Source organism: Mus caroli, unplaced genomic scaffold (assembly GCF_978045245.1).
Source record: "Mus caroli unplaced genomic scaffold, Mus_caroli_1 scaffold_18, whole genome shotgun sequence".
NCBI lineage: Eukaryota > Metazoa > Chordata > Mammalia > Rodentia > Muridae > Mus > Mus caroli.
The window spans coordinates 46470131-46612923 of NW_028227273.1; the positions used below are offsets into that span (position 1 = coordinate 46470131).

The 142793-nt window shown below is 45.2% G+C and overlaps 5 protein-coding genes and 2 pseudogenes across 10 annotated transcripts in view; 3 read left to right on the plus strand and 4 right to left on the minus strand.

Annotated features, from left to right (window-relative positions):
• Positions 1-10416: 10416 nt before the first annotated feature.
• On the minus strand, positions 10417-21687 carry Treml4 (triggering receptor expressed on myeloid cells like 4). Its single transcript, XM_021149288.3, has 6 exons — positions 21557-21687; positions 21009-21365; positions 16416-16466; positions 16083-16164; positions 12963-13092; positions 10417-11401 (listed from the first exon to the last, which is right to left on the minus strand). The coding sequence occupies exons 1-6, from the start codon at positions 21615-21617 to the stop codon at positions 11288-11290; spliced, it is 795 nt and encodes a 264-aa protein (XP_021004947.1). The 5' UTR covers positions 21618-21687; the 3' UTR covers positions 10417-11287.
• A 5752-nt stretch (positions 21688-27439) lies between these two features.
• LOC110284354 (triggering receptor expressed on myeloid cells 3) lies at positions 27440-38740 on the minus strand. Its single transcript, XM_021150079.2, has 4 exons — positions 38650-38740; positions 36603-36953; positions 28032-28132; positions 27440-27575 (listed from the first exon to the last, which is right to left on the minus strand). Exons 1-4 carry the CDS (start codon positions 38693-38695, stop codon positions 27522-27524), a joined length of 552 nt encoding a protein of 183 aa, XP_021005738.1. The 5' UTR covers positions 38696-38740; the 3' UTR covers positions 27440-27521.
• Positions 38741-41825: 3085 nt separating this feature from the next.
• Positions 41826-53867, minus strand: LOC110284114 (triggering receptor expressed on myeloid cells 1). 3 transcript variants are annotated; one of them, XM_085832977.1, is made up of 4 exons: positions 53817-53867; positions 49254-49610; positions 44884-45067; positions 41826-42004 (listed from the first exon to the last, which is right to left on the minus strand). In XM_085832977.1, the coding sequence occupies exons 1-4, from the start codon at positions 53863-53865 to the stop codon at positions 41902-41904; spliced, it is 693 nt and encodes a 230-aa protein (XP_085689103.1). In that variant the 5' UTR covers positions 53866-53867; the 3' UTR covers positions 41826-41901. The 3 variants fall into 3 exon arrangements, with proteins under 3 accessions (XP_085689103.1, XP_021005402.1, XP_085689104.1); XM_021149743.2 differs by lacking the exon at positions 53817-53867 and adding an exon at positions 51368-51413; XM_085832978.1 differs by lacking the exon at positions 41826-42004 and adding an exon at positions 43581-43700.
• On the plus strand, positions 45915-48796 carry LOC147000399 (RNA-binding protein EWS-like; annotated as a pseudogene).
• A 26139-nt stretch (positions 53868-80006) lies between the features above and the next one.
• LOC147000400 (endogenous retrovirus group K member 8 Gag polyprotein-like) lies at positions 80007-86598 on the minus strand. The gene is made up of 4 exons (XM_085832656.1): positions 86477-86598; positions 82820-82953; positions 81580-81716; positions 80007-80633 (listed from the first exon to the last, which is right to left on the minus strand). The coding sequence occupies exons 1-4, from the start codon at positions 86596-86598 to the stop codon at positions 80007-80009; spliced, it is 1020 nt and encodes a 339-aa protein (XP_085688782.1).
• Positions 86599-104996: 18398 nt separating this feature from the next.
• LOC110284055 (triggering receptor expressed on myeloid cells 1-like) lies at positions 104997-114688 on the plus strand (annotated as a pseudogene). Its single transcript, XR_015045866.1, has 4 exons — positions 104997-105218; positions 105462-105773; positions 111296-111386; positions 114399-114688. The product of XR_015045866.1 is annotated as a triggering receptor expressed on myeloid cells 1-like (transcript).
• A 6365-nt stretch (positions 114689-121053) lies between these two features.
• Positions 121054-142793, plus strand: part of LOC110284311 (triggering receptor expressed on myeloid cells 1-like) — a 22439-nt gene continuing 699 nt past the window's right edge. Inside the window, exons 1-4 of one of the 3 annotated variants that reach the window (XM_085832789.1) lie at positions 121054-121111; positions 121357-121668; positions 124042-124050; positions 124584-124758. In XM_085832789.1, the coding sequence (XP_085688915.1) occupies positions 121054-121111; positions 121357-121668; positions 124042-124050; positions 124584-124758 (554 nt within the window). Of the gene's footprint in view, positions 121112-121356; positions 121669-124041; positions 124051-124583; positions 124759-133319; positions 133411-142793 lie in introns of all 3 variants that reach the window. The other 2 variants (XM_085832790.1, XM_085832792.1) reach the window with 2 other exon arrangements.

Sequence of the window (142793 nt, forward strand, 5' to 3'; positions counted from 1 at the left end):
CTCAGAGAAAAAGATAGACACTACCTCAGAATGAAAGGCTGGAAAACAATTTTCCAAGCAAATGGTCTGAAGAAACAAGCTGGAGTAGCCATTCTAATATCAGATAAGATTGACTTCCAACCCAAAGTCATCAAAAAAGACAGGGAGGGGCACTTCATACTCATCAAAGGTAAAATCCTCCAAGAGGAACTATCAATCCTGAATATCTACGCTCCAAATACAAAGGCAGCCTCATTCATTAAAGAAACTTTAGTAAATCTCAAAGCACACATTGCACCTCATGCAATAATAGTGGGAGACTTCAACACACCACTTTCACCAATGGACAGATCATGGAAACAGAAACTAAACAGGGACACAGTGAAACTAACAGAAGTTATGGATCAAATGGATCTGGCAGATATCTACAGAACATTTTACCCTAAAACAAAAGGATACACCTTCTTCTCAGCACCTCATGGTACCTTCTCCAAAATTGACCACGTAATTGGGCACAAAACAGGACTCAACAGATACAAAAACATTGAAATTGTCCCATGCATCCTATCAGATCACCATGGACTAAAGCTGATCTTCAATAACAAAATAAATAATAGAAAGCCAACCTTCACGTGGAAACTGAACAACACTCTTCTCAATGATACCTTGGTCAAGGAAGGAATAAAGAAAGAAATTAAGGACTTTTTAGAGTTCAATGAAAATGAAGCCACAACATACCCAAACTTATGGGACGCAATGAAAGCATTTCTAAGAGGAAAACTCATAGCTCTGAGTGCCTCCAAAAGGAAACTAGAGAGAGCACACATTAGCAGCTTGACAACACACCTAAAAGCACTAGAACAAAAGGAAGCAAATTCACCCAAGAGGAGTAGACGGCAGGAAATAATCAAACTCAGGGGTGAAATCAACCAAGTGGAAACAAGAAAAACTATTCAAAGAATCAACCAATCAAGGAGCTGGTTCTTTGAGAAAATCAACAAGATAGATAAACCCTTAGCCAGACTCACTAGAGGGCACAGGGAAAGCATCCTAATTAACAAAATCAGAAATGAAAAAGGAGACATAACAACAGATCCTGAAGACATCCAAAACACCATCAGATCCTTCTACCAAAGGCTATACTCAACAAAACTGGAGAACCTGGATGAAATGGAGAAGTTCCTAGACAGATACCAGGTACCAAAGTTGAATCAAGATCAGGTTAATGATCTAAACAGCCCTATATCCCCCAAAGAAATAGAAGCAGTCATTAATAGTCTCCCAACCAAAAAAAGCCCAGGACCAGATGGGTTTAGTGCAGAGTTCTATCAGACCTTCAAAGAAGATCTAATCCCAGTTCTTCACAAACTATTCCACAAAATAGAAACAGAAGGTACTCTACCCAACTCATTCTATGAAGCCACAATTACTCTGATACCTAAACCACAAAAAGACCCAACAAAGATAGAAAACTTCAGACCAATATCCCTTATGAATATTGATGCAAAAATCCTCAATAAAATTCTTGCTAACCGAATCCAAGAACACATCAAAACAATCATCCATCCTGACCAAGTAGGTTTCATCCCAGGGATGCAGGGATGGTTCAATATAAGGAAATCCATCAACGTAATCCAGTATATAAACAAACTCAAAGACAAAAACCACATGGTCATCTCGTTAGATGCGGAAAAAGCATTTGACAAGATCCAACACCCATTCATGATAAAAGTCTTGGAAAGATCAGGAATTCAAGGCCCATACCTAAACATGATAAAAGCAATCTACAGCAAACCAGTAGCCAACATCAAAGTAAATGGTGAGAAGCTTGAAGCAATCCCTCTAAAATCAGGGACTAGACAAGGCTGTCCACTTTCTCCATACCTATTCAACATTGTACTTGAAGTCCTAGCTAGAGCAATTCGACAACAAAAGGAGATCAAAGGGATACAAATTGGAAAAGATGAAGTCAAAATATCACTCTTTGCAGATGATATGATAGTATATATAAGTGACCCTAAAAATTCCACCAGAGAACTCCTAAGCCTGATAAACAGCTTCGGTGAAGTAGCTGGATATAAAATTAACTCAAACAAATCAATGGCCTTTCTCTACACAAAGAATAAACAGGCTGAGAAAGAAATTAGGGAAACAACACCCTTCTCAATAGTCACAAATAATATAAAATATCTTGGCGTGACTCTAACTAAGGAAGTGAAAGATCTGTATAATAAAAACTTCAAGTCTCTGAAGAAAGAAATTATAGAAGATCTCAGAAGATGGAAAGATCTCCCATGCTCATGGATTGGCAGGATCAACATTGTAAAAATGGCTATCTTGCCAAAAGCAATCTACAGATTCAATGCAATCCCCATCAAAATTCCAAATCAATTCTTCAACGAATTAGAAAGTGCAATCTGCAAATTCATCTGGAATAACAAAAAACCTAGGATAGCAAAAACTCTTCTCAAGGATAAAAGAACCTCTGGTGGAATCACCATGCCGGACCTAAAGCTCTACTACAGAGCAATTGTGATAAAAACTGCATGGTACTGGTATAGTGACAGACAAATAGACCAATGGAATAGAATTGAAGACCCAGAAATGAACCCACACACCTACGGTCACTTGATCTTCGACAAGGGAGCTAAAAACATCCAGTGGAAGAAAGACAGCATTTTCAACAAATGGTGCTGGCACAACTGGTTGTTAACATGTAGAAGAATGCGAATCGATCCATTCCTATCTCCTTGTACTAAGGTCAAGTCTAAGTGGATCAAGGAACTTCACATAAAACCAGAGACACTGAAACTTATAGAGGAGAAAGTGGGGAAAAGCCTTGAAGATATGGGCACAGGGGAAAAATTCCTGAATAGAACAGTAATGGCTTGTGCTGTAAGATCGAGAATTGACAAGTGGGACCTCATGAAACTACAAAGCTTCTGCAAGGCTAAAGACACCATCAATAAGACAAAAAAACCACCAACAGATTGGGAAAGGATCTTCACCTATCCTAAATCAGATAAGGGACTAATATCCAATATATATAAAGAACTCAAGAAGGTGGACTCCAGAAAGTCAAATAACCCCATTAAAAATGGGGCTCAGAACTGAACAAAGAATTCTCACCTGAGGAATACCGAATGGCAGAGAAACACCTGAAAAAATGTTCAACATCCTTAATCATCAGGGAAATGCAAATCAAAACAACCCTGAGATTCCACCTCATACCAGTCAGAATGGCTAAGATCAAAAATTCAGGTGACAGCAGTTGCTGGCGAGGATGTGGAGAAAGAGGAACACTCCTCCATTGTTGGTGGGATTGCAAGCTTGTACAACCACTCTGGAAATCAGTCTGGCGGTTCCTCAGAAAATTGGACATAGTACTACTGGAGGATCCAGCAATACCTCTCCTGGGCATATATCCAGAAGATGTCCCAACCGGTAAAAAGGACACATGTTCCACTATGTTCATAGCAGCCCTATTTATAATAGCCAGAAGCTGGAAAGAACCCAGATGTCCCTCAACAGAGGAATGGATACAGAAATTATGGTACATTTACACAATGGAGTACTACTCAGCTATTAAAAAGAATGAATTTATGAAATTCCTAGCCAAATGGATGGACCTGGAGGGCATCATCTTGAGTGAAGTAACACAATCACAAAAGAACTCACACAATATGTATTCACTGATAAGTGGATATTAGCCCAAAACTTAGGATACCCAAGATTTAAGATACAATTGGCTAAACGCATGAAACTCAAGAAGAATGAAGACCAAAGTGTGGACACTGTGCACCTTCTCAGAATTGGGAACAAAACACCCAGGGAAGGAGTTACAGAGACAAAGTTCGTAGCGGTGATGAAAGGATGGACCATTTAGAGACTGCCGTATCCAGGGATCCATCCCATAATCAACTTCTAAACGCTGACACCATTGCATACACTAGCAAGATTTTGCTGAAAGGACCCAAATATAGCTGTCTCTTGTGAGACGATGCTGGGGCCTAGCAAACACAGGAGTGGATGTTCACAGTCAGCTATTGGATGTATCACAGGGCTCCCAATGGAGAAGCTAGAGAAAGTACCCAAGGAGCTAAAGGGATCTGCAACCCTATTGTTGGAACAACATGATGTACTAACCAGAACCCCGGAGCTCTTGTCTCTAGCTGCATATGTATCGAAAGATGGCCTAGTCAGCCATCAATGGAAAGAGAGGCCCATTGGACTTGCAAACTTTATATGCCCCAATATAGGGGAATGCCAGGGCCAAAAGAATGGGAATGGGTGGGTAGGGAAGTGGGGGGCGCTATGGGGGACTTTTGGGATAGCATTGGAAACGTAATTGAGGAAAATATGTAATAAAACATTAAAAAAATAAATAAATAAATAAAAGTTTAAAAAAAAAAAGATATCAGATTGGATATGTTCTGAGAGCCAATCAGAATGAGTAACCGGATATGTCACATGAAGACATTTTAGTGTCATTTCCAAGGAAAACTTATAAAATGTCTCAAAGAGATAAACTAAATCAGCGGAGGGAAAAATCACACCCAAGCTGGACTTTTCGATAGGAACACTGACAGGACATTAATCATGTGAGAACATGCTCAAAAACTCAAAGAAAGGTAACTTTTAGGTATTAAGATATTGATACACGTTTTAAAATGGTTAAAAGTGTTAAGAGAATTTTGAGACCAAGATACCAAGATAAAATATGTAAAGGCTATGGGAGGGCTGGGAAGAGATGGCTCAGTGGGTAAAGGGCTTAGCTCACAAGCTTGAGGACCTGAGTTCAGGTCCCCAGTACAGAGCCTGGTGCAGGCGCATATACCTATACACCCAGCACAGGGTGGGCACAGAGAAGTGGATCGCAGGAGCTTGCTGGCCAGTCAGTCTAATTGAATAAATGAGCTTCAGATTTAAAGAGAGACTCTGTGGGTCCAAGTTCTGACTTGCCCCTGGGCTATGTGAACACTACTCAGGCAGACAAAATGCAGGGGTTCTAGGCTACATTCCATCCTGGCCACCATCAGGGTGTTGGGCTCGTGGGACATGCCAACACACCACTGAGGGTGGCAGAACGCAGCCTAAAATGGGGCCCCCCTAGCCTGAGTGAGAAACACTGCAGTCTGGAGCTGAGAAGGTAAACTCCAAACTCTGGGATACCTACACTGCTGGGAACCTCCAGGAGTTGGGAATAGCTGGTGGGTTGGTGATGAACCGGGGTTGGGGGAGGGGAAGCTCTGGCTCAGCTCAGGGGTGAGTGTCCGGCACACAGAGGGGCCTTCTGTGGGATACTTAGGCAGCATAGCTCAGTAACAAAGGCTTCCTGGAGGCTGGAGAGATGGTTCAGTGGTTAAGAGCACTGACTGCTTTTCCAGAGGTTCTGAGTTCAATTCTCAGCAACCACATGGTGACTCACAACCATCTGTAACCTGATCTGATACACTCTTCTGGTGTGTCTGAAGACAGCTACAGTGTACTCATATAACTAACATAAATGAATCTTTTGTTGTTGTTGTTGTTTTGTTGTTGTTGTTGTTTTTCGAGGCGGGGTTTCTCTGTGTAGCCCTGGCTGTCCTGGAACTCACTTTGTAGACCAGGCTGGCCTCGAACTCAGAGATCCGCCTGCCTCTGCCTCCCAAGTGCTGGGATCAAAGGCGTGCACCACCACGCCTGGCATAAATAAATCTTTTTTTTTTTTTTTTTTAATTTTTTTAAAAAGGCTTCCCACCACAGCAGCTCTTGAGACAGTCAGTCCTTGCTTGTCCAATCTGTTTATTAGGATGGGGGAGTTAATTTTGGTCCGTGTCAATGGAGGGAGGCAGGAGGATGTTTGGAGTTTTTGTAGATGTTAAATATGTTTAGAGTAGTCAGAGCCATCATTAGTTGTATTAGGGAGGTAGGTGGTTGTCTTTTGTTTTAGAAGTTGGGCTTTTAGGGTTTGATGTGTTCTTTCTACTATTCTTTTACCCCGAGGGTTGTGGGGAATTCTCGTATGATGGGCAATTTCCCAATGTGTCCAGAAGGTTTTGAATTGAGAGCTAGTGAAGGCAGGGCTGTTATCAATTTTTATGTGCTGAGGAATGCCTATGATGGCAAAGGTGGAGAGCACAATACTTATTGAGTGTTCCACTGTAGCCCAGATAAGATGTGAGTATGTAGCTATAGTAACAAAAACATGTTTTGGTCTACCGAATTGGGAAATATGGATGACATCAATTTGCCATAAGGCATTGGATTTGAGGTTTCGGGGATTGGCGCCCATCATCTGTAAAGCTGGGGTGGGGATGCACAAGAGGAGCGTGTCTTTATTATCCTCTGGAGCTGAGCGAGGGGGTATGGGGGACGCAGGCATGAAGCTTCTTTACATTTGTGTGTGTGAGTGAATGGGATTGGTCTGCTTGCTCAGTGGAGGCTACGAATGTTCCTGTTGAAGTGATTTGGTCAGCAAGAGCATTTCCCTTGGATAGCAGGCCTGGCAGGGGGCTGTGAGACCTGACATGCTGGATGTAGAGGGGGGAGGCTCTTTCCTGTAAGAGGCAGCTTTATCAGAGTGTCTTATACAGGTTGAAGAGATAACAAGTTAGATATATGAAGACTCAACAAACCAGTGAGAGACCAAATTCTTTAAGTTCAGACTCCATTTTAGAGAACTTGAACTCGGGTAAACTAACAGGCTGGTACCTAGCATTAGTTTCCAACTTACCCACCCCTCCCCAACAAAACCTGAGCCTAGCGCCAGTTTCTAGGCTAACCCCTACAAGACCTGTGTCTCCAGGTTAATTTTCCTCAACAAATCCAGCGTTTTCACATTAATCACCAACAAGCCCGCCCTCTTCCTAACACCCACCAGTGCAGAAACAGAAGTGAAGTTCATGGTTTGATTCCCAGCACCAACCAATTATGCTAAAGGCCACGGTAGATGCTTGCCAGGCTAGAAGCACACACACACACACACACACACACACACACACACACACACTTGCCACTTTCTATAAAACTTTACCCCAAGAAATGTTTGGGGCTCCTCTCCACCAAAACTATCCTGTATGTCAGCAGTGAGCTGAACCCAAGCTAGCTCAAATAAAGGCTCTGGTGTGATTTACATCATATCTCCTGTCTATTTTTTGTTTTTTTGTTTGTTTTTTGTTTTGTTTTGTTTTTTGTTTGTTTTTTTTGGGTTTTTTTGTTTGTTTTTGTTTTTGGATTCACTAATACTTCCTTGGCACTACAAGGAAGGAGCCAGGAGATTGGAACAGATTGCTAGTGTTAGTTTGTGGTCAAGCAGAATAATTCAGGAGAGACAGAGAGACACCAGGTGGAATCAGTCATCTTAGAGAAGAGTTCTGAGCTAGCACAGCTGAGTTGAGCCATCCAGCTGGAACTCAGAAAGAAGTAGAAAAGAGGAACTTACTCAGCAGTAAGTCGCAGAGACAGAAAACATTCTCAGCCTAGAATAGATTGCACAAAGGCTGGAAGCTTCCAGGACTAGGCCTAGGTTAGCAGATGGAGGGAGGGAGCCTCCAAGATGACAGCTACAGCAGAAGAATCATAGTTAGTTTTACAAATGTCCTCTGAGCCTTGGGGCAAGGGATTCATATAGATGTCCCATCCAGGGCTCAGCAGTCCCTTATTTTCTTATTCACAGCCTTTTGACCAGTTATCAATCTCCGCACTAACTATTGTCCATAGCTAAAAGAAGTTTCTCTGACCAAAGTTAAGAACAGCGCAAATCTATCCCTATAAATGTAAATGTCTTGAAGGCAGCTTGACAACATGACCAGGTAGCAGAGCAACACCAATGGGTTCTTCCCATCGTAGGGATCCCTACCGGTTGTCATGGCTGGTTGCAAAATGACCCGTCAAGGGATGAGAATGAAAACTCAGTTCAGCCCAACTTAGCTGAGTTGGATCAGACTCCAGGAGTCTGATGCCCCTGTCAGCATATTTAAACATGGTATGATTTGGACAAAAGTTTCTTGGTATAATGCAACCCTGGGTGTACAAGGAGGCATAATTACTTCAAAACTCAACTCAAAGTACATGTCATTTCTTCCAAGCAGATAGGTCCTAGAGATAGGCTACATGTATTCAGTTAAGGGCCTAAGGAAGGATCTGGCATGGTCGTGGTCATACAGATATCATTTGGGCTATTAGCCACCTCAATCCTGGTTGAGCTCCTGGTTATACAGATAATGTAAGAATTATTTAGACTATTAACTATCTCCAGCCTTGGTTGTGGAGGCTTGATATGGCCTGACCCGACAGACCACCAAGCTGTTAATCACCTTTAATTCCTAGCCCTCTACATGGAAAAATAGGTCATACGTCCTTTCCTTTGGAAAGAGAATGCTGGATGCTTAATATTTCTGGTTTCCTTGGTGATTTGTGGGCACAAAACTTTCATGCTCCCAACATCCCTGCATTTGCTTCTTGGATGACCAATCCACAGATGGTTCTGCATACTTCCTGTAGATGCACAGTAAGTACGATCTCTGGTTGTCTAGTAGTGTTTAGGGAACAACGCTGGAAGCACCAGCAGCTTAGATTCTGAAATCCTACCAACTCCTCTGGGTATAGATTCTAATCCACACGTGGGTTTCAAGGACAACATGATGGAGATGTTCCCCAAAGAACTGTTTGCACTGTGACAATGAGAGGGCAAGACATCACACAAACCCTGGGTCCAGTAGTCTCCCCTGATGGAGAGCATGCACGCAGTAGGGTATGCATCAGCACTGGAAAACAGTAGCCTGGATATCTGTACCCAGCAATGAGCAAAAGAAATATATGGGGGAAAGTATAGTGCATTATTTTATAGATGTTAATAATATAGACACAGAGTCTAGAAAGATGGTTCACTGTTCTTGCAAGGGACTGGTGTTCAGTTCCCAGCATCTCACAACTGCCTGTGACTCCAGCTCCAGGGGATCTGATGACCTCCTCTGGTCTCTAAAGGCACAGCACTCATATACACACATGCGTGCACGCGCGCGCGCGCACACACACACACACACACACACAGAGTCAAAAAGAAATACAGTCACAAGGGGGAAATGCCTCTTTTTTTGTAAGGCATCAGTCACATTCAGGATTACATACCAAATGCATTCGAGTAGTGACCTTGGTTTGAAGAAATCAAGTGGAAATTAAAAAAAATGAGAATGTAAAAGGAGTGTGTATAGGCTTAGATTTTTCTAAACCTACATTATTTGGGGTTCTAGAATGCTCTAAATTCCCTTCTAGTCCACTGACCAGAGAGGTAGTGGGGAAAGAAGGCTTATGGGAAAAGGAGGCTGTGGACCTGCTTAGATGTAGTTCTTTGGGGCGATTCACTCTTCGTTGTTAGGACACCAACAGTTTGGTACTAATAATATCCAATTATATACTCAAATTATATACTCACTGATCCTGGCTGTGGTGGCGGCAGCGGCAGCAGCAGCAGCAGCATTCCTTGCTACCCCTCCCTAATGTGTTTCTCAAATGAAACACACACACATATTTTGATATGCCTAAATCAGCTTAATGGCTGGGCCACTTACTAACCTCCACATGGCTAATCCACCTCCCTTCAATATTCCCAAGTTATCACATACTAAACCCTATGTTCCATCTTTGCTGCCCTCGCCCTCTTGGGCTGCTTTCCCTCAGCTCCTTCATGGCAGCTGTTGTCTCTGCCCTGCACCTTCTCAGGCATGATGTCTCTCCTCCCCTCCTCTCAGCAAGGCAGAGCTCCTTTTTCCTCTCTCCCTTGGTCCCTTCTTAAAGGTCCCACCTCTGTCTGCCCTGCCCAGCCATTGGCTGCCGGCAACTTTACCAATCAGAACCAACTGGGGGCGGGGTCCCTCAGTGTCTTAAGTTTGGACGTGCAGATTCCCGTGCAAACAATTTTGGAGACGCAAATTAACATACTACAAGCAGCCACACCAATCCAATAGCAAACACCGAACACGAACCACTAGCAGCAGCTTGGTCCAGAAGAAACCACAAGTTTCTGCTGAACTGGCAAGAATCACCCAGAATACCACGAGAAGTTCTCTCTACAAAGTGAAGCTCAATGCAGCCCAGCGCAGCCCAGCGCAGTGCAGCGCAGCCCAGCCCAGCGCAGCGCAGCCCAGCCCAGCGCAGCCCAGCCCAGCCCAGCCCAGTTAAGTGTTGCAAGGCACGAGTGACCACTCATTGCTTATGGGGTTCCATTTATCCTCTTTCCAAGCATCACACACCCTCTCAAGCATCCACTCCAGCAAAACATCACATGCCCTCTCACATGTCTGCTTCAGCAAAACATCCTCTTGTAAGGCAGCCTCCGGGAAAACATCACGTGACACAACTGAGTTTACAAAGAAACCAGAAATCTCCACTTCAAAGGAGAAATGGAGCAAAAGTGTATGCACTGATAGGATCATGTGGTTGGTATGAGCTGAAATATCTATGAAGAAACATCTATATTTTATTCTCCCACACATAACATAAAAAAAAAAAGGAATAAAATGTGATCCTGTCATAGTGGCCTTTTTATGGTTACAAGGCTGTGGTTACATTCAGCGTGTTGTTAGTAGCGTATGCCAGTATCCAGGCTCTCCTGAACGTCACTCTGGACTCTTCTTGTTTTACAGATGTGACGTTCTTTTTGTTCCCTAAGGGATTCTACCCGCCTCCTCCCACCAGCCAACCCTCCTCTTTGTATAAGCAGACTTTGTGCGGATGAAATTGCATCACTGGGTAAACCAGCACAATACTGACCCCTGGCGGTCAGCTCTGATGTGTGGCTGCATGAAGGGTCAGTTTGGGGAGGTTTTGGTCTTGTTTAAAACTCTTTTTTTCCCCCTTTAACTTCTGGACTTTCTCGGTTTGTGGTCCGCAGTACACAGCCTTTCTTGGTTCCCCGTGTTAGCCTTTAAGTTAGTCACCCCCTCATTTTAGGAAATCTAGAGCAAACCAAGAAGGTGAGCTTGTGAACGTGAGTAGAGTGGACAGGTAGGGGCCTTGTGAGTAGCTCACTTGGGAAACAGAGCCTATGAGGCTTGTGATGCCAAGGGAGGCAGGAGAGAGAGTGAGAAAAGCCTGGGGCTGGAGATCTGGGAAAGCACTTGAGCTGGGTGTTGCAGATGAACTGCCCCATGGTTGGTCCTCTTGGGGGAGGTCTGGGCTACAGGGTATACAGCTCTGAGGGTGCTCGATACTGGAGTGTCAATTAGCCCTGGCGATTTGAGGTGCAGGTCTGGCTGTTGTCTCTCGTGGGCTTGCCTGATGGCTTCGGTAGAGCTGAAGTATGGCCTGTTCTGCTTACTGGGTAGCCTTAGTACCAGTTAGCCTTCTTCTCATACCCTGAGATGTGGCTAACCGTGTCCAAGGACTTGGAGATGTGAGATAGTTTTGAAAGCTCCATCGTCTCTGCCATGTACTCTCGTCCCTGAGGAAGAAAGGAAGAAGTTTCCTAAGTGTAGCCTCTCTGTGTCTTCTTCTCTTGCCTGCCCCAGGACTGCTCTCTCATAAGTTCTTCCTCTTTCCTTCCCCTGGAGGCCTTCCTCAGGTACCTTCTGCTTTTTATTTATTTTTATTAAACTGGTAGAGAGATTTCCAACAGGGGCCCTAGGCCTCTCTCCTCCCCAGAGGATGCTTTCTGAGGAATGGGCTGAGAGCCCAAGAAATAACACTCCTATTGATCTCTGCTAAGATCTTACCCATCCATCTTCTTAGGTATATTCCCTGGGATAGTTGTGACCCCAGCTCTATTGCCCCTGTGATGTATGTTACACTAATCTACAGACATGCGCAGTTTGAGCTCACTGTGGAGCTGCCTCTGGAAGTGAGGCTCCATCATGCTCCATTGAGATAGAAGCAGGTGTGTTTCAAAGTCTTCTCCAAGCCTCTTGTCTGGGAATGGGTGAACTAACTTTAAACAGGGAGGAAGAGAACAGCAAAACGGACCAGGACTGAAAACACCATGGGCTCTCTCTCTCGTGGGCTTGCCTCCACAACCTCCTTTTTCTATAAGCCTTCTTTCCCCACTACCTCTCTGGTCAGTGGATTAGAAGGGAATTTAGAGCATTCTAGAACCCCAAATAATGTAGGTCTAGAAAAATCTAAGCCTATACTCACTCCTTTTACATTCTCATTTTTTTTTATTTCCACTTGATTTCTTTAAACCAAGGTGAACAGCCTGAAGGTTATGGCCTTAGTTAGGGTTTTATGGCGGTGAAAAGACTCATATACAAAGGGAAACATTTAATTGGGGCTAGCTTACAGTTGAAGAGATTTCGTCATTATTGTTCACAGGGAAACGACAGGGTGCTAGAGAAGGAGCCGAGGGCTCTACATTCGCCTGGCAGGCAGCAGAAGGAGACTGTGTGCCACACTGGGCGTAGCTTGAGCATATAAGACCTCAAAGCCCACAGTGACACACTTCCCCCAACAAGGCCATACCTCCTAATAGTGCCGGTCCCTAGGGGCCAAGCATTCAAATGCATGAGTCTATGTGGATCATTCCTATTCAAACCACCAGATTAATGTCGCCAGCAGAAGTTACTATTGTTTGCTGCCACCTGGTATGGAAGTGTAGAGGCAGGGAAGCTGGACTTCCAGCCACGGGAAGCGCATCCATCAAGGCAAAGCTCACCTGGGAGCCAGCTGCTGCCTCAACTTTCCTGGTTAATTTGATGGTAGCTGTACCTGCCCTATTTGCTTCTTTGTTCTTCTGTTGAAGCCTCACCCAAGGGAACACTGCTCTGCCAGGGACTCTGTCTCCTGGAAACACGGACTGGTGCCTCAATGAAGCTTCCTTCTTTTTTTTTTTTTTTCCTAGGTGTTTTAAGTGCCTTGTTTTATGATGGTTTGCTATCTCTCTGCTGTTTGGCATTTGTATTTTTTGCTTTGGCTTGCTAATAATACTCACTTGAAACTGAAAATATGGTTGTCATAGAGCATTCAGCAGCCAGACCCTATAGCGGCCCCACCCCGGTTAGGCCACTCACCTGGCCACGCCTCCAGCAAAGGAGCACACAGAAAACTGACAGCATCAGTCCCTTGAACAGGAGGAGTCCATACTGCACAGAGACCAGAAGCCCCGGGGAAGTCCAGTCAGGAGAGGAGGAACTTTGGTTTCTGGAGGCAGGAGGCAGACAGAGAAGCTTGGGTGGGGATGTCACCTGCTCCTGTGTGACCCTAGGCCATCTCCTTGTAGCTGCCTTTTATGTGTATACAGACCCTCCGTAAGCTCCGAAGGGACAATGAACGCAATCAAGAATGGAGCCCTGGGGTCCCTTAGGCCTGAGAGGAAACCAAGTTAAAAGACACCCAGTTGGAAGGGTTAAAAACCCTGGCTGGGGATCTGAACTGAACTGGGAGAAGGAACCTCCTGACCTCATTAGATAAGAAGCCACCAAGCTTATCTGGCTCAGCAGGCCAGCGAGAAGATCACAGAGAGAGTTCAGCAGGCCAGCGAGGAGATCACAGAGAGACACTTCAGGGGAACTGAGTCTCCACCTTCCTTGTCTGCTCCTTCCAAGCGCCTGGCCCCTTTGCTCACTGTGAAGGTGTGACACGGTGGTTCCTGATGATCTGACTTAGTGACACGCGTGAGTACACGAGGTTGCCCTTCAGATTTTCTGTCCCACTGATTATCTTCCTTGTTGTCTGCCGAGTCCCACTGGCTTGGCATTATTTTCCCCCATTTGAGGCCCGTAACTGGCCTGCCATGTTTGTCTTTTAATTGATTTTTTTTCCCAGTCTCTCATCTGCTTGCAAACATTTCCCATAATGTTGCTTGTTGAGTATAATCCCTCCCTCCTCCATGTAATTTGTTTAGCTTGGTCCCCACGATATACGTTTTTAATGTTTTCTGTAAAAGGTAAAAAGATTTTAAAAACTCCTCTCAGATATCCACCTGCTATTTATTCATTTATTCATTTATTTATTTATTTATTTATTTATTTATTTATTTATTTTGAGACAGGGTCTCACTATGTAGCTCTGTCTATCCTTGTTATGTAGACTAGTCTAGCCTCAAACTCACAGAAATCCACCTGCCTCTTCTTCCAGAGTGCTGGGATTAAAGGCAAGCACCACCACACCCAGCCATGTCTTTTTAAAAATTAGCTTAAGTTTATTTTTCATAGTTATGCAATTTGAATCTGCCTGAGATTCAACACTGTGTATAGTGGCAGATCTTCTACTCCTGGGGTTCATTCTTAGATTACATAGCTAGTCTTCCAAATAATGGGAGCTTGCCCCCACTGTTTATGGATATCACTATATGTTATAATCTGTCCCTGCATTTCCACAGGTCTGTTGCATGCGTCCCACCTGGTCATCTGTCCCTCTCAGTCCTGGAACTCACTCTGTAGACCAGGCTGGCCTTGAACTCCGAAATCTGCCTGCCTCTGCCTCCCGAGTGCTGGGATTAAAGGCATGTGCCACCACCACCTCGCTATTTTTTTTTTAATTTTTTTTATTTTTTAGAGAGGGTTTTATGTAGCTCAGGCCATCCTTAAACTCTCTATGTGGGGCAGGATGACCTTTACCCCCCAACCCCCTGGTCTCCACTTCTCAATACAGGGATTACAGGCATGTGTGGCCATAACAGACTCACTTCCTGTACCTGTGCTGCACTGTTCTCAGGTAACAATTTATTCTTTTTTATGTCTTGTATGAATGTTTGGCCTGCACATATGTATGTGCACCATATAAATGCCCACAGAGGCCAGAAGTAGATGTCAGACCTCAGGAACTGGAGGTATAGCCTGTTGGGGGTGCTGGGAATTAAACCCCGGCATGATCTTTATTGACCTTGTATCTGACAACATTGCCTAGCTTTCTGATGAGACTTAATGGTTGCTTGATTCAGGGGGCATTTTTTGTTTCAGGTTTTGGTATTGCTTGGTTTGTTTGTTGGATTTGGGGAAGTAGGTTGGGCTTTTTCTGTTTCTGTTTGTTGCTGGTTTTTAGAACTTGTTGTTTGTATAGCCCTGACCTTAGGAGTTGTTCTGCCATCCAGTCTGGCCTTGGTCTCACAGAGCTCTGCCTACCCCTTCCTCCCCAGTGTTGAGTGTTTCTGTATATTATCTTGGTCATGACAGCAGTGTATCTAGTGTGCTAAGACTTTTCAAAGAAACATGTATAGATTTTTATGGTCTTCATTTTAAAACTCCTCTTAATTTTTTTTTTACAATCGCACCATCTTTTCCTACTCGTGGGGGTGTGTCGGGGTCTGATGGCTTCAGGTATCCTCATTTCATTTGATGTGAAATCTCATTCTTGTTCTTTTGAGGATAATCTTTAAGTTTTCAGAATGCTTTGGTCTTGACATTCTCAAATCACGAATTAGGTCTATAGGTGTCCATTTGCCTGTCTATGTTTGTGGGAGGGAATAGTTCCTATTTCTCACAATGCCTGTATATGGGTGTGTGGTATGTGTGTGTGTGTGTGTGTGTGTGTGTGTGTGTGTGAGAGAGAGAGAGAGAGATAGAGAGAGAGAGAGAGAGAGAGAGAGAGAGAGAGAGAGAGAGAGAGAGAGAGAGAGAGAGAGCGCACTGATATATAGAATTTCCTGCTCTACCTTTTGACACAGGGGGTCTCTTACTTAACTTAAAGCTCACTGGCTGGTGAGTCTGGCTAGCCCCGGAGCCTGTGAGACCTGCCTGTCTCTGCCACCCAGCAGTGGGATCCGGGCATAGATCTACTATACCCAGCTTTGTATGTGGGTGCCAGGGACCCAAACTCAGATACTCATGCTGGCTGCTCTCATAGCAAAGACGTTCATCATTGATCCAGCTCCCTAGGCTCCTATGAGTCTTTGTTATCTGAGAGCTTCCCTTTTCTCACAATTCTGTGAACTTTGTACTGATTGTTTCCTCACATATCTCTTCCTTTACATCCTTCCTCATAGCGATTCAGATTCATTCTGATCCTCTTTGTGTTTCCTACAGATCTTCCAATGCTTAGGACCTGCTCCCCCAGCCCCCATTTCTTCTTTCTCCACCTCCGTATCTGGACCTGGGAGCGCCTCTGAAGAACTCGATGCCCAGCCATCCTGAGGATGGTCCTTCACTACAGGACTCCCAGGACTCATCCCTCTAAAAGCATCCCTGACTCACCTGTGCCCAGTGCCATTGATGGAAGAGTCAGTGGTCTCCTCGGGAGAGGAAGTCAGAACTGGGAAGGGCATAAAGATGGTGGCTGCTTAGAGGACCAGGACAGGGACCAAGACCAAGTTCCAAGAGCCATGAGAGGAAGTAGAGAAGGGTTAGATGGGTGCACAACTCACAGTCCCTCAGGCCAGGGCTAGCTACGCCTAAAATCTTTATATTTATTTATTTATTTATTTTTACATATATAAGGTCATCAACCATAAAGGCAGGCCTCCCCCATCCTTACCCTCCCGAAACTGGCTTGCTATCCCGCCCACCTTTTCCTCCTGGCAAACCTACCTGTGCTTTCTGGAAGCCAAGCAATCGTCTGTAAAGGAAGGGTTGATGGGGCTAGAAAAGAAAAGACAACTATGCATAAAAGGGAGAATGAGGTCTGGGTCCTTATCTGTGAAAGATGCAGGAGGCTCAGAGGTGACTGACTTACATATTTATGGGCTGCTGAGATAACCTGACAGCCTGACTTTGAGCCTTAGAACCCAGAGTGGAAGGAAAGAGCCAACTCCTCTGATTCCATATGTGTAACATGGTCCAAGCCTTCATACATGCAATAATAATAGTAATAGCAATAGTAATCATAATTATTATCATTATTATAATTATAAATTTAAAAAGGGGATTTCACACATCTATTCTATGCCATTTACTGTTTCAATGCTTGCATATATGGCATGACATTCAAACCAAAGTTAGCCTGTGTACTTGGCATCATTTCTTCATGGTGAAAACACTTAAAATCTTTTTATAGCCTTTTAAAAAAATAAGTAGAGGCTGGAGACATGGTTAAAAGCACTAGCTGCTCTTGCCGATATGGGATGATAGATAGTAGGTAGGGCATATAGGACCAGGGTTTGTCTCCCAGCACCCACATAGTGACTCACAACCATCCATAACTCCAGTTCCAGAGAATCCAGCATCTTCCTCTGATCTCCAAGGGCACCAAGCATATGTGTTGCACAGATATACATGCAGGCAAAACATTCATATGTATAAAATAAGATGAATAAATATTCTACATTCTTAATAACCAGAAGCAAATAGCACATTATGGTCAACTGAAGTCTGTGTAGCACAGCATTAGAATTTCTGTCCCCTTCATGTCTCTCAACAGTCTTCAGCCAAGCCCCACCCTCACTCCTCCTAGCTCCTCCCTCAGCTTCTGGTAACCACTAATCTATTCCAATGTCTATCAGATCAGTGCTTTGTTATTCTTGTTTGATAGTTTTTGAGACAGGGTTTCACTATGTACCTCTGACTTGCCTAGAACTCCCTTGGTAGACCAGGCTAGCTTTAGACTCACAGAGATCCATCTGCCTCTGCCTCCTGAATGCTGGAATTAAAGGCTTCCACTACCATACTGGATAGCATTTTTTTTTTTAAGTCAGGGTTCCATGTAGCCCAGGCTGAACTCAAACTTACTTCATAGCTCAAGATGGTGAACTTGCTATCTACCTGTCTCCACCTTCTAAGATCTGGGACCATAGGCTGGTAAGATATATAGTAGTTCCAGGCTATGTTATGATGAAAACTGTACTAATTTACATTCCCACCAGCCACACATAAAGCTTTCTCCAAGTCTTCTCCGGCACCCTTTATTGTTTGCCTTTTGGGGAAGGGCGATTTTTACAGAGTAATATGATATCGCATAATGGTTTTCGTTCATGTTTTCCTGGTAGGCAGTGACATTGAGGGGTTTTCTTGGCCATTTGGGTGCTGTTGTTTGGTTTGGTTTTGATGGCTGCTCAGATTGGCAGGGAAGCATTCTGCATAGCAGAAATCAAATCTGGCCTCCCAGTGGGAAGAGGGTTGTGGTAGACCTGACAGCACACTTTATTTCTCTCTATCTGAAGCCCTGAGTGGAACTTCCTCATTGCTTTATGGGACCCACCCAAAGGGAAGGCCCTACGGAGTCTCAGGCTCCTCAACCTGCCTGACCGTTACTCTTTCCTCCTTAATAACCTGCTCATCTTAGTTTGGAGCCAGATGGAGGAAGAGTGGGCAAGGCTATAAGAGACAAAGAGAAGATGACTGGGTAGGGTCCTGAAGGGAAAATCAAGTCTGACCCCCAAAACAGTGACAGGATGTAGGGGGGCTTAGAGCACATGTCAGGGGCTAGCAAGCTTCCTCAGATGACTTTGCCTTAGTTTAAAATTTATGATGGAACTCCAAGAGGCAAGGCCCAGGAGAAAATCATTTTAGGAAAGACTCTTGCTATTCATATGCTTTTCCTGTTGTTATCACATATATAACAATCACTAGGTATTAGCCCACCCTTTTGAGCAGATCTCTGCAGAATGATGAAAATGTACTGTCTAGTAGTGATGCTATTATAGACAAATAGATGATTTCTTTATCCTCAATGACGATCCTATAAGAATTCCTAAATTTATAGTAATTATTAAACTCTTTTAATAACACTATTAACTCCTTGCGATAGCCAAAACTGCAGTGAGAACTCTACCGGTCTTCAGTGTCACTAGTTAATTGCTGCAGCTATTCTACTTCTCAGTGCACATTCCAAGAGGTTGTAAAACCATTAACCAAAGGTTTTTTTTTTTAAAAAAGGGAACTAATGATTTATTATAGGTGGTAGGACAGAAGATAAAATAGCGACTAGGTTTATCTATACAAATCTTCACTAACAACTTAGTTATGGTTTTTAACTCTCCATGAATCTGTGGAGCTGTGACTGGTGTTTAACCAGATAATTACTCTTTTTTTTTTATAATTTACTCTTTTTTTTTTTTAACAAGGTTGTTTATTTCTTTCAAGATTTATTTATTTATTATATGTAAGTACACTGTAGCTGTCTTCAGACACTCCAGAAGAGAGAGTCAGATCTCGTTACGGATGGTTGTGAGCCACCATGTGGTTGCTGGGATTTGAACTCCGGACCTTCGGAAGAACAGTCGGGTGTTCTTACCCACTGAGCCATCTCACCAGCCCCAGATAATTACTCTTAATGGATATGCATGTAAACATCTCTGTTGTAAACTTCCATTTTGATTTATGATTGGAGCTTATGTTTAAACATGTGATGACCTTTTAAGCATGTGATCACCATGTATTCTGAAAACTGTTTAAAGTGCTGAGGACAAAGAGAAGAGTCAGAACTGAGCTGAGGAGAACTTTTTAGACAGCATTTTTTTTTTAGACATGATCTGAACAGAGCTTCTTAGAACAGAACTGAGGATAATTTTTTAGTCAGGACACAAGAGAGGTTTTTAGACAGAACTGAACTTCAGTAAGAACTTGAAGTAAAGGCACAACATTGGAGAAAAGGCATTAAGAGTAAGAGCATTACTGTGGCACCAGAGTAGGAGGAGAGCAAGAGTAAAGGGAGAGTGCAGAGTGCAATAATTTAGAAACTATAGGCAGCATAAAAAACTAAGAGAGCAATGAGCAGAATGCAGAAGAAAAGAGGGAATGAGGAAGGAGCTGCTGAGAGAGCAGAAGGAACAGGCAGACTTTTCCTTACCATGGGACAGAATAGGTCCTTTCTTAAGAACAAGGCAGGCTTAGTCTTATTAAAAGGAACAAAGCTTTCTTCTTTAAAACCTGGGTTTAATTCATTTAGCATTGAAAGGGTAAGAGCTTTTTCTTTCTCTATGCAGTAAAGATTGGAGCTCATTTTTCATCCAGAGTGAGTAAATTCTTTCTGAACTGTTGCTTGCTCTTTTGCTCCAAATGCATATGTAACTATGGATTTGTGTGTGTGTGTAAGTGTGTGTAACTGTGAGAATGTATGAAACTTGGACCCAACTGGTTTGAATGGAAATGTGTAAATAAATGTGCATGTGGGAATCTGTGTTTGTATTTATGTGAGTTTATGCATATTTGCTTATGTAAAAGTTTTTTCCTTCCATGAGCATGATTCTCTTCTCCTGGTTCAATAGAAGTAAGTTTATTGCTCCAAACTTCCCCTAGCCTGACAAATGAGAGACATCTAGAACAAGGTAGCAATCTCTAGCAATTAACCCTTTACTTCATCTCCTGCTGTGTTAGGATGAGGTGCTAAATGCCAGAGACTGCAGTTTCTGGCCTCAGAGGACACAGAAGGCAGCTCAGCTACAGTAGCAAAGTAACTTAGACTTAGACAAGTCAACTTTTTATTATTCTACAACAACTCTAAGTATCTCGCAAGACAAAAGTCTTACCCTATGCCAATGCTTTTCCCCCTCTGCTGACTCAAGGAGAAGCGAGAACAAAAAAAGAGGACCATGCCAGGGTTGGCCCCTGGTAAGGAAGACCTCAGGGGCCCTTGTGCCAGTAGAAATTTGTACCTCAGGTCTGCCTAAGTAAGAAAGCAAGTAGGAGGGCTGGAGAGATAGCTCAGCCATTGAGAACACAGTCTCTTGCAGAGAATCTGAGTTTGGTTCCAAGCATCCACATTGATTGGTTCACAGCAACGTATGACTCTAGCTGCAAGAGGCTCCTAGTCTCTGGTTTCAGTGGGCACTGGGACACATGTGGCATGTGCCCATGAGTGCACATAATTTAAAATAAAAGCATTCCAACTTTTTTTTTTTTTTTTGAGACAGAGTCTCACTATATAGCTCTGGCTGGCCTGGACCTCACTATTTAGACTAGGCTGGCCTCGAACTCAGATCCACCTGTCTCTCCTCCCAAATGTTGGGATTAAAGTTACTCAATGCTAGTGTAAACTAACTAAGAGTCAGAGAGAGACTCCAAGTGCCTACCCCATGAAACCTAAACATTCTTTCTCAATGAGGAGCCAAGCATGACCGAGATGGGAAACTATCTCTCCTCAGTCAGATCAGGTGTCAAGATTAGGGGGTCATGAAGAGAAGGGATCAGGGATATGTATTGCGCTTGGTCTGTAGAAGAGGGTTGTATCCCCAAGAAAGGCCTTACCTGGCGACACCACCAGGCTGATGTTTCTGAGAACAGTTACTTCTCTGAGGGAAGGATAATATGGACCACACCAGTAGAACGCTGAGTCATCCTCTGTTAGTTGAGTCATGGTGACGGTGAAGAAGCCAGCTTCAGGATCATCCCAGATTGTGTGCTGTAATTCCCTGGCTGCTTTCCGAGGCTCAGAGGTAGTGACCACTCTCGTACATTTACTTGGGGCTGTTTGCCGACACCACGTTTTCAGCACATAGGGCCCCTCCTTAGGCTTGTACTGGCACTGCACGGAGAGGTTCTGTCCTACCATTCTATGAAGCTCTTCAGATATAACTGTGGACCCCCAGACACCTGGACAACAAACTGTCAGGTCAGAGGTCAGAGCTCTAGCTGTATGCATTTGTTTCTGGGGCTAGGGAAGCCAAGAGGCAATGACTTCCAACACTCAGACGCACAACATGGCCCCAAAGCCAGCCCTGGTCACAGGGTCAGCCTGGTTCCTTGTCCTTTTATCTATCCTACCTCTCAAACCCTTGTACACTGAATCATCTCACCTGAGGCCAGGAACACCAGCTGCACAGGGACCAGGAGCAGTTGTGAGTACCTCCAGGCCATACCAGTCCAGATTCTGTCAGTAGAGGAGAGGAGAAAAAGAGGAGACCTCTGAACTAGGCAAGAGTCTTCCCCTAAGTCTCAACATCTGTGAGATGTAAGAACCAAAAAAGATGAGAGCTTTGATTGGGGAAGTAGCCAGTCTGGGAAGGCGGGCTTATGGACCCATAAGAGGAACAGTGGCCAGGCCTGGACTGGGGACTCCTAACTGCAGGGTCCATCTCTGGCCCTCACTCTTCACCCCTGCTTATCCGTGTCCCATCTCAGCCATTCCACACACCACCCACCAATCACACTCCTCCATTATTGCTACAAAAAAAAATACTGTAGAAAACAATATGAGAAGTAAGAGGCCTGTTCCTCTTTTCTTTTTCCCTGAGAAAGGTCAAAGGTCCCTAGAGGTGTGCCCAGAGTCCTGGGAATCCCCATCACTAAGATAAGTCAGGGTCCTCACCTCCAGTATGTTGTCATCCTGGAAGGTTTGTAAGCCACCAGACTCCAATGCCAGAGTGTAAGAATGGTCCCTTGGAAAGGGGGAAGGGGGGCTACTGGGAGGTAGAGAACAATGAGAAAGAATTGTCAGAAGGGAGGTCAAGAGGGAGGGACCTCTTAAGGGTGAGAAAGGAAGCAAGGGAGTTCATGACCATGTTAAAGGACGTGTGAGTGGGAGAGTGAAACTATGAGAAAAATTATCTCTCATTAACATCTCACCTGCAAAACTGTGTGGAAGAAAGGGTGGCCCAGGCTGGGTCTCCAGGGTTTAAACCTAGCCCGACCAGAAAACAGGCTGCCTTTCACGGTCCCACAGACTGTCAAGATCTGAGAGACTGAAAGTGGAGTCAACAATCAGTAGCAACCAGTTAGGGAAGGCATATGCACACCACATCAAGGGAACCTCAAGGCTTTCACTGGCGAGCCCACAGTAGCAGCTGGGATACCACTGGCCATCAGAACACCTAAATTCTTATTGGTCTTCATGCATCTGCTCCACTCCCAGGGACTCTAAGGACCTCCTATGTAGCAGTTGACGGATGGAGATGGCAAAGCAAAGAATAAAAAAATCTAATGACCCTGCCTTGTACTTATGAGGGAACCAGAAGTGTGGGATATGAACGTCATTTGTTTGAGTTGGTTTGCAGAGCTGGAAATCAAACCTAGGGCCTTGTACATGCTAGTAAAAGAATGGCTCGCCATTCCACCAAGCTACATCCCCAGCCAAAGCTTTAGTTATAAGCTCAATCTTATCTCCCCTGAATTATTAAACTGAAGGTAGTATTGGAATCAAATTTTTTCTAACGTTGTCACACAAGAGACTGAAGCAGTTAAGAAAAAGCATGTGTTGCTTTTGGAGCCAGGGTTCAGCTCCTGATGGCCATGTCAGGGGGGCTAACAACCACCTCTTACCGCAGTTCCAGGGGATCTGACGCTCTCTTCTGGCCTCCTCGGGCATCCATATGTACAAATCCATACAGAGACACACTTATTCATAAGTAAAAACAAGTCTTTTTTTTTTTTTTATACTCTACACAAGATATTTAGGAAAATACTTTCTTCTTCATGGAGAACATTGAGATGCATCATTATACATTTGTCAGTATCCAGAGAGTGCAAGACACCAACAGTAGATCCTAAAGAAGCTAGTCTGAGCTGATAGTACCATGTCAGTGTGAGTTTACCCAGTGTAGCAAATGCACTGTTCTGGAGGGACAGTGTGGTAAAGGGAAGATCTGTGCATGGGGAAAGGCTGGGAGGGAAGGTTTTTTGTTTGTTTGGTTTTGTTTTTAGCTTCCTTTCATTTCTATAATAAAATGTACTAACAAAAGCAACTTCAAGAAAAAAGCCCTGATTTGGGCTCAGAGTTTGAGAACATAGCCTATTGAACTGGGGAAGTTAAAGTAGCAAGAACTTGAAACAGCTTGTCACATCGCAGCCACAGTCAAGAAGCAGAGAACAATGAATGCATGTCTCCTCGTGTTCAGCTCACTCTCTCATTTCCCGTAATCCAGAATCCCCTGCCTAGGGAGTCATCATGTACCCATTGGACAGCTGTTAGATTGATCGGGATGATCTATAACTCCAGTCCCAGGCTGTCTGAGGCCCCTTTCTGGCCTCCATGAGCACTGTGCACACATGGTACATAGACAGGCACACAGACAAAACACTCATACACTATACAACATTTTTTATCTAATTTTTTTGTGGTACTGCCTTCTGCCTCTCTGCTGAGGGTGTCCGGATACTGCAGGCATGCTGACCCAGAGGAAGCACAGCAAAAGCCAGAATGGGAAGTCCCACAGCTTGTGTTTCCCTTTGGGGCATCAAATGCTTAAATGAAGCAGCTCTCTGAGAGGATCTTTGCTTGGTTATATTACTTTATTGGGGGTGGATGTGGGTACACACACTTTATTCAGAGTGAACTAGGGATTCTATACCTCTTGGGGGAAGGGCTTGAGAATACCCAGGAAGGGAAGGTCATTGACTGAAGGCTCAAGGCTATCTAGATACCTCATTAGCATGGAGAGGGACTCCAGGTATGCCACATGACTGAGTGGCTCTACTCCTGCCATTCTGAAATCTCTGGGATTCCTGGGATTTGAGCTCCCCAGCCTTACCAGTTCTTATGCCTGTCTGGTAGCACATTCCCAAATGCCCTACAGCTTTTAATGTGTATTCCCACATCTATTACTCACTACCCTGTGGCTATGAAAAGACACTGTGACTAAGGCAACTTATAAAGACATTTCATTGAAGATTTGCTTAGTTTCAGGGGCTTAGTCATCATGGCAGGGAGCATGGAGGCAGGCAGGCATGGTGTGGCCATGATAGCTAAGAGCTTCATCCTGGTCCATAGGCAGAGAGAGAAAGAGAAAGGCAGAGAGACAGAGGCAGAGAGAGGCAAAGAGACCGAGACAGAGACATAAAGAGAAAGAGACAGAGAGAGATAGAGACAGGCAGAGAGACAAAAACAGAGACAGAGACTAGGCCTGATATGGGATTTTGGAACCTCAAAGTTCACCACCCAATGACACACTTCCTCCGACAAGGCCACACCTCCTAATCCTTTTCAAATAGTGTCACTTCCTGATGACTACACATTCAAATATTTGAGCCAATGGACCATTCTTAGTCAAAACTCCCACTTTCCACACCCTGCCCCCCTAGACTTGTGGCCAAATCATAACGTAGAAATTGTTTCAGTCCAACTTCAAAAGTTGGACCCATAGGCTATCGCAATCTCAATATTGTTTAAAAGTCCAAAGTTTAACTTTTTTTTCCTGAGACTAATGGCAATTTCTTGCTGTAATCCCTTATAAAATCAAAACCAAGAAGCAGAGCAAATGCTCCCAACACACAATGGCATAGGACAAACCTTACCATTCCAACATGGAGAAAGGGAGAAGTCTGAACCAAAGCAAGACCAAAAACCAGCCAGACAAACCCCAAATTTTGCATCTTCATGCCTGATGTCCAAGTGGCAGGTATCCCACAACTTGGAATCTCCAACACAATCCAGGCTTCATCTTCACAGCTTCATACAATGGGCATCTCTGGGCATCCATGCAGACACACTCTTGACATATACCTACCCTTAGCAGCTTTCCTTAGCCAAGGAGGGAGATTCTACAACCCCTTTCTTGTATCCTTGATTCTAAATCAAGAACCATGTGACTAAAGCTGTCAAGCTCTGTTGCTTGCTATAGCTGGACCATAGGCCTTTCATTCAGTTACATCTGTATCAGTTACATCTGTATCAGTTACATCTGTATCAGTTACATCTGTATCAGTTACATCTGTATCAGTTACATTTGTATCAGGTTTCTGCTGTTGATGGCTTCCTTCATGCTTACGCTTTTCTTTAATTCTGCTTCACATGTTGGAAGCTTAGCTGAGTACGTCTTACCCTGAGGTCACCACTTAGCCTACTTAGTATCAGGCTTTTCTTTAAACCTTTGTTTTGTTTTGTTTTGTTTTGTTTTGTTTTGTTTTGTTTTGTTTTGTTTTGTTTTGTTTTGTTGTTGAGACAGGGTTTCTCTGTGTGGCCCTGGATACCCTAGAACTGGCCCTGTAGACCAAGGTGGCCACAAACTCAGAGATCTACCTCACTCAGGTGCCTGAGTGTTGGAATTAAAAGAACGGCCGACCACATCTGGATTTCTCTAAACTTTTTATCTCCCTAAGTGCTGAACTTACCTTAATTACACTTCTTGGAACTCCTTTTTTTTCTGCAAACAGACCATTTTGTATTTCTTTTTTCCAACATACTCCTTTTCTGTAGGGTTGTTGTCCTACATCCACTCTGCCACAGGGCATGGCTGCTTGGGGAGGTGGGATGCGGAGAGTTTGACTGTGCTTGTCCCATGCCATCACCACCAGGGCTGGTGCTGGGCAGTAGGAAAACCCCAAGATACCACACAGCTCTGCTGGGAACAGCATCTAGCCCCAGTCTGGGCAGCAGGGCTGGGGGAGGGGAGAGCTCCCTCTAGTCCCAGTGGTAATTATTGGCTTGGTAATTGTCCTTGGCTTGTCAGATACAGGCTTGGTGGCCATTGTGGCTGGGAGCTCAGAGAGACCTTCTATGAAAAGAGGCAGTTCATGCTTCCAAACAGTTTATTGTTGTGGCAGAAAATAGATAAATAAACCCATATCCCACTTCTCAGGGTGGGCCTGAGATTAAATACCTTTTGCAGGGAGGACTGTCTGGGAGAGGAAGTTTATTAGCAAGGCCCTTCAGACCTCTAGGTACCTCATTAGCATGGAGAACAATGTTTTGAGCCTGTTTAACTGTGGTCAGGTCTCTTTTCCTATTGTCTTGGTCTGAGATGTTAGGGATAACTCATCTATATGTAGAAGGACTTGGGATATATGCCCATACAAGACTGATGGCCACAAATCTCTCTGGGGCAGGGAGCTGCAGCTATGTGAGAGGGGTCTGGTGCCAGGAGCAGGAGAAGCTCCTACCATCCCTTCAGGGTCTTTAGGGCTTCAAGCAGTGGCCAATAACAACCACACTCTACAGTTGACATTAGGCTGTCTTGAAATCTCCTCTGCCAACACCATTAATCCAAAGCCCTTTAATTTAGCCCCAGGCAGATTTTTGGAACAAAGGAAAAAGCAGCCACATTCTTTGCAAAAACATCACAAGAAAAGTCTCCAGGTCACTTGTGTACATTCTTCTCCTCTGAAACCTTTTAATCTCAGCCCCCACAGTTCCAGTTTACCCTCAGCACTGTCTTCAACACTCCTACTAGGATGTCCCCTTAAGCCACACTTAAAGTATCCAACTGCTTTTCAAGTTGGAAGTCTTCTATATTCTTCCAAAAAAACATCATGGTCAGGTCTGTCACTGCAATACCCCATTTTCTGGTCTTACATCAAATAAATAGACAAGATAACCTTTTATAGACACTCTCAAGACTTAATCTTAATCTAGACAATCCCTCACAGATATGCCTGGAGGCTTGTTTTCTATGAGATTTTATATTGCATCATGTGACAATTGGCATTCATCATCACAGGAGGGATACAGGAACAGTAAAACTGCATGAAAAAAATACATTTTTTTTTATTATCAGAAGAGAGATAGGTTACATCATATAGGTTTTACCAGTCCACAGCAGGGCAGACCTGGTTAGCAGGAGAGAAATGGTGATAAGATTTTGAGGTGAATTCTCTGTGGGTCCTGCTTAACTGCTCCATCAAAGGTCCAAATCTCTCTCAATTTCACATTCTTCACTGATGTCTCATGAGCCTCCTTCTACACAGCTCTCCTCAGAGCTGTCCTCTGGGAGTAGCATGTGCTAACTAGAGTTCACAAGGAGAATGTAGGAAGGCCCAGATTGTTCCCAATACAGAACATCTGGTATGTTGTTAATAGATAAGGGAAGGTGTGCTCACAGCTTGTGAAGGCTACTGGTTCTCAGAGGCTCCCTGTACTTTGGATGTCTTAGAAGGCTGTAACACCTGTGCAGGAAAAAAAGGAATAGACAAGCTTTAGAAAGTATCAACTCAATTGGAGGCATGATGGTGCACACCTTTAATGCCAGCCCTCAGTAGGCACAGGTAGATGAATTTCTGTGAGTTCCAGGGAAGCTTGGGCTATATAATGAGACCCTCAAACAAACAAACAAACAAAACTAGAAAATATATGACTAGCACAGAGAGCTCAGGCTTGAATGGAAGGGCAGATAGCCCACCCTGATGTCTCCACCCTGCCTGTCCCCATACTTGGGTCTTCCTAGCCAAGGGAAACCCACTAAGCACATTGCTCCCAGGATCTTAGCCAGTACCCTGCATTATGCCTAGGGCTGGCCTTACCTCTTGACCACAGAGCCCTCTGAAAAAGACATCCAGGGGACAGGTTCTGAGGAGCCTTTGGGACCATTCTTATCCACCCCAGTCCTGGCCTGTCCCACTTACCTTAGGCCCAGCTTTGCAGAGAAAGACAAACAGGACTGAGAAGACCAGGCCCTTATTTAGTATGAAGCCACACGTCAGAACGATCACCATCACTGGCTTCCCTGTGAGATCAAAGGCAAGCGTGAGCACTCCAAGGATGACTTTACTAAATCTAAGTGGACATGGATTACCTGCCTTCAGGGCTCTGTGGTTGGACCTGCTACCTGCCTTGCAACCTGAGAGCAGCCAAGGGGTTGCATACCCTTGGAAGAGAAGGCCTTCATCTTTCCTATGATCCTCATGTACCAGAATAAACTGTTTCTCTGTCTCTGCTTGCCCCCAAAGCCCCCATCTTAAGCTTTCTGGACATGGTTACTAGTTGCAGGCATCTCCACCAGCCTCTCACATTTCACCTGACACTCATGTCTTTCTCTTCTGTACTCCCCAACTCTTCCGCTGCCTTCAACGTGTCTGGTTCCTAATCCTTTCCACAGTGCTATTTGACAAATACTATTTCCTGGGAAGAGATAAAGACTCTTTAGGAGGGTTAGCAGAAATATGGCCTCCACTGGGTGCCCAGATATTGTTGATAAAGTTGGACAGTGTGCCCTGTTCTTCAGAGGCTGTTTACCCAACCCAACTGACTTAACCTGAGCCAACAAGGAACCTGAAGGTGTGGATTTTTTTTTTTTTTTTTTTGTAAGCTAGGAAGCTCTCTTCCCAGACCATTATCATAAAACTATCTGAAGAGGAAGGGAGGTTCATTGGGTCCTAGAAGGTCAAAGATGGGATATCCACTTCTCAGCCAGCATCCCATGCTGCACAATAGATAAGAAACATCCAAGTTTGACACTGGACATCAGGGCCAGCATTGTGTCCAGGTCTTCTAACACCACACCTAAGTTATGCTCATGACATGGTGCTGGTATCACCCTTCCGAGTCCCATCTATGAGCCTGGCAAGGGTCCCAACACTCAGTCCATCATATCCAATACACCTGCCTGCCCTGGTCATAGCCCCTCCTGCTGAGAGTGTCTCTGGTTCATAGTGGCAGTCCTAGGTGGGTTTCTATTGCTTTGATAAAAAACTATGACTGTGCTGGCTAGTAGAAATTAGTGGTGATTAAGACAAGCTAGTACCAGGAGTGAGGTATCTCTGTGACAGACCTGACCAGAATGTGTAGGGGAGAAGGTGAAAGGACTTTGGAACTCTGGACTAGAAAACCCAATGAGTGTTGAGAACTCAGTGAGCTGTTCTATAGGACTTTGGAAGATAAGAATGTTGAAAGCAGTGCAAAAGATAAAGGTATATGAGATTTTAAAGGGAAGCAAAGACTCTATTGGGCCTTCTGTGTGAAGATTCTATGGTTATAGTTAGCTGCGACTGACTGATAAGCTGTGATTAACAAGAGACCAGAATCACTAAAGTAAACCCTTTGCTCTTCTTGGACAAGGATGTTGATCATCTGGGGCTGAAGAATCAGTTGTGACTAAGAAGAGACCAACACCTTTGACTTGAAGTCTTCTAAAGTCTCTTCAATATTTCCTCAGAATCAACACACAGAAGTTGTGTTTCAGAAGCTGCCAAGACTGCCCCTCATGCTGGAAGCTGAATTTGGTAGTATAAGTGCCACTCACATGTATTGGTTTTGAAGGCATGAAGGAGTTTTGGAGAGCAGGAGAGGATTGGCACTGTGTCCCTGAAGAGAGCCCAAGAGATGCTACTGGTAAAACGTCTAGCCTAGCTGCAGCAAGACACACCAACAGTTTTGGAGATGCCAGTACCGTGGGATGACCATAAAGAGTAGGAATAGCAGTGGAATGGAGCCAGCCAGAGCCTGGAAGACCAGCTGTGGAGGCTGTGGAGGGCAGAGCTGGAGAAGTGACCCAAACCTCTTGGAGAACCCTAAGACACCATGAGTGAATCCCAGATAATTGGATACTGAATTGCTTACACAGGCAAAGTTTGCTTTGCTTTGGTTTGATTGTGACTGTGCCCTGGTTCTACCCTCTTGAAGTAAAAATGTATATTTTATTTTTCCAGGAGACCACAGTTGAGAGACATTGATTTTTAAAAAGGTTTGTATTTTAAACAGGACTGTCTATTTTAAAGAGACTGAATGTTTAAGTCTTTGAATTTTTAGAGACCATGGGACTTTTAAAATTTATAATGTTTATGCTGTAATGTTGATATCAATGTGTGCCCTTTGGGAAGAACAAGAAAGGAAAGTTGTGACTTAACAGAGATGCATGTGTGTGTCAAGTTGACACGGGGTCAGTAAGCAGCATCCTCCATGCCCTCTGCATCAGCTCCTACCTCCAGGTTCCTGCCGGGTTTGGGTTCTTTTCCTGACTTCCTTCGGTGATGAACTACTATGTGGAAGTGTGAGCACAATAAACCCTTTCCTCCCCAACTGGCTTTTGGTCACGAAGTTTCATCTTAGCATTAACGACCCTAACTAGGATAATGACCAAAAGCAACTTGGGGAGGAAAGGTTTTGTTGCATCTTATACTTCCAGATCATAGTGCATCATGGAAGGAGGCCAGGCAGGAAACCAAGTCAGGAACCTGGAAGTGGTAACTAAAGCAGAGGCTATGGTGGGAAGCTGCCTGACCACCTACTTAGGGGTGGCACCACCCACAGTGGGCTGGACCGGCTCATTTAACCTTAGAAGCAATTCTCTACAGACAAGTCCACAGGCCACTCAGATCCAAGCAATCCCTCAGTTGAGGCTCCCTTTCTCTCAGGTGACATCTGGTTATGTCAAGTTGACAATAAAGCAACGAGGACATCTAACATCCCTATGTCCCATCCTCAGGACCAGAGAAGCAAGAAAAGAAGGAATGAAGGATGGGAGAGAGGGAGGGAGGGAAGAGGGCAGAGGGGGAAGGGAGGAACAGAGGAAGGAAGGAAGGAGAAAAGAGAATAGAGGAATGGAGAAAGGAAGGGAGAGAGGAAGGAAGGAAGAGAAGGGGAGGGAGGAAAGAAGGCAGTGTTGAGGTTTTATCTTTTACACTTTATTGTAATGCTAAGTGCTGGCCCCCAAGATCTAGCATCTGCACATAGCCTCTGGATCCCTGCCCCCAAGTTAATTCTGATTGGTGAATAAAAATGCCAGCAACCAATGACTGGGCAAAAGAGAGATAGATGGGGCTGAGTTTTCGAGGGCTTAGAGAGAGGAGATGGGGATGGGGGAGAGAGAGCCGCCATGGGACAGAAGCTGCCATTGGGTTCAAAGTGTGTGCAGGAGAGGAGGAAGGAGCTGCCATCGGTTAGCTGAGCCATAAAATGTGGCCATGTGGGCTGTTCAAATGGAGCTAGAAGCAGCTCAGATGAAACATAGAAAGCCGGGTGGTGGTGGCACACGCCTTTAATCCCAGCACTTGGGAGGCAGAGGCAGGCAGATTTCTGAATTCGAGGCCAGCCTGGTCTACACAGAGTTCCAGGACACCCAGGGCTACACAGAGAAACCCTGTCTCAAAAAACCAAAAACCAAACCAAACCAAACCAAAACAACAAAACAGAAAAGAAAAGAAAAGAAGAGAAAAGAAGAGAAGAGAAGAGAAGAGAAGAGAAGAGAAGAGAAGAGAAGAGAAGAGAAGAGAAGAGAAGAGAAGAGAAAAGAAAAGAAAAGAAAAGAGAAGAGAAGGAAAGAAGAGAAAAGAAAAGAAAGGAAAAGAAACATAGAAAGTAATAATGGGGTTATGGATAGAAAGTAGTTTGTACAGCATGAAGGTTAGGCAGCTGCCCAGCTATTGTGTAGGTGGATTTGGCCCAGACTTGTTAAAATATAAAGTCTCTCTCTTTCTCTCTCTCTCTCTCTCTCTCTCTCTCTCTCTCTCTCTCTCTCTCTCTCTCCGTGTGTGTGTGTGTGTGTGTGTGTGTGTGTGTGTGTGTGATCCAAGAACATAAATTATCTAAGGCAGGAAGAAATTTTTAAAGTGTTTTTTTACAAGGGAGGAGCGGAGAGAGGAGTGAAGAGGAAGGGGGGACAGGGGAGGGGTTGAGGAGAAGAAAGACTTACTCTCAACCTAGCTGAAACTAAAACCAAGACAAAGAACTACACTGAGCTGACTACACTGTCCCCTCCAGAGCACTGTGGTCACCGCAGCATCTGTGCAGCAGCATACTCTGTGCCGCAGCGCCCTCTGTGGAGTTATTTTCCTATCTCTCCTTTGCCATCCCTCCAGGCAGAGATAACCTGTGCCAGACCCCACTCCTCAGCCATCTTAGTTTATGGTTTCTCCCATCCCGGGATAGAAGGCAAAGGAAGCTGTCACAGCACCACTTCCTGTCCCTCCCAGTTTGCAGCTGATAATTGTCCATCCTGTATTGAGCTCAGTGCAGTTCTTGGGCAAGATGGCGGACTCAGGTATTCTCAGTGACTTTTCTTGTAGCTTTTTAAACTAGGACTTCAGCAAAAGGATGGGTGGAAATGAAGTGATGGAGTCCGAGAATGTAGTGCCTGGAGCAGGTAGATTTGGCCCAGTCTGAAGTACCAATGACACCTTTAGCTCCCTGTGATCAATACATACAAAGGAACCCAAAACATGGCAGCTATCAAATGTTGTAATGGGGGAGCCAGACTGACAGAGCTCACTGACCACCAGAGAAGGTATGGGACTTGTTCAAGCCACTGAACAGGTTCAGGGCAGAAAGCAAGCAAAGCTCTAGAATCTTCTAGTCTGTGAAGCAGCACTTTGTTCTGTCAAGGGTTGCTAAATTAGTCTTTGCATAGCTTTCAGGAATGGGTTAATGACCTGAGCCGAGGGCAGGGGTGGTGTCAAGTGATTCTTCTAGAGCTTGCCATCCTGTCACTGCCTGGTCTTTTTGCTTTGTTGTTTCTTTTGTGTATATTGGTATGAGGGGACAGAGCAATAGGGGTCTCCCTCAGAGTTTCTCAAGCCCTCTGCTTTGTGCTTTGTAGCCTGGTTGGCCTGGAACTTGTTGTAGGCTGCCTTCAAATAAGAGATCCCCCTACCTCTGTCTCTTCGGTATTGACTTTAAAGCCTTGGCCTTGTTTTCTCTGTTTGGCTTTTCCCCCACTTTGGGGAACAAAGTCTCTCTTTGGGACTTGGGGCCCACTAATTAGGCTAAGCTGCTTAGCCTGGGAGCCTTGGGGATCCTCCTGTTTCTTCTCCCCAGCACTGGGACTACAAGCAAATGCATCCATGCCCAGCTCTGTACGAGGTACTGGGGATTGAACTCGGGACCCCGTACTCTTCATAGACTTAGTTATCCCCTCAGCCCAGAGGTGGTTGTAATGTTTGTCTCTCCCTTCCCTTCCCTTCTTCCCTTCCCTTCCCTTCCCTTCCCTTCCCTTCCCTTCCCTTCCCTTCCCTTCCCTTCCCTTCCCTTCCCTTCCCTTCCCTTCCCTTCCCTTCCCTTCCCTTCCCTTCCCTTCCCTTCCCTTCCCTTCCCTTCTTCCCTTCCCTTCCCTTCCCTTCCCTTCTTCCCTTCCCCTTCCCTTCCCCCTTCCCCTTTCCCTTCCCTTTTCCCTTCCCTTTCCCCTTCCCTTTTCCCTTTTCCCTTCCCTTTTCCCTTTTCCCTTCCCTTTTCCCTTCCCTTTTCCCTTTTCCCTTCCCTTCCCTTCCCTTCCCTTCCCTTCCCTTCCCTTCCCTTCCCTTCCCTTCCCTTCCCTTCCCTTCCCTTCCCTTCCCTTCCCTCCCTTTTCCCTTCCCTTCCCTCCCTTTTCCCTTCCCTTCCCTTCCCTTCCCTTCCCTTCCCTTCCCTTCTTCCCTTCCCTTCCCTTCCCTTCCCTTCCCTTCCCTTCCCTTCCCTTCCCTTCCCTTCCCTTCCCTTCCCTTCCCTTCCCTTCCCTTCCCTTCCCTTCTCTTCTCTTTTTCTTTTCTTTTCTTTTCTTTTTCTTTTTTTTTCTCAGTGCTCTAAATTGAATTCTGGAATTCACACATGCTAAGCAAATACTCCAGCACTGAGCTAAAATTCCAGCCCTCAACTCTGCCTACAGACTCTATGTGATTCGATTCAAGCCTAAGCCTGTTCCCATGAGACGGTCACATGTTGGCTTCCTGAACTCACATCTCCCATGGGGGATTATTGAGGACACTGAAACCAAGGCACCAGGACCGACTCTCCACAAGCCACCTCCCCACATGGATAGCCAGGCTTTTTAACAAGGAGGAAGGGCCAGCAGTGACGTCACCAATGAGGAACACTCGGAGAGCAGTGAACTCCTGCTCTTCACTGTCTGTTCTTCTCTGCTCTCGTGGACTCCTTAGCTAGAGAGGCTGCAGAGATGCGCAGTGTTAATAGTACTGGCTGCTCTCACAGAGAACCAACTCTCTAACTATCTAACTCCCTGGGACACTGCACATACATGGTATATGGACATATATACAGACAAAACATTCATATACATGCATACATACATACATACATACATACATACATACATACATACATTTTAAAATTAAATGAACTGGTCATCTCTTATAGCTAGGCAAGGCTTCCCGTAGTGAGATTAGATTATATTCAATTGAGCTATTGACCAAGGGGGTCCCATGGAAATCTCCACACCACCTAGACAAAAGGTTGTTCTCTGCAAGTTGACATCAGGGCCCTACTACTGAGGGCAGCATCCACACAACTCACTGAACATGAAGTCAACCTGGTGCCTACATGTACATCTCACCCCTAGGTTCTAGTGTCTTTAGTTTGGGAAGATTCTCTGCGGGCTACTGAAAGAGAAATGTGGACACCAAACCTTTGACCTATAATCTGTCCTGCCTGCAAAATATGCTAAGGCAATGGTGACACAGAACTTGTGAGAGTAGCCAGCCAATGTCTGGCTTGAACTAAAACCCACACTACAAGAGAAGGAACCCACACCCAAGCAGTGGCTAACCAGGAACCAGAAACTAGACAGCCCAGAGACCTAGCGTAAAAACCAGTAAGTAATCTTTAAAAAATAATCAATAAAATGATCCCTAAAGATACTCAGTTATACTCATCGACCAGTGCCCTGTCCAGCTGTCCTCAGAGAGGTTTCCTCTGTTGGCAGATGGGAACAGATGCAGAGACCACAGCCAGACTATGGAGAGAGAGAGAGAGTATAAACTGGAGGTTTTCCATCAAATCCTCCCCCTCTGAGCTCAGAAAACCCTTCAGAAGAAGAGATGGAAAGATTGTAAGAAACGGGGGACTGAGGACACCATGAGGACACAGCTCTTTAAATTAACTAAGCAAGGCACTTAGGATCACTCAGAGACTGAAGCAGCAAGCACAGGGCCTACAGAGATCTATGGTTCTTTGCATATATATTATAGCTATTAGCTTAGTATTTTTCTGGGACTCTTGACTGTGGGAACTTCTCTTACACTGTGTGAAGGTGTGTTCCTGTGTTTTCAATTGTTAAATCTGTACCAGCAGAGAGCTAAGTCTGGCAGGATGTTGGTACTGTTATTTCTATAACACATTACTGGTTGTCTGTATGTAAATGCTTGTCCTTCCTCACTAGCCCAAAAGATGAAGGTCAGGTAGCCCTCAATGCCTACAGGCAACCTAAGACGTGAACAGGTTTTTGTCTTGCCGCTGATTGGTTCAGACTGGAATATGGTTCCATATAATCGAGAACTGGCAGCTGGATCTGGGGCAGGAAGTGTGGGGGCGGGACTTCAGGGCAGAGAGAAGAGTTGCAGGAGCTGCAAGCTGATGGAGCAGATTCAGGAGAAGCAGAACGAAGACAGAATGGAGCTGTAAGCAGGCACTGAGAACCATACAGGGAGGCAGGATGGCGGAAAAGCCAAGGCTAAGTTAGAGAGCTAGCTGAGAGACTGCCCAGCAGAAGGCCAACAGCTTTTAACGATATAGAGGTCTCCATGTCTTCATTATAAACCACAAGTCAGATCCATGAAAGGGAGCAGGTGGCTCTCTGACTCTTGTGCCTGCTCTTGGGACTCTCTTCCTCCTGTTGGGTTGCCATGTCCAACTCAGAGATAGTTTTTCTTTTGTCTTATTATGTAATATGATGTCATATATATGTGTGTGTATATATATGTGTGTGTATGTATATATATAGCTTTAAATGAAAATAAAAATAATATCTTTGGCAAATTAAAAAAAAACCTAAAATCTTAATAAGCAGGTATCCTATTGTTCAAACTAGGCCATTTCACAGTTGTACCAGGGACTTTTGAGAGGGGTGGGCCTGTGGGGGTCCTACAGCTCGATGATCTGCAGGGGAACACAGTGAATGACTGCAATCCTGAGTCCTCCTGACACAGAGAGGCAGTGGGACAAATAATCAGCCGCAGGCGTGGCTCGTGGCAGTTACCAGCTTCTTTGGCAGATTTCCTGATGTGGAAGTAGATGGCTTTTGAGTTCACCACATCCAACGTCCTTGTCTTACAGACAATAAATAAATAAATAAATAAATAAATAAATAAATAAATAAATAAATAAGGCACAGAGAATGTGACTTTCCTGGTGTCACACTATGGAAGAAGGAAAGATCTAGAATCCCCCCCCCATTACCCTGAGCTGCCTCCTTAAAACAGCTCTTCCTGGAAGATGGGGTCCCTGCCCACTATTGAGCAGGAAGAGACTCCATCTGAACGTTCACCGAAGCTCACCTTGACACCATGTCAGCCGTATCCGGTGATGCAGAATGATAACATTGTCAGGAGAGAGGTAGACCACACACTGGTACAGCCCCACATCTTGCCTCTGCAGCCCAGTCACCGTGACCTTGACGACAGATTCGGTGGGATAATCCTCCAGCAAGTACTTCCCAGCCCTGGCCACGTTGAAGTCTGCCTTCCTGGTGTTTGTGAGCACCAGAGTCTCTGGAGAACCGTGGCTTCTGACCCGCTGCCAGGCCTTCAGGCTTAGTGAGTAGAGCATGATGTTGTAAGGACAAGTCAGGGTCAGGTTCTCGCCCTCCAGAAAACACTTGTGTTCTTCCTCATCTCCAGCTTGGAGTCCTGGAATAGGAGATACGTGTTTCATGGAGCCAACTTGCCTTCTGCTCCAGCCACACATTGCTGGGACACTCATGACCCCAGCAAGCATGGCAGGGGAATCTAGGAGCGCTGTAACTATTCCAGAGCTCTTGATTGCTCTATGTGTGTCTACATCAGTATAAACCGGGCAAAATATCCAGAACAGGTGATTGGATCTAAGCTGTGTGTTTACAGGAGATACTCAGTCTGCATCTTGTAGAGTGGGGAATTTTTATATTGAATGATTACAAAAGATCTTTACCAGATTGCATCACCATTTCTAATTCTAGACATGTGTGTGTATGTGCATGCAGCCATCCACCATCTGCCTTCCTGCCTCTCTCTCTCTCTCTCTCTCTCTCTCTCTCTCTCTCTCTCTCTCTCCCTCTCCCCCCCTCTCTCACACACACTTCTCTTTCCTGCCTCTGTGTCTCTCCATGTGCATCTCTCTGTGTGTCTCTTTCTTTCTTTCTCTCTCTCTTTCTCTCTCTCTCTTTCTCTTTCTTTCTTTCTTTCTTTCTTTCTTTCTTTCTTTCTTTCTTTCTTTCTTTCTTTCTTTCTTTCTCTTTCTTTCCCACCTCTCTGTCTGTCTCTGTTTATCTATTTCTGTCTCTGTGTATCTCTTTGTCTTTCTCTCTTCCCACTCTCTGTTTCTCCATCTCTCTCTCTCCCATCTGTCTGTCTCTCTGCCTCTCTATCTTTCTCTTGTACCTCTCCCCTACCTCTCTCCGCTGTGTGTCTCTATGTGTCTCTGTCCCTCCCTCCCTCCCTCCCTCCTTCCATCCCTCCCTCCCTCCCTCCTTTCCTCCCTCCCTCCCTCCCTCCTTCCCTCCCTCCCTCTCTATTTCCTTCATTCCAAGATCTCACTTTGCAACCCAGGCTGATCTGAGCTCAACATATAGCATAGAGTGCTTCAGATTCCCCACAGTCCTGCCTCAGCCTCCTGACTGCTAGGATGATAGGCATGTCCCACCATTCCCAGTTCTCTATTGTTTTCTGTTGTATGTCTGGTGGCCCAGACATGGCCGTTGCTGCCTGGCACACAGAACTTTCTGTTTATTCCTTGTATCCTTAAGTAGAAACCCCCTTCATCCCCTGTCCATCTGTCTAAGGGGGGCATCCACCAGACAGTGCCAACTGCATTAATCTTTTTATCCTTCTTGGTCTGTCTTTCTTGCCATGGGTGGGTAGTAGGTTACACTACTACCACCATGACTTATTTTATGATGTATTTACTGTGAGTGAAATACTGAGCCATGATATTTCCATCAACCTGTTGGTTAATTTGGAGGATGTATTTCTTTACCTGCCCCTTATGTTGCTCCGTGGTTGATTGTTCCTTTAAGGGAGATTTGCCTCCCTGGTTTTACCTTTAGGTGAGTATCAACACAGCGCAAGAGGGTTGCCTGGTTACCACCACATAACTTTCTCTACTTCAATATGGCCAAGAAGAACCTCCAACTTGTTTCACAGCCCACTCCCTGCTGCATCAGGAGGGATCACCAATGTCTCTGTCCATCTCTTCCTCAATACTGACCCATCTCTAACATATACCCTGGCCTCCACCCAGGCCGTCTTGAGGAACATAAGTACACTTTTAGCATCTACCCCCCCTCTGCGAGCTTCATCCCTCTTGTTGGCACCCTGTCCTCTAGCTTCCTCACCTGCCTCTCCTTACCTGAGACACAGAGCATCAGCCCCAGCCATAGCAGCAGCGGTGACATCCCCCAGGTCCCTGCCTCCTCTGTATGAAGCTCCTTCCTGGTGTGCTAACTGCCAATGGCCTGAGGCAAGTGGCCAAACCACTTAGAGTTGCTGGAGCATGCTTCCCCACATAGAAACCTACCGACTTCTGTCCTCACAGGTTCCGCTGTTTTGTCCCATTGAGAAACCCCAAGGGAAATGTGACAAGAGGAAGCTGCCTCGGGAGACACAGGAGGGGGAAAAGGAGAGAACCCATTTTTGTGACACCCTCCTTCCTCCTTTGATGCCACAATCTGTTGAGAAATGCTCTGTGGCTGGCTGCCGTTCTCTGCCACACCTGAGGTCCCTACCCTGTTCCACTCACTGCCTCTGGATACCAGAACATTGTCATATCCACGACCCCTCACACCGTCCTCCCCAAGCCAAGGAAGCTGAACATTCGGATTTGCTCACCTCCCAAAGGCAGGAGACAAGCGGATGTCATTATTAGACATCATTCACCTTGTTTTTCTGACACAGCATCTCTCATTGGAATGAGCCTCACCAAGAAGGCTAGGCTGCCTGTCTCTGACTCCTGAGGGCTGGATGATGCCTGTACACCACACATCTGGTGTTTTGTATGTGGCTTCTGGGAATCAGGTCCTTGTGCTGCTGTGACACGCACTTTACCAACAGAGGCCTCTCCTCAGCCTTTGACTCATCTTTCATCTCGTTGTACCCATAGTTCTCAGTGAGACCTCATGGCTGGATCACACAGGAAGCCAGGCATGCACAGTCACAGCTGGGTTCCACCCTCGGAGGCCCTGACTTCACAGGCCTGCAGAAGAACTGGGAATCTGCGTTTTAACAAGCAGCCTCGGTGATTCTGGCCTGAGAATCCAACTAGACCAGCTACCTCAGGACACAGACACTGCACGCCACTAGAACAGTCACCACAGCCACAGAATCTCAACTGCTTTTATTTTATTTATTTTTCAGTTTGGGATGGGATTTCACAACAAAGTCCAAACTGTCCTTGAATCCTCAGGCCCCTTGCCTTAGTCCCCCAAGTGCTGGGATCACAGACATGTGTCATTGTTCCAGTTTTACTCTGATGCCCTGGGAAGGCACCCTGACCCCACCCCCCAAATACAACAACAACAACAACACAGGTCACAGTCCCTTATTGTGGAGAAGTCGAGGCAGGAACTTAAGCACTAGTCACATCATATCCATAGTCAAGAGCAGAGGATAAACTGGACCCTTGGGGTCTGCCTGCTTCTGATCAACTAGGCTTCCTTATTTTTATACACAGTTGTGGCCCAGCGTATGAAGTGGTACCAGCCATATACAGGGTGGATCCTCCCACCTCAATTAACAGCGAAGGCAATACAGCACAGGCATGCCTTCAGGGGACAATTCATCAACCGAGGCTCCCCTCCAGGGTGGTTTCTGGACTACTGCAAATTGAATAACCTAAGAAATATGACAGTTATCATACAACGTGAGTGTGTGTGTGTTGTTATTGTTGTGGTTTTTTTGTTTGTTTGTTTGTTTGTTTCTGAAACAAGGTCTCTCACTGACCACAAGAGGGTCTCTAACTAGTCACTAAGCCCCAGAGAACTGGCGGTCGTGGCTTTCCCAGGGCCGAGATTATAGGTATGGCCCACCCTAAACAGCCTTTTTACATTGCTCTAATGGCTTGAACTCTGGTCCCCAGGCTTTCTTGAGAAGCATTTTAGCCCCTGGGCTATAAACCCCTGCTTGATTCTTCAGTCAGAAAACAAACCTACTGAGATGAACAGCATCTGTATCAGTCCTCCAAAGATGTGTCCCAGAGCACCAACACAAAGTGGATTCCACTGCGGCCTCTCCCAGCAGACTGGAGATTATGCAGCTGTAAATACCCTGTGCTCAGCATTGCCACCCCAGGGTGGAGTTTCACAGAGAGCTATGTTAACAGTGAACTGTCCTTATGTGACTGAAGCACACCTTAAGACCTGGGATCTTCACAGGAGGAGGAAGGGAAAGTCTCCCTGACAGGTAAGTGCTTTCCTGACATGAGATACGTGGGTCAGCCACTCCTCAGCCTTCTGGGTGCGATCAAGTGAGCTGGATGCTTTGTGGTGATGCGGTTTGCTCTTGGGAACCTTACGATGAAGTTGGTTCCCACCACTGCTGACGTAGAAGGAATTGATATACCATCCTTTTCCCACCCACAGGATCAATGTCTGTAGCCCCCAAAGAGGTGGAAACAAGCAAATGCCAGTGTGCCCTAGAGAAAACACTGGAGCCACAGGGTACCCAGGCTGAGACTGAGAGGTGAAGGAAGGTGAGTGGGAGGTAGAGGCACACAGGGGGCAGTCTGAGATAGGATCCTGCCCCCCTGCCATGCTAGACCCTGTCTCAGTCCAGGCAAAAAGGCATTCAGCTAGCAGCAGAGTCTGGCTCCCCATCTCCCTGACTCTGGAGCCCTTGAGTAAGGGAACTCTCTAGATTTCATTTCTGCCAGGATGTGATGGCCTGCTACCTCAGTGGCCTTACTCTGATCACATACACTTTAACCCTCATGCACTTGAGAAGTCAATAATAAAATGCACACAGCATGTTGATTCCCTCCATGTACTGATCCAATGCTACGGATACTATCTCTTCCAGGTGTTTCCCAGGCAACAGCATCCAGCTTAACTTGATTTCTCTCTCCCAGTTGCATTATTGTCAAGGTAGGATCATGTCTTCTTGGTCCATGGTTGGGAGTGTTCAGAGGACCACAGATGCAGACAGAAATCTGAGTGTCTGACTCCCAGAGAGGAAGGCCCCAGAGGGTAGGAGGGCAGGCTGCTTCATGAGCAAGGGCCCTGCTAAAATGACTAGAATTATACCATCCAGGAGAAGGACAAGAGGTGGGGATATCAGTGGTGACCTGCAATCTTCTTGACTCCCACAACAAGAGGCAGGGGGAAGCTCTGGGGTTTCTCTTTATTTCAGGCCAGTCCAACTATTTAGGGGGAATGGCCAGAGTGTGCTGGGAATGTTTTCCCCTTTTCTAAGGGTGCAGAGCACCTCCCCTAGATGATGGATAAAATGAGGAGAGTGGGCAGGGTCAGCTGAGGATATCCTGAGCCTTAGATGTCACCCGTGATTACAGGTTCAATTCATGTCATAGCTCCTCCTCAGCCCTACCACCTCGGCTCCTCCTGTGAAATAGACACCGCTGAAGGTCACTATTGTATAGCTTCAAGTTCTGTCATCCAAATGACCTCTTTGTGACAATGAATAAGATGATGAAAACCAGGCTCTTGCCGAGAAGTCCACAGATGACTGAAATAGTAACACTGGATGTGGAGACACTGTGGAGAAAGGGGGTTGAAGGTTGGTGCAATGGACATCCAAACCATGGAGTAGAAAATTCTTCCCACACAATCTTTTCAACCTAGGTCCTTCCTGCAGCTTCCCCACAGCCTCTGGCCCTGTGCCATTCAGAGGGTCACTTCCTAGAATAACCAATTAGACATGGCGTGCAGTGGAGAATATAGAGCTCTCAGGTCTAGGAGACCCATAAAGGAGGAAGGGCTATCACTGCATCTTGGCCTTCTCTGTGGAATGAGTGAGGCTCACATATAGGGGATGTCATCTCTGTGGTCAGTACTCTGACCCTCTTCTGGGGGTAGTCACTGTACCTTTAGCCTTATTTCCTCATCCAGAAACCACGAAGAACCCAATCTGACTGAAAAGCCCACTTTGGATTTGTCATGAGTTTAGCAAAATCTTTCTCCAAGATCCAGGTAGGGAGCAATAGATGTAAGGAAGAGACACATAGAGGAGAGAGAACCCTGCCTGACCCTGGGCAGGTAGGGAAGCAGAAAAGGATGCACAGACTCTGCATGATGGGACATAGAGACAAAAGGAGCACACGACAATGAATCAGACAAAAGCAGCATGGAGTATTAATGACATATAATTGTGTGTGTGTGGGTGGGGGGGTGTCTCTGCAAAACATGGGCAGCAGAATTTCCAACTGCGTGAGGAAAGAAGGAAGTGTGGATCTACCAAATTCAGTAACTGGTGTTAGTTGAAGCTTCTAGGGTCTGACCCTGAGCAGTTTATTTTAGGCATACTTAACTATAGCACAATTTAGAAAAATGACTTCCCTGATTGTAATGAACTCAATCCTATGTATAAACAAAGCTTAAATAACATGATAACATTGAAACTCTTTTCAAAGTACAATAACATTTTCCAAGAAGATGGGTTCTATTGACTGAGAAACAATGCTCAAGATAAGGATCTCAGAAGAAAGTCAGAGATAAACATAAAAGTCGGGAGGGGACAGCCAGGCAGGTGTGATGTTACCACACAGATTGTGAGGGCAGAGGTCACCATTCCCAGATTTCTGGCAGAAAATAGGCTTTTCATCTCTTCCTTTGAAGAGACAACATTGCATGCTTAACAATACTGGTTCCCCTCGTGCTTATATGTAAGTACAAGGCCCTCAGACCCTCTACATATAAGAATTTAATGGTGAACAAAGCCAGACATGGCTTATGCCAATAATTCCAGAATTGGGTAGGCTGAGGCCAGAAGATCACAAATCTGCAGCCAGCATGGGCCACAGAATGAGACCTTGTCTAAGTAAATAAGTAGAATGGAATGGCTTGATCAATGACCTGCTTATTAACTACAGCAAAGATGGCTTAGTGAATCAGTATAGTGCAGTTATACAGAGCAGTGTAAAGTTCTGTTGGTCTGAGTCCAGACTACAATTCTGCTCCAACCAGGGCTAGCGATTAGATGTATAGAAATGTAGAAGGGTAGATGTACAGATTTAGAGATTAGATAGATATAGAGATATAGATTAGATAGATGTATAGATATATGGTATGTATAGTGTAGGTGGGGCTTCTGATGCTTTGATCAGGAATCTTCTGTGAGCCCTGAAGGTCCTGTTCACCAACTGGTTCTTGATTGATGAATAAACATGCCAACAGCCAATGGCTGGGCAGAAGAGGCAGGACTTCTTAGTTCCCTCGGACAGGCTAGGAGATGCTGAAAAGAAGAAAGGGAATTCACTATGTTTCAGGGGGAGAGAGAGCCATCTGCCATGTGAGATCTGGAATGGAGTGGCCATTGGCCACTGTCCATAATTGGGCCTGGGGTAGCAAACAGGAGATTAGAAATGCAACTAAGATGAGGGCAGACTTAGGGGGCTTAGCAAGGAGAATGCAACCAGGCAACTAAGTTGAGGACAGATTTAGAATGTTGAGCAAGGAGTGAAGGGTGAGGCAAGGTAGCCACAGGAGGCTTAGAAGAACCCAGCCACTCAGACAGAAGGCAGGTTAAAAATAAGCATGTGTGTGTGTGTGTGTGTGTGTGTGTGTGTAAACTACATGCTCTAATATGGGTATGTAGATATAGAGATATAGAAATGATTGATAGATGATAGATAGATAGATAGATAGATAGATAGATAGATAGATAGATAGATAGATAGAGTGGAGGTATAGAAAATTGCTAGGAAATAGAATTGATCTCAAGTAAAGAATAAATCGAAACAATAATCTTGAAAGCAGTACATGTAGTCATGTAAATGGTGATGAACTGGGGTAACATCCCCCTGTGTGCTGACACCCACTCCAGCCTCCTGAACTATCTCCTATCAGGGTGACAACATCCCCAAGGCCACTTGGCAAGTTCACCAGCTGACAGTGCTGGAGAGGCACCCAATACAGGGAGGTTGGCATCTGTCTCTCATCTTGTGGTTGCCACAGTACCTTCCCTTGTCCCAGCCTCAGCCCCCAGAGTAACCTGCTGCTAGAAAGGCCCTGCTCTGGCCTTTGCTAACTGCACTGCATCGGAAGTCTAACCTGGCAATGTTGTGTTGTGTTCCTGGAGCTCTGAGCTATTGTCATGCACTGGGCTTCAGGGCACTTCCCCTCATAGCAGCTCTTCACCTATCTCTTTCCTGGGCTTTGTCCAGACTGTGGGCCCGTGAGGTGGTGGGACTCCATGTACCCATGGATTGCTTAGGGCCCCCATCACCCAATGACAGGTGCAAGAATAGATATACCCCAGGCCTGCTGCCTCTGATAGAAGCAAGTTCAGGTGTTACCCAGACTCCCTTGCAGGACGCAGACTATGGCACACCCACCACACATCCTCATCCCCACATCCTCTCAACACAAGGATGAAAAAATGAAGGGTGTCCAAACCAGGAGCCAAGAAAACATACCTGTCAGCACCTGTCCCATTTATGACGGTGACTCCAGGATCAGGAGAGGAAACAATAGCAGTGGGCTGGGGTAGGGATCGGGTTGTAGTTGTGTCACTGGGTGAGTGTTTTGTGGTAATAAGGATGGGACGCTCTGTCAGCCTTGTAGTAGGAATGATGTCAGGAGTGAACACATCTGAAGAACCTGCAAGAAGACAAGGGAGGTGGATAGATGAATGGGTGGATAGATAATGGATGGATGTGCATATGGGTTGGGGGGTGGATGCATAGATGGAGGGATAGATGATGGATTGATGGACAGATGGACAGATGGACAGATGAGTAGGTGAAGAAAAATGGAGCTGAGGAGGGAAATAAACATGGCTATCCAAGAAGCAAGTTTTTCTTTTGCTAAAATCCAAAGAAATAGTGTAAAGTCATCCTGAGTCCAAAGCAGTAAAAAATGGAATGGAAGGAGAAAAGGAGGAAGGGTGGGAAGAGGCATGAGGAGAGACTTCTTGGGCTGTTTGAGTTGTGAGCATTCTCTTGCCTGCTGCTGCTCATTCTCCACCTGCCCCATTCTCTCCCTGACACCATTCCCGCTACCTCTGTAAGTCACATCACCCTCAAGCTGTCCTTTACTGGATATTGTGACTGAGATCCATCTTGGGTTTGGCACAGTCTCTCCTTGTTTTCAGGAGGCCTGTTCCTTCCCTCTCTGCCATCCCTGACACATCCACTGTTACTCACTGGGGTGTAGAGCCCAGCAAGGCACCGTACCGACTCTTCCTTAGAGAATTCAGAAATTCACAGTGGGGATTTGTAAGTGCATGATCCCTACAGAAATGATTCTAGAAACTTGTTCCTGGTAAGCAAGTGTCACTTCAGGTCTACTGAGGCAGGGTCTGCACTTGAAATAAGGTCTTCATGTGGTTCATGCCTACAGCAAGACCTAAGATACAGTTTCGAAGCCCATGGGAGGGGCACTGATGACATCTTGGGAGGAGGATAGTAGATTGCTAGAGGCTTCCTCAGAAGAAAACATAACAACCATGGATTGCAGTACCCACAGACAACCCACAAGCCAGCAGGCTTGCAGTGTTCACATCCCAGTCAATTCAAGGACATGCACACACAACCCAGTTATATGGGCCACAAATACACGAGACCAATGGACACCCTGCTGATGTCAGCCTCAGGCCAGACTGAACCTGAGACCCAGGCTTTATGTGGAGGTTGCATATGCAACTTCTTTCAGACAGCCTCCATCTGCCTTCCAGGCATATCGCCAGCCTGTCCAGGGGTACGACATGTGCCTATGATACTACAACCACCACTGTCACCACCACTAAGACCTCCTATGCAGCTTAGTTGGCACACAGCACTAAGCCTGCTTACCTATCCTGTGGACATCAGCCACCAACCACCAAGACCATGGGAGAGTAAAATGTCTGCTGAGATTAGTTAGTATTAATCTAGCACAGAGAATTAGAAACAGCCCTGTCTAGGATGTGGACAGAGTGACTACAGTTACCCCCCAGGTAACGGGAGCAACCTCCTGCAGCCAGTCACCCTACCCCCATCCCATTCTGCTAGGAGTTAGACTGATCCTGGACTTTCTTAGAGACCTTGATGAAAAGACACAGGGAATACAAGTTCTGTGTTCTTGCCCAGGAACAAACTTGGAAAGGTTTGCTCTGAGGCTAGGGCCAGAGCCTTGAAGGACTTAAGGTTCTCAGCTCCTGGCAACCTGGGAATCCCCACTGAAAAGACTGTGGAGTTGACAGTCCCATGGCTGATGAGTGCTTGGTCAAGAGTACACTTGAGACTTCCTGTGTTCCCCTAATGCAATATTGTTTGATTGATCCTGTTGTCTTTACCCTGTTGTATGATAGCTTTCTGCATGATGTCTCAGGTTTCCCCTGCAAATCACATAGATACTGTACTGTTTGTTGTTTGTTTGTTTGTTTGTTTGTTTGAGACAAGATCTCACTATGTAGTTCTGGCTATCCTAGAACTCACTCATATAGACCAGGCTGGTCTTGAACTCATAGAGAGCCACCTGTCTCTATCTTCGCCAGTGTTGGGAATAATGGTGAGGGCTCCCATGCCCAACTGATACTGTACTTCTTAATCAACTTGTTTGGCATAAGACATAGCTTGTGCAAGGCCTCCTGAGGTCAACTTTCCAGTCATTCATGTATAATTATTTATAATATATAATATATTATTATTTCTGATCCCCTGGTTCTCTCTTTGAGGTCACCCTCCCACCAGCCATTTCTCTTCACAGCTGGCTAATTATGATCTGAGAAGTTTCTCTCCGCAGAATACCTATGGGCAGTCAAGCTGTTATGGATGGCCAAGTAGCTATGGTCATCAACGCAGCTATGAGCCATAGTCTCTCTCTTGTATCCCACTCAGATGGGATCCTACAGCCACCGAGTCAATGTAACCAAAAAACCAACATCTATGGTTGGCAAAGTTCATCTCCAGAAAACCACCTCAGTAGCATGGGTGTTTATGGGCAAGAGTCTGGAGGGTGCCCTGGATCAGGAGAGAGTTGGAGCATGAGTGACTGGGAAAGTGTGGGGATTTAATCCCACAGGCATGAGTAAGAGGTAGGCAGGGAGGAGAATGGTGGAACAAGCCCTGGAGAGCCAGGTGGATTCATTAAGCCTGGTGGATCTGAGGATGAAGGGGCCGACCTTGGTTTATTATAGATTTCCCTATAAATCCGAATGAAGGCTCTGCCTGCCAACAATGCAGTCTATGTCCTCAGATTAAATGACAGTGTGATTCAAGTGAATCTAGCTGATTTCTTTAAGCATTGTGAGGTTGTTAGGATGAGAAAGAGAACTGGCATCCCATTATGCACATCTACCTGGATATGGAAACAAGAAAATCTGAAAGGGATCCACGGTCTCCTAGGGAGATCTGCCAAACTGCCAAGGTTGCCATGGAGAGGCTTGATGGACACTTTCCAGACAAACAAACTTAAAAGTCTCTCTGGCCCAAAAGAAGCCTTCAATGAACAGCACGTAGGGTAGTGTGCTGCCACACTGATCTGCAGAAATTCTGGAGGATCCATAGGTCGCATAGGAGGTCATGGGGGAAACAGAGGAAGCTTCCCTCTAGGACTCTGAGGTTCCAGAAAGAAGCCCCTCTGGAAGAGGAACTGTCCAGCATTGAGCAAAACCCCTCTGGAAGAGGGACTGTCCAGCATTGAGCAAGAGACTGGCAATGTCCCAACCCTGGCTGTTGAAACTAGATCCTTGCCTGGAGAATAGAATGCAACCAGTGTGAGTCTAAGTGCATCCTCTCTGGCCCTTCCCACCTCTGGATGGTGATGGTGAGGGAGATGGCATCAGCAGCACATAGGGAGGGAAGGGTGGCCTTAAAAGCTCTGGAAGTCTTTGAGGGCATCCAGAGATTGCCTGTTAGGTGGCCGTGGCCTGAACCGACGTGACTCATGGAAAGGAAAAGAAAATGGCACTATGGGTTCTCCTGGACCTTAGAAGGAACAGATCTTATTTTTTTTTTTTGAATCAGAAAATGTTCTAAATGTATAGTTCTGTGTTTATAAATTGGCTACAACATTGTTCTGCAGAAACATTAAAGCAAGCTACATGGTTAGTTAGAGAAGACAGGTTTCCTAAGGGCATGACTTCTGATTATCGGTCTCAGAAACAGAACTAAATCATATCCCAAGTCTACTGCCCACCTTTTCCAAAGGGGAATCCACACACAGGAACCCCTAATTACTATTGGACCTGGTGCCTGCCAGGAGCCTTGAATGGCAGACAAGAGGAGTTCAGAAGAAAACCCAGCTCCCAGAAATCAGAAAAACTGCCCCACACAGCAGGATTATCTTGTCCCTGCCAAAGATATGACACAAAGGCCTTTTTAATATTTTCAGGCTTCGGCCTGCTAGCCAGGGCAGTCTCCTAGCCATGCTACACTTATCCTGGCACTTACATTACACATGGCCCTGTGTCCAGCTCTGCCTCTCTACTCCGCCCTGGTCAGACCACTCACCCCTGTCCCTGGAGAATCTCCTGCACCTCATTTCTTCTCCCATCATCCCTCTCTCCAGAAGTTCCACCCTATACTTCCTGTCTAGCTAGTGGCTGTCAGATCTTTATTACAACCTATTGGATACAATCCTAGACTCCCTTAGACAGGCGAGGAAGAGCTGGATATTTACGAAATAGAAAAGCCTTGCAATGGACCATAGAAACACCAATCCCAGAATCCTGCCAATATTCAGCAGCACTGTACAGAATTAACAATTGAATACACAGAGACACACCTTCACACAGCGTACCCCAATGGCTCCATTCATGTCTGGCCCTCTCTGCCCTCTCCTCACACACTTCCTGGTCACTCACCCTTGGTCACCACCAGGCGGACAGGATGGAAGAGCACAACAGGGTCATTCGGAGGATGGTAAATCACACAACGATACAATCCAGAGTCTGTCACTTGAAGGTCAGTCATTTGAACGTGGAGCATGGCCTCGGTAGGGTCATCTTTCAGGGTGATCTTCCCCATGTGGACTTCACTGGGTCTTGTAAAGGACCTCTGTGTGACCACCAAGGTCAAGGGTTCCTTCCCATCTGGTAGCCTCTGCCAAGCCTTCTGGCTGCTGGCGTACTTCATGATGTTGAAGGGACACTTCACTGTCAAAGTCTGGCCCTCGACTAGGTCATACCTTTCTTCCTCTAGAACAATGGCAGCTTTGACTTCTATAAACAGAAAAGGAGAATCAGGCTCTGTAGGGAATGACATCTGTCCAAACTCTCAACTGGGAAGGACTTGTTTGGTGTTTGTTTTAGTACAAGAGTCAATGATTTGTGGTCTGTGGAAATTGAACTTGATAAATAATGCTTTTCTGAGTACATGCTATTGTGTGTGTGCATGTGCGCAAGCCTGTCCTGCCCAGAGGCCCACCTCAGGTATCGCTCATACCTCAGAATACTGTCATTTAGCTGTCTCATTTTCTCCTAAGGTCTCTCACGTTTTACATGGAACTGGACGACTCAGCTGGGCTGTCTGTTCAGTGAGTCTCAGGGATCCAGTTCTTTCTGATGCCTTAGTGCCGGGATTAGTGATGGGTCTGGCTTTTTTTTTTTTACGTGGCTTCTGCGGATCTAACTCCGGTCCTCATGCTTGTGTGGCAGCACTTCACTAACTATGTTGTTTATTTCTCTAGCTCTACATGATCCTAGGGAGATGAAACTGCCTGACTGGAGACCAGTGCATGATGGGAGAGAAATCCTGCGGGAAAGCACTTTCCAAGGTAAAGACTAGATACAAAGACATTCTCTGAGCACAGGAAGTTTGGGGGGCTCCATCAAAGTCAGGACAAAGAGACCGTCAGCTCATGAGACACCAAGGAAGCATCAAGAAAAAGAAGTAATTTAAGGCATCCCGGGCAGGATGGATGGGAATTCCGCCTGTCTGGCATCATTCCCTCCCTTCTTTGAGTAACAAAGTGCTCCGTCCTTTCTTAGGGCAGCCATCCCTATATGGCTCAGCTGATGAGCTTGCCCACATCCCCAAGGACACACCCATGAGGAGGCTTAAACAACCCTAAAACCCTGGCCACACCGATTGCTTTAAGAATGGGTTTGAGACTAGGATGAGCCCATCAAAACCTGTTCTCTGACTATTCAAAGGCTTATGTAGAGGTTGAAGGTCCTCAGGGTGTGAAATTCCAGTGCTATAGGAATCAGCTACCTAAGAGTGAGCCAGACAGGCAGAGGGAAACTGGAGACTGGGGTGCAGGGAGACTGACAATTGACTTGTGGTCCTAGTTGTGTTTTTAAGCCAGCACAGCTGGATTCCCTGGTACATAAGGCAATAAATCCCTCTTACTTTTGACAGAAATCAGCCACGTTTTATTACTGGGTATAAGATGTCCTCTACTGGGTGTCAGGTGTTCCCCACTGGGTGTTAGGGTCCCCCCCCCACTGGGTGTTAGGTATCCCTCACTGGGGGTCAGTGGTTGTAAACAGGAACATGAGTGCCTGGATGTCATTCTCCAACAAAGGCACTGACAGAATGAATGCCAGAGCAGTGAGTTGGCCTTTCGCTTCCCTAGACTTCTGCTGCTGCTCTTACTATAGCTGCCACAGAAGCGCGCACGCACACACACACACACACACACACACACACACGCACACACGCACACACGCACACATGCACACATGAACGCAGGCACTTGCACATAGTCACATATGCACATAAGCACATACACACACACATACATGCAGACACGTGCATGAACACACATGCACACATGCACATACATACACATATGCACATGCATACATTCATCCTTGTAAGTAAGCACATGTACTCACAGACATGTGCATGAACATACATACACACTCGCAATGCACACACTCATACATCACTCAAGCACATGTACACACACACACACATGCACCTATGCATAAACTCATGCAGCCATGAACCACCCACACAGACCAAGACTTACAACTTTAGTAGAGCCCTTGCCTGCCCATGTGGGATGTCAGGTTCCAGAAGGCTTGCTCTGTCCTCATCTGGCCTTGGTAAGATTCCCCTCAAGTATCCATGGGGGATTCTGTAGGTGAGCCTGGCTCAAAGGCCAATTAAATCTCTAAGGAAACCTTGTCAACGGGCATCCTTGCACTCTCCCACCCACAGTGATGGTGAACACCAGTAATCTCAGAGCTCAGGAGACTGACATAGGCACATCAGAAAAAAGTTCAAGAAAATCCTCAGCTACATAATAAATGTGAGGTCAGCCTGGGCTATGTGAGGTCCTGTCTCAGAAAAATATAAAAAAGTTTTGAAAGAAGCAGAGGGTGGCAGAATGTCCCCATATTCACAGACAGGCCAGCAGAGGCTTAGGGGTTTGTTGAATCCACTTTGATTATTTCATCACAGGATGTCTGAAGCACCCTTTGTGACAGACATGAGCTCCACCCTTGGGTTGTCATTACAGAAGCTCTGACTCACTGGAATGTTACAGATGAAGACACAGCAGCGCGTATGAGAGCTCCAGCATTCGCTGAAGAGCTGGGATCATGACCTCCATGAGGAAGCTCTGTTCAAACCTTTGACGTCTAATCTAGCAGATTAGAAGCTTTGCTGGCCCAAGGTAACCCTAGGAAATATCCTTTAAATGAATTACATCTTTGGGATCTAATGGACTGACCACATCTAAAGCATCATGGGGGAACAGAAGAAGAAAAAACATTTCAGCATGAAATAATATTATTCAGATGGCTAGACATAATGACCCACACACCTTTGATTCAGCACTAGGGAGACAGAGGCAGAAGGATCACTAGGTGAGTTTGAGGCTAACCTGGTCTACACAGACAGTTCCAGAACAGCCAGGGATAGAGAGACTCTCTCAAAAATACATCTATGTTATCTAGATCATGCCATACTTAGATTAGTTGGATCTTCTGACCTAGTAGTGCCCATCTGTAATCCAAATACCCAAGAAGCTGAGGCAGGAGGATCACCAGTTCAAAGACAACTTGGTTATAAAGTGAGACCCTGTCCTACTCTGTCATTGTTCTCATGCATGGATCTGTATGTCTCTGACATCAAAATGAACAGAGTCTGGGGAGCAGCTGCCTGGCAGATGGGAGATCCTGGGTTCCACCCCCAGGACTGAAAAAAAAGCAGTTAAGAGCATTTGCTTCTCTTGCAGAGGACCAAGTTTTGGGTCTCAGCACCTACGTGGCAGCTTCACAACCATTGGTAACTCCAGTTCTATGGGAATCTGATGCCACCTTCTGGCTTCCTCAGGTACCAGACATGTATGTGAGACATATACATATATGCATGCAAACATGCGTGCATATAAAATAAAAATTATTTTTAAAAGAATACAGCCATAAAAAATAAAATAAAATAAATAAATTTAAAAAAAAACAAGCATAGAGCGCCTGCCTCCTCCCTAAGTCACCCTCCTTATAGCTCAGCTCTTCGGTCTCAGGGTCTGAGTTTCTGAGCGCAGGTGAAGCCTGGCCTATTTGACAGCCATATGCTTTGGAACAGTGGTTTTCAACCTTCCTAATATTGCCACCCTTTAATACCATTCATTAAATTGTGATGACCCTCAACAATAAAATTATTTAGTTGCTACTTTATAACTGTAATTTTGCTACTGTTTTGAATCGTAATGTAAATTCCTATTTTCCAGTGGTGGTCTTAGGAGACACGTGTGAAAGGTCATTCGACCTCATCCTAGGGGTCGAGCCCCATGGGTTGGGAAGCACTGCTTTAGAGCGTCAGCAGGCAAGAGCTTCAGGGGTTAGAGAGAGCCCTCTGTTGGCGAAGCACTTGCGACAGAGGCGTGAGGAACTGAGTTTGAGCTCTCTAGCGTGCGTGTAGAAAGTCTAGTGCAGCTGCACACACTTCTGCTCCAACAGCAGAAAGGGAGAGACAAGTAGGTCCTTGAGGTATCCTGGCCTAACAAATAAGTTAACCGAGGCTCAGCGAAAAACTCAAGAGCAAGGTAGATCCAGGTGTGGCAATGCGCATTTTTAATATCTGTAGGTAATCAAGATGCAGAAGCAGAGAAGCTGAGCTAGATAGAGGTCCAGCCTGGACTACATAGCAAGTTCCAGCCATACAGGCTACATACTGAAACCCTGTATCCAAAAAAAAAAAAAAAAAAAAAAAAACCCAAAAGAGCAGGGCAGTGGTGGTTCACACTTTTAGTCCCAGCACTTGGGAGGCAGAGGCAGGCAGATCCTTAAGTTCAAGGCCAGCCTGGTCTACAGAGTGAATTCCAGGACAGCCCTGGCTACACAGAGAAACCCTGTCTCAAGGGGGAAAAATGAGGAACACACAAACACACACACACACACACACACACACACACACGGCTTCTAATTTCAAGTCCAGAGAGACCACCTGCTCCCATCTCCCGCCTGCCTTACCTGAGACAAAGAACAGCCACAGCAGTCCCCAGAGCCCAGCCTTCCTCATCCTTCAAGCTCAGCTCGAACGACTGCCTCTGTGGGCTTCTGGGACAGCTATAAGACACCCTTGTACCCAGACTCTCTGGAAAGTTTCACAACAGGACGTGAGGACATTCCTGGGAGGTAAGGCACTGTCACTGGCCACCCTGCGGGCTGACGTCAGTAGAGGAGTTCAAACCTCAGTTAAAGCTCTGGGAACCTCAATTTCCTCTTCTCTGAAAATTATTTTCTTTTGTATTGTAATAATTTTGTGGGAGGGGGGATGGGTAGAACCCCGCACCCCATCCTACCCCAGCCCATTTAGCTCCTGAGTAATTGAGACAGAGGCCTGTTGGATCTTTCCAACAAGCTTTAAAGCACTAGAACTGGGCAGATATCATATTTTTTAACCCTCTATGCTATTTCGCTATTTCCCAGCCAAAGTTCCATGCCATTCGGTCCTGCCTGGGCTGCTTCTGCTGTAACTGTCTGTCTTCAGGGCAAGCTTCTCTTGGCTACTTGCTCATGATGCATCCTACCTCAGGCTGACGACCCCTCTCTCTTCTTTCTCCCTGTGGTCTCTACCTGCACTGGCTAGTTTTGTGTCAACTTGACACAGCTGGAGTTACCACAGAGAAAGGAGCTTCAGTTGAGGAAATGCCTCCATGAGATCTAACTGTAAGGCATTTTCTCAATTAGTGATCAAGGGGGAAAGGCCCCTTGTGGGTGGGACCATCTCTGGGTTGGTAGTCTTGGTTCTATAAGAGAGCAGGCTGAGCAAGCCAGGGGAGGCAAGCCAGTAAGGAACTTCCCTCCATGGCCTCTGCATCAGCTCCTGCTTCCTGACCTGCTTAAGTTCCAGTCCTGACTTCCTTGGTGATGAACAGCAGTATGGAAGTGTAAGCCGAATAAACCCTTTCCTTCCCAACTTGTTTCTTGGTCGTGATGTTTGTGCAGGAATAGAAACCCTGACTAAGACACTACCTCGGACACATTCCCCTCCCCGCCCACATCCCATCTCCCCACACACTACATTTGCTCACATACACACTACATCCCCCCACATACTTCATTCCCACACACACACACACTTTATTCCCCCACCCACACACACACTTTATTTCTTCCCCCCCACACATAGACACACACTCCATTCCCCGAAAGATGCACACACAAACACACACAGACACTCACAGACACCACACACACACACACACTACATTCCCTTCCCTGCCCATACAACCTAATGCCCATGTCCGGACACACTCCATCACACATCCTGCCTTCCTATCTCCTCTGCCCCGTCATAGGCTCCAGCTTTTTATTAGCCAACCAGAGGTGATTTCGGAGTGTTCTTTACAGTACATCTGACGATACAAAGCCCACGTCCGGACTGTAACCTGATCTTGGAGTACAGAACTCAGCATCTGAACACACAGCACGTGAGAACAATCCTAACACTTTCTGTCCTGTTTTTTGATGGGTTGATTGGTTGGTTTTTTGTTTCAGTTGTTTGTTTGTTTGTTCGTTTTTTGCACAGAGACTCACTATGTAGCTCTGGCCGTTCTAGAAGTCACTCTGTAGACCACACTACCATAGAAATCACAGAGATCTGCCTGCCTCTGTTTTCCTAGTGCTGGGTTTAAAGGCATCACTGAAGCAATTAATCTTTTCAATCACACAAACAATAGTGTTGTTAGGTTTTATTCAGAGAAGGTTTTGCATTGTAGCCCAGGTTTCCCATGCTCTGTACTGAGGTGACAGGGACGAGCAATATGCTTGCTGTCAGCCTCAGAAACGTTTAGTGACTAACTGTAATCAATCAGCTCCTGCACTGCCCCAGCATCCATCTCAAACACGAGGCCAGCTTTCTCACTTCAGAAACAGGAATTCGTCACCTCTGATGCGGTTTCCAGCACTTCATGACATGCCAGTTCCTCAATGTGCTGAATTTAATTTCCTCTTGTGGTCATCCTTGTCACCCTTGTTGGGACAACTAGACATGACCTGCTGGGATGGCTCTACTGATAACCTTCAAGTTCATTCATGGACAACAGAGCCCCTGTGATTCTCCTCCGGGGACAACGTGGGCACCCTACCCACTGCAAAGCATGACTTCAAACTCACTTTCAGGATGCCAGTCATAGCCATCAACACACGGTCATCCCTGCATGGCAGTCATACACCACTATCTATGGCACTCGCTAGAGCAATCACCCCTTTGTAACTAAGTTCATTGATCTGTCATTCCTGGTCAAATCCTTGGCTCTTTTCATCACCATCACCATCATCACCACCACCACCATCATCATCACCATTGCCATCACCTCAGAGTCTCAGAGTGATGGTGATGATGGTGATGACGATGATGGTGGTGATGGTGAAGAATGGTGATGGTGATGATGGTGATGATGGTGGTGATGGTGAAGAATGGTGATGGAGATGATGATGATGAAGAAGATGATGGAGATGATGACTGTGATGTTGGTCATGATAGCATCTCGGTGGTGGAGCGCTTGTCTGGCCTGCACAAAGCTCTGCATTCCATTCCCAGCCCTGAAATAAACAAAGCAATCATATTGGTGGATGCTGACCCTGACCCTTCAAAAGCAGATGAAGACACCCTACATTTCAAAGGGAAATAACTGACTGGCAGGGTAGGGGTGGGGTGGGGTGTACAACAAACAGAGAAGTCAGTGCCTAGCTTTCAAATAACAATAAAGATCAAAATGTCAAGATCAAAACATAACAGAAGACTCCTGCATATTGCAAGGCCGGCCGACTGGTCACGTGACTGGGGGGGGAGACTTTATTCACTGAGAGATGCAGCCCATTCTTCACCTAAGAAGAGGAATTGTGGAGTTGAAGCTGGCTAGTAGTAAAAAGCATGGGCTGCTCTTCCAGAGGACCTGGGTTCCATTCCCAGAGCCATGCCTAGAGGCTCACAACTTACAACCCTATTCTACGGGATACAATATCTCTGGCCTCTGCAAGCCATGGCCAACTTGTGGAGGTCAGCTCTGTCCTTCTACCATGCAGATCCCAGGGACTAGACTCAAGTCCTCAGATTCAGTGGCAATGACCTTGACCTGATGAAGCATATTTCCTATACTCTTGGTTCAGTTGGAGATTCAAGCTGGGCCTGGTGACACGAATCTTTAATCCCAACGCCTGAAAGACAGAGATCGGGTAGGTCACTGTAAGTTTGAGGCCATCCTCAAACTTGGCAAGTTCCAGGAAAGCCAGGGCTCAAAGTGAGCCCCTAAGCCCAGTGGAAGCTGGTGTTGGTCATCTCAGGGCTAAGGAAGGAAGGGGAGCAGGATCAAGGTCACCCTTGTCCACATAGGGATTTCCAGTCCTGCCTCAAAATCAAGCTGTTCGTTCTTCTGTCCTTCTGCTGAGCTCTCAGTAGCCAGTGTCATGGCCTCCATTGGGGCAGTGGGCGGACCGCAGGCCAAAAATATTCTGCTGTCACCTGAATGCTGCCTGGATCCAAGCAGAACCTTATCGCCATGTCCCGTATTGCTGCCCTCACTGAGGCCTCCATACTTTGTCCCCATGAAAGAAGAGAATTCCTTCTTACCATTGGTTTACATCATCATGGATGCATTAAGAACATCCCCACTGCCCAACGAGGACCCGAACCCTGGCGAATGAAATTCCAGGCAATGGGAGAGCTCGCAGACACTGCATGTGGAATTCACCTGAGCCTCAAGCAGAAGCGGCTGCTGCACAATCTCTGAGGGCAAACCAGCCCCTCAACATGGCTGAGATCCCCAAGGAATAGGACCACCACCCGAGAGGCTCTGGACCATGGTGAGCAAGCAGCTCCTTGGGAGCTAAGCACTGAACTGTGACACCCAGTTTACAGTGAACCAGGCTTACTGTGACACCCAGTTTACTGTGAGAGACACCCAGTTTACTGTGATACCGAGTTAACTGTGAGAGACACCCAGTTTACTGTGACACACACCCAGTTGACTGTGACACACACCCAGTTGACTGTGACACCCAGATGTTTACTGTGATGCCGTTTACTGTGACACACACCCAGTTTTCTGTCACACCCAGTTTATTATGACACACACACAGTTTACGGTGACACACAGTTGTTTACTGTGACACCCAGTTTATTGTGACACCAATTGTTTACTGTGACCTCCAATTTTCTGTGACACCCACTCTACTGTGACACGCAGTTGGTTACTGTGATGCCAAGTTTGCTGTGACAACTAGTTTACTGTGATACACACCCAGGTTACTGTGACACCAAATTTACTGTGACACACACCCAGTTTACTGTGGCACCCAGATGTTTACTGTGATGCCCAGTTTACTTTGATACCCAGTTTACTGAGAAACACACCCAGTTTTTTGTGACACCCAGTTTACTGTGACACCGAGTTTGCTGTGACACCCATTGTTTACTGTGACCCCCAATTTTCTGTGACACCACTCTACTGTGATACGCAGTTGTTTACTGTGACACCACTTTGCTGTGACACCTAGTTTACTGTGATACACACCCAGTTTACTGTGACGACACCCAGTTTACTGTGACACCCACTTTAATGTGATAACACCCAGCTTACTGTGACACCCAGGTGTTTATTGTGACACCCTGTTTACTGTGACACCCAGTTTACTGTGACGACACCCAGTTGATTGTGATGACACCCAGTTTACTGTGACACCCACTTTAATGTGATAACACCCAGCTTACTGTGACACCCAGGTGTTTATTGTGACACCCTGTTTACTGTGACACCCAGTTTACTGTGACGACACCCAGTTGATTGTGATGACACCCAGTTTACTGTGACACCCACTTTAATGTGATAACACCCAGCTTACTGTGACACCCAGGTGTTTATTGTGACACCCTGTTTACTGTGACACCCAGTTTACTGTGACGACACCCAGATGATTATGATGACACCCAGTTTACTGTGACACTCAGAAGTTTACTGTGATGCTCAGTTTACTGTGACACCCACCCAATTTTCTGTGACACCCAGTGTACTGTGACACACACCCAGTTTACTGTAACACCCAGTTTTCTATTACACCCAGTTTACTGTGACACACACCCAGTTTACGGTGACACCCAGTGTTTACTGTGACACCCAGTTTACTGTGACACCCAGTTTACTGTGACATCCAGTTGCTTACTGTGACCGCCAATTTTCTGTGACACCCACTCTACTGTGATGCCCAGTTTGCTGTGACACCTAGTTTACTGTGTCACACAACTAGATTACTGTGACACCAAGTTTACTGTGACACACACACAGTTTACTCTGATGACACCCAGTATATTGTGACATTCAGTTTACTGTGACACCCTGTTGTTTACTCTGACACCCAGTTTATTGTGACACCCAGTATACTGTTACACCCAGTTGATTACTCTGATGCGAAGTTTACTGTAACACACATCCAGTTTTCTGTAACACCCAGTTTACTGTGACCCACACCCAGTTTACTGTGACAGCCAGTTTACTGTGACACACACCCAGTTTACTGTGATACACACCCAGTTTAATATGACATCCAGTTTTCTGTGACACCCAGTTTACTGTGACACCCAGTTTTAAATGACACACACCGTTTACTCTGACAACCAGTTTTTTAAGGTGATGCCCAGTTTAGTGTAACACACCAAGTTATCTGTGACTCCCACTTTCTGTGACACACACACACTTTACTTTGACACCCAATTTTCTGTTACACCCAGTTTAATGTGACACACTCCCAGTTTTCTGTGACACCCAGTTTACTGTGACATACAACCAGTTTACTGTGACACCCAGTTTTCTGTTGCAACCAGTTTACAGTGACACACACCCAGTTTACTCTGACACCCAGTTTACTGTGACACTGAGTTATTTACTGTGACACCCAGTTTACTGTAATAACCAGTTTATGGTGACAACACCTAGCTTATTGTGATGACACCAGGTTTACTGTGTTGAGACACAGTTTACTGTGACAAACAGTTGTTTACTGTGACACCCAGTTTTTTGTGACACACAGTTTACTGTGACACCCAGTTGATTACTGTGATGCCCAGTTTATAGTAACACATACCATGTTTTCTGTGACACCAAGTTTACTGTGACACACAACTAGTTTACTGTGACACCCAGTTTTCTGTTACAACCAGTTTATAGTGACACACACCCAATTTACTTTGACACCCAGTTTTTTACTGTGAAACCCAGTTACTGTGATACTCAGTTTAATGTGACACCTGGTTGTTTACTGTGAAGCACAGTTTGCTGTGACACCCAGTTTACTGTGACACAGACCCAGTTAACTGTGACACCCAGTTTACTGTGACACCCAGTTGTTTACTGTGATGTGCTGCGGCCAGCCAGTGGCTCACATGTATGGGTTCTAGTCTGGAAAGGTATCTTGGAATCTGGAAGAGAAGAAGGGGCTAGGCGGATGAGAGAAAGATGAAACCAAGACAAGGCTCTAATCAAGGTTTGATTTTATTATTTCTGACACTCGGTTATGAAGCAGGGGAAGGGGCCCAACTCCTGCCAAATCATCCTGGAGTAAAGTTGCAGGTGACCATGTGTTTTGCTCTGGAACAGCTAGGTGGCAGACAGCAGCAGTGGGAGTGGCAGAACAATAGGGCGGCAAGCTCTGTTCCAATGCTCTCTAACACTGAAACCTAAGCAAACAGGTTTCAGGCTGGGGAGGTTACATCTTCTCCCTTTTGTTAATATAAAAAAGAATAGGCTGGGTCAAGGCATAAAATTTATTTATGCCCTATAGTTCTGCCTGAATTCTAAGGGCCTAATAAAGAAACCTGTCTCAGTGGGATTTCTTAACTTTTCTTATGGAAAACTGCATGTCCTTTCTGTCTTAGTAAACATCTAGCAGACTAGCCCTGAGCTGTTGGCTCCATATTTTATAATGTTAATTAGTACTGAATGGGTAACTTCCTTGTTGAAATTTTTACTGAATACCAAGTAGTCAGCTACAAGGTCCTTCTAGGGCGTTGGGACACTGGCGAGGACTGACTGTACGAATATCAAAGGCACTTTATTATGATAACACTGAAGAAGAGTACGTGGATTTTTCTCCGAATTCTTGGATGACAGGCAGGGAACAGAGAGGAGGGGGTGATGACCTTAGTACAAGGCCAATTGACTTTTTAGTGTGGGAGTCTGTGAAGGGCTTGCCCTTCAAAAGGTAAGGTCTCTAACCTCTCTCCCCCCTATTAATTAAGTGTAATAAGGCCACGCTTAACTGAGGTGATCAAATGATTTTCTTATCCTTAGATGAGTAGGCTTTAACCACAGCTGGGGGGATATTAACCTGATTCCTCCCGTGGGTGCTATCACGACCCACAATTGTGGTTCTTGGTATCTTTTGGGGAGGGGAGGCAGAGCCTTAGCCAGATATTCTTGGTTGTAACTGGAATTAGATACCAACCTCTATCCAAACCGGGTGTATCTCACAGGGAACCCAGAAATGGTCAAGCTGGACCTTCCCTTGCAGTAAATCTCTGTTACCTCCTTCCAGCCTAGCAAGTCTGGCTGTGACCATCCACTGCTTAAGTGGAGCCACCTGCTGTGCTGCTTCTCATCCCTCTCCTTTGATGTGCCATTACCTGCCTGAGGCCAAACCTGCCTAAGGCCAAACCGGTTCTCCTCCAAGATTTTCCGGAGTTAGTACCTAACTGTTATCTTCTCGAGTTCCCACTAGAAGGCTGATCTGTTTACTTCAAAGGAACCTTGCATGGCTAGGAATGGGCCTCCCCTCTTCTTTATAAAGCGTGTTTGCTGTTATTAAAATTGAGCTTTGATCAGAATCTGGTTTGACTTAGCTCCGTTCCTTCTCTCGACTTTTCTGTACATAGTATACACTATAGCTGTCTTCAGACACACCAGAAGAGGGCATCGGATCTCATTACAAATGGTTGTGAGTCACCATGTGGTTGCTGGGAATTGAATTGGGACCTCTAGAAGAGCAGTCAGTGCTCTTAACCAGTGAGCCATCTCTCAAGCCTCATCTTTTTAAGTCTTTTAAATCTTTAATTGGCTTTTATCTGAAGCCAATCTTTTAAAAATCAATTTGCACTGCATAGTCAAATTCTACTAGGGAGTTACATATAACCCACCCATGCCATATGGGAGGATGGCATGTAATAATAAGTTATGGCCAGGTAGCCAAAAAGATTCATTGGCACCTTCCAGTCAGCGCCAGCACCAGGGCACCTGGGCGCGGAGTCCGCGGACACCCCCAAGGTCCCCTAGAGGACTCTCCACGAGATCTTAGGACCACCTGTGAGTAGAACACAACTTCTGTTCCAATCCAATCACGTGGGACCTGAGACAGCATTAGAGAAGCAGGAAACCCGGACTGACCAGGGACACAAGTCCCTTCCAGTTGGCACCAGCACTTGATCACCTGGGCACAGAGTCAGTGGAAACCCCCAAGGTCCCTAGAGGACAGCTTCTGAGACAGACCCCGTTTCAGGCTCCAGACATCCGGGCATCTTTCCTGCCAGAGGAGAGGTGTCCACCCTGCCCAGGAGGGCTTTGCTGGAGCACCTGGGGGAGCCATCTTGGTTCCGGGATCCCTCCGAGACTAGTCTGTGCAGGTGAGAGTTGTGGACTACAGAAGCTAACAGCTTCTGTGACAGGCCGAAGCAACACAGCTTCTGGGACAGGTCCTGTTTCCTGCCTTCATCTTCTGCCAGGAGGGAGGTCCGAACGCCAGATATCTGTGCACCTTCCCTGAAAGAAGAGAGCTTGCTTGCAGAGCGTGCTCTGACCACTGAAACTCAGAGGAGAGAGCTAATCTCCCAGGTCTGATGATAGAGGCTAACAGAATCACGAGAGGAACAATCTCTAACCAGAGACAACTATAACAACTAACTCCAGAGATTACCAGATGGCGAAAGGCAAACATAAGAATCTTACTAACAGAAACCAAGACCACTCACCATCACCAGAACCCAGCATTACCACCTCGCCCAGTCCTGGGCACCCCAACACACCTGAAAAGCTACACCTGGATTTAAAAGCATATCTCATGATGATGGTAGAGGACATCAAGAAGGACTTTAATAACTCACTTAAAGAAATACAGGAGAACACTGCTAAAGAGTTACAAGTCCTTAAAGAAAACGAGGAAAACACATCCAAACAGGTGATGGAAATGAACAAAACCATACTAGGCCTAAAAAGGGAAGTGAACACAATAAAGAAAACCCAAAGCGAGGCAAAACTGGAGATAGAAACCTTAGGAAAGAAATCTGGAACCATAGATGCATGGTTCCATGCATCAGCAACATCAGCAACAGAATACAAAAGATGGAAGAGAGAATCTCAGGTGCAGAAGATTCCATAGAGAACATCGGCACAACAATCAAAGAAAATGCAAAATGCAAAAAGGTCCTAACTCAAAACATCCAGGAAATCTAGGACACAATGAGAAGACCAAACCTACAGATAATAGGAATAGATGAGAATGAAGATTTTCAACCAAAGTATTCCACGACAAAACCAAATTCACACATTATCTTTCCACGAATCCAGCCCTTCAAAGGATAATAACAGAAAAAAAAAATACAAGGACAGAAATCACGCCCTAGAAAAAGAAAGAAAGTAATCCTTCAACAAGCCTAAAAGAAGACAGCCACAAGAACAGAATGCCAACTCTAACAACAAAAATAATAGGAAGCAACAATTACTTTTCCTTTATTATCTCTTAATATCAATGGACTCAACTCCCCCAATAAAAAGACATAGACTAACAGACTGGCTACACAAACAGGACCCAACATTTTGCTGCTTACAGGAAACCCATCTCAGGGAAGAAGACAGACACTACCTCAGAATGAAAGGCTGGAAAACAATTTTCCAAGCAAATGGTCTGAAGAAAAAAGCTAGAGTAGTCATTCTAATGTCAAATGAAAATCGACTTCCAACACAAAAGACAAGGAGGGGCACTTCATACTCATCAAAGGTAAAATCCTCCAAGAGGAACTCTCAATTCTGATTATCTATGCTCCAAATGCAAAGGCAGCCACATTCATTAAAGAAACTTTAGTAAAGCTCAAAGCACACATTACACCTCACACAATAATAGTGGGAGACTTCAACACATCACTTTCATCAATGGACAGATCGTGAAAACAGAAACTTAACAGGGACACAGTGAAACTAACAGAAGTTATGAAACAAATGGATCTGACAGATAGAACATTCTATCCTAAAACAAAAGGAAATACCTTCTTCTCAGCACCTCATGGTACCTTCTCCAAAATTGACCATATAATTGGTCACAAAACAGGCCTCAACGGATAGAAAAATATTGAAATTGTCCCATACATCCTATCAGATCACCATGGACTAAGGCTGATCTTCAATAACAACATAAATAATAGAAAGCCAACATTCACCTGGAAACTGAACAACATTTTTCTCAATGATACCTTGGTCAAGGAAGAAATAAAGAAAGAAATTAAAGACTTTTTAGAGTTTAATGAAAATGAAGCCACAACATACACAAACTTATGGGACACAATGAAAGCATTTCTAAGAGAGGAAAACATAGCTCTGAGTGCCTCCAAAAAGAAACTAGAGAGAACACACACAAGCTGCTTGACAACACACCTAAAAGCTCTAGAACAAATGGAAGCAAATTCACCCAAGAGGAGTAGACGGCAGGAAATAATCAAACTCAGGGGTGAAATCAACCAAGTGGAAACAAGAAGAACTATTCAAAGAATCAACCAAATGAGGAGCTGGTTCTTTGAGAAAATCAACAAGATAGATAAACTCTTAGCCAGACTCATTAGAGGGCACAGGGACAGCATCCTAATTAACAAAATCAGAAATGAAAAGGGAGACATAACAACAGATCCTGAAGAAAACCAAAACACCATTAGATCCTTCTACAAAATGCTATACTCAACAAAACTGGAAAACCTGGATGAAATGGACAAATTTCTAGGCAGATACCAGATACTAAAGTTAAATCAGGATCAGGTTAATCATCTAAACAGTCCTATATCCCCTAAAGAAATAGAAGCAGTCACTAATAGTCTCCCAACCAAAAAAGCCCAGGACCAGATGGGTTTAGTGCAGAGTTCTATCAGACCTTCAAAGATGATCTAATTCCAGTTCTTCACAAACTATTCTACAAAATAGAAGCAGAAGGTACTCTACCCAACTCATTCTATGAAGCCACAATTACTCTGATACCTAAACCACAGAAAGACCCAACAAAGATAGAGAACTTCAAACCAATTTCCCTGATAAATATCAATACAAAAATCCTCAATAAAATTCTCACTAACCGAATCGAAGAACACATAAAACAATTATCCATGCTGACCAAGTAGGTTTCATTCCAGGGATGCAGGGATGGTTTAATATTCAGAAATCCATCAACGTAATCCACTATATAAACAAACTCAAAGACAAAAACCACATGATCATCTTGTTAGATGCGGAGAAAGCATTTGACAAGATCCAACACCCATTCATGATAAAAGTCTTGGAAAGATCAGGAATTCAAGGCCCATACCTAACCATGATAAAAGCAAGTACAGCAGGCCAGTAGCCAACATCAAAGTAAATGGCGAGAAGCTGGAAGCATTCCCAGTAAAATCAGGGACTAGACAAGGCTGCACACTTCCTCCCTACCTATTTACATTGTACTTGAAGTTCTAGCCAGAGCAATTCGACAACAAAAGGAGATCAAGGGGATACAAATTGGAAAAGATGAAGTCAAAATATCACTTTTTGCAGATGATATGATAGTATATATAAGTGACCCTAAAAATTCAACCAGAGAACTCCTAAACCTGATAAAGAGCTTCAGTGAAGTAGCTGGATATAAAATTAACTCAAACAAGTCAATGGCCTTTCTCTACATAAAGGATAAACAGGCTGAGAAAGAAATTAGGGCAACAACACCCTTCTCAATAGTCACAAATAATATAAAAAACCTAGGTGTGACTTTAACTAAGGAAGTGAAAGATCTGTATGATAAGAACTTCGAGTCTTTGAAGAAAGAAAGTAAAGAAGATCTCCAAAGGTGGAAAGATCTCCCATGCTCTGTGATTGGCAGGATCAATATAGTAAAAATAGCTATCTTGCCAAAAGCAATCTACAGATTCAATGCAATCCCCATAAAAATTCCAACTCAATTCTTCAACGAATTAGAAAGGGCAATCTGCAAATTCATCTGGAATAACAAAAAACCTAGGATAGCAAAATCTCTTCTCAAGGATAAAAGAACCTCTGGTGGAATCACCATGCCTGACCTAAAGCTTTACTACAGAGCAATTGTGATAAAAACTGCATGGTCCTGGTATACTGACAGACAAGTAGACCAATGGAATAGAATTGAAGACCCAAAAATGAACCTACACACCTATGGTCACTTGATCTTTGACAAGGGAGCTAAAAACATCCAGTGGAAGAAAGACAGCATTTTCAACAAATGGTGCTGGCACAACTGGTTGTTATCTTGTAGAAGAATGCGAATTGATCCATTCCTATCTCCTTGTACTAAGGTCAAATCTACATGGATCAAGGAACTCCACATAAAACCAGAGACAGTGAAACTTATAAAGGAGAAAGTGGGGAAAAGCTTCGAAGATATTGGCACAGGGGAAAATTCCTGAATAGAACAGCAATGGCTTCTGCTGTAAGATCGAGAATTTTCAAATGGGACCTCATGAAACTGCAAAGCTTCTGCAAGGCAAAAGACACCGTCAATAAGACAAAATGACCACCAACAGATTGGGAAAGGATCTTTACCTATCCTAAATCAAATAGGAGACTAATATCCAATATATATAAAGAATTCAAGAAGGTGGACTCCAGAAAATCAAATAACCCCATTAAAAATGGGGCTCAGAGTTGAACAAAGAATTCTCACCTGAGGAATACCGAATGGCAGAGAAGCAACTGAAAAAATGTTCAACATCCTTAATCATCAGGGAAATGCAAATCAAAACAACCCTGAGATTCCACCTCACACCAGTCAGAATGGCTAAGACCAGAAATTCAGGTGATAGCAGATGCTGGCGAGGATGTGGAGAAAGAGGAACACTCCTTCATTGTTGGTGGGATTGCAAGCTTGTACAACCACTTTGGAAATCAGTCTGGCGGTTCCTTAGAAAATTGGACATAGTACCACCGGAGGATCCAGCAATACCTCTCCTGGGCATATATCCAGAAGATGTCCTAACCGGTAAGAAGGACACATGCTCCACTATGTTCATAGCAGCCTTATTTATAATAGCCAGAAGCTAGAAAGAACCCAGATGCCCCTCAACAGAGGAATGGATACAGAAAATGTGGTACATTTACACAATGGAGTACTACTCAGCTATTAAAAAGAATGGATTTATGAAATTCCTAGCCAAATGGATGGATCTGGAGGGCATCATCCTGAGTGAGGTAACACAATCACAAAGGAACTCACAATATGTACTCACTGATAAGTGGATATTAGCCCAAAACTTAGGATACCCAAGATATAAGATACAATTTGCTAAACACATGAAACTCAAGAAGAATGAAGACTGAAGTGTGGACACTACGCCCCTCCTTAGAATTGGGAACAAAACACCCATGGACGGAGTTACAAAGTTTGGAGCTGTGATGAAAGGATGGACCATCTAGAGACTGCTATATCCAGGGATCCACCCCATAATCAGCTTCCAAACGCTGACACCATTGCATACACTAGCAAGAATTTGCTGAAAGGACCCAGATATAGCTGTCTCTTGTGAGACTATGCCGGAGCCTAGCAAACACAGAAGTGGATGCTCACAGTCAGCTATTGGATGGATCACAGGGCTCCCAATGGAGGAGCTGGAGAAAGTACCCAAGGAGCTAAAGGGATCTACAACCCTATAGGTAGAACAACATTATGAACTAACCAGTACCCCGGAGCTCTTGACTCTAGCTGCATATGTATCAAAAGATGGCCTAGTCGGCCATCACTGGAAAGAGAGGCCCATTGGACATGCAAACTTTATATGCCCCAGTACAGGGGAATGCCAGGGCCAAAAAATGGGAATGGGTGGGTAGGGAAGTGGGGGGAAGGGTATGGGGGACTTTTGGGATAGCATTGGAAATGTAATTGAGGAAAATATGTAATATAAAATATTAAAAACAAAAAAACAAAAAACCTCTCTTTCAGCCAGTCTCCTGTTGTTTCCACAGAGGAGAACCAGCATTCACATTGTCTTCTTTACTGTCTTTCTGGTCTCTTCCTTTGTATCTTCCATCAGCAGCCAAGATTTCGGTCTCCCATGGTCAAATCTAATTCTTATTAAGTTTGAAGGAGTACATACTTTCTCATTTCCCCAACACAACACATTTCCTGACTTCTATTCTGAGGTTAACACATCCTAGAAGTGTGTAGGTTGATCTAATTTACCATTCCTTACTAAAATACCGTGCTTTTTTTTCAGTGCTACCTGTCTCACCAACGTTCAAACGATTTAGCATTAATAAAGTATCATGTAATCTATCTCTGGGAACTCCCATATCCCTCTTCTGTTTTTATGAGACTCTCCTTTAAAGTGCAGTTACATCTTTCCATGATTGCTTGACCTGGAGGATTGTATGGTACATGTATAATATGTTTTATGTTATAATATGTAAAAATTGTTTCATTTTACTGGATACATATGCCAGAGAATTATCAGTTTTGATTTGTAAAGGTATGCCAATAATCTCCATCACTCCTTTTAAATGTGTTATTGCAGAATCAGCCTTTTCAGAACACAAGGAAAAAGCCCATCGGGAACCGGAAGAGCTATCTATTGTATGATGTATATACTTTAATTTTCCAAACTCTGCAAAATGAAATACGTCCATTTGCCAAATTTTATTTCTTTGAGGAGTATCTTTAGGGTTACTTCCAGCATGTAATGGAGCTTGATTATCCAGAATACAAGCAGGACAATTTTTTTTTGTTATAATCTCCTTGGCTTGTTGCCAGGATATAGAAAATTTTTTCCTTAAGCTTCTATAATTTATAATATGTCTTTTATAAAATTTTGAAGCTTCTAATACATATCCTATTAATTATTGATGCTAATGGGCCTAGTAAACCCATATGAGAGCAAATATGGGTTATGTAAATATGTAGTTGTATAAATAACAAATTAATACTGAATCATATGGAATAATTTCAGCATTTGTATGAGGCACTATAATCTCTGTTGGGTCTGTTCTTGATAAATGATGAATTTTAATCCTTGCTTTCACAATTAAATCAGAACCATTCTCTATGTAGATTTAATTTTTTTTACTGTGTTCATGTTCCAAAAAAATCCATTCTTAGATACTACCTTCTCTCTGCATAAGAATTCCTGTGGGAGAATGAGTGAAAAAATAAATCTCTAAAGTACAATCAAGCTTGGACTCCAAGAATTCCACACAGTCATCCTGTAATCTCCTTTCTACAGAGTCAGTTGTCTCTGGGAGATAATTTTCTTGGACAATTTAAATCCAAATTTCCTTGTAAAGTTTGAATAAATTATTTAATTCTTGAGTAGTTAATCCAATTATGGGACTGAGCCAATAACTGCAAGAAATTTTTGAAAATCATTAAAGAGTTTATAACTGATCTCTTCTAATCTGTACTGTCTGTGGTTGAATTTTCTGTAGGCCTTTATTATATGCTAGATAGTTGATAGAAAGTCCTCTTTGTATTTTTTTTTCAGGAGCAATTTGTAATCCCCCACAAGGCAATTTTTTTTTTTACTTCAGCAAATTTTTTTTTAAGATTTATTTATTTATTATATGTAAGTACACCGTAGCTGTCTTCAGACCCTCCAGAAGAGGGAGTCAGATCTCGTTATGGATGGTTGTGAGCCACCATGTGGTTGCTGGGATTTGAACTCCAGACCTTCGGAAGAACAGTCAGGTGCTCTTACCCACTGAGCCATCTCACCAGCCAAGCAAATTTTTTTCTATGTTATCTGTATTGAAATCAACCAGCACTTGGGAGGCAGAGGCAGGCAGATTTCTGAGTTCGAGGTCAGTCTGGTCTACAGAGTGAGTTCCAGGACAGCCGGGGCTATACAGAGAAACCCTGTCTCGAAAAACCTAAAAAAAAGAAAAAGAAAGAAAGAAAGAAATCAACCAGCAAGATATAATCCAGATAATGATAAATTATAGATTGATAAAAGTGTTTGCAAATTATTTCTAATGGTTTTTGTACGAAATAATGGCACAAGGTGGGGCTGTTTAACATTCCTTGTGGCAAAACTTTCCATTGATATCTTTTTATAGGCTGTTTATTGTTAAATGTGGGAATAATGAAAACAAATTTTTCTCTATCCTATTCTTGCATGGCTATAGTAAGAAAACAATCTTTTAATTCAAACACCATAATAAGTAATGGCTTAGGTAACAAAGAAGAGGATTCCAGGTTGTAGAGAACCTATATGCTGAATTGCCTTATTTATAGTTCTTAAATCAGTCAACATCTTCCATTTTCCAGAATTATCTTTAATGACAAAGAATTCCAAGGGGAGGACTCTGCTATATGTTGCAATTCTAGCTGCCCTTGAATCAGCTCTTCTAGGGCCTGTAATTTTTCCTTAGTTAAGGGTCATTGATCTACCTAAACAGAGTTGTTAGTTACCCACTTTAATGGCAGAGCAGTTGATACTTTAATAGCAATGCCCCATTCTCTCATATAAATTTGAAGAGCCAACGCCTGCTGTGACATGCTTATGAACAACTTGAATGATCTGCAATTATTTTTGATAACATTTTTCAATACCTACATCAAAAGCATCTCCTATTTCATGAAATGTCCCTGAAGTTGAAGTTAATCTGTTTTTCCCACTGTTGTAATAGGTCTATTCCCAATAAGTTTATGGCTAAATACATATGGCTTTAATCTACCTGAACTTCTGGTCATATACATTTAGCTCATTTTAGACTTTGTTTTATCTGAGACAATATCCCAATTCCTAGAAAATATATAGCTACCTTTCAAAGCAGCCAAGTTTGATTCCAAGAATCTTGTGAAATTATTGTTACATCTGCTTCTGTATCCACTAGGCCTTCCATCTCAATTCCATCTGATTTTAATTCCAACTTTGGTGTATGATCATTTATAAACGTTTGTCAAAATAATTGTTTCCTGGTACCTTTAAAATCTCTTGTTCTGTCCATTGGAGATGCCCCATCCTTGTTGAGTGGGTTCTCTGTAAGTTTAGAGCAGGGCTGTCTGTCCTATCAGGCACTAATTTTTCTGGTTGCTGTCTGGGATAGTCTCTTTTTGGCTGATAGAAAATTAATAGCTCATGTTGTTTTTGTGGGGGCCCAAGGAAGGCCTCCCAGGCCATATTCCAATAGTAAGGATTTGCCTCATATCTTTGAATGATCTACATTCATAAGCTCTGTGTCTGCCCTTTCTACTTCTGTTACATATCCCAGGAAGCTTTCTCTCTAAATTATTATTAGAAAAAATATTATCCTTAAGAACTATTTATCTACAGTCCTTTTGGAAATGACCTTGTATTCCACAGCCATAGCATTGGACATTTTGATCTCTAATACTTTTAGCAATTGCCCATCTAATCATAGCAATATTATTAGCATTAGCTCTAATATCTGCAGTAGTTTTAAACCATTCATAAATAGGTGCTGATCTTGTTTTTAAAGGTCTAATAGCCTCCTTGCACTCAGCATTAGCATTCTCAAAAGTTAAAGACTTAATTAATACCTCTCTTGCATCTGGATCTGATATTGCTCTATTTACATAAAAGTTAACCTTTATAAAAAATCAGTAAAAGATTGATCTGAGCTCTGGATTATAATAGTAATGATTGGATTACCTTGGATTATCTGATTCAGGTCATCTTCTCTGTTGTTCAACCTTGTCCCAAGCATTTAAAGCTACTATACAACATAGCTCTAGGGTGGCATTAATTAATCAGAATCTGCATTTGTAACTCAGCATACTGAGCTTCACCTAACAACTGATTATTGATAATATTAATACATCTAGTCCTATTATATTGCTCCAAAGCTGAAGCTGATTCTCTACAAGATCAGCCACTGTAGTTGAGAACCAGTTTCCAATATAGCTATCACTAAATCTTTCCAATTCTTTGGAATTATACAATTTTGTGTGGCCCATTTATTTAATACCTGTTTCACACAGGTTGAGTGCATTCCATATGCTAACATTGCCTCTTTAAATCTCTTTAGATCTAGTTAAATCTCTTTAGATCTAGCATCTCTGGGTTGCTATCCAAATTCCCCATAACTCTATGAGCTTTTCTCATCTGGGGGTAACTGCCTTACAGTATCTGTGAGCGCTATTACGGGTTTTCTAATAGGTGTGGACTGCCATCCCATAATCTGATCACAAGGTGGTGGTGGTGTAGGCTTTAGATTAAATTCCTCTGACCTGGCTGGAGAAAATCCTTATTCTGACTTAAAAGATCTCATTTCTGTTCTATCAATTGTAATTTAACATTCCACCTCTCAATTTTCTTTTTATCTAAGTCTGCATCCTGTGAATTTGAGGGAGAACAAGGTTTTCCTCCTCCTCCTCCTCCTCCTCCTCCCTCCCTCCTCCCTCCTCCCCCTCCTCCTCTTTCTCCTCTTCTTTCTCTTCCTCTTCTTCTTCTTCTTCTTCTTCTTCTTCTTCTTCTTCTTCTTCTTCTTCTTCTTCTTCTTCTTCTTCTTCTTCTTCTTCTTCTTCTTCTTCTCCTCCTCCTCCTCCTTCTTCTTCTCCTCCTCCTCCTTCTCCACCACCTCCTCCTCCTCCTCCTCCTCCTCCTCCTCCTCCTCCTCCTTCTTCTTCTTCTTCTTCTTCTTCTTCTTCTTCTTCTTCTTCTTCTTCTTCTTCTCCTCCTCCTCCTCCTCCTCCTCCTCCTCCTCCACCTCCTCCTCCTCCTCCTCCTCCTCCTCCTCCTCCTCCTCCTCCTCCTCCTCCTCCTCCTCCTCCTCCTTCTTCTTCTTCTTCTTCTTCTTCTTCTTCTTCTTCTTCTTCTTCTTCTTCTCCAAATATATTGTAAGTAGCCCTATGATTATAACTAAAACAAAACTAAATGGAGTCCAGCTGCCCTCTGCTCTAGTGCTTTTCTTTTCTTTAATACAGAAAATATTTTCTTTTTTTCTTAAATCTTTCTAACTCTCTCCTTCCTTTGGAGACTTCATTTTATTATACTGAAGCTTAATATTTTTTCTTTCTATAAGTGTCTAGATTTAGTTTCTTCTTTTTTTTTTTTTTTTTTTTTTTGGTTTTTTAGTATCTATGCTCCTTTATAAGACATTTTTACTTATTTCTCTTTTATTGTTTCCAAACTTACTTGCTCTTATTCTTTACTGTTTTCAAACTTTATATCTATTTCTGCACTGAAACTTTCCTAGCCGAGCAGTGGTGGCGCATGCCTTTAATCCTAGCACTTGGGAGGCAGAGGCAGGCGGTTTTCTGAGTTCGAGGCCAGCCTGGTCTACAGAGTGAGTTCCAGGACAGCCAGGGCTATACAGAGAAACCCTGTCTCAAAAAACAAAACGAAACAAAACAAAACAAGAATCTTTCCTAAACTCTGTCCTCTGAGGCCTGCCCACTTTGAACTTACACTACTGACTCTGAGGTCTGGGATGTTAGCTTCTCTGTCTTTGGCCAAAGTCTTTGCTCCATGTTCCTGTGCCTGTATTCTCTTGTCCAGGTCTCATGTCTGGAACTCATGTCTGGTTGTTCTCATAGCTGGGGTAATGTCTGCACTTTGTTTGGATGCCCTATGTTGGGCACCAGATATTGTGGGAGATTTTGGGGGAATCCTGCTTGGGGCTCAATAATAAAGACCCAGAGACATCAATTTTAGTAAAAGGCTGATAGGCTCTTTGCTAGAGCTGTTCCTCAACTATCCATCTAGACTGCACCAGACTTTCCTTCCCTGCTCCTGTTCTGCTTCTGTCCCTCTGCTCTAGCTCCAGCCATCAGCTCTTTATCCAATAAAAACCACACTCCTCTCTCATACAGAAAAATTAGCACAGTGAGAGAGGTTTGAGTCAATCAGCAACAGGACAGCAATCCCAGCCCATCTCTTAGTGTTGCCTTTTGGCCATATTGAGGACTATGTGACCTCTTCCAAAGCAGCTTGCTTTTAGCATAATCTCAGAGAATCCTCTTTTGGGTCGGGTGAGGAAATATCCTACCATCACAGCAATTAACAATTGAGAATACAGGGGCAAGCTTTCATAGTCAGTGAATACAATATGTATGGGGGCAGATGACCTCAACATATATGTAAAGACAATCTAAATAAACTTGCCAAATAGTAGGGAAGAAAGACTTCTCACTGCCCATCTCTTGACACCCAACAAAGCTTCCAATACCAAAATCGAGTTACACCAAATATTTTGTTGGCCAAATGGGCCCAACAGGAATGTACAAACAACAAGCTGTTGCCAAGACTATGGGCTGCTCTCCATGAACTGACAGCATGGCCTGACCTACCTACCCAACTCATTTGATGTGGAGCTGTGGAGCTGGTGTCTACATATAGCTCCTACCCCTATGTTTCAGTGTCTATGGTACAAGAAGGTTGTTTGCATGCTATTGAAAGATAAGTGTAAACACCAAGCCAGTCACAAACCCTTTACCTATAATGGTGTCCTTTTTATAAGATATACTAAGACAATAGTGATGCAATGATTGTGGGAATAACCAACCAATAACTGATGTGATGTAGGGCTCAGTCCACAAGATAGAACCCATTCCCTCCACTGCTTGGGTGACTGAGAACCTGAGACTAGATAGTCCAGGGACCTAAAGCAAAACCAAATAATACTGGTCTAAAAAAATACATGATAAAATGACTCCTAATGACATTCTTCTATACTCATACATCAATCAGTGCCTTGCTCAGACATCATCAGGATAGCTTACTTCTGTTGCAGATGGAAGCAAATACAGAGTCCTGCAGTCAGATATTATGCCATGAGGGAGTCCTTGGAACACAGAGCTCTAAATGGGATGTCTTCATCAAATCATTCATCTCAGAGCTCAGGGAACTCCATGGAAGAGGGGGCAAAATGAGTGCCAGAGCCAGAGGGCACAGAGGACACCAAGAAAACAAGGCCCCCTAAATCAACAATGGCAAAGCTCATATGATCACACAGAGAGTAAAGTAGCATGCACAGGTATAAGACTCTGGTGAGCATTAACTTAAGAGAGGACACCACCACCACCACCACCACCCGCCCCTGAGTGAACAACGCAGAGCCAGGAATCGATGCAAAAGCAAGAGGAATTTTATTATTCCAGCATGATGGGGTCCCTTTGGGCTTTATTTCTGGCATGTCCTGCCCTCGACCTTGCTCATGATTTTCATTCTAAATTTCATGTAAATTCTAAAACATTAGCCTCTCACTTTGGGATCACCCTAGCAGAGGCCAGGGAGATTGTCAAGGCCTGTCAGGCCTACGCTCCTTTATTACCTCAACCCTCCTTTGGAGTTAACCCATGAGGGTTACTCCCCCTACACATTTGGCAGATGGATGTAACTCATTTTGCCGAATTTGGAAAATTACAGTTTGTTCATGTTTCAATTGATACTGCCTCGGGAGTCATTTTTGCTTCTTTGCATACTGGAGAAAAGGCCCATCATGTCATAGCTCATTGCTTTGAAGCATGGGGCACTTGGGGTCAACCCAAAGAATTAAAAACTGATAATGGCCCTGCTTATACTTCCAATACTTTTGTTAGCTTTTGTAAGATGTTGGGCATTCATCTTGTACATGGTATTCCCTATAACCCTCAGGGGCAGAGAATAATTGAACGTGCTCATTGTACCTGAAAAGAATGCCTAATAAAACAAAAAGGGGAAGTTGCCCTAGGGGCGACTCCCCGGGAACGCCTTTCTATAGCCTTATTTACTCTTAATTTTAAAAATAAAGATAAATTTGATTGTACTGCTGCAGAGAGATTCAGTAATCCTGATGCATCTCAGAAGGGAACTGTTATGTCGAAGGATGTGTTGGATGGCCAATGGCATGGGCCAGATCCCGTGTTGGTGTGGGCGAGAGGGTCTGTTTGTGTGTTTCCCCAGGACTGCCGCCAGCCGTTGTGGGTACCTGAACGACTGACTCGAGTACTGAAGGATGACCAGAGGTGTGATGCTGATTTTCCTGGGAATACTGATGATGGTGACAGTGTGCAGGAGTGAGGAGCTAAATCAAAGAGTTGATCTAGTGCAGGAACAAGTTTATGTATTGATGTGAGTGGATCTCACAGGGAACTGGTGACATCAACTTGATGGTATGCTGAGGGATTTCTGACAGTCCATTGTTCACATTGTCACAGCAATATCACACCTCAAGAAATGGGCTGGCATAGGAGGGCTGGCAATCATCTGCGTTGCCACAGGAGTAATGGCCCTGTGGTGCATTTGCCATATGCAAAAGAGGCATACCCGTGCGCAGGCACTGTTGATTCAGGCTTTTGCAGCCCTAGAGCTGGGCTCAAGTGTGGCTTGGCATGCTAGAGAAGTATTCAATGACGGGTAAGACTCCCTGGAGGTGTTACCAACCTAAGACAGGGACCAGATCACTGCTGTCTGTCCTCTCGATGACGGGTAAGGAGCATCATTGCAGCTGGCAACCTAACACAGGCATTCTCTGCCAAAATAATAAATAAGGGGGAGGTGTGAGGAGCAGGTGCGGCCACTGCCCCAAGATGGCGCCCGGGGCAGCTTCCAGGTCTTATGACCTGCACCTGACTTCCTCATTATCTCAGACTTAGCCACATCCCAGCTGCCTGCACTGCACAGACACCATGCCTCGTCAGCTTGCCTGAGGTGTCGTCACTTGCTGTGAACCTATGGACTGCCGTTATGTGACTGGGGTGATTGGGAGGAGTCAGTAGGGTATTTAAGGCACACCCCGGGGTTTTCGGCGGATTCCCGTTCCTGCATTGCAATGTGAAGTGTTCCTGAATAAACTTGCTTGAAGAAGGACAATGTGGTGTTGCGTCTTTCCTGCTGGTCAGGGTGGATGTGACACCCAGTTACCTATCTGTCAAAGAAATTAGACCCTGTCACTGCTCAGTGGACTGCTTGCCTAAGGATAAGGGTGGTGGTGGCGGTTCAAGTTAAAGATGCTGATAAATTGACTCTGGGGCAGACCCTGACTGTGACATATCTTGGAGAGCACTGTTCGCTAGCACCTGGATTGATGGTTGATCAATGCCTGCATGACTCATTATCAGACTCTGTTGCTAAACTCAGATTGTCACCAGTGGTCCCTCCACCCAGCCACTCTGTTACCCGACCCCAACCTCTACCCACTAGCTCATGATTGCCAGCAGATTCTAGCTGAGGACCAGGAATGGTCCTTTGCTGCCTTATCCACTATGTCATTACCCTCAGTCAATGGACCTGATAACCCAGTATGAGCTCGGATATGCTGAACAAAGAACGAGGAGGATATATGCAATAGCAGATTTTGTAATTTACTTTTAAAATCCCCAATGCTGGACCTAAGATTCACCCTACCAACCACCTCCAAGACAGCAAGAGCATTAACCACATATTGACTATCTGATATTAAATTAAAGGCCCCTGAATGTTGTTCAAAAACCTTAATCACGATCTGTAATTCTATTAACTTGTGGTGAGGCAGGGGGGAATTTTAAAACTATAGGCGCAGAGCCTTGAACTAAATAGGCTCCGCATCCTGACTTTGATCCATCTGTAAAAATTAGAGGAGCCCCTTTCAATGGTACTCGAGAGGTAATCACAGGAAAAATTACAAGGTGAGCTTTACACAACTGTAAAATAGGATCTTTGGGAAAATGATTATCTATCTTGCCTAAAAACCTGCATCTTAAAACTGCCCAGTCATCTACAGTGGCAGACAATACTTCAACTTGTCTACTATCATATGGTACAATAATTTCATCAGGAAGGGTGCCAAAATGCTGCACTCATTGCTGTAAACCCAGCAATGCCAATTGGGCAACCAAGGCAGGATAATAGGATAACACTTTGGCGGGGAAAATTTTAGGATGGATCCATAATAAAGGAGGCCCGTGCCAAAGGGTTCCAGTAGGTTGATTTTCTGATGGCAAAATACATAATGATATAGGAAGATCAACCTCTCTCCTCTTTAAAGCAGCAATTTGAATAGCCTTCTCTACTAACTTTAAGGCTTCCCTTCCTTCTTCTCTAAGAACTCTCTCTGAATCCAGGGCTGTCGCTCCTGGCAAGATGTCATAAAGAGGTTGCAATTGCTTATTTGTTAGACCCAGATAAGGCCTAACCCATTGAATATCTCCTAGCAACTTTTGAAAATCATTTAAAGTCCTTAGATGATCAATTCTGATTTGAATCTTCTGTGGAGTTTTATATGTTTCTGCTATTTTGCTTCCCAAATAATGGATGACCTTGCCTTTTTGCACCTTTTCAGGGGCTACTGTAAGCCTTCTCTTTGTAGCTGTTGTATGGTCTTACTATATGCCACATCCAGCATTTCCTCCACCAGTGTTGCCAGAAGGATATCATCCATATAATGATAACATTTTATTCTGGGGAATTACTGTCTAATCTCATATAAGGCTACATCTACATATAGCTGACACATAGTGGGACTACTGGCCATGCCCTGGGGCAAAACAACCCACTCAAACCTCTTATCTGGTTCTTTATGATTTACAGAAAGCAAAGTAAATGCAAATCTTACTGCATCTTGTTCATGCAAGGGGATGGAAAAGAAGCAATCTTTAATATCTAAAACTATCACTTGCCATGCTTTTAGAAGCACCGATGGTAAGGGCAAACCTCTTTGAATAGGTCCCATAATGACCATTTGTTTATTAGTCTCTCTAAGATCATGTAACAACCTCCATTTCCCTGATTTTTTTCTTAGTGACAAATATGGGGGTATTCCAAAGAGAAGTAGAGGGGCAAATACGGCCCATCTGTAACTGTTCTTGAACTAATTCTTTAGCAGCCTGTAATTTCTCTGAGGACAAAGGCCACTGAGGGACCTATACTGGATCCTCAGTCTTCCAAGTAATGGGGATGGCCTCCTCAGTGGCCCCTAGGAAAAACCTGGTCCAGCACGACCTTTCTTCGAACTCACAGGAATAGGGACTTCCTGCCCTGCAATCGAGGCCCTAATCCTTTTCCAGGTTGATATCCATAATTCTGCATAATTTGTTGAGCTTGTGGGCTATAAGGCAACTCATTTGTCAACTTATATCCCATTTCTTGCATCAGATCCTGTCCCCAGAGGGAGATCGGAACAGGGAGCACATAAGGCTGAAAACAACCGGAATGGCCCTCCTGGTCCTTCCAAGTGAGTCGGCATGAGCTCACTTCGGGCATTTGAGCATAGCCCAGACTTCTCAGGGTTTGTTCTGACTGCTGACATAGCCAAGCTGATGGCCAGTCCTTTATGCTAATTATGCTTCTGTCAGCGCCAGTATCAAGCAATCCTGAAATAGCTTTTCCCTCTACCTGCAATACAAGTAGAGGTCTCTCATAAAGGTCCATGGAGTAGTAAATTGAAGTGGCTCCTGTAGAACCAAATCCTCTATTCCCTCTTTCTTTATCATTAGCTGGAAACTTGGAATGACAACTTGGCAATAAGAGGAGCTGTGCAATACGATCGCCAGGTGAAATGGCTACAATTCCCCATGGTGAGGAAACCATAATTTTGACCTGTCCAGAATAATCTGAACCTATTACTCCAGGGTGTACAACCAGCCCTTGAAGGGTCACGGAGCTATGGCCCAGCAGGAGTCCTACAGTATTAGGTGGCAGTGGCCCTTTAAAATTAGACTCAACCAACTGCACTCCCATCCGAGGTGTTAATATGAGTCTGGCGGTAGGTAGAACAGAGGTTGAGCCCTGCACTCCCTCTTGTTGCTCTCCAGGGCTGTTCCACTGCATTGGCATTCTCAGGTTGGGCCACCCCTTGGAAACTGCCCCATATATTTGAGGGCCCTGGGGTCGGGGGCCCCATTTTCTGTTTTTTGGACGAGCACCACTGTGAGGAATAGGCTGTCCATTGATATCTTTCATAGAGCGACACTCATTAGCCCAATGATTTCCTTTCTTACATTTGGGACATAAGCCAAGGCATGGCCCAGAAGCACTTCCTGCTCCCACCTGCTGAGGGCACTGTTTCTTCATATGACCTGGTTGACCGCACTGCATCGAAAGCATCCAGTGCTTCTGACACCACCCTTTCCTCTTGAAACCTGGGCTACAGCAGCGGTTAAGCCAGCATTAGTCAAGGGTCCTCCAAGCTCTCTGCACACCTTCATCCAGACCTCCAATCCTCTATTCTTATAAGGAATAATAGCTTGTCTACACTCCTTGGTGCCCGGCTCAAAAATCAACTGTTTTACAAGCAGCGTGGCTGTGTCGAGATCCCCAAAAATCTTGCCTGCAGCTTCCACAATTCTAGCCACAAAGTCTGCAAACGGCTCAGTAGGACCTTGCAAGATCTTCGTTAAGTTGCTGATGACTTCTCCTCTGTTGGGGAGAGCCTTCCAGGCTTTGATACACACCTTATTAATTTGCTCATAAGCTTGAAGTGGATAATTGGTTTGGGCTGCAGCAAACCTCCCTTGCCCCAGTAACATGTCTTGATCCCAAGCGGCCTGCCCTGCCCCGGCATTCTGAGCTGCTTGCTCACCAGCAAATTCTATGAAAAATGCTTTCCAATCCAGATACTGACCTGGGGACAGGCAAGCACAAGCAAGGTTCTGCCAATCATTCAGCGTAAGGCAGTAGTGATGCAGTGACTCAAGCTGAGCCACCACAAAAGCAGCAGTCACTCCATAAACCCTTACGCACTCAGCCAGTCTCTGTATAATCTTCCAGTCTAGTGGTTCATGAAATCTAGCTCCTTGTGCATCCTGGAACACTGGGTAGCACTGTGCTACTAGCTCTCTCCATGTCTCTGGATGTAGAGATGTCTGGAAGTTCCCCCCCGCCCCCCCCCCCCCATTGTGGAGGACCTGGCACCGAAGGCTGAACCTTCACTCTCACTTTTTTGAGACTGTCCGCGAGGCTTTCTAAATCATCCTCAGACTGGTCCCCCTCCCTAGAGCTGCTCTCTGCATCAGACTTCTGTCATCTCTCCTCTCTTACTTGGTTCAAAGCCTCATTCCCTTTCTGCAACTCAGCCCCGCACTTCTCCCTGTCCTTAATACAGTTACCTACTAACTTCCATACCGGAAGCACCCCCTTGATGAGGACCCCTTGCTCCTCGGCAAACTTCAGATCCTTCCCTAATTTCTCCCAACTAGGCCTTGTAAGATGCCCTGACACAGGGAACCTCGGAACCACCTGATCAACGGCCTTTAGAAAGTTTTCTCTTTTTTTGTTTGTTTGTTTTTTGTTTGTTTGTTTTTCGAGACAGGGTTTCTCTGTATAGCCCTGGCTGTCCTGGAACTCACTTTGTAGACCAGGCTGGCCTCGAACTCAGAAATCCACCTGCCTCTGCCTCCCGAGTGCTGGGATTAAAGGCGTGTGTCTCCTTTTTCAGCCCAATTCCTTTTACTTTCAACAAATCCTTTAATGCCTGGCGAACGGACTGCCCTGATGTTGTGTTACCCATAACTGTTTTGTCTTAATCGTCCCTAACCGGGAACCTTATTGTCTCTAACTGAGAACTTGAATCGTCCCACTTACCTCAATAGTCCCTAATCCAGGAACCTGTCTCTAACCGAGAACTTGAATCGTCCCACTTACCTGGGAGCTTTCCAGCCGGCTACCCTGCAGCGTCTCGCGAAGCAGAAGTCCCCATACAGGTTCCACCACTTGACACCTCAGGCGAGCTGATGAGGCATGGCGTCTGCGCAATGCAGGGGGCTGGGATGTGGCTAAGTCTGAGATAATGAGGAAGTCAGGCACATGTCATAAGACCTGGCAGCCGCCCCGGACACCATCTTGGGGTGGCGGACGCACCCGCTCCTCACAACTGGGCACTTCTGGGGGCCCAGCCGCTGAGTGAGCACCCCTTGGTTATCCCCCTGTTCTCAGACACATAAAGGTGGAAAGGTCTACTGACCTCAGGCAGTCTTAGAGCACAGGCCTGCTTAATGACATCAAAAGCCTGTTGCTCTTCTTCCTCCCAATGGAAGGGCTGCCCACAGACAGCCAGTTAAGCAAACCCTGAGATCCATAGCCGGTAGAACCCACCCATGCCCAGGACTTCCCATACCTCCTTGGGGCTCTGCAGAGGAGGATGTGCAGCATGGTCGTCTTTTGAGCATTAGAGAGCCAGCACCTGCCATCTTTCAGCGGGTAACCCAAATAACTTACTTTTCTCTGGCAGATTTGGTTCTTCATGGCTGAGGTTCTGTATCCCAATCCTCTCAGATCCTCTAGACAGTCCTCCTTAGGCTTGGGTCCCAGGTTTCTTCACAGGCAGGAGGGGAGTATTCCAAGCCGACTGGCACTTCTGCAGGATCCCTTGTTCTAGGAGCCTGGTAATGTGGGGTCTGATTCTTTTCCAGGCCTCCCTCTACATCGAATATTGGGGAACAGACACTGGGAAGGCTTGGGCTCTGAGCTCCACATGAATGGGGTGCTGGTTGGTGGCCCTTCCCATCCCTGCCATCTCAACTCAGACCTGAGGAAAGGCCTCGAGCCACTAGTCCAGGTCCCGAGGTGCCCTGTCCGAGGTCTCAAGCAACTTGTATTCATCCTCTAGCCTGAGAGTCAGGACTTGGAGTGGTTCTCCCTGTTACGGTAGACTTTCTCAGCAACCTGCACTAAATCCCTCAATGGCTTATCCTGCAGTCCCTCTAGCCTCTGAAACTTTTTCCTGATATCTCTATTAGCCTGGTCTATAAAAGCCATAGTCATAGTAGCTTTCCTTGTGCTCCTTGCTGCTGGGGTCATAGGGTGTATACTTATGGAGTGTCTCCATGAGTTGCTTTAGAAAAGCAGCAGGCGACTCATCTGGTCCCTGTCTAACCTCACGTACCTTGGTCAAATTTGTAGGTCATCCTCGTGCAGCCTTCTTGAGACCTGCCAGTGGTGTCTGGCGGTAGGCCTTCCAGGAGCTCTTTACCTTTTGTCATATTAAAGTCCCAGTCAGGTTTTGTCAGAGGAAGCCCACTGTCAAGGACAGCCTGGTCAGTCAATTGTGCCCCTGTGTCTGAGGGGGCATTCTTTCTGGCTTTATAAATAAAACAGTCTCAAAGAAATTAATCGGCCCGTTAGAGATGGGGGTGGGGAGGTTTGGGCCTTCCAGTTGTACAAGTTGGCCAAAGAGAAGGGCCAATACTGCATAGCCTGATTGCCCTTACCTAGAGGCCCATATGCCCTCAGCATGAGAGCCAGCATGGTATCAGGGGAGGTGGCTCTCAGACTTTGGGTCCCCATGGTGGGACTGGGAAGTCGGGGGTCTCCTCCTGATCCTCCCTCCCGTAAAGGAGGGTACAATGGCTCTGGTCCCATATGGGATGAGGTTCCTGGGACCAGTGCTGATGCTGGCAGGGCCATGGGGGCCAGTGTAGGGGGATATGGATGACGAGGGCCTTGGAGTAACAGGTCTGCTGTTGCAGCGTCTTGCAGAATTGACTTCCAGGTCCAGATTCCTCCTCCTGTGCTTCCTTCTTCCTGATGGCCAGGACCTATGAGGTGGGTCTTGGGGAAAGAAAGGATTTTATCTATGGGGAGGAGGGGAAGGGGTCCTCCACTAGATTTTTCCAGGTAACTGTGTAGGGCACTTGGTCCGGGTGACCAAGGTATGCTGGCCTAAAGACTCTCCCTTCTCCTGCTTTGATCACCTGCAATTCGAAGCTCCCTACAGGTGGCCACCTTACTCTGCAAGTGGGCCATTCAGAGGAACAGAGAGTAACTAACTTGTTCTTCTCCTCTTTTCCTAACTTCCCTCCAGTGGTTAACTAGGATGTTTAACAGGGTAGATTCAGTCTGTCCAATATCCAAAGATGTCATCAGTCCAAGTCCGGTAACATAGAATGAGATAATCAACACCAACAGACACAGAGAAAGACAATCAACACACAGTTCTCCCCTTTCATGGGCCCAGTTACAGATAGTTTCACCCCTTCCATGGACACAGAACAGAGTTGCTCCACCAGCTCCCACCGCACCGAGACAAACCAGGTACTCCTGCCAGTACAGCAGGAGCCAGATAAACCAGGTTACATATAGCAAGACTCAGCTCCCGCCATTACCGTCTTGCTGTTTCCAAAAGGTGCAGAGTCCTCTCGACCCCCTCCAGGGGCCTGAACCGTCCTTCAGACTCCCCAGGTTTGCAACATTAAGGCACGTCTGCCTGCCACCAGACACCATAGGCTTTCCAAGCATACCACCACCACCACCATGCTTGCAAGCAAACCATAATTTCAAACAGATTTACAGACTCAGACTTTGACAAACAAGAACGGAGGTACCTGCTCAAGCCCTCCAATTCACCACTCTGGTGTGTCCGCACAGGGGGTCAGATTCCCAGACAATGCACCAAATGTAAGATTCTGGTGAGCCTTAACTTACCAGAGACCCTCCCCGCCACACACACACTCCAAGTGAACAATGTGGAGCCGGGAATCGATGCAAAAGCAAGAGGAATTTTGTTGTTCTAGCATGCTGGGGTCGCCCTGCCCAGGAAGGAGAGAGAGACAGAATGACTCTGCTCAGCCCATTTGGTGAGTTTTTATACAGTTTTCAGAGCAGTAGCCATTAGTCACAATGTGATTGGCAGAACAGTGTGACTTTTAAACTGATTGGTCTTTAGGGAATGAGGTGGCAAGGACTTCCCTTGTCTATAGGTGGTCAATGGTCGGTCTGCCCTGCGGAATATGTCTATGTGCTCTGGGCCTCCCTCACCCTCAGGTGGCCGATGGATGGGTCCCCGCCTCCACAGCACCCCCACCCCAGTGAGTGGTTTGAGGAATGTAAATAGCCTCTCTCCCTTCCGGAGGGGGAGGGGTGCCTAAGTGCTCCATGACCTTTCTCTTCCTGGGAAGGGTGCGGGGGGGGGGGGGGGGGCGGTCTAGTGGAACTGACATCTTCACAGGGCCTGCACCACCTGTCTGCACGGGTCCTTTGTGCTTGTATTAGGGCTTCTGGTTAAGTGATGACATGGGAGCTCTGAGTGTGTGAGCAAGTGGATCTTTGGCCTCCTTTTGGGTTCTTTTCCTTCTGTTGGTTTGTCTTGTCCAACTTCTAGGTGGCAGTTTTTGTGTCCTCTTATATTTTATTTTGTTATAATTTTTAAATGAATGGTTTAATTCATTCATTCATGAAAACCTAGCCACTAGGGTAAAGGTTAATAACTGAACTGTTGTGTAGACCTGCTGGGAGAGGAAAAAAAATTACTTTCTCCAGGGGAATGACACTGGGCATGTCAACCACTCCAGGGCAGGCCTCATGTTCAGGAGAAGTTGACCAATATGTAATACACTCCTCAGTCCTTTGTGTGTGCTTTTATTTGGTTACAGTTTGGTCATGGTTTGTTATTGTTGTTGTTGTTATTGTTGTTGTTGCTGCTGGTTGAGTGGTTGGTTGGTTGGTTGGTTTCTTTTTGTTATTTCTTTTTAGGCGGTGTTTTACTCTGTCTTCTTGATCTTAGGGGATTTTTATTGTTGCATGTGGCTTTTGTTTGTGTTTTAAGAAAGAAGTTAAAGGAGGGGTGTGAGGGGAGAGCATCTAGAAGGGCTTGAAGGAGGGAAAGAATATAATCAAAATATATTTAAATTTAAAACGGTTTTGATAATAAAAAAGAAATAAAAATAATTACCACTGGACCTGATTTGCTTTTTTTAGAAATTGTTGTTCACTATTCTTATTTATTACAGGTGATGCCTCTCCTTTGGATATCGTTGAGCTGAAAGTTTTGGTGAAACTCAAGATAAGGGGCTGCTTTCTCTTGAGCTGACGAATTCAAAGTTTCCTCTTTTGTAAACTCCACCCATAATGCAAAGCAACTGTACTGATGTGAGCTGTGCAGATTTTAGCACCTTATATCAGGGCTTGGTAGCCAGCTTCAGAGTTCCCTATGAACATGGAAGTATAGGTGTGAGCTCCTGAGCCCACAGCAAAACCTGTACCAGGTCACAGTCTGAGGAGAGAGATCAAGAGAGAAAACAATCATGTCCAGACTCCAGGGTTGCCCTGAATGGGTAAACAGAAGCAGGAAGGGCTCAGTGCCCCTGCAGTGGCCTTTCAGAGAGGTCTCACCAAACTGCAGTTACTTCTGTTTCCCTCCTTTATACAGAGTGGATGGTATTTACAGTTGACCAAAGTTTTTACCTTCCCCTATCTTTGATGCCCACTTGGACACAGCCTCTTGGTTTTTTGTTTTTTTTTTTACCTTAAATTATTGTTGCCAGAAAAAAAAAAAATGAAGCTGACCTTTATGTTTGCTGTCCACATAGGCAGCCATGTCTCTTTCCAGGGAGTCCTTGTCTCCCTGGGAGGTCGGGGTCAGCACTGACTGTCACAATCATTTTTTTGTTTTCTTTTAGTGTTGAGAATGGAACCCAGGGTCCTGAACATGTCAGGCAAGTACTATACCACAAAGATGCACCCCCAGCCACCACTGTCGCCACCATCACCATATCATCATCATCATCATCACCATCACCACCATTGTCATCATTGTTGACATGACCTCGTTGTCATCACATCACCACCATCATCATCGTCGTCACTGTCGTCCTCATCTTCACTTCCATTGTCACCATCACCACTATTGTCATTGTTACCATCATCATCATCCATCACCATTGTCATCATCGTCATCAGTCATCGTCTTCACACTGGCCCTACAGATGCCATAGAAGCCATTTATACAATGTCTGGTGTCTTCAGTGGGGCAGGGATATTTGTGTTTACTTCTCCCATTAGTTACTTTCTCATTGATGTGACAAGATACCCAACTAGAGCAATGTAAGGGTGTAGTTGACCCAGTTTAAACTTCTCCCTGTCTAGCTTACGAACGAATGAGACTCAGACTGGTAATTTTATTTGACTTCAACAATTACTGGGGGGTAACCCCTAATCTACTTTCCTAACTGCTGGCCTGGCTACCTCCCTAGTGATGTACCCCCAAACACTTGCTGTTTCTCCTGACCATGTGCTCCATGTGGTCCATCTCCACTCATGGCAGCTTCCTCTCTCTGCTGTCTGTCCATCTTCCTTCCTCTGCAACCCCTAACCAGGCAACTCAAATTCTTCTTACCTCCAGTAATTGGCTGTAGTCATTTTTAGGGAGGAAAAAGGACAGCAACCAAACCACAAAACCTTCAGTCCAAAATGTATCCTGCCTACAAGATGTGCAGGGACAAAGATAGAGCAGAGACTGAGGGAATGGCCAATCCATGGCTGCCCCAAATTGAGACCAATCTCTGACACTATTAATGATACTCTGTTAGGCTTACATAGCCTAGCATAACTGTCCTCTGAGAGGCTCCACCCAGGAACTGATGGAAAGAGAAGCCAGAGATCCACAACTAACATTAGATGGAGCTCGGGAAGTCTTATGGAAGAGCTGGAGGAAGAATTGAGGAACCCAAAAAAGAGAGATACTCCACAAGAAGACTAACAGAATCAACTAACATGGACCTTTGGGGGCTCCCAGAGACTGAACCACCATCCAATGAGTGAGCACAGGCTGGACCTAGGGCCTCTACCCATATGTAGCAGATGCTCAGATTGGTCTTCACATGGGTTCACCAACAACTGGAAGAGGGGCTGTCCCTGAATCTGTTGCCTGCCTACAGGAGCCTAGCATAACTCTCTTCTGAGAGGCTCAGAGCACCCAGCAGCCAATGGGAATAGTTTTAAATTAAGGAATAAGGTTTGCACAACAAAAGCTGGTAAAAATGAGAATTCACTTAGAGGCAACTAGATCCTTGGGTACCAAATTTAGCATTACAATACAAAGCTGCAGACCAGACCTCAACAATTCCCCTTCTTGTCTCAATAAAAAGGCTCTTTCTCTTATAATAATAAACAACATACAGTAGGAACAATTGTGAATCAATTATGAAAATTATTAGGTAAGAGTTATATTCAAAAAGTCCAGTCTGTTTGTATTTGGCAACCCAATGAAGCTTGAGACCAGGATAGAACAAGGAGTGAAGTATCAAAGGGACAGCTGGAGTGTTATGATCTTGAACATCGCGCTGCTTCAGAAGGACCACATGAGGCCAATCAGTTCCACGTGAGGTTTATTGGGAGAGAGAGGGGCAAGGTGGCAGTGGAAAGAGAAGGGGCGAGGAGAGAGAGAGAGAGAGAGAGAGAGAGAGAGAGAGAGAGAGAGAGAGAGAGGAGAGAGAGAGAGAGATCAGGGGAGTCTTTCTTTATATATGGGTGATGACATAATCACAGGTAAAGGTGGGAGGTGAGCCAAGTGGCTTCTGGGAATATTGTGACTATTGCCTTGGCAACAGGTCTTGGGGTCCCTCTTATGTGATGTCATGGGTTTCAGAGGTCCTGATACCAATATACCTCCCTTCTTATTATAAGGAGAAGAGAAAACAAGGGAGGGGGAAGCTGATGGTGAAAAGGGAACAAAGGCGTTGTGTCTCTTAAGCTGCTTCCTGCTGTCTAGGAGCGTCATCAATTTTGGGGTGTAGCTGACTTTCACCATTGGGATTCACTTGGTAAATATTTGCATCAGGTTCCTCTGTGGACAGAGGTTCTTCTGTGGGCAGCCGCTGGTAATCCTGTAACAGGAACTGATTCATAGTTTGGTTAGAAATTTTTTGTATTTGTCATTGAAGGAATGTAGAAACAAGAATAATGAGGCAGAGAGCAAATAATAACACCAGGAGGATGACTAGAAAAGATGTTAGAAAAGGGAGTATCCACGTCCATATAGGGTTTTCAAAAATCCCAGAACTGGAGGTCTCACATTCCCTGAAATTCTTTATGTCTGACTGTAGCTCCTGGATTTTATTTCTTACTATCCCAGATTGGCTGACATAGAAACAGCATTCTTCTTGGAGGAACAGGCAAAGACCATCTTCTTTAGCTGTCAGGACATCTAGTCCCTTTCAGTTCTGAGGCACCATGGCTGCCAAAGAATCTATCTATTTCTGGATAGTAAGCACAGTTTCAGTCATTTCTTGAAGATCACTTTTAAACTGGGAAGTGAATGTATCACATTGGATCATGGAAGTTGTTATCTCTGTAACTCCAGTACCAGCACCTATGGCTATTCCCATAGTGACCAATAGAGGCACGACCTGAACTGCCCTCTTATGTTGAGCAGCTATCATACCTCAAACTGGGATTGGCAGGGGCTCATTACCCTGGATTACTCCCACTTCAGGGAAAAGGAGTACCAATGTGCAAACTCCTGACCAGCTGGCAGGTAGGTGATGATAGGCCTGAGTACCACAAAGCGTGTTCTGGACTGCAGGGCATTGTGGCAGAGATGAAATATCAAGGGTTGTAGTTCTATTGCAGTCTAGGGAGCTCAGCGTTCCAACAGAATGAGTCCTGGAGGTCTTAAAACAGTTTGCCACGCCAAAGAGAGGGATAGAGGTAAGGAATGGAGTCCTGGCAACATTGGAGTCAGGGCAGCTGACAAAGAATGAGGTGAGGTTACTTGGCAGTATCACCAGAAATGCTGTAAGTAACAATTGTGAGGTAGTTCCAAAGGGTACACATAACCAGCAATCTTTAAAGTGTCCAGGTCTGGTGACATTAAGGAGTTGGTATGCTGAGGTTAAGGTCTGAAGCAAAAGGCAAAATGACAAGGTAGTGCCATATATAAGGGGTGATGTCACAGAGGTAAGGACCTCGGAGGAGTGTTTGATTATCTCCCCTACTTTTTCGATATCTAGGGGTTGGGCAGTTGAGACATACTTTCTCTGGATATGAATAGTACTTACTGGGGACCTGGGCTGATTTTTACGGTAGAGCTTACCAGCAACTCCTGTCTTCCCCCTGGAATCCCATGGGTCTTGTATGTAGAAAAAGAATGTCTTGTGGTGTTGGTAGAAGAAATGATTGGTCCATGATCCTAGCATATGTATCTGACAAGACAAATATGGGCAGCCCCCATATTCATCTGGCCATTTTCCACAATAATTTTTCTGGTCAAAAAGAAAGCAAGTATAGAGATAATATTTAGATGGGATAACAGATACAGAGATGATATCCATTTGGATCGGTTCCTGGCATCTGGCTATGGAGCAGTTTCCTGACCCTATTTGGAAAGACTGTTATCTGTGTGTGTGTGGGGGGGCTGGTTCTTGAACCTCAAATCTCCAGATGTAAGGGCTACCCTGGATGGAAGCAAACAACAAGGGGAAGACAAGAAACCCATGTCTAATCCAGTGAGGTTGAGCTTGGCTGCCGGAGTGGAGTCTCATTTTCTGGGATTGGGGACAAGATGGATGTTCTCGATGTCCTCCTGAAGTTCTCCTCCTCCAGAGCAGTCCTTAAAAGGTCTCTGCCATTTGGGAAAAAGGGGTGAGGGCTGATGATCTGGAGGGGATAGAAGGACTTGGTCTCCAATGTTGACAGGCAGTGGACAGGAGAGTGTGTGGCCACAGTAGATGGTGGTCAGCAAAGTTCCATAGGAGAGAACAGATGTGGCAAAGTAATAGGGTGAGTAGGTGGTCTGGGAGGGGAAAGCATTTAGATGAAAGATAAGGAGTTAGGACTGGATGTCCATATATGAGTTCAAAGGGTAAAATGAGAAGTCGCTTGGGGAGAGCCCGTAACCTGAAAAGAGCCGGAGGTAGGAGTTTTACCTAATCAAGGTGAAGTTCTTGTGACTGCTTAGCAAGAGTGATTTTTAAAGAACAGTTAGTTCTTTCTACCTTACCTGAAGATTGGGGGTGGTAGAGAATGTGAAAATGCCATGGGATGTCTAGGGCCTTAGATAGAATTTGAGAAACTTGGGAAGTAAATTTGGGACCATTGTATGACTGGAGGGAAGCAGGGACACCAACCCTGGGGATAATCTTTCAAAAGAGGAGCTGAGAGACTGTCTGAGCCCTTTTGTTAGTTGTGGGAAATGCTTCCACCCACTCCAAGAAAGTGTCCACCAGACCAGAAGGTATTTGGCATATCGGACAGTGGGCATGTGTGTAAGGTCAAGTTGCCAGTCAGTTCCAGGAAGGGAACCTCTAGTCTGATGGATAGGAAAAGGGATGCTATAATACCTTGAATTGGAGACAGACATCTGATGGATTTAGCAAGAAGCAGTGATAGAAGCTTAGGTCCTTAGGAGTAGACTGTAGGTGGGTCTTGACAAAAGAAGACAATGCTTGGCTGTTAGGATGAAAGAGTTGGTGAAGATAGAACAGAGTTTGGTGGGTGTCAGGGGGTCTTCTATTAGAAATATCTGAAGAGAAAGAACCCTGGATGGAGGTAGAGTTTGTAAGCCTTTATAAGCTAGGAACTGTGATAAGTTATGAGAAGAGAAGACAGTTATAGGCAACCCAAAGTTTAGTTTTTTTGACTCTCGAATAAGGAGTTGTTCAATGGCTGCTAAGGTACAGATACAAGGTGCCCATCCCTGGATGGTTAGATCTAGGGTTTTTTTCGACAAGTATGCTATGAGTGAAAAAGAGGGTCCCAGTTGATGACCTAAGACTCCAAGGGCAAATCCCTCTTTTTTCAGTTATGTAGAGGCAAAAAGGACGAGTCAGGTCAGGGAGATATAAGGCTGGGTCCTTAAGGAGAGCCTGTTGGAGCCTTTGAAAGGGCTTGGTAATGGGTTTGAGAAGAGGTTTGTGAGTGTGGCCTAAGCTGCTTCATATAAGGGATGAGAAAGGAGGGAGAAGGAAGGAATCCACAAATATAAAAACTAGCTATTCCTAGGAATGATAGAATCTTTTCCTTTGTAGAAGGAACAGTTTAAGACTGAATCAGATTCTTTCTAAGGTAAAAGCCTTGTGGGTTGGAGTAATTGTTAGTTCTAAATAGGTGACCTGGAGGGGTGACATTTGGACTTTAGAAGGTAAGAACCTGTAGCCTTGACTGGAGAGAAAATGTATAAGAGCAGAGGTGTCAGCTTGGCTAATTTCTAGCGAGGGGCTACAGAGAAAGACATCATCTAAGTATAATCTTAGATTTAGAGAGAGACAGAGATAGTAAGTCAGAAGCCAGGGCCTGAACAAGTAGGTGTGGGCTGTCTCAAAATCCCTGAGGTTAAGTTGGGTAGAAAAGTGGGTATCAGGATCTGTCTAGGTAAAGGCAAGTATGTTCTGTGACGGGGCATCTAGAAGGATAGAGAAAAATGCATCCTTGGGATCTAGGACTGAGAAATGAGAAGTCCCTGAGGGGATAGTGGAAAGAAGTGTGTAAGGGTTAGCCACAGCAGGATGGAGAGGAACCACTGCAGAATTAATGCACCCGAGGTCTTGAACCAGGCAATAGGAATCATTAGGTTTCTTAACTACTAGTATAGAGGTGTTAAAGGGAGGAAAGGTGGGGCAAAAAGAGTTTTTTCTCAAGAGGTCAGAAATGATAGGCTTAAATTCCCTGAGACTCTGGAGAGAGAGAGGGGATATTAAGCTTGGGTCATGTACCTGGTAGAGTCCAGTAATTGGATGACAACAGGAAAATGGTGTTTAGCAACAGAAGGGTTCTGGACGCCCCAGACTTGGGAATCTACTTGAGAAGCTGGTAAAGGAAATAGCATGGTAGTTTTAGTAAGTTGACTGACTAAAAGAAGGAACAGAGGAACTGCTGGTGAGCTTGGGTTTAGGTGAATGGAGGGAGCAAAGGAAATAGAGGCTCCCATCTTAGCTAGAAGATCCCTTCCCAATAAAAGGACAGGACATGTTGGCACTACTAAAAAGGAATGGGTGAGAAGTACACCCCTAAAAATGCAACCAAGTGGTGGGGGTCTGGTGAGGGAGTAAAGTGGTCCTCCTACCACAACAATAGGAAAACAAGGAGAAGCGGGTTCCCAAACTCCGTCAGGGCCAAGTAAATGGCCCCAGTGTCCAAGAGGCAGGAGATGGACTGTCCACATACAATGATGTCTACGTGGGGGCTCCCTGCTAGTGATGGCAGTAGTCGGGTCAGGGGAGTTTAGGCCTCTTCAGTTGGCCATAGCCAAGCCTAGGAGATCAGCTGGAGGGTTATCTGGGAGTGATAGCCCTCTGTTCTGTGTAACATGAGGACAATTGACAGCCCAATGTCCCTCTTGATGGCACCAAGGGCATGGCCTCCTTGGCTTGCGGAAGTTAAGGCAGGCTTTTGCCCAATGACTTTGCCGACCACATTTGTAGCAGGTACCTGGTGGTCTCTGAGTCTTAAAAGACCAGGAGTCCAGGGCAGTGGCTGGGGCTGGCGGACAGTCTTTGCCAGCATATGGTATTTTTGTTTGTGGACTTTCTCATCTCTCCCATGGTACACTTTGAAGGCCAGTGCTAAAAGTTCTGCCTGTGGAGTTAGGGGTCCCCTATCCAGCTTTCTAAGTTTGGCTCTTATGTTGGGGTAGCTCTGGGAGAAGAAGTAGGTCATCAGAAGTTGCTTACCTACTGGGTTTTCGGGGTCCAGATTGGTAAGCTGCAATAAAGCCTTTGTGGGGCATTCTAAAAATTGAGATGGATTTTCCTGCTTATCCTGGACAACCTCTTGGAGTTTTTCAAAATTTACTGGCTTTAAGGCTGCCTTTCTTAGGCCTGCCAAAAGGCATGTTAGAAACCTGTCTCTGGCTGAAATACCACCTGCGGAATTATAATTCCACCGAGGAACCTGGTCAAGCACTACGTCCAATCCAATTGGATATGTTCTATCTGTTTGGTGAATTTTGTCTGCATGTGTCCTCACTTGCTCCCATACTTGCCTGTGTTCCTCGGGAAGTAAGTTATTAGTAAGTATCATATGTACATCTTGGAAACTCAAGCTGTAAGATTGAGTAATGTAATGATATTCTTTAATAAAGGCAAAGGAGTTAGTGGTATAGGAACCCAGTCTGCTCTCTATTTGAGAAAGTTCACTCAGTGAGAAAAGAGCATGTACACTGACAAGGCCATCTACCCCCAACAACTTCTCTTAGAGGAAGAATCGATGCTGGGTCAGGTGTCCCTGGGGGAGAAGGACTTGGGGGTTTGGCTGTGGCCTTAGAGTGGGTGATAGGAGGGGTGAAGGTAGGTGCCAATGTAGGGTGTTTGTAGTGACATGCAGCTGGTAAAGAAGGAGGGCAGGGGTCTGGAGAGGTCGAGCTAGTAGGCTCTGGGGTATGCTGGTGAAAAGGAGAAACTGAGGCAGCAGTTTGGGTTTTCGGTGGTGTGGAAACAAATCTGCGGCAGAAAAGGAGGTTGTTCCTTAGCTGGATCTAGTGTTGTAGCGTCATCTGGCGGAGGTTGTGTAGGTTTCATGGCTAAGAGAAGTTGGGTTGGGGAACAAGGAAAGCACATGGAGGGATTGGAGCGAAGACAGAGGAATGCTTGGACATGGGGACCTCTTTCCATTTACCAGTTCGCTGGCAGTACGTATTAAGACCCCTTAAAATAATTGGATCAAGGATACCATTAAGTGGCCATTTGGAACTATTTTCTAGCTGGTACTGAATCCAGACCTTATGGCAGAGGTATATTAATTTTGATGTCTTCAAGTCAGGCATTACCTTCAAAGACTTGAGATTTTCCAGGAGCTATCCCATTGGGGTGCCTAGAGGTGCATTCGAAGACATCACAGCACCCATTGGGGGTTTATTTGTACCAGCATCCTGAGAACAATTCAATAACCAAAATGAAAACAGCCAGGCTAGAGGATCAAGTCATCACGAGGGCCCCCTAGAGGCTAAACAGTAAATCCTGGTCTTACTAAAAAGGGGTCTACCACCGCCCAGGGGTTCCTTTGATGGCTGCAAGAGCCTGGAGGGGGAGGGGAACAAGAGCCCTTTTGAGGGATATGATCACCCAAAGGGTCAATGTCTGAACTCCTATGTCAGCTAGGAGGCGTGGCTATAAAATGCCACCCCTTAGCCCCCAGAAAAAGCTGGCTAGGCTCTATCTGGGAAATTAAGGGCCCTCCTGCTGACCGACCTTAACAATCAATATACCAGTGTCTGAGAGAGAATTCCAGTGAACTGGTAAATGGAAACGTGAAACTGAGTGGTTGATGTGGGCGCAGCAGAAGCTATCTTCACAGGGTGGAACAGGGAGATACAGCTCACATGGTAAAAGTCTGTGAGTCTCGCAGTGGAGGCAGTGGCAGCAGCAATGGCCTGCAGCAGCAATGAAAATCCACGTGGTGGACGATGGCAGGTGCCAGCAGATGGTGTAGCAGTGGCTCCAGGCAGTGATAGCTATGGAGGCTATCCACCGTGACATTGGTTCTCCAGTAGCAGTAGTGAGAGCCACCAGGGATCTGCAGCTCTCCTGAATAACGGCTCCAAAAGAACTACACCAGGCCAAACAGTTCTGTGAGCTTTATTGGGAGAGAGAGGGGCAAGGTAGCTATGGAAAGATAAGGGAGGAAGACGGAGGGGGGGGGGCTTTCTTTATATATGGGTGATGACATGATTACAGGTAAATGTGGGAGGTGAGCCAAGTGGATTCTGGGAATGTGGTGGCTGTCACCTTGGCAACAGGTCTACAGGTCCCGCCTATGTGATGTCATGGGTTTCAGAGGTCCTTAAATGGAGCATGCCAAGTAGACTAGGCTGGCTCACTGATGCCCAAGTTAAAAGCACACACCAATGTGAACAGGTCTTCATACTCTCAAGGCCAGCACTATACTGACTGAGCCATGTCTTCAGCCCCTTCTCTGCAAGGCAACAATCACTGCTAATGGAAGGTGGGAGTGTGAGAAGAGGCAATGAGACCTAGGTAGATGCCTGAGTAGAAACAGCAGTGGCTTGGACAGGTGTGACATGTGTGGGAGTGTGCATGTTTGAGTGTGTGCATGCATATGTATGTGTGTATGTGTGTGTGCAATAGATGATCCCAATGCTTGGCTTTTTCATGCTTTCTATGTATTTGGACTGAGGGCAGGATTTGCTCCTGTGGGAGATAGGAAGAGAATATTGACTCATCAGTAGCTAAGAGATGGTAACATGTATCCAGTGGGGAAACCCCCAAAGAGAGCGCCTTAGGAGGGGAATCTCAAGCCCTGTTTTGTCATGGGAAGGCACTTCCTAGGATTCGGGGGGAGTATGGAAAAACTCTGCTAAATAAAGTCAAAGTCTACCATTGATTGGACAGCCTTCAGGAACTTGGCGTGAAATGGAGGACACCCTTCATTGCCAGGGCTTCCCCTTCTCTGACCTTGCCTGGGGAGTCAACCCCACCCCCCATGCTTCTACAAGCAGAATGTCCAGTAGCCTCAGCTAGACTACAGGCTCAACTTCCTTTCTCCTGATAAGATCCCATTCAGCTAGCACCTGAGATTCCTGGAATGCTTGCCCATGCTAATGAGGCATTGGTACCCTAACCCTTTAGTCAATGGCCTCTACCCACCCTGGATGTGGCTACCACCCATCCCCCACAACTCTATAAGCCTGGAATCATCCCAAGTAAAGTTGACCTGCCTCCCTACAGCTGTGATGACTCCCCATAGGTACTCACAGGGCTCAAGCCCACTGCCCATCTTCCCTGCTCCCCTCACCTGAGTGCAGCTCCATCCTCCCTGGTCTGAACCGAGACTAGCTTTCTGGTCTGAACCAGGTTGAGTCTCTGCAAATCGAGTTCTAGAAGGATGGACAGACATAGAAATAGATCCAAATATACACCCATCCCCACCTTCTAGTAGGTAACTAGAAGGGATTAACTCACAAAACCACCAGAGTCCCCCTCCATTCCTGGCCTTGTAGCCCCATTGTCCCTTCATTAATTCTGACAACCCTGATTCAGAGGTCAGGCATAAGGACCAGTGGTGTCTGTGTGACCCTGACCAAGCCACTAACACTGTCTGGGCCTCAGTTCTCTCTCCTAGGAAAGGGAAAAAACTGCCCCCTTTAGATTGATTGGGGATGAAATGGATGATATAAACACTATGTGAACTGAATGTATCTTGTGATGCTTCCCTGGAGGTCTTTCCTGTCCTGTTGCTCAGTAGGAACTGGGGAGTGGGGGAAGGTTGAGTGTTCCTCCTGCTGCTGGGACTAACACTCTATGACCAGAGGCTGCATGGATGGCTCATGCTTAACATGCTCACGGCTCCTGCCAGGACCCAGGCTCAGTTTCCAGCACCCACATTGGGGGCTCATCCTGTAACTCCAGTTCCAGGGCATCTGATGCCCTTTCTGGCCTCCTCAGGCACTGCAAACACATGGTGCATCTAATACATTACAGGTACACACATACACATACAAACTATTACAGATACACACATATACACATATAAACCATTACAGGTACACACGTATACACATATAAACCATTATAGGTACACACATATACACACATAAACCATTACAGGTACACACATATACACACATAAACCATTACAGATACACACATACACATACACACTATTACAGGGACACACATATACACATATAAACCATTACAGTTACACACATACAAACTATTACAATGACACATGTATACACATATAAACCATTACATGTACACAAATATATACATACAAACTATTACAGGTACACACATATACACATATAAACCATTACAGGTACACACGTATACACATATGAACTATTTATTACAGATACACACATATATACATATAAACCATTACAGGTACACATGTATACACATATAAGCTGTTACAGATACACACATGCACACATATAAACTATTACAAGTACAAAACTATACACATAATTTTTAAAAAATCTTTTTAAAACAACAACAAAAACCAGCCATTATGACCAAGACCAGCCTATGGAGGAAAGGGTTCATTTGGTTTATGCTTACAGACACCAGCCCATCACTGAAGGAAGTCAGGACAGGAGCTCAAGCAGGGGCTGGAGCAGAGACCATGAAGAAATGCTGTCTGCTGGCTTACCTTACTTAGCTAGCTTTCTCATACATCTCAGGACCACTTGCCCAGGGAATGGTGTCACCCACAGTGGACTGGAGCCTCTCATATCAACTACCAACCGAGACAATCCCTCAGAGACATGTCCCAGGTCAGTTTGATCAGGGTGATCCTCAATTGAGACTCTCCTCAGGAGACTCTAGGCTGTGTCAAGTGGACAGTTAAAGGTAACTGTCAACTTAATTGATCTCCTCTCCTCCGACTTCTGTCCTCACCACAGGGGTGCTGGGGTTCTGTGATGATGGCTGGATTATCAGTTGCTGTGATAAAACACCAGTGTTGGGAGCCAGCTGATCCAAGGCTCTCCCCGCAGTTCTAATGTATGGAGAAGGAATGTAGTCCCTTGTTTAACACCAGGAATACCCCTGGCAAAGTCAGTAGTAGCCCAGAACCAGGGCCTTGGGGAAGCTGTGGGTTTTATCAAATGACCTTTGGACCCAACTCCTCCCTACAAATAGCTGTGGTTATTAGACCCAATGCCACTATAAAATCTGTCTGTGATACACTTGATATCCTGTATTTTAGGCAATGTTGTTTGATTGGCTTCCTGCTGACTGGATCCTATTGTACAACAGCTTTCCACTAACTGTCCCATTTCCCCTCGGCAAGCCACATAAAAACTGCCATTCTTGTTAATAAACTTGCTTGGCTTAAGCCATCAGCTTCTGCAAGGCCTCCTGGTCCCATTTTCCTATCTTCTTTATTTGTATCATTCCTGGTCGACCCTCGCAGGAACCTGCACAGAAGCCCTCTGGTCCAGGTCACACCATGACCAAGGCAACTTATAAAAGGAAGAACATATTTGGGCTGACCATCCTAAAGAGATGAGACTCCACTGACAGAGGAGCATGGCAGCATGCAGCAGGAAGCTTGCAAGCTCACATTTTGGTCCACAAGCAAGAAGCAGAGATGAGGGAGTGCACAGTAGGGTAAGGACTTAGCTCTCAAAGCCAACCCCACATGGCCTACTTCCTCCAGCAAGGTTCCTCCTAAACTGTCCCAACAGCTCTCCCAGCTGGGTACCAAGTGTTCAGAGGCCTGAGACAATGGGGAACATCTCACTCAAACCATTGAAGTCACCTATTCAGTGCCATCTCCTTGTGAAGAGTTAACATGCAATGGTACTAAGATCAAAGCCTAAGGTAAAATCCCCAGTGTAGCCTTTCACATCAGTGTGACTACGATAAGTCACTGTCCCTGTCTGATACTGTGTCCCCTTCTGGACAGGAAGAGGGAGAGAAGCCCTGGATCCCACCTTCTAGGGCAAGACCATGTGCATGTCAGTTGCATGACCACAGCTCAACATCTAGAGAGGCAGGGCAGGCAGGGAAGGGAAAGTCAGCCAGCTCTGGCCTCCGTCTGACAGCGACTGAGGAAGAGAAGGCACAGAGCAGTTGCTTACACATTAGACCCTCACACAGTCAGACACTGTGGTCCAGGAGGCAGGAGAAGCTTGAGTCCTTCAGAGACAGGAGCCTTGGAGAGCCTGCAAGCTCAGAATGGTCAGGTGGCTTCATGGGGGAGTTTTCTCTGTGTAGCCCAGAGCATGGGCTGTTGTCAGGAGGTGGATGATGCCCGCAGGAGGTTATAGAGATGTGGGTACAGACACTTCACAATCTGGACCTTGGCAAGGATGCCTGCTATAGGAGCAATGTGGACAGAGGAGGCCAGGAACTGGCCCCAGTGATGGGTTCATGAAAGTCTTCAGAGAAGGAGAAGTTAGATAGGAGAGTGTGAAAATGATACCCACCCACTCATGTGTGTTCACACAGGGGTGGAGTTCTGTGAGCCAGCAATGCATGAGAGATTTTCTCTCTAATCCTACCCCAAGTGGTAGGGACACTGGAAACAGAGGAGTGCTGTAGACACCCATTTCCTCAGCTCCTGCAGCCTGCATGGCTTCTCTTTTCTCAAACCCCAGCTCAGTCTCCTTCCTCTTCTTGCCTTTCTTGCTTGAGTTCCAGCAGAGCCAGAAGAAATGTAGAGTTAGGTCTTGGAAGGGCATAACCATCTAGGGTACCAGACAGGCCAGGGATGCTGCCTGCCTTGGAGAAGCAACAGTCTCCTGAGCTAAATGCTGTAGGGACTGACCACCCCTCACAGGGCTTGTTCTTTTATGTGCAGGGAGCAGGGGTTGTGCATTCTCCAATAGAGTTTACACAGTGGCTGCAGAAGGCCTGCCTTGCTCTGCTCACTGGGAAGGATGCTGCAGGTCTTCCCTCAGCATCCTTGGACTTATTGCTCCATGCTGGGAGTGGTGAGGAGTCACCTAGCTAGCGCTTCAGCTGCAGAATGTCACCCTGCCATTGTCCAACTCCCACCTAGACACCCTGCCTTTGCCAACTTGATCAAAGGCTTTCCCACTTCTCAGGCCTCCTCCCAAGGTGGCCTGTGCTTTCTCAGTGCCTTCACCACACTCATTCCTCTGTCCCGTTTCCCCAGAGCCTTTCACAAGTCTTGTGCCAATCGGCTTCAGCCCTTGCTCCCTGGCATCCTACCTGAAGCACTGCATTGCCAGTTAAATTTTCCCCACTATTACAGGTTTTTACCTTATATTTTTATTTATTTGTTTATTTGAGACAGGGCCTCATGGAGCCCTGATAGAACTTGCTATGTAGCCATGCATAAACTTGACCTCTCCATCCTCCTGCCTCTGCCTCCGAAGTTCTAGGATGATAGTCAGGCACTGTCATGCCTGGTTTTCTCCTTACTCATCTCATAACTGGGAACAGCCTGTAGCTATTGATATTTCATAGCTCATGCAATGACATGTATATGTACTTACTTTAAGTTTTTTTCTGTGTGGAATCGAGCACGGCTGTTGGGAACTGGGTCTCACATTTTAGCCTGTGGGTCATGGAGCTCAAACTCAGGTTCTCAGTCTGGGTAGGATGTGTCCTTACCTGCTGAAGCATCTCCCTGTCCTGTGACAGCTATTTGTTTTTAATATTTTTTATTAGGTATTTTCCTCATTTACATTTCCAATGCTATCCCAAAAGTCCCCCATACCCTTCCCCCCAACTCCCTTACCCACCCACTCCCCTACCCACCCATTCCCATTTGTTTGGCCCTGGCGTTCCCCTGTACTGGGGCATATAAAGTTCCCAAGTCCAATGGGCCTCTCTTTCCAGTGATGGCCAACTAGGCCATCTTTTGATACATATTCAGCTAGAGACAAGAGCTCCGGGGTACTGGTTAGTTCATAATGTTGTTCCACCTATAGGGTTGCAGATCCCTTTAGCTCCTTGGGTACTTTCTCTAGCTCCTCCATTGGGGGCCCTGTGATCCATCCAATAGCTGACTGTGAGCATCCACTTATGTGTTTGCTAGGCCCCGGCATAGTCTCATAAGAAATGGCTATATCAGGGTCCTCTCAGCAAAATCTTGCTAATATGCAATGGTGTCAGCTTTTGGAGGCTGATTATGGGATGGATCCCTGGATATGGCAGTCTCTAGATGGTCCATCCTTTTGTCTCAGATCCAAACTTTGTCTCTGTAACTCCTTCCATGGGTGTTTTGTTCCCAATTGTAAGAAGGGGCAAAGTGTCCACACTTTGGTCTTCATTCTTCTTGAGTTTCATGTGTTTTGCAAATTGTAACTTATATCTTGGGTATTCTAAGTTTCTGGACTAATATTCACTTATCAGTGAGTACATATCATTTGAGTTTTTGGGGATTGGGTTGCCTCACTCAGGATAATGCCCTCCAGGTCCAACCATTTGCCTAGGAATTTCATAAATTCATTCCTTTCAATAGCTACTACTATTGTACTATAGTACTCAGCTGAGTACTATATTGTACTATAGTACTCAGCTGAGTAGTACTCCGTTGTGTAAATGTACCACATTTTTTGTATCCATTCCTCTGTTGAGGGGCATCTGGGTTCTTTCCAGTTTCTGGCTATTATAAATAAGGCTGCTATGAACATAGTGGAGCATGTTTCTTTCTTACTAGTTGGAACATCTTCTGGATATATGCCCAGGAGAGGTATTGCGGGATCTGTCGGTAGTACCATGTCCAATTTTCTGAGTAACCTCCAGACTGATTTCCAGAGTGGTTGTACAAGCTTGCAATCCCACCAACAATGGAGGAGTGTTCCTCTTTCTCCACATCCTTGCCAGCATCTCCTGTCACCTGAATTTTTGATCTTAGCCATTCTGACTGGTGTGAGATGGAATCTCAGGGTTGTTTTGATTTGCATTTCCTTGATGATTAAGGATGCTGAACATTTTTTCAGGTGTTTCTCAGCCATTCAGTATTCCTCAGGTGAGAATTCTTTGTTTAGCTCTGAGCCCCATTTTTTTAATGGGGTTATTTGATTTTCTGGAGTCCACCTTCTTGAATTCTTTATATATATTGGATATTAGTCTCCTATCTGATTTAGGATAGGTAAAGATCCTTTCCCAATCTGTTGGTGGCCTTTTTGTCTTCTTGACGGTGTCTTTTGGCTTACAGAAGCTTTGCAGTTTCATGAGGTCCCATTTGTAGATTCTCGATCTTACAGCACAAGCCATTGCTGTTCTATTCAGGAATTTTTCCCCTGTGCCAATATCTTCGAGGCTTTTCCCCACTTTCTCCTCTATAAGTTTCAGTGTCTCTGGTTTTATGTGAAGCTCCTTGATCCACTTAGATTTGACCTTAGTACAAGGAGATAGGAATGGATAAATTCACGTTCTTCTACATGAAAACCACCAGTTGTGCCAGCACCATTTGTTGAAAATGCTGAGTTTTTTCAACTGGATGGTTTTAGCTCCCTGGTCGAAGATCAAGTGACCATAGGTGTGTGGATTCTTTTCTGGGTCTTCAATTTTATTCCATTGGTCTACTTGTCTGTCACTATACCAGTACCATGCAGTTTTTATCACAGTTGCTCTGTAGTAAAGCTTTAGGTCAGGCATGGTGATTCCACCAGAGGTTCTTTTATCCTTGAGAAGAGTTTTTGCTATCCTAGGTTTTTTGTTATTCCAGATGAATTTTCAGATTGCTCTTTCTAATTCGTTGAAAACTTGAGTTGGAATTTTGATGGGGATTGCATTGAATCTGTAGATTGCTTTTGGCAAGATAGCCATTTTTACAATGTTGATCCTGCCAATCCACGAGCATGGGAGATCTTTCCATCTTCTGAGATCTTCTTTAATTTCTTTCTTCAGAGACTTGAAGTTCTTATCATACAGATCTTTCACTTCCTTAGTTAGAGTCACGCCAAGGTATTTTATATTATTTGTGACTATTGAGAAGGGTGTTGTTTCCCTAATTTCTTTCTCAGCCTGTTTATTCTTTGTATAGAGAAAAGCCCTTGATTTGTTTGAGTTAATTTTATATCCAGCTACTTCACTGAAGCTGCTTATCAGGTTTAAGAGTTCTCTGGTGGAATTTTTAGGGTCACTTATATATACTATCATATCGTCTGCAAAAAGTGATATTTTGACTTCTTCTTTTCCAATTTGTATCCCCTTGATCTCCTTTTGTTGTCGAATTGCTCTCGCTAGGACTTCAGGTACAATGTTGAATAGGTAGGGAGAAAGTGGGAAGCCTTGTCTAGTCCCTGATTTTAGAGGGATTGCTTCAAGCTTCTCACCATTTACTTTGATGTTGGCTACTGGTTTGCTGTAGATTGCTTTTATCATGTTTAGGTATGGGCCTTGATTTCCTGATCTTTCCAAGACTTTTATCATGAATGGGTGTTGGATCTTGTCAAATGCTTTCTCCAAGTCTAAGGAGATGATCATGTGATTTTTGTCTTTGAGTTTGTTTATATAATGGATTATGTTGATGGATTTCCGTATATAAAACCATCCCTGCATCCCTGGAATAAAACATACTTGGTCAGGATGGATGATTGTTTTAATGTGTTCTTGGATTCGGGATTTTTGCACTTCCTCTTTAAGGTCTTCTACCTGTTTAGCAGTGTTCTCCTGTATTTATTTAAGTTAGTTATTAAAGTCCTTCTTGATGTCCTCTACCATCATCACGTGATATGCTTTTAAATCTGGGACTATCTTTTTGGGTGTGTTGGGGTGCCCAGGATTGGGTGGGGTGGGAATGCTGAGTTCTGATGATGGTGAGTGGTTTTGGTTTCTGTTAGTAAGATAATTTCGTTTTCCTTTCACCATCTGGTAATCTCTGGAGTTAGTTGTTGTAGTTGTCTCTGGTTAGAGTTTGTTCCTCAGGTTATTATGTTAGCCTCTATCATCAGACCTGGGAGACTAGCTCTCTCCCGAGTTTCAGTGTTCAGAGTACTCTCTGCAGGCAAGTTCTCCTCTTGCATGGAAGGTGCCCAGATATCTGTTGTTCGAACCTGCCTCCTGGCAGAAGTTGTGATCCACTCACAGAGGTCTTAAGATCCCGTGGAGGATCCTGTGGGTACCTTGCGGGTGCCCACAGACTCTGGGCCCAAACTACCTCAGTGCTGGCAGGAACTGGAAGGGACTTGTCCCCCTGATCAGGCCGGGTTTTCTGCTTCCCTAATTAATGTAGTCTCAGGTCCCATGTGATTGGATTGGAGCAGCAGCTGTGTTCCACTCACCAGAGGTCTTAAGATCCCATGGAGGGTCCTGTGAGTAGCCTGCGGGTGTCTGCAGACTCCGCGCCCAAGCTACCCCGGTGCTGGTGGGGACCAGAAGGGGACAACTATTTTTAAACTGTTCAATGAATACATCAAATTCTTAGCAGTGAGTGTGGCATATGGGGAAGCAGAGTGTACAGGCATAACACAGAACTTTGGGCTCCTGCTTCCCTTCCCCCATTCTGAAGTATTCCTTCATATCCAGATTTCCCATTCCCCCAACCGTGAGCAGGTTCCTGCCCAATCCCTTGCTCCTCCATTCCTGGGAATAAATGCCCATCTCCTTTTCTCTTATGGCCTCTACTCCACATGGAGAGGTGGGCTGGTAGGAAGGGTCTAACTCGAGGGCAAGCAGGGCTTAGAGTTCTAGCCAGGACTCCAAATGGCCTCTGACTCTGTCACCTGCCTTCTGTGGGTGCATCTTGAGTGGAGAACAGAGAGTTTAAGCTAAAGAGGAAGTGGGAGAGCTGGCAGGGGAGGAAAAATGAGCATTCTCTCACTTCACTTTTCTCCTGGGCATGCTCAACCCTCCTCAGGCCTGGCCTTGTTGTCAGGAGGTCAGAGTCTCCAATAGCCTTTATCTAGTTCAGAGCAGGGGCCTAGACTCGAAGTCTGTAGCTGGAGGATCCACAGGAGCGCACAGGCTTTGCCCAGCTTCTCTCTTGTCCACAGAGGTCTCTGCCTTCCTCAGCAGCTCCTGCAGGACTGGCTGTGGTGGCTCCTGAATCCTGCGAAGGATAGCTCTCCTCTCTTCAGAGCACACCTCCTTTCTTGCTCCCCATCCTAGCTCAGGAGGATTCAGTGATGGCCTGGGAGCCCACATACCTGCTGTCCCCAGTGCTTCTGCTGCTCCTGGCCTCAGGTGAGGACAGGGACAAGAACAGAGGGAAGGAGCAAGGTTGAGGAGAGGGCAGGGGGAAGGAGGTGTGTGCACAATGGGGCTCTGTGCTTGGGAGGGCAGAGTACTTGGGGGGCTGTGGCCAGCCACTGGCTGCAACAAGTTCTGAACATAGACACACAGAGGGTCTCTCCATGAGAAGGGAACCCATCTCCTCCTGCTGCTGCAGAGGATGGGGGCTCTCTGACATGAAGCACGTATTCCCAGGCTCCTGGACACAGAACCTGGAGTTACTTCAAGCAATGGAGGGCCAGACTGTTTCTGTGACATGCTGGTATGATGCGCTCTACCACTCCAGTGAGAAGGTCTGGTGTGAGCAAATAGACAGCTCGTGTTACCCCTTCATCAGCAAAGGTGCCAAGAAGCTAAGATACTCCATCCGGCAGTCTTCTCAGTTCAACCACTTCACTGTCACCATGACTGAGCTCAAGATGAGTGACTCGGGCATCTATCACTGTGGGATCACTACAAATACCAGGATAATTTATCTCAGAACTATCCACCTGGTGGTGTCAAAAGGTGAGCTTCCCCTTCCATGTGGTTCTCAGCCTTCCTGGGTCGCAAGGCTCCAGAGTTGAAGAGGACTCAAGAAACAGCTTCCTCTAGTAGAGACATTCTCAAGCTGTGGGACAAGAGCCCTACAGGGGTCTCATATCACATATTTACACTATGATTCATAATAGTAGCAAAATTACAACTATGAAGCAGCAATGACATCTCTTTATCATTGAGGTTCACAACAACATGAAGAACTTATTATTAAAGGTCCACAGCATTAGGAAGTTTGAGAATGCCTGCTCTAGTAGCTGAAAACTGAGGTACAATGAAAGACCCACCCCCTGCTCCAAGGCCACAGGCTTTGTAAGGTTGCAGCAGACCCGAGGGCCCAGGTTTGCTAGTGCCTGGGAGAAACTGGTAAGAGCTGGTTTATCTGAACACTGTTGTTGCTGTTGTTGCTGACAGAAATCTGCCAGTATAATTGTATGTGTATGCATGTTCATGCTATGGTAGACATGCAAAAGTTCTTTTGGCTGAATTTAGTTCATCAGGCTTGGCAGTGAGAGTCTTGATCTACTGAGCTATCCCTCCTACACAATTAATCTGGAAGAATCTTAAAGTTCCCTCAAGCATTCACAGCCTTCCATTCCTGACTGTCCCTTGCCTGTAATTCCATCAGAACCCATTGCAGGGTTGGTGGGCACCAGCACACAGAGACCGCAGAGTAGATGGAGGCAGTCCCTGAGTGACAGTGAGGAAGACTCAGCGGCCAGAGATGTGACCCTCATCCTGGGTCTGCTATTAATAATTAAAAACCTGTGAGCTTTGGGATGGCAGTCCTGGAACCTCAACTGGTCCACAGACCCCTTCACAGCTCATTCTGAAAACTGCAGAGATGCCAGGCTCTTTGCATTTGCCTATGATGCTCAGAGCTTCAACAGAGCCCTCTCCAACCTGCCTAGCTATTTGGTTAAGTGGGTACCTGAAGGTCAGTCCCATCCAAGCTTGGACCCAAGGTCCATTGCATGCAGGAGAGACATTAGGTATTATGGTTATTTGAAGGAAAGTGGTCCCCATAGGTTCCTATGGAATGGCTCTTGTAGGAGTTGTAGCCCTTGTTGGAGTAGGTGTGGCCTTGTTGGTGGAACTTTAGGTCAATGAAGGTGGTCTTTGAGGTTTCAGGTGCTAAACAGCTCTAGGATGGCTCTCTCTTCCTGCAGCCTTTGGATCCAGATGTAGAATTCTTAACTTTTTCTCCAGAACCATGTCTGCCCGCACACCTCTGTGATTCCCTCCATAATGAACTTGGACAAACCACGGAAATGTAAGCCAGCCCCAGTAAATTGTTATCCTTTGTAAGAGTTGTCATGGTCATGGTGTCTTCACAGCATTGGAAGCCCTAATTAAGATAGGTATCAAATGTGTGTGGCACAGTCAAATGTAGTAAAGGTAGGGCTGGGGAGACAGCTCGGCTGATGCAGAGTCTGCCATGAACATGTGAGTTCTACCCTCAGTACTAACGTTAAAAAGCCTGTAGTGGTGGCCTACACTAATAATACATCCTTGGGACCACACTGGCCGGCCAGCCTAGCTGAATCAATGAATTTCAAGAGAAAGGTAAGACCCTGACTCAAAAGTAATGTACCTTGAAGAATGACACCTGAGGTTGATATCTAGCCTCTACATGCATGTACAATCTCATATGTGTGTATCCACACTTACATGACAATTTGCGTGTGCACACAAAGGGATCATTTACAGAGTTTGAGTTCCATGAACCATATATCCTGTGGCTCTTACAATTAAAAAACAAAACAAGACACATCTCTAACCGAGATCTGAAGAAAACCAATTCTTACATAGCTCAGCCATCCTTTCAGGCTTACAAGTACAAGCTGTGGATGTGTAGAAAGAGCTAGGTTAGGTAAGGATGCACTGGAAGACAGAGATTCTAGCAGCCTGGCTTTCTCCCAGAATCTTCATCAGAGGTCCATTGCAGGCCAGTAGTAAGTGAGAGCTCCTATACATGGATTTCCTTGGGGAGCATGGTTCAGTAAAGGGTGAACAGTAGACTTGGAAGATAGCTGTGTTTCATTTACCAAGTGTCTGCTTAGAAGTTACATTCTTAGGAAGCCTCTTGCAATCTACCCTCCTCCTCTCACGATGCCATCGGTGCCCCTCCCATGGGCTTCTAAACTATGATCTTAGGTCTTGCTGTAGGCATGACCACATGAAGACCTTATTTCAAATACAGACCCTGCCTCAGTAGACCAGAAGTGACACTTGCTTATGAGGAACAAGTCTCTAGGCTCATTTCTGTAGGGATCATGCACTAACAAGTCCCCACTATGAATTTCTGAATTCTCTGAGGAGTTGGTATCTTGTTGGGCTCTACATCCCCAGGCAGTAACAGTGGATGTGTCAGGGACGGCAGAGAGGGAAGGAACAGGCCTCCTGAGAACAAGGAGTGTGTGTGCCAAAGCCAAAATGGATCTCAGTCACAATATCCAATAAAAGACAACCTGAGAGTGATGTGACTTACAGAGGTAGGAAGAACGGTGTCAGGGAGAGGATGGGGCAGGTGGAGAATGAGCTGCAGCAGGCAAGAGAATTCTCACAACTCAGACAGCCCAAGAAGTCTCTCCTCATGCCTCTTCCCACCCTTCCTCCTTTCCTCCTTCCGTTCCTTTTTTAATTATTTGGTCTCAGGATGATTTTACACTATTTCTTTGGATTTTAGCAAAAGAAAAACTTGCTTCTTGGATGGCTGCTTTCATTTTCCTCAGCTCCATCTCTCTTCACCTACTTATCTGTCCATCTGTCCATCAATCCATTCATCTATCCCTCCATCTATGCATCCACCCACCAACCCATATGCACACCCATCCATTATCTATCCACCCATTCATCTATCCACCTCCCTTGTCTTCTCACATGTTCTTCAGATGTGTTCACGTCTGACATCGTTCCTACTACAAGCCTGACTGAGCATCCCATTCTTATTACTGCAAAACACTCACCCAGTGACACAATTACAACCCGATCCCTACCCCAGCCCACTGCTATTGTTTCCTCTCCTGATCCTGGAGTCACCATCATAAAAGAGGCAGATGCTGACAGGTATGTTTTCTTGGTTCCTGGTTTAGACATCATTTCATTTCTTCATCCTTGTGTTCAGAGGATGTGGGGATGAGGATGTGGGGAGGGTGGAGCAGGATCTGACATGAGTCAACTCTCAGTCTGTATGGCAATTGCCAGAGAGGGAGGGGGCTGGATGCGTAGGTGGTCCCTGTCCTCCCCAGCTCACCTTCCATGTTTTCTTGCACTTCAGAGTAAGAGGAGGATGGAAATGGCAATTTTTGATGAACACTATTAATCCTGCCAACAAAGAAGCAGGATGAATTCTCATGTCAGGTAGACTAGCTGTGTATATAACATTGGGTGAGTCAGAAACCCTGGGACCCAACAGTTTCCAGGGATTCTGTTGGGATTGTAGAAGACCAGAGCTAGAGGAGGCTATCACGTGCCTCCACACGTATTGTACTATGACCATCTCTAGTATTGATCATTCATTCTGTTTTACTTTACTTAACTGTTTCATTTGATTAAAACACTGGTGGGAGCACTCTCCCATAGACTGAAGGAGCACCCTACTATAGATTGAAAGAGCACCCTACCACACACTGAAGGAGCACACTGCCATAGAATAAAGGAATGTCAAGTTATGGAAATGATGCTAGACTCAGAATGTTTTGTTTGCAGTGCTAGGGATGAAACTAGCCAGAGTCGCTGGTTTCCATATATAATAAAATCAGATTTTTCAGAAGATTCTTAACCCATGCTTATGTCTGTCATCTTTCCATCTTTCTATCAAATGTCTGAGACAGTAGGTTTAAAAGAGGACAGTTGTTCTTTGTCTCTGAGTTCTAGAGGTTTCAGTGCGTGGCTTTTGGATCTGTGGTGAGACAGTAAATCATGGTGGCAGCATATGGCTAAGCTGTACCCTCCATGGTCATGACACTGAGAAAACTCAAGAGGAGGGGATCAGGCTAGGTTACATTACACCTTTGAGGGTGGATACACGGCAGATGGTAAATGGGTGAATAGCTGAATGCGTGCATGAATATATATTTGTATGCATGGGTGACTGGATGGATACACGATGACTAAAAGGCAGGATGAATTAAAGGGTTGATGGATGGATGATAGACATAGGAACAGAAGTAGATGGATGAATTGATAGATTTCCTAAAGGCCTAAGCCTCTGACTGATTCCAACCTTATCCTCTCTGTCACCTCCTAACAGTGTCGCATTGGAGACCAACTCAGATCCAAACTGCAGCAGCAGGCCAAGTTAAGGTCCACCACCTTAGCACACAAGTCCCTTCATGCCAGAAATAAACTGATCAGGGTCAGACCCTAGAAGTTTCAACTAACACAAGCTACTGAATTTGGTAAATCCAGACTTCCTTCTGCCTCATGCATATGGACATTCTGCTGGCCATGGTTTGCAGAGACACCGCCCCCACACAAACAAGTATATGTCATTAATCCTCCATGTGGCCTCCTTGTGATGCACTGTCACCTGCTCCTTTAGTCCTTGGGTGTCAAACAGAGTCTGTGTGTCCTTATCTGCCCAGGGTCAGGCAGGGCTCTCTCTTCTCTTCTCTGTGTGTCCTTATCTGCCCAGGGTCAGGCAGGGCTCTCTCTCTCTCCTCTGTGTGTTTCTTTCTTACATCTAGTGCTCCCTACCTGGAACTTGGAGAAACATTTTACTAAACTTATGACAAATCAAAAGTGGGCTTTTCAGTGAGGTTGGGTTCTCGTGGTTTCTAGATGAGGAAATAAGGCTAAAGGTACAGTGACTGTCCCCAGAAGAGGGTCAGAGTACTGACCACAGAGGTGACATCCCCTATATGTGAGCCTCACTCATTCCACAGAGAAGGCCAAGATGCAGGGTTAGCCCTTCTTCAATATGGGTCTCCTAGACCTGAGTTCTATACTCTCCACTGCATGCATTTCTAAGTAGTTATTCTAGGAAGTGAACCTCTGAATGGCACAGGGACAGAGGTTGTGGGGAAGCTGCAAGAAGGACCTTTCTTGAAAGGAGTATGTGGGAAGAATTTCCTATACAATCGTGAGGGTGGCCATTGCATCAACCTTGAGAGTGACATGACTTACATATAGTAAGTATGTGGGAAGATGACTTACAGAGGTAGTGGAACCAGTGTCAGGGAGAGGATGGGGTGGGTGGAGAGTGAGCAGCAGCAGCTAAGAGAATTCTCACAACTCTAACCACTGAAGAAGTCTCTCCTCATGCTTCCTTCCATCCTTTTTCCTGTTTTTCTTCTGTCCCTTTTTACTGCCTCTGACTCAGGAAGACTTTACATTATTTCTTTGGATTTTAGCAAAAGAAACCTTGATCCTTGAACGGCAGTTTTTGTTTCTCTCCTCAGCTCCATTTTTTCTCTCTCTCCCTATTCTTTTATCCATCTACTTCTCATCCATCCATTTACCCGTCCATTCTATGTGCCTTCTTGCAGGTGATTCAAGTGCTTCTGCAACTGGGACATTTCCAACTCTGAGAGCTCACACTTTTAGTACCACACAGGACCTGATCTCCATTGCTGCCAGGTGTGTAACCATAACCCAAGGCAACCATTGTTGTCTTCTCTGCAGACCCTAATGTCAATTTCACAAACATGGCAGGTGTTGCCAATATGTTTTGAGGATATTAGGCTCCTTGTTTGAATACTTTTTGACTCTAGCCCTTGTCCTGAGAGGATTTAGAAGATAAGAATAATGCAGGGGTGGGATGGGGTGGGGCAGTAGCAGACTCAAGTTACCCCAGACTGTGTGAAAATTTCCTTAGAGCTGACAAGTGATAACTGACTGAGGAGGGGCTTCCTGTCTTCCCCAGCTCACCTTCTCCATTTCTTTTGCATCAGAAGTAAGAGGAGAGAAATGGCATACTTGAGGAAGCCTATCAACCCTGCTGACCCAGGAGTGGAACAGTGTAGTGGAATACTCTGAGCCTGGATTCTCATGGCAGGCAGACTGTGTGACTTCAAATATGTCAGGAACTTCTGTAGCTTTAGTTGCCTGTATTGTAGGGACATCAAAGTTGGAGGGATGCACAATTTTTTTTTGAGACAAGACCTGTGTTGCCTTCTCTATCCTTGAACTCTGTGTTGACCAGGCTAGTTGCAAACTCAACTGCTGCCTCCCAAGTGCTGGGATTAAAGGAGTGAGCCACCGTGCCCAGCTAGTCCCATGGCTCTTGCAGTTAAGTTTATGACTCTCTCCAGGTTTTGCTTTTGCTTTGCTTTGCTTTGCTTTACTTACTTAATTTATTATCTTTTTTTATTTCGACACTGGTGTGAGTACCTTACTCTACGTTGATGGGATGACAATTTCTGGACATAAATTCTCAGCGATGTTGTTGTTGTTGTTGTTGTAGCTGCTGCTGCTGCTGCTGCTCTGCTGCTGCTGTTACCAATGCTGGGGAAGGAAATTAGAGCCTCACCCATGCAAATAGATGCTTCACCTCCAAGCCACATCTCCAGCCACTGGTCTCAGGGTTTTAGAATAAGAATTTCAGATTTGTAACAGACAATTGTGTTGGCCAGTTTACCATCAATTTAACAAGCCTTGGGGAGCTAATCGGCTTATAAATATGAGAGGAGTCTAGTTTGTCTGGAAATTCTAGAGGCCTCAACACACACAGCTTTGAACCTGTGACAGGAACAGGGAGAGAGCAGCATATGGCAAAGCCTTTCTCTAGAGCCAGGCTATGCAGAAAATAAAGTGGGGACTGGGTCCCATTATCTCATTGAGGATGGGGGAATGGATAGGTGATAGCTATGTGTATGGAGGGATGGTGGAAAATAGATGAATGGCAGAAGAAACCGGTGGAAAATGCAATAACTAAATGGGAGGATGCATTGATACATATCACCAATGACCTGAAGTCTCTGACTAGGCCCAGTCTATATCATCATAATTATTTAATTCTGCATCAAGTCTATTTTAGTATGACTTCTATTCTCTTGGTGCTGAGGACAGAACCCAGGGCCGCATGCATTCTTAGCCCATGCTTGAGCTGCACAATAGGCCCCAGCAAGAATATTTTAAATCCTAAGCACGTATTGGCTAATCTGCAGTACCCCTGACTCACTCTGCACTGTGAATAATCTCCAAATTATGGAATTCAGAAGACAGCTTGTATGTGTGATGATATCCACCGTGACATACATGCTCAAATTCTCATGGAAATTGTACATAGATAAATGATTTTTATGTTTTTAATGGACTGGAGAGGTGGCTCAATAGTTAAGAGAGCTTGCTGCCCTTGCAAAAGGCCCAAGGTCAGTTCTGAGTGTTCATGTCAAGCAAATCACAGCCATTTATATAGCCAGTTTCAAGACATCCCACGACCTCTTCTGGCCTCTGTGGCCACTGCACTCACATGCACAAATGTACCGGTAAGACACCACTACGTGTACATTAATAAAAATAAAAATTAAAATTAAGAAAACTAAAAATAATATCAAAAACTAATACAGACAAAGGATTGTGCTTTTTCTGATGGACAGGAAATTATGCATTTTTTGAAATTGGAATCATTGACATTAGGTATCAAGGTTGAAGGACAATTTCGCAGGCAAGAGGGTACAGTGTGAATTTCAAATAATCTGCGAAGTATGATGTTCAGAAGGTGGCTGCCATAGGTGATGATATGCAGAGGGACATACATGATTGAATTCCCCATGGAGACTGTATACAGATAAGTGATTTTTAAAATAATTAGAATTAGTGTCATGATGAATTAGGTCTGAGAATGAATAAAGACTGGTCAAAACTGTGAGAAGGCATTTTAGATTAGCTGGAATGAAGGAAACATTTTCTCTCTCTGTTAATTCAACATTTAAACGAAAACACATCGATATTATATAGTAACTATAAAAGAGGGGCATGTGCGTCAAGTTAGTGTGTCTTAATGTTGCCTGCTGGAGAGATGGCGGGTGAACACTGGGTCTGATGTGTTCTGCAGAGGCCCAGGTGTTAAAGGCATAGTCACCCAAGTGGCACTCAGTCACTGACTGGAAAGTAACAGAAACTTCAGAAGGCTCTGTGTCCTCTAAGTGGCCTTTGTCTGACTCATTGTAATGTGCTCCCATTGTCCCTGTGTCCCATCATGCAGGGACCTTGTGTCCTCTGCTTCCCTATCTGCCCAGGGTCCGGCAGGGCTCTCTCTCTCTTCTCTGTGTGTCTCTTCCTTACATCTATTGCTCTCTACCTGGAACTTGGAGAAATATTTTTGCTAAACTCATGACAAATCCAAAGTGGGCTTTTCAGTGAGGTAGGGTTCTTCCTGGATTCTGAATAGAAAAAGTGAGACTAAAGGTTCAGTAGCTGACCCCAGAAGAGGGTCAGAATGCTGACCACAGAGATAACGTTCCCTAGATGTGGGCTTCATTCATTCCACACAGAAGGCCAAGATGCTGGGTTATCCCTTCCTTCTTTATGCATCTCCTGGACCTGATCTCTATACTCCACTGCATGCATGTCCAGTGTGGGAAGAATTCACTAGATTCTGCAGCGTGGCTGGCCTTTGCACTGACCTTCAATCTCTTCTCTCTGCAGGGGTTCTGTATCCTGTATTATTATTGCCATGGTCTGTGGACTCCTCAGCAAGACACTGGTATTCACTGTCTTATTCATTGTCACACAGAAGTCATTTGGACAACATGAAGGCACACAACAGTAACTCCTGACCTTCAGCCAAGTCTATGTCACAGGAGGAGCTGAGATGGGGGCTAAACAGGAACTATATGACATGAATTGAGACTGTAATCATGGGTGACATCTAAGACACAAGATGTTCTCAGCTGGACCTGCCCACTTTGTGGAGAGCTTTTGGGGCCTCTTCTAGAAACCTGGTAGGAATTTGATACAAGGGCAGGACAAAAAGTGTAAGCCTAGGCAGGAATCTGAACCCTGTATTAGTCAGGGTTCACTAGGGTCACAGACCTTATGGGTAGTCTATATGGTAAAAGAATTTGTACTTATACTCTGCAGTCTAACTCCCAACAATGGTCAGCAGCAGCTGTGAATGGAAATCCAAGGATCTAGCAGTTGCTCAGTCCCACAAGGCAAGCAGGAAAAGAGTGAGCCTTCCTTCTTCCAATGTCCTTATTTAGGTCTCTAGCAGAAGGTATAGCCCAGATTAAAGGTGTGTGCCACTATGGCTTTAGTCCCAGATGACCTTGAACTCCCTGTCTTAATCTTCTGGAATTCATAGCCACTATGCCTCAAGATGTCCATACGAAGATCCAGGTCCGAAACGTCTATCTCCCAGCCTCCAGATTAAGATCATGGTGAGCCTTCCAATTCTGGATTGTAGATCAACCCAGATATAGTCAAATTGACAGCGAGGAATAGGCACTACACTGACTTTGACCTGGGACTCAGGAAATAGGCCCAGATTAAGAACATTGAGCTAATGCAAACTCAGAACAGGCTCAGCTAAGGCATGTGTGGCAGTCCTTTAGTCAAGGTCATCCTGACTAGCCCCGAGAAATGGTGTTTACTGGATTTTGTTTATTGCCTTGCTTATTCTCTGACCCAGCACTGATTTATTGTTTGCATGTACATAAATTGGTATAAGAGCAGCCTGGGGGAAAAAAATAAATCTGATTCAACCTCAAAACTGGCTGGGGTCATGTTACAATATTGTCTAATTGTCTTCCTTCTTTTCAATCCTTACACCCGTTGACTGCTCATCACTCTCCTCATTTTATCCATCAACTTGGGAATGTGCCCTCAGAAAAGAGCAATCTATTCCCAGCACACTCTGGTCATTCCCCTAAATAGGTAGGTTTGTCCGAAATTAAGAGAGAGTCCAGTGCTTCTCGGGTCTCCTTTTCTGGGAGTCAAGATTAGAGGTCACCACTGATATCCCCACCCCTTCTCTCTTCCTTAGATAGTACAATTCTACTCATCTTGGCAGGGCCCTTGCTCTTGAAGCAGCCTGCCCTCCTACTCTGGGCCTTCCTCTCTGGGAGTCAGACGCTCAGATTTCTGCCTTCATCTGTGGTCCTCTGAACACTCCCAACCATGGACCAAGAAGACAAGATCCCACCTTGACAATAATGCAGCTCCTAGGGAGAAATTGAATTAAGCTGGATGCTGTTTCCTGGGAAACATCTGGAGGAAGAGATGGCATCTGTAGGACTGCATCAGTACATGGCATCAACATGCTATGTGCTTTTGATCATTGATGACTCCTCAGTGAAACCCATGATAGTCAAGTTGCAGGGGCAGCAGGACATTTCCTCCTGGCATGAATGAAGTCTAGAGATTTCCTTTGCTTAAGGGAGCAGAGACCATGGAGAAATGCTGTCTGCTGACCTAGCTTGCTTAGCTAGCTTTCTCATACATCTCAGGACCACTTGCCCAGGGAATGGTGTCACCCACAGTGGACTGGAGCCTCCCACATCAACTAACAACCTAGACAATACCTCAGAGATGTGTCCCAGATCAGTTTGATCGGGTTGATCCCTCAATTGAGACTCTACTCAGGAGACTCTGGGTTGTGTCAAGTGGACAGTTAAAGGTAACTGTCAACTTCCTTCATCTCCTCTCCTCCTGCTTCTGTCCTCACCACAGGGATGCTGGGGTTCAGTGATGATGGCTGGATTATCACTTGCTGTGATAAAACACCCCTTGTTGGGATCCAGCTGATCCAAGGCTTTCCCCGCAAATCTAATGTATGGAGAAGGAATGTAGTCCCTTATCTTTTTTTTCATTAGAAATTTTCTTTATTTACATTGCAAGTGATATCCTGAAAGTTCCCTATACCTTCCCCTCGCCCAGCTCCCTTACCCACCCACTCCCACTTCTTGGCTCTGGAGTTCCCCTGTACTGGGGCATATAAAGTTTGCAAGACCTAGGGGGCCTCTCTTACCAATGATGGCCCACTAGGATATCTTCTGCTACATATGCAGCTAGAGACAAGAGCTATGGAGATACTGGTTAGTTCATATTGTTGTTCCACCTATAGGGTTGCAGACCCCTTCAGCTCCTTGGGTAGTTTCTCTAGCTCCTCCACTGGGGGCCCCATGTTCCATCCTATAGATGACTGTGAGCATCCACTTCTGTATTAGCCAGGCACTGGCATAGCCTCACCTGACACAGCTATATCAGGGTCCTTTCAGTAAAATCTTGCTGTCATATGCAATAGTGTTTGGGTTTGGTGGCTGATTATGGGATGGATCCCTGGGTTGGGTAGTCTCTGGATGATCCATCCATTTGCCTTAGCTCCAAACTTTGTCTCTGTTACTTCTTCCATGGGTATTTTGTTACCTATTCTAAGGAGGAATGAAGGATCCACACGTTGGTCTTCCTTCTTGATTTTCTTGTGTTTTGCAAATTGTATCTTGGGTATTCTAAGTTTCTGGGCTAATATTCACTTATTAGTGAATGCTTATCATGTGTGTTCTTTTGTGATTGGGTTACCTCACTAAGGATGATATCCTCCAGATTCATCCATTTCTCCAAGAATTTCATAAATCCATTGTTTTTAATAGGTGAGTAGTACTCCATTGTGTAAATGTACCACATTTTCTGTATCCATTCCTCTGTTGAGAGACATCTGGATTCTTTCCAACTGCTGGCTATTATAAATAAGGCTGCTATGAACATAGTGGAGCATGTGTCCTTATTACCAGTTGGAACATCTTCTAGGTATATGACCAGGAGTGGTATTGCTAGATCTTCTGGTAGTACTATGTCCAATTTTCTGAGGAACCGCCAGACTGACCTCCAGAGTGGTTGTACAAGCTTGCAATCCCACCAGCAATGGAGGAGTGTTCCTCTTTCTCCATATCCTCGCCAGCATCTGCTGTCACCTGAATTTTTGATCTTAGCCATTCTGACTGTTGTGAGGTGGAATCTCAGGGTTGTTTTGATTTGCATTTCCCGGATGAGTAGTTCCTTATCTAACACCAAGAATACCCCTGGCAAAGTCAGGAGTAGCCTGGCGCCAGGGCCTTGGGGAAGCTTTGGACCTTTGGACCAAACACCTCCTCACAGGAGCTGTGGTTATTAGTCCAAATGCCACCATGAAATCTGTCTGTGATACACTTGATATCCTCTATTTTACGCAACGTTCTTAGATTAGATTCCTGCAGACTTGATGCTACTGCAGGAAAACTTTCCACTGACTGTCCCATTTCCCCTCAGTAAGCCACAAAAAAACCCTGCTGTTCCTGTTAATAAATTTGCTTGGAATAAGCCATCAACTTCTGCAAGGCCTCTCTTCTTTATTTGTATCATTCCTGGTCTATCCTATCAGGAACCTGCCCAGAAGCCCTCTGGTCCAGGTCACACCATGACCAAAGGCAACTTATAAAAGGAAGAACTTATTTGGGCTTACTGTCCCTAAAGAGATGAGACTCCACTGACAGAAGCATGGCAGCATACAGCAGGCTGGAGCAGGAAGCTTGCAAGCTCACATTTTGGTCCACAAGCAAGAAGCAGAGAGAGAAGGAGCACAGAGTAGGGTAAGGACTTAGCTCTCAAAGCCCAACCCGTATGACATACTTCCCCCAGCAAGGTTCCCCCTAAACTGTCCCATCAGCTCTCCCAACTGGGAACCAAGTGTTCAAAAGTCTGAGACGATGGGGAACATCTCACTCAAACCATTGCAGTTGCCTCTTCAGTGCCATCTCCTTATGAAGAGTTAACATAGGATGGTCCTGAGATCAAGGCCTGAGTTTGAATCCCCAGTGTAGCCTTCATGTCAGTGTGACTACGATGAGTCATTGTCCCTCTCGGATACTGTGTCCCCTTCTGGACAGGAAGAGGAAGAGAAGCCCTGGATCCCACCTTCTAGGACAAGGCCATGTGCATGTCAGCTGCATGAGCACAGCTCAACATCTAGAGAGGCAGGGCAGGCAGGGAAGGGAAGCTCTGGCCTCAGTCTGACAGCAACTGAGGAAGAAAAGGCACAGAGCAGTTGCTTACACATTAGACCCTCACACAGGGTCAGACGCTGTGGTCCAGGAGGCAGGACAAGCTGGAGTGCTTCAGGGAGAGGAGCCTTGGAGAGGCTGCAAGCTCAGGATGGTCAGGTGTTTTCATGGGGGAGTTTTCCCTGTGTAGCTCAGAGCATGGTCTGTTGTCAGGAGGTAGGTAATGCCTGCAGGAGGTTCTAGAGGTGTGGGTCCAGACACTGCACAGTCTGGACCTTGGCAAGGCTGCCTGCTATAGTAGCTATGTGGACAGAGGAGGCCAGGAACTGGCCCCAGTGATGGGTGCATGAAAGTCTTCAGAGAAGGAGAAGTTAGATAGGAGAGTGTGAAAATGATACCCACCCACTCATGTGATCACACAGGGTTGGGGTGCTGTGAGCCACCAATGCACGAGAGATTTTCTCTCTAATCCTGCCACAAGTGGTAGGGACACTGGAAACAGAGGAGTTGCTTTAGACACCATTTCCTCAGGTCCTGCAGCCTGCATGGCTTCTCTCTTCTCAAACCCCAGCCCAGTCTCCTTCTTCTTCTTGCCTTTCTTTCTTGAGCCCCAGCAAAGTCAGAACCAAAGCAGAGTTAGGTCTTGGAAGGGCATAACCAGCAAGGCTACCAGACAGACCAGGGATGCTGCCTGCCTTGGAGAGGCAACAGTCTTCTGAGCTAAATGCTGTAGGGACTGACCACCCCTCACAGGGCTTGTTCTTTTATGTGCAGGGAGCAGGGGTTGTGCATTCTCCAATAGAGTTTACACAGTGGCTGCAGAAGGCTTGCCGTGCTCTGCTCACTGGGAAGAATGCTACAGGTCTGCCCTCAGCATCCTTGGTTTTCCTGCTCCATGCTGGGAGTGGTGAGGAGTCACCTAGCTAGTGCTTCAGCTGCAGAATGTCACCCTGCCAATGCCCAACTCCCACCTAGACACCCTGCCTTTGCCAACTTGATCAAAGGCTTTCCCACTTCTCAGGCCTCCTCCCAAGGTAACCTGCGCTTCCTCAGTGCCTGCACCACACTCATTCCTCTGCCCCTTTCTTCCCCAGAGCCTTCTACAAGTCCTGTGCTCATCAGCTTTAGCCCTTGCTCCCTGGCATCCTACCTGAAGCACTGCATTGCCAGCTGAAGTTTCCCAACTATTACAGGTTTTTACATTTTATTTTTATTTATTTGTTTATTTGAGACAGGGCCTCATGTAGTCCTGATTGAACTTGCTATGTAGCCATGCATAAACTTGACCTCTCCATCCTCCTGCCTCTGCCTCCTAAGTTCTAGGATGATGGTCAGGCACCGTCATGCCTGGTTTTCTCCTTACTTATCTGATAACTGGGAACACCCTGTAACTATTGATATTTCATAACAAATGCAATGACATGTATATTTATTTACCTTAAGTTTTTTTCTGTGTGGAATTGAGCACACGGCTGTTGGGAATTGGGTTTCACATTTTAGCCTGTGGGTCACAGGGCTCAAACTCAGGTTCTCAGTCTGGGTAGCACGTGTCCTTACCTGCTGAAGCATCTCCCTGTCCTGTGACAGCTATTTTTAAAATGTTTAATTTTACATCAAATTCTTAGCAGTGAGTGTGGCAAGTTGGGAAGCAAAGTGTACAGGCTTAACACAGGGCTTGGAGCTCCTGTTTCCCTTCCCCCATTCGGAAGTCTTCCTTTTTGTCCAGCTTTCCCATCCCCCAACACTGAACAGGCTCCTGCTGTCTCCTTGCTCCTCCATTCCTGGGATTAAATGCCCATCTCTTTTCCTCCCATGGCCTCTGCACCACATGGGACAGATGGGCTGGTAGGAAGGATTTGACCTGAGGCCAAGCTGAACTTGGAGTTCTAGCCAGGTCTCCAAAGGGCCTCTGACTCTGTCACCTACCTTCCGTGGGTACATCTTGGGTGGAGACAGAGACTTTAAAATAAAGAGGAAGTGGGAGAACTGGCAGGGGAGGAGAAATGAGCATTCTCTCACTTCACTTTCCTCCTGGGCATGCTTAGCCCTCCTCAAGACTGGCCTTGTGAGGCAGGAGGTCAGAGTGTCTGAGAGCCTTTATCTAGTTCAGAGCAGGGGCCTAGACACGAAGCCTGTAGCTGGAGGATCCACAGGAACGCACAGGCTTTGCCCAGCTTCTCTCTTGTCCACAGAGGTCTCTGCCTTCCTCAGCAGCTCCTGCAGGACTGGCTGTGGTGGCTCCTGAATCCTGCCCAGGACGGCTCTCCTCTCTTCAGAGCACCCCTCCTTTCTTGCTCCCCATCCCAGCTCAGGAGGACTCAGTGATGGCCTGGGAGCAAACATACCTTCTCTCCCCAGTGTTGCTGCTGCTCCTGGCCAAAGGTGAGGACAGGGACAAGGACAGATGGAAGGAACAAGCTTGAGAAGAGGGTAGGGGGCAGGAGATGTGTGTGCACAATGGGGCTTTGTGCTTGGGAGGGCAGAGTACATGGGGGGCTGTGGCCAGCTGCTGCCTGCAACAAGTTCTGAGCATAGACACACAGAGGGTCTCTCCCCGAGAAGGGAGCCTATCTCCTCCTGCTGCTGTAGAGGATGGGGGCTCTCTGACATGAAGCATGTATTCCCAGGCTCCTGGACACAGGACCTGGAGTTACTTCGAGCACTGGAGGGCCAGACTGTTTCTGTGACATGCTGGTATGATACGCTCTACCACTCCAGTGAGAAGATCTGGTGTAAGCAAATAGACGACTTGTGTTACCCCTTGTTCAGCAAAGGTGCTGAGAAGCTAAGATACTCCATCCGGCAGTCTTCTCGGCTCAACTACTTCACTCTCACCATGACTAAGCTCAGGATGAGTGACTCGGGCATCTATCACTGTGGGATCGCTACAAAAAACAGGTTAATTTATCTCAGAACTATCCACCTGGTGGTGTCAAAAGGTGAGCTTCCCCTTCCATGTGGTTCTCAGCCTTCCTGGGTCGCAAGGCTCCAGAGTTGAAGAGGACTCAAGAAACAGCTTCCTCTAGTAGAGACATTCTCAAGCTGTGGGACAAGAGCCCTACAGGGGTCTCATATCACATATTTACATTATGATTCATAATAGTAGCAAAATTACAACTATGAAGCAGCAATGACATCTCTTTACCATTGAGGTTCACAACAACATGAAGAACTTATTATTAAAGGTCCACAGCATTAGGAAGTTTGAGAATGCCTGCTCTAGTAGCTGAAAACTGAGGTACAATGAAAGACCCACCCCCTGCTCCAAGGCCACAAGCTTTTTAAGGTTGCAGCAGACCCTAGGACCCAGGTTTGCTAGTGTCTGGGAGAAACTGGTAAGAGCTGGTTTATCTGAACACTGTTGTTGCTGCTGTTGCTGACAGAAATCTGCCAGTATAATTGTATGTGTAGGCATGTTCATGCTATGGTAGACATGCAAATGTTCTTTTGGCTGAATTTAGTTCATCAGGCTTGACAGTGAGAGTCTTGATCTACTGAGCTATCCCTCCTACACAATTAATCTGGAAGAATCTTAAAGTTCCCTCAAGCATCCACAGCCTTCCATTCCTGACTGTCCCTTGCCTGTAATTCCATCAGATCCCGCTGCAGGGTTGGTGGGCTCCAGCACACAGAAACCGCAGAGTAGATGGAGGCAGTCCCTGAGTGACAGTGAGGAAGACTCAGGGGCCAGATATGTGACCCTCATCCTGGACCTGCTATTAATAATTAAAAACCTGTGAGCTTTGGGATGGCAGTCCTGGAACCTCAACTGGTCCACAGACCCCTTCACAGCTCATTCTGAAAACTGCAGAGATGCCAGGCTCTTTGCATTTGTCTATGATGCTCAGAGCTTCAACAGAGCCCTCTCCAAGCTGCCTAGCTATTTGGTTAAGTGGGTACCTGGAAGCCAGCCCCATCCAAGCTTGGACCCAAGGTCCATTGCATGCAGGAGAGACATTAGGTATTATGGTTATTTGAAGGAAAGTGGTCCCCATAGGTTCCTATGGAATGGCTCTTGTAGGAGTTGTAGGCCTTGTTGGAGTAGGTGTGGCCTTGTTGGTGGAACTTTAGGTCAATGAAGGTGGTCTTTGAGGTTTCAGGTGCTAAACAGCTCTAGGATGGCTCTCTCTTCCTGCAGCCTTTGGATCCAGATGTAGAACTCTTAGCTTTTTCTCCAGAAACATGTCTGCCCACACATCTGTGATTCCATCCATAATGATCCTGGACTAAACCACTGAACTGTAAGCCAGCCACAGTAAATTGTTATCCTTTGCAACAATTGTCATGGTCATGGTTTCTTCACAGCAATGGAAGCCCTAACTAAGATAGGTATCAAAAGTGTGTGGCACAGTCAAATGTAGTAAAGGTAGGGCTGGGGAGACAGCTAGGCTGATGCAGAACATGTGAGTTCTACCCTCAGTTCTAACGTTAAAAAGCCTGTAGTGGTGGCCTACACTAATAATACATCCTTGGGACCACACTGGCTGGCCAGCCTAGCTGAATCAACGAATTTCAAGAGAAAGGTAAGACCCTGACTCAAAAAGTAAGGTACCTTGAAGAATGACACCTGAGGTTGATATCTAGCCTCTACATGCATGTACAATCTCGCATGTGTGTATCCAGAATCACGTGACAATTTGCGTGTGCACACAAAGGGATCATTTACAGAGTTTGAGTTCCATGAACCATATATCCTGTGGCTCTTACAATTAAAAAACAAAACAAGACACATCTCTAACCGAGATCTGAAGAAAACCAATTCTTACATAGCTCAGCCATCCTTTCAGGCTTACAAAGTACAAGCTGTGGATGTATAGAAAGAGCTAGGTCAGGTAAGGATGCACTGGAAGTCAGAGATTCTAGCAGCCTGGCTTTCTCCCAGAATCTTCATCACAGGTCCATTGCAGACCAGTAGTAAGGGGGAGCTCCTGTACATGGATTCCCTCGGGTAGCATGGTTCAGTAAAGGGTGAAAGGTAGGCTTGTAAAATAGCTGGGTTTCATTTCCCAAATGTCTGCTTAGAAGTTACATTCCTAGGAAGCCTCTTGCAATCTACCCTCCTCCTCTCACGATGCCATCGGTGCCCCTCCCATGGGCTTCTAAACTATGATCTTAGGTCTTGCTGTAGGCATGAACCACATGAAGACCTTATTTCAAATGCAGACCCTGCCTCAGTAGACCAGAAGTGACACTTGCTTTTCAGGAACAAGTCTCTAGGCTCATTTCTGTAGGGATCATGCACTAACAAGTCCCCACTATGAATTTCTGAATTCTCTGAGGAGTTGCTGCCTTGCTGGGCTCTACATCCTCAGGCAGTAACAGTGGATGTGTCAGGGACAGCAGAGAGGGAAGGAACAGGCCTCCTGAGAACAAGGAGTGTGTGTGCCAAAGCCAAAATGGATCTCAGTCACAATATCCAATAAAAGACAACCTGAGAGTGATGTGACTTACAGAAGTAGGAAGAACGGTGTCAGGGAGAGGATGGGGCAGGTGGAGAATGAGCTGCAGCAGGCAAGAGAATTCTCACAACTCAAACAGCCCAAGAAGTCTCTCCTCATGCCTCTTTCCACCCTTCCTCATTTTCTCCTTCCATTCCTTTTTTAATTATTTGGTCTCAGGATGACTTCACTCTATTTCTTTGGATTTTAGCAAAAGAAAAACTTGCTTCCTGGATGGCTGCTTTCATTTTCCTCAGCTCCATCTCTCTTCACCTACTCATCTGTCCATCTGTCCATCAATCCATTCATCTATCCCTCCATCTATGCATCCACCCACCAACCCATATGCACACCCATCCATTATCTATCCACCCATTCATCTATCCACCTCCCTTGTCTTCTCACATGTTCTTCAGATGTGTTCACATATGACATCATTCCTACTACAAGCCTGACTGAGCATCCCATTCTTATTACTGCAAAACACTCACCCAGTGACACAACTACAACCCGATCCCTACCCCAGCCCACTGCTATTGTTTCCTCTCCTGATCCTGGTGTCACCGTCATAAATGGGACAGATGCTGACAGGTATGTTTTCTTGGTTCCTGGTTTAGACATCATTTAATTTCTTCATCCTTGTGTTGAGAGGATGTGGGGATGAGGATGTGGGGTGGGTGGAGCAGGATCTGACTTGAGTCAACTCTCAGTCTGTATGGAAATTGCCAAAGAGGGAGGGGGTGGCTGGATGCGTAGGTGGCTCCTGTCCTCCCCAGCTCACCTTCCATGTTTTCTTGCACATCAGAGTAGGAGGAGGATGGAAATGGCAATTTTTGATGAACACTATTAATCCTGCCAACAAAGAAGCAGAACAGATTCTCATGTCAGGTAGACTAGCTGTGTATGTAACATTGGGTGAGCCAGGGACCCCTGGGACCCAATAGTTTCCAGGGATACTTTTGGGATGCTAGAAGACCAGAGCTAGAGGAGGCTATCACCTGCCTCCACACGTATTGTACTATGACCATCTCTAGTATTGATCATTCATTCTCTTTGACTTTAGTTAACTGTTTCATTTGATTAAAACGCTGGTGGGAGCACTCTCCCATAGACTGAAGGAGCACCCTACTATAGATTGAAAGAGCACCCTACCACACACTGAAGGAGCACACTGCCATAGAATAAAGGAATGTCAAGTTATGGAAATGATGCTAGACTCAGAATATTTTGTTTGCAGTGCTAGGGATGAAACTAGCCAGAGTCGCTGGTTTCCATATATAATAAAATCAGATTTTTCAGAAGATTCTTAACCCATGCTTATGTCTGTCATCTTTCCATCTTTGTATCAAATGTCTGAGACAGTAGGTTTAAAAGAGGACAGGTGTTCTTTGTCTCTGAGTTCTAGAGGTTTCAGTGCGTGGCTTTTGGATCTGTGGTGAGACAGTAAATCATGGTGGCAGCATACGGCTAAGCTGTACCCTCCATGGTCATGACACTGAGAAAACTCAAGAGGAGGGGATCAGGCTAGGTTACATCTCCTTTGAGGGTGTATACACGGCAGATGGTAAATGGGTGAATAGCTGAATGCGTGCATGAATATATATTTGTATGCATGGGTGACTGGATGGATACACGATGACTAAAAGGCAGGATGAATTAAAGGGTTGATGGATGGATGATAGACATAAGAACAGAAGTAGATGGATGAATTGATGGATTTCCCAAAGGCCTAAGCCTCTGAGTGATTCCAACCTTATCCTCTTTGCCACCTCCTAACAGTGTCACATTTGAGACCAACTCAGATCCAAACTGCAGTAGCAGGCCAAGTTAAGGGTCACCACCTTACCACACAAGTCCCTTCTTGTAGTTACTAATGAATGTTGATAAATCTTAGAATAGTCTTCCGTTTAAATGTTGTGTCAACAGTGAAAAAAAAGTCTTTACTGTTCCCATTGATCCACACTGGCCCCACACAAAGCCTCGTGGATTAACTTTATTCATATATGCCTTAGCCTGGTACCAGTTCTTTTTTTTAATTTTTAATATTTTTTATTACATATTTTCCTCAATTACATTTCCAATGCTATCCCAAAAGTCCCCCATACCCCCCCACTTCCCCACCCACCCATTCCCATTCTTTTGGCCCTGGCATTCCCCTACATTGGGGCATATAAAGTTTGCAAGTCCAATGGGCCTCTCTTTCCAGTGATGGCCGACTAGGCCATCTTTCGATACAGCTATATCTTTCTTCAGATATAGCTTTCTATGCAGCTAGAGACAAGAGCTCCGGGGTACTGGTTAGTTCATCATGTTGTTCCAACTATAGGGTTGCAGATCCCTTTAGCTCCTTGGGTACTTTCTCTAGCTTCTCCATTGGGAGCCCTGTGATACATCCAATAGCTGACTGTGAGCATCCACTTCTGTGTTTGCTAGGCCCCGGCATAGTCTCACAAGAGACAGCTATATTTGGATCCTTTCAGCAAAATCTTGCTAGTGTATGCAATGGTGTCAGTGTTTGGAAGCTGATTATGGGATGGATCCCTGGATATGGCAGTCTCTAGATGGTCCATCCTTTCATCACAGCTCGAAACTTTGTCTCTGTAACTCCTTCCATGGGTGTTTTGTTCCCAATTCTAAGAAGGGGCATATTGTCCATACTTTGGTCTTCATTCTTCTTGAGTTTCATGCATTTAGCAAATTGTATCTTATATCTTGGGTATCCTAAGTTTTGGGCTAATATCCACTTATCAGTGAATACATATTGTGTGAGTTCCTTTGTGATTGTGTTACCTCACTCAAGGTGATGCCCTCCAGGTCCATCCATTTGGCTAGGAATTTCATAAATTCATTCTTTTTAATAGCTGAGTAGTACTCCATTGTGTAAATGTACCACAATTTCTGTATCCATTCCTCTGTTGAGGGGTATCTGGGTTCTTTCCAGCTTCTGGCTATTATAAATAAGGCTGCTATGAACATAGTGGAGCATGTGTCCTTCTTACCGATTGGGACATCTTCTGGATATATGCCCAGGAGAGGTATTGCTGGATCCTCCGGTAGTACTATGTCCAATTTTCTGAGGAACCACCAGACTGATTTCCAGAGTGGTTGTACAAGCTTGCAATCCCACCAACAATGAAGGAGTGTTCCTCTTTCTCCACATCCTTGCCAGCATCTGCTGTCACCTGAATTTTTGATCTTAGCCATTCTGACTGGTGTGAGGTGGAATCTCAGGGTTGTTTTGATTTGCATTTCCCTGATGATTAAGGATGTTGAACATTTTTTCAGGTGCTTCTCTGCCATTCGGTATTCCTCAGGTGAGAATTCTTTGTTCAGTTCTGAGCCCCATTTTTTCATGGGGTTATTTGATTTTCTGGAGTCCACCTTCTTGAGTTCTTTATATATATTGGATATTAGTCCCTTATCTGATTTAGGATAGGTAAAGATCCGTTCCCAATCTGTTGGTGGTTTTTTTGTCTTATTGATGGTGTCTTTTGCCTTGCAGAAGCTTTGCAGTTTCATGAGGTCCCACTTGTCAATTCTCGATCTTACAGCACAAGCCATTGCTGTTCTATTCAAGAATTTTTCCCCTGTGCCCATATCTTCTAGGCTTTTCCCCACTTTCTCCTCTATAAGTTTCAGTGTCTCTGGTTTTATGTGAAGTTCCTTGAGCCACTTAGACCTCACCATAGTACAAGGAGATAGGAATGGATCAATTCGCATTCTTCTACATGTTAACAACCAGTTGTGCCAGCACCATTTGTTGAAAATGCTGTCTTTCTTCCACTGAATGGTTTTAGCTCCCTTGTCGAAGATCAAGTGACCGTAGGTGTGTGGGTTCATTTCTGGGTCTTCAATTCTATTCCATTGGTCTACTTGTCTGTCACTATACCAGTACCACGCAGTTTTTATCACAATTGCTCTGTAGTAAAGCTTTAGGTCTGGCATGGGGATTACACCAGAGCTTCTTTATCCTTGAGAAGAGTTTTTGCTATCCTAGGTTTTTTGTTATTCCAGATGAATTTACAGATTGCACTTTCTAATTCGTTGACTGGTACCAGTTCTAATTACACACATAACATCCTTTTTCTCTGCTAAGATTATCCTTCATCTGGACATGTGTGCATACATATCTTTAATCCCAACACTTGATGATGGGGGCAGGCCAGGAAGAATATTTCCATGAGGATCTCTGAATTTGAGGCCAATCTAGATTGAGCTCCATGACAGCCAAAGCTATTTAGAGCAATTCTATCTAAATTACATGCATGCATGCATACAGACAGACAGACATACATACATACACAATCATCCTTAAACATTACTCCCTACTCCTCAGAATAATAATTTCAATAAACACACATTTCCATCAGTCAGAAAAGTCATGAGCCCACAGCAATTTGCCTACTCATAGCTGTTTTTATTTTAAAATTTTCTGTTCTTGTTTTTCAAGACAGAACTTTTCTGTGAAGCCTTGGCTGTCCTGAAACTCATTGTGTAGCCCAGGCTGGCCTTGAACTTACAGAGACCCACCTGCCTCTGCCACCTCTGCCAGGCTGATTTTTAAAATCTTTTATCCCAACAAATTTTTTACGAGAGATTTTTTGAGCATTTGTATGACTGTGCATACTATTACATATACAAGCTGTCTTCCAAATATCAGAATTTCCAAGGCTATAGAAATGACTCAGTGGTTAAGACTCTAGCTGTACTTCCAGAAGACCTGGGTTTGATTCCCAGCCCCCACACAGTATACCAAAATTATCTATATTCCTCGTACCTACACCCAATTCTGGCCTTCATGGGCAGACATTTCACATACACAGTGCCCAAATATATCAGGCAAACACATATACACATAAATAAGAATAAATAAAATCTCAAAAAAAAATTTTAAAACTATCGTGCAGATGATCCACAATGTGAAAATGGGGTGGCACTACTGCAGGGTGGCCATCTTGGTTTAGTGTGTGGCTCTAGGCTGAGCATGTGGCTCAGAGCATGGGCTAAGGATGCACAAAGCTCTGGTTCCATCCTCACCACCAAGAAAAATATATTCCTCGTGAAATAGATGTGCTGTGCTCGTGGCATTCATTTCTCTATGAGTGTGGACTCTTTCTTCAGGCTTGGGGACAGACAGATTATTTCCTCCTCTTCAAGTCTCTTGCTTGGTAGCAGCTCATGAACCTTGCATGGAGTCATTCTTCATGGGCTACATGACATTTGCAGTTTATTGAGAGTCAGCATGGATCTTTCCTTTCTTTTTAAACATGTTAACTTTTCAGTGTGAGTGTGTGTGTGTGTGTGCCTATGTGTGCCTGTGTGTGTAAATTGTACACGTGAGTTCAGGTGCCTACACAGGCTGCAGGAGGCATTGGATCCTTGGAGTTAGAGTTAGAGGAAGCTGTGAGCTGCCCAATGTGGCTGCTGGGAAATGTAACTCAGGCCCCGCTGGAAGAGCAGGGTATGCTCTTAACCACTGAGCCATCTCTCCAGAACTTACTTTATCTTCCATGCCTTTATTTTCCGAGGCTCAGGAGGTTGGCACCCTGCTCACATTCTGACTATGGCTGCATCTCTGCCACCCTCTAACTTTATCAATACTGATAATTGTTGATCAAAGTTAAACAGGACAGCAGCATTCACTCCAGCTGTCCGTAAAGAGAAAGGCTGGGATTCAATGAGTTGTTTGCCCATGTGACAGAAGAGCAGAGCTCCTGCCCTGTTGATGGACAGGGATTGCAGATCATAAACAGGGCCAGTTTCCCAGGTGTGCCATTATCTAGGTCCTGCAATGGAGTCTGGGTAACATCTGAACTTGCTTCTATCAGAGGCAGCAGGCCTGGGGTCTATCTATTCCTCCACCTGTCATTGAGTGTGGGAAGCCCTAAGCAATGCATGAATACATGGAGTCCCACCACCTCAGGGCCCCACAGTGTGTGCAAAGCCCAGAAAGAGATAGGTGAAGAGCAGCTGCTGTGAGGGAAAGTGACCTGGAGCCCAGTGCATGACAATAGCTCAGAGCTCCAGGAAACACAACACAACTATGGCAGCTTAGACTTGGGAAGCAGTACAGTTAGCAAAAGCCAGAAACAGAGTCTTTCTAGCATCAGGTTCCTCTGGGGGCTGAGGCTGACGCTAGGGAGGTACTGTAGTAACCACAAGATGAGACACAGCTGCCAGACTCCCTTTATGGGGTGTCTCTCCAACACTGTCAGCTGCTGACCTTCCCAAGTGGCCTTGGGCATGTTGTCACCTGATAGGAGATGGGGAAGTGGAAACTAGGGTCGATGTCAGTACACAGGGGGATTTTACCTCAGTCCATCACTGTTTGCATGACTACATGTACAGCATTCTAGATTGTTGTTTCGATTTATTCTTTTTTAAAACTTTTTTTAATTAGGTATTTTTCTTCGTTTACGTTTCAAATGCTATCCCAAAAGTCCCCCAGACCCCTCCCCCCACTACTCCCCTACCCACCCACTCCCACTTCTTGGCCCTGGCGTTCCCCCATACTGAGGCATATAAAGGTTACAAGACAAAGGGGCCTCTCTTCCCAATGATGGCCGACTAGGCCATCTACTGGTACATATGCAGCTAGAGACTCGAGTTCTGGGGATACTGGTTAGTTCATATTGTTGTTCCACCTCGATTTATTCTTTACTTGAGCTCAGTTCTATTTCCTAGAGATTTTCTATGATACCGCCCGATATCTATCTATCAATCTATCTATCTATCTATCAATCTATCTATCATCTATCAATATCTGTATTATAGCAGCATGTAGTTTCTACAACTCCACTTTAAGCTCTGGGAGGACCACACTACCAGCCACCACCCTAGTTCCCTTGGATCCGTGGATGAAAGACACACACACACACACTTGCTTATTTTTTAACCTGCCTTACAACTCAGTGGCTGGGCATTTCTAAGCTTCCCTCAGCTAGCTTGCCACTCTCTGTACTCCTTGCTCCACACTCTAAACCTGCCCTCATCTGAGTTGTGTTTCTAATCTCCTGTCTGATACACCAGGCCCTATCAGGCAAGCAGTCAATGGCCATTCCACCAATGTTCCTCATGGCAGATGGCTCTCTCTCTCCCTGAAGCATGGTGACTTCCCTCTCCTCCTCCTGTGTCTCCTAGCCTGCCTTTGGGAAACTAGAAGTCCAGCCTCTTCTGCCCAGCCATTGGCTGTTAGCATTTTTATTGATTGATCAAGTACCAATTGGTGAACAGGACCTTCAAGGTTCACGAGCAGATTCCTGATCAAAGCATCAGAAGCCCCACCTACACTATATATACCATATATCTATACATCTATCTAATCTATATCTCTGTATCTATCTAATCTCTATATCTGCACATCTACACTCCTACATTTCTATACATCTAATCACTAGCCCTGGTTGGAGCAGAATTGTAGTCTGGACTCAGACCAACAGAACTTTACACTGCTCTGTATAACTGCACTATACTGATTCACGAAGCCATCTTTGCTGTAGTTAATAAGCAGGCCATTGATAAAGCCATTCCATTCTACTTATTTACTTAGACAAAGTCTCATTCTGTGGTCCATGCTGGCTGCAGGGGATGTGATCTTCTGGTCTCAGCCTACTCAGTGCCAAAATTATGGGCATTAGCTATGTCTGGATTTGTTAGCCATTAAGTTCTGATATGTAGAGGGTCTGAGGGCCTTGTGCTTACATATAAGCACGAAGGGAACCAGTATTGTTAAACATGCATTGTTGTCTCTTCAAAGAAAGAGGTGAAAAGCTTGTTTTCTGCCAGAAATTTGGCAATGGCGACCTCTCCCTCACAATCTGTGTGGTAACATCACACCTGCCTGGCTGTCCCCTTCCACAAGCCGCCTTTCATGTTTCTCTCAGTCATTCTCCCGAGATCCTTATCTTGAGTATTGTTTCTCAGTCAATAGAACCCATCTGCATGGAAGATGTCACTGTCCTTTGAAAAGAGTTTCAATGTCACCATGTTATTTAAGCTTTGTTGTATACATAGGATTGAGTTCATTACAATCAGGGAAGTCATTTTTCTAAATTGTGCTATAGTTAAGTATGCCAGAAATAAACTGATCAGGGTCAGATCCTACAAGTTTCAACTAACACAAGCTACTAAATTGGGTGGATCCAGACTTCCTTCTGCCTCACACATATGGACCCTCTGCTGGCCAAGGTTTGCAGAGACACCGCCCCCACACACAAGTATATGTCATTAATCCTCCATGTGTTCTCCTTTTGATGCACTGTCACCTGCTCCTTTTGTCCTTGGGTGTCAAACAGAGTCTGTGTGTCCTTATCTGCCCAGGGTCAGGCAGCGCTCTCTCTCCTCTGTGTGTCTCTTTCTTACATCTATTGCTCCCTACCTGGAACTTGGAGAAACATTTTACTAAACTTATGACAAATCAGAAGTGAGCTTTTCAGTGAGGTTGGGTTCTCGTGGTTTCTGGATGAGGAAATAAGGCTAAAGGTACTGTGACTACCCTCAGATGAGGGTCAGATGAGGGTCAGAGGTGACATCCCCTATATGTGAGCCTCACTCATTCCACAGAGAAGGTCAAGATGCAGGGTTAGCCCTTCCTCAATATGGGTCTCCTAGACCTGAGTTCTATACTCTCCACTGCATGCATTTCTAAGTAGTTATTCTAGGAAGTGAACCTCTGAATGGCACAGGGACAGAGACTGTGGTGAAACTGCAAGAAGGGCCTAGATTGAAAAGAGTATGTGGGAAGAATTTCCTATACAATCGTGAGGGTGGCCATTGCACCAACCTTGAGTGGGACATGACTTACATGGGAACATGACTTACAGAGGTCGTGGAATTGGTGTCAGGGAGAGGATAATTTGGGTGGAGAGTGAGTAGCAGCAGCTAAGAGAATTCTCACAACTCTAACCACTGGAGAAGTCTCTCCTCATGGTTCCTTCCATCCTTTTCCTTTTTTTCTTCTGTTCCTTTTTTACTGCCTCTGACTCAGGAAGACTTTACATTATTTCTTTGGATTTTAGCAAAAGAAACCTTGATCTTTGAACTGCAGTCTTTGTTTCTTTCCTCAGCTCCATTTTTTCTCTCTCTCCCTATTCTTTTATCCATCTACTTCTCATCCATCCATTTACCCATCCATTCTATGTGCCTTCTTGCAGGTGATTCAAGTGCTCCTGCCAATGGGACATTTCCATCGATGGGAGCTCACACTTTTAGTACCACACAGGACCTGATCTCCATTGCTGCCCGGTGTGTAACCGTTACCCAAGCCAACCATTGCTGTCTTCTCTACAGACCCTGATGTCGCCTTCACAAACATGGCAGGTGTTGCCAATGTGTTTTGAGGATATTAGGCTCCTTGTTTGAATACTTTTTGACTCTAGCCCTTGTCCTGAGAGGATTTAGAAGATAAGAATAATGCAGGGGTGGGGTGGGGCAGTAGCAGACTCAAGTTACCCCAGATTGTGTGAAATTTTCCTTAGAGCTGACAGGTGGTGACTGACCGAGGAGGGGGTTCCTGTCTTCCCCAGCTCATCTTCTGCAATTCTTGTGCATCAGAAATAAGAGGAGAGAAATGGCATAGTTGAGGAAGGCTATCAACCCTGCTGACCCAGGAGTGGAATAGTGTAGTGGAATACTCTTGAGCCTGGATTCTCATGGCAGGCAGACTGTGTGACTTCGAATATGTCAGGAACCTCTGTAGCTTTAGTTGCCTGTATTGTAGGGACATCAAAGTTGGAGGGACGCACAATTTTTTTTTTGAGACAAGACCTGTGTAGCCTTGTCTATCCTTGAACTCTGTGTTGACCAGGCTAGTTACAAACTCAACTTCTGCCTCCCAAGTGCGGGGATTAAGGGGTGAGCCACCATGCCCAGCTAGTCCCATGGCTCTTACAATTAAGGTTATGACTCTCTCCAGTTTTTGCTTTTACTTTGCTTTGCTTACTTAATTTATTTTCTTTTTTGATTTCAACACTGGTGTGAGTAACTGCTGCTGCTGCTGTCACCAATGCTGGGGAAGGAAATTAGAGCCTCACCCATGCCACATCTCCAGCCACTGGTATCAGGGTTTTAGAATAAGAATTTCAGATTTGTAACAGGCAATTATATTGGCCAGCTTACCATCAATTGAGCAAGCCTTGGGGAGGTAATCGGCTTATAAAGGTGAGAGGAGTCTAGTTTGTCTGGAAGTTCTTTTTTTTTTTAATATTTTTATTACATATTTTCCTCAATTACATTTCCAATACTATCCCAAAAGTCCCCCATAGCGCCCCCAACTTCCCTACCCACCCATTCCCATTCTTTTGGCCCTGGCATTCCCCTATATTGGGGCATATAAAGTTTGCAAGTCCAATGGGCCTCTCTTTCCATTGATGGCCGACTAGGCCATCTTTCGATACATATGCAGCTAGAGACAAGAGCTCCAGGGTTCTGGTTAGTACATCATGTTGTTCCAACAATAGGGTTGCAGATCCCTTTAGCTCCTTGGGTACTTTCTCTAGCTTCTCCATTGGGAGCCCTGTGATACATCCAATAGCTGACTGTGAACATCCACTCCTGTGTTTGCTAGGCCCCGGCATCGTCTCACAAGAGACAGCTATATTTGGGTCCTTTCAGCAAAATCTTGCTAGTGTATGCAATGGTGTCAGCGTTTAGAAGCTGATTATGGGACGGATCCCTGGATACAGCAGTCTCTAAATGGTCCATCCTTTCATAACAGCTACGAACTTTGTCTCTGTAACTCCTTCCCTGGGTGTTTTGTTCCCAATTCTAAGAAGGTGCACAGTGTCCACACTTTGGTCTTCATTCTTCTTGAGTTTCATGCGTTTATCAAATTGTATCTTATATCTTGGGTATCCTAAGTTTTGGGCTAATATCCACTTATCAGTGAATACATATTGTGTGAGTTCTTTTGTGATTGTGTTACTTCACTCAAGATGATGCCCTCCAGGTCCATCCATTTGGCTAGGAATTTCATAAATTCATTCTTTTTAATAGCTGAGTAGTACTCCATTGTGTAAATGTACCATAATTTCTGTATCCATTCCTCTGTTGAGGGACATCTGGGTTCTTTCCAGCTTCTGGCTATTATAAATAGGGCTGCTATGAACATAGTGGAGCATGTGTCCTTTTTACCGGTTGGGACATCTTCTGGATATATGCCCAGGAGAGGTATTGCTGGATCCTCCGGTAGTACTATGTCCAATTTTCTGAGGAACCGCCAGACTGATTTCCAGAGTGGTTGTACAAGCTTGCAATCCCACCAACAATGGAGGAGTGTTCCTCTTTCTCCACATCCTCGCCAGCATCTGCTGTCACCTGAATTTTTGATCTTAGCCATTCTGACTGGTGTGAGGTGGAATCTCAGGGTTGTTTTGATTTGCATTTCCCTGATGATTAAGGATGTTGAACATTTTTTCAGGTGCTTCTCTGCCATTCAGTATTCCTCAGGTGAGAATTCTTTGTTCAGTTCTGAGCCCCATTTTTTCATGGGGTTATTTGACTTTCTGGAGTCCACCTTCTTGAGTTCTTTATATATATTGGATATTAGTCCCTTATCTGATTTAGGATAGGTGAAGATCCTTTCCCAATCTGTTGGTGGTTTTTTTGTCTTATTGATGGTGTCTTTAGCCTTGCAGAAGCTTTGTAGTTTCATGAGGTCCCACTTGTCAATTCTCGATCTTACAGCACAAGCCATTACTGTTCTATTCAGGAATTTTTCCCCTGTGCCCATATCTTCAAGGCTTTTCCCCACTTTCTCCTCTATAAGTTTCAGTGTCTCTGGTTTTATGTGAAGTTCCTTGATCCACTTAGACTTGACCTTAGTACAAGGAGATAGGAATGGATCGATTCGCATTCTTCTACATGTTAACAACCAGTTGTGCCAGCACCATTTGTTGAAAATGCTGTCTTTCTTCCACTGGATGTTTTTAGCTCCCTTGTCGAAGATCAAGTGACCATAGGTGTGTGGGTTCATTTCTGGGTCTTCAATTCTATTCCATTGGTCTATTTGTCTGTCACTATACCAGTACCATGCAGTTTTTATCACAATTGCTCTGTAGTAGAGCTTTAGGTCCGGCATGGTGATTCCACCAGAGGTTCTTTTATCCTTGAGAAGAGTTTTTGCTATCCTAGGTTTTTTGTTATTCCAGATGAATTTGCAGATTGCACTTTCTAATTCGTTGAAGAATTGATTTGGAATTTTGATGGGGATTGCATTGAATCTGTAGATTGCTTTTGGCAAGATAGCCATCTTTACAATGTTGATCCTGCCAATCCATGAGCATGGGAGATCTTTCCATCTTCTGAGATCTTCTATAATTTCTTTCTTCAGAGACTTGAAGTTTTTATTATACAGATCTTTCACTTCCTTAGTTAGAGTCACGCCAAGATATTTTATATTATTTGTGACTATTGAGAAGGGTGTTGTTTCCCTAATTTCTTTCTCAGCCTGTTTATTCTTTGTGTAGAGAAAGGCCATTGATTTGTTTGAGTTAATTTTATATCCAGCTACTTCACCGAAGCTGTTTATCAGGCTTAGGAGTTCTCTGGTGGAATTTTTAGGGTCACTTATATATACTATCATATCATCTGCAAAGAGTGATATTTTGACTTCATCTTTTCCAATTTGTATCCCTTTGATCTCCTTTTGTTGTCGAATTGCTCTGGCTAGGACTTCAAGTACAATGTTGAATAGGTATGGAGAAAGTGGACAGCCTTGTCTAGTCCCTGATTTTAGAGGGATTGCTTCAAGCTTCTCACCATTTACTTTGATGTTGGCTACTGGTTTGCTGTAGATTGCTTTTATCATGTTTAGGTATGGGCCTTGAATTCCTGATCTTTCCAAGACTTTTATCATGAATGGGTGTTGGATCTTGTCAAATGCTTTTTCCGCATCTAAGGAGATAACCATGTGGTTTTTGTCTTTGAGTTTGTTTATATACTGGATTACGTTGATGGATTTCCGTATATTGAACCATCCCTGCATCCCTGGGATGAAACCTACTTGGTCAGGATGGATGATTGTTTTGATGTGTTCTTGGATTCGGTTAGCAAGAACTTTATTGAGGATTTTTGCATCAATATTCATAAGGGATATTGGTCTGAAGTTTTCTATCTTTGTTGGGTCTTTTTGTGGTTTAGGTATCAGAGTAATTGTGGCTTCATAGAATGAGTTGGGTAGAGTACCTTCTGTTTCTATTTTGTGGAATAGTTTGTGAAGAACTGGGATTAGATCTTCTTTGAAGGTCTGATAGAACTCTGCACTAAACCCATCTGGTCCTGGGCTTTTTTTAGTTGGGAGACTATTAATGACTGCTTCTATTTCTTTGGGGGATATAGGGCTGTTTAGATCATTAACCTGATCTTGATTCAACTTTGGTACCTGGTAACTGTCTAGGAACTTCTCCATTTCATCCAGGTTCTCCAGTTTTGTTGAGTATAGCCTTTGGTAGAAGGATCTGATGGTGTTTTGGATGTCTTCAGGATCTGTTGTTATGTCTCCTTTTTCATTTCTGATTTTGTTAATTAGGATGCTTTCCCTGTGCCCTCTAGTGAGTCTGGCTAAGGGTTTATCTATCTTGTTGATTTTCTCAAAGAACCAGCTCCTTGATTGGTTGATTCTTTGAATAGTTTTTCTTGTTTCCACTTGGTTGATTTCACCCCTGAGTTTGATTATTTCCTGCCGTCTACTCCTCTTGGGTGAATTTGCTTCCTTTTGTTCTAGTGCTTTTAGGTGTGTTGTCAAGCTGCTAATGTGTGCTCTCTCTAGTTTCCTTTTGGAGGCACTCAGAGCTATGAGTTTTCCTCTTAGAAATGCTTTCATTGCGTCCCATAAGTTTGGGTATGTTGTGGCTTCATTTTCATTGAACTCTAAAAAGTCCTTAATTTCTTTCTTTATTCCTTCCTTGACCAAGGTATCATTGAGAAGAGTGTTGTTCAGTTTCCACGTGAAGGTTGGCTTTCTATTATTTATTTTGTTATTGAAGATCAGCCTTAGTCCATGGTGATCTGATAGGATGCATGGGACAATTTCAATATTTTTATATCTGTTGAGGCCTGCTTTGTGACCAATTATGTGGTCAATTTTAGAGAAGGTACCATGAGGTGCTGAGAAGAAGGTATATCCTTTTGTTTTAGGATAGAATGTTCTGTAGATATCTGCCAGATCCATTTGATTCATAATTTCTCTTAGTTTCACTGTGTCCCTGTTTAGTTTCTGTTTCCATGATCTGTCCATTGGTGAAAGTGGTGTGTTGAAGTCTCCCACTATTATTGTATGAGGTGCAATGTGTGCTTTGAGCTTTACTAAAGTTTCTTTAATGAATGTGGCTGCCTTTGTATTTGGAGCATAGATATTCAGGATTGATAGTTCCTCTTGGAGGATTTTACCTTTGATGAGTATGAAGTGTCCCTCCCTGTCTTTTTTAATGACTTTGGGTTGGAAGTCAATCTTATCAGATATTAGAATGGCTACTCCAGCTTGTTTCTTCATGCCATTTGCTTGGAAAATTGTTTTCCAGCCTTTCATTCTGAGGTAGTGTCTATCCTTTTCTCTGAGATGAGTTTCCTGTAAGCAGCAAAATGTTGGGTCTTGTTTGTGTAGCCAGTTTGTTAGTCTATGTCTTTTTATCGGGGATTTGAGTCCATTGATATTAAGAGATATTAAGGAAAAGTAATTGTTGTTTCCTGTTATTTTTGTTGTTAAAGTTGGCATTTTGTTCTTGTGGCTGTCTTCTTTTAGGTTTGTTGAGGGATTACCTTCTTGTTGTTTCTAGGGCGTGGTTCCTGTCCTTGTATTGGTTTTTTTCTGTTATTATCCTTTGAAGGGCTGGATTCGTGGAGAGATAATGTGTGAATTTGGTTTTGTCGTGGAATACTTTGGTTTCTCCATCTATGTTAATTGAGAGTTTGGCTGGGTATAGTAGCCTGGGCTGGAATTTGTGTTCTTTTAGTGTCTGTATAACATCCGTCCAGGATCTTCTGGCTTTCATAGTCTCTGGTGAAAAATCTGGTGTAATTCTGATAGGCTTGCCTTTATATGTTACTTGGCCTTTTTCTCTTACTGCTTTTAGTATTCTATCTTTATTTAGAGCATTTGTTGCTCTGATTATTATGTGTCGGGAGGTATTTCTTTTCTGGTCCAGTCTATTTGGAGTTCTGTAGGCTTCTTGTATGTTCATGGGCATCTCTTTCTTTAGATTTGGGAAGTTTTCTTCTATAATTTTGTTGAAGATGTTTGCTGGTCCTTTGAGTTGAAAATCTTCATTCTCATCCACTCCTATTATCCGTAGGTTTGGTTTTCTCATTGTGTCCTGTATTTCTTGGATGTTTTGAGTTAGGATCTTTTTGCATTTTACATTTTCCTTGATTGTTGTGCCGATGTTCTCTATGGAATCTTCTGCACCTGAGATTCTCTCTTCCATCTCTTGTATTCTGTTGCTGATGCTCGTATCTATGGTTCCAGATTTCTTTCCTAGGGTTTCTATCTCCAGTGTTGCCTCATTTTGGGTTTTCTTTATTGTGTCTACTTCCCTTTTTAGGTCTAGTATGGTTTTGTTCATTTCCATCATCTGTTTGGATGTGTTTTCCTGTTTTTCTGTAAGGACTTCTACCTGTTTGATTATGTTATCGTGTTTTTCTTTAAGGATTTGTAACTCTTTAGCAGTGTTCTCCTGCAATTCTTTAAGGGATTTTTGTGCTTCCTCTTTATTGTCTTCTGCCTGTTTAGCAGTGTTCTCCTGCATTTCTTTAAGTGTGTTATTAAAGTCCTTCTTGAAGTCCTCTATCATCATCAGGAGATATGCTTTTAAATCCGTGTCTAGCTTTTCCGGTGTGTTGGGGTGCCCTGGACTGGGCGAAGTTGGGGTGCTGGGTTCTGATGATGGTGAGTGGTCTTGGTTTCTGTTAGTAAGATTATTACGTTTACCTTTCGCCATCTGGTAATCTCTGGGGTTAGTTGTTATCGTTGTCACTGTTTAAAGATTGGAGCAGAAGCTGTGTTCCACTCACCAGCAGTCTCTAAATCCTGCGGCGGGGGTCGTGGGTAGCTGACGGTACCCCGGTGCTGGTCCAGCCGGAAGAGGCCTGTGGTCCTACTCAGGCCGTTTTTCTGCTTCCCTAACTAATGCAGTCTCTGGTCCCGCGTGCAAATGGATTGGAGCAGAAGCTGTGTTCCACTCTCCAGAAGTCTTAAGATCCTGTGGTGGGTGTTGTGGGTAGCTGGTGAGTGTCAGCCGACCCTGCGCCCCAGCTGCCCCGGTGCTTTTCTGACCGGAAGAGGGTTGTGGCCCTATGTAGGCCGGATTTCTCTCTCCCCAACCAGAGCAGTCTCAGGTCCCGCGCGATTGGACTGGAGCAGAAGCTGTGTTCCACTCACCAGCAGTCCCAAAATCCTGCGGCGGGGGTCGTGGGTAGCTGGCGGGTGTCAGGCAACCCTGCGCTCCCGCTACCCCGGCGCTGATCCAGCCGGATGAGGCCTGTGGTCCTACTCAGGCCGGTTTCTGCTTCCCTAACTAATGCAGTCTCAGGTCCCACGCAATTGGATTGGAGCAGAAGCTGTGTTCCACTCACCAGCAGTCCCAAAATCCTGCGGCGGGGGTCGTGGGTAGCTGGCGGGTGTCAGGCAACCCTGCGCTCCCACTACCCCGGCGCTGATCCAGCCAGATGAGGCCTGTGGCCCTACTCAGGCCGGTTTCTGCTTCCCTAACTAATGCAGTCTCATGTCCCGCGCAATTGGATTGGAGCAGAAACTGTGCTCCACTCACCAGAAGTCTTAAGATCCTGTGGCGGGTGTTGTGGGTAGCTGGCGAATTTCAGCAGACCCTGTGCCCCAGCTGCCCTGGTGCTTTTCTGACCGGAAGAGGGTTGTGGCCCTATGTAGGCCGGATTTCTCTCTCCTCAACCAGAGCAGTCTCAGGTCCCGCGTGATTGGACTGGAGCAGAAGCTGTGTTCCACTCACCAGCAGTCCCAAAATCCTGCGGCGGGGGTCGTGGGTAGCTGGCGGGTGTCAGGCAACCCTGCGCTCCCTCTACCCCAGCGCTGATCCGGCCGGATGAAGCCTGTGGCCCTACTCAGGCCGGTTTCTGCTTCCCTAACTAATGCAGTCTCAGGTCCCGCGCAATTGGATTGGAGCAGAAGCTGTGTTCCACTCACCAGCAGTCCCAAAATCCTGCGGCGGGGGTCGTGGGTAGCTGGCGGGTGTCAGGCAACCCTGCGCTCCCGCTACCCCGGCGCTGATCCAGCCGGATGAGGCCTGTGGTCCTACTCAGGCCGGTTTCTGCTTCCCTAACTAATGCAGTCTCAGGTCCCGCGCGATTGGATTGGAGCAGAAGCTGTGCTCCACTCACCAGAAGTCTTAAGATCCTGTGGCGGGTGTTGTGGGTAGCTGGCGAGTGTCAGCAGACCCTGCGCCCCAGCTGCCCTGGTGCTTTTCTGACCGGAAGAGGGTTGTGGCCCTATGTAGGCCGGATTTCTCTCTCCTCAACCAGAGCAGTCTCAGGTCCCGCGTGATTGGACTGGAGCAGAAGCTGTGTTCCACTCACCAGCAGTCCCAAAATCCTGCGGCGGGGGTCGTGGGTAGCTGGCGGGTGTCAGGCAACCCTGCGCTCCCTCTACCCCGGCGCTGATCCGGCCGGATGAGGCCTGTGGCCCTACTCAGGCCGGTTTCTGCTTCCCTAACTAATGCAGTCTCAGGTCCCGCGCAATTGGATTGGAGCAGAAGCTGTGTTCCACTCACCAGCAGTCCCAAAATCCTGCGGCGGGGGTCGTGGGTAGCTGGCGGGTGTCAGGCAACCCTGCGCTTCCGCTACCCCGGCGCTGATCCAGCCGGATGAGGCCTGTGGTCCTACTCCTGTCTGGAAGTTCTAGAGGCCTCAACACACACAGCTTTGAACCTGTGACAGGAACATGGAAAGAGCAGCATATGGCAAAGCCTATCTCCAGAGCCAGGCTATGCATAAAATAAAGTGGCAACTGGGTCCCATTATCTCTTTGAGGATGGGGGAATGGATGGTGTATGGAGGGATGGTGGAAAATAGATGAATGGCTGAAGAAACCGGTGGAGAATGCAATAACTAAATGGGAGGATGAATTGACAGATATCACCAATGACCTGAAATCTCTGATTAGGCCCAGTCTATATCGTCATAATTATTTCATTCTGCATCAAGTCTATTTTAGTATGATTTCTATTCCTTTAGTGCTGAGGACAGAACCCAAGGCCTCATGCATTGTTAGCCCATGCTCTGAGCTGCACATAGGTCCCAGCAAGAAAATCCTAAGCACGTGTTGGCTAACTGCAGTACCCCTGACTCACTCTGCACTATGAAAAACCTCCAAATTATGGAATTCAGAAGACAGCTTGTATGTGTGATGATATCCACCGTGACATACATGCTCAAATTCTCATGGAAATTGTACATAGATAAATGATTTTTATTTTTGAATGGACTGGAGATATGGCTCAATAGTAAAGAGAACTTGCTGCCCTGGCAAACGGCCCAAGGTCAGTTCTGAGTGTCCACGTCATGCAACTCACAACCATTTACATGGCCAGTTTCAAGACATCCCACGACCTCTTCGGGCCTCTGTGGCCACTGCACTCACATGCACAAACCTATAGGTAAGACAC

Bases quoted from the DNA above. Each gene is read 5' to 3' on its own strand.
- Treml4 (XM_021149288.3), bottom strand. From the start codon at position 21,617: ATGGCCTGGAGGTACTCACAACTGCTCCTGGTCCCTGTGCAGCTGGTG. The intron at 21,366-21,556 runs GTGAGATGATTC...CTGACCTGACAG, and splicing joins GCTGGTGTTCCTGGCCTCAG to TTTGTTGTCCAGGTGTCTGG. The intron at 13,093-16,082 runs GTGAGTCAGGGA...TCCTGCCTCCAG, and splicing joins ATCAATGGCACTGGGCACAG to AAACCAAAGTTCCTCCTCTC.
- LOC110284354 (XM_021150079.2), bottom strand. From the start codon at position 38,695: ATGTCACCGCTGCTGCTATGGCTGGGGCTGATGCTCTGTGTCTCAG. The intron at 36,954-38,649 runs GTAAGGAGAGGC...CTCCTATTCCAG, and splicing joins GCTGATGCTCTGTGTCTCAG to GACTCCAAGCTGGAGATGAG. The intron at 27,576-28,031 runs GTAAGTGGGACA...TTTCCTGCACAG, and splicing joins TCTGCAAAGCTGGGCCTAAG to GTGTTACAGCCTTCTAAGAC.
- LOC110284114 (XM_085832977.1), bottom strand. From the start codon at position 53,865: ATGAGGAAGGCTGGGCTCTGGGGACTGCTGTGGCTGTTCTTTGTCTCA. The intron at 49,611-53,816 runs GTAAGGCAGGCG...TTCTGTTTATAG, and splicing joins GTGGCTGTTCTTTGTCTCAG to AAGTCAAAGCTGCCATTGTT. The intron at 42,005-44,883 runs GTATGTTTTCTT...CTTTCTCCACAG, and splicing joins AATGGGACAGGTGCTGACAG to TGTCTCCACATCCAGTGTTA.
- LOC147000400 (XM_085832656.1), bottom strand. From the start codon at position 86,598: ATGACAATGGTGATGGATGATGATGATGGTAACAATGACAATAGTGGT. The intron at 82,954-86,476 runs GTCATGTCAACA...TGTCCTTGACAG, and splicing joins GGTGATGTGATGACAACGAG to TGGGCTTCCTCTGACAAAAC. The intron at 80,634-81,579 runs GTAAGTGGGACG...GTGGTGGCTCAG, and splicing joins GCCGGCTGGAAAGCTCCCAG to CTTGAGTCACTGCATCACTA.